The sequence below is a fragment of the Tinamus guttatus genome, unplaced genomic scaffold, assembly GCF_059628265.1.
Source record: "Tinamus guttatus ecotype Peru unplaced genomic scaffold, ASM5962826v1 Tinamus_guttatus_pri_ptg000287l, whole genome shotgun sequence".
NCBI classification, from domain to species: domain Eukaryota; kingdom Metazoa; phylum Chordata; class Aves; order Tinamiformes; family Tinamidae; genus Tinamus; species Tinamus guttatus.
Window position 1 is genome coordinate 9089568 of NW_028288821.1, and position 135700 is coordinate 9225267.

The window sequence follows — 135700 nt, forward strand, 5'->3', positions numbered from 1 at the left end:
CCCCACACATAACATCATTGACAAAACCATGGGAGGAGAGTTTGTCCCTCGACGTGGAACACAATGCAGAACAAATCAAGAAGCAGGTTGCCAGACTCGGGACGATCTGGGCTTGGAATGGTTTTGAATCACAGGAATTACGCCTTTCAGTGCCCACTTTTTAAAGGTTATGTAAACAGAAGACAGCAAGTACGTATTTAAGGAGAAAGGTTAGATTTTGGCATATAGAGCGCGTCTTCCTCGCATTCAGCGCACGCTTCGTCTGGAGGCACCACAGTTTAGGGATAAGTTGTTGAGAGCTGGCCAAGGGCTGCAGGGTGGATTCTAGATCCACGGATGAGCTAGAGAAGGGAGCGGCAGGAGCTCTGCCCGGGGCAGACATGCTGGAAGCTCTCGACTCGCATGCGGCAAGGAGTTGAGCCACCGACACAGGGACACAGCGCAGGGCGTGCAGGACCGTCCCACGTCCATCCGCCACACAGCCGGGTGAAGGGGATGCTCCATCTAGTCCCCGTTTGCTGTTGCTCCATGTGGAAATGAAACAGAGCCGAGGACGAACCCAGTGGAGCCAGACCCGACCGCGGCACGGAGCTTGGCGTCCCTCCAGAGCTGGACGTGGTTTCTCATCATGGCATCTCCTGCCACGCAGATGGTACCGAGCAGGGCAAAGGGAAGTCAGCATGAGGGCAAACCTTCACATCGCGGCACACAAGCTGCTCCCGTGACCCTTTAGGATTCAAAACAATGTTAACAGCTGCATTTTTCATATCTGAAGTATTAGAGAGCAGAGGTTCAGGCATCCCAGCTCTCTGCTATGCACATGTGATATTTACAACCCAAAAAGAAACAAGTCTTAGTAAAGGTGGGTTTAAAAAGGACATGCCAATTTAAAAACCAAGTAAAGTATAAAATGAATGAGATCAGACTAATGTATTCCTTTTATTTTTGTATGACTATTTTTTTTCTTAGTGCAAATAACTGCAGATGCAGTCTACAGCCTGCATGAGGCCAGGCACAGCCCATGTCTGGGGAGTCGAGAGCAGCACTGGGAAACACAAAGGAAAACCACCATTTCCTCTCCTTCCTCCAGGAAGGAGCCCATCGGCACACACAGCTCCACAAGGACCTCCACACATCTCCAACCGTGCCGGTTGCCGGAGGGAGGACATCAGCGGGCCCCACTGGTGAGGGCATCTCCAGGCTGTGCCAATGTGCCCATCGGGACCCAGCACCGGAGGTGGCAGCCACCCACGGAGCCAGATGCAGATCCAGCGCTGGACGCGCTCCCATGCCGGACCCAGCTCTTCCCATGGAGCCCTCGGGCAGCTGGACAGGACCAGAGCAGCTCTAAAGTCCACCCGGCTTCTTTGGTCGGGCAAAGCAAGAGGCTTCGGCACCAAATGGCTCTCGTGCAGCCGCCGTGCTCAGCAGGATGCTGCTTCTTTTCCACCTTTGCACTTTGTTTGTGAAGAATTGCCAAAGATGCTTCCTCAGCCTCCGATCACACAGAGTTTTGATTTAGAAGATATTTTGGGAGTGGGGGTGGGAGCAACAAGACCAAGGACAAATGGGTACCTGGGCTACTGCCCTGGCTACTGCTTCATCAGCATGGCTGCTTACAATTCTTGTTAAGTTTAACGAGAACTGTTAGGTTAAAAACAGTTTTTTTGTGTGTGTTTTTCTTTCCCTACAGCAGGACCAAATGCAGTGTTTGTATGGAGCATTTAGAGTATCCCGAGAGGATATCTTTCTGCCAAGTTAGTAACAGCATCTTCAGTCTTCACATAACCATTCTCTATGCGTTTGTATGACATTAACATAGGCAGATCAAAGGGGCCAGTCTGCAAAAATTAGAAGGAAAACATACACGCAGTGTAATTATTACATTCTCCAAATCATAACATTTTTTCCTTGTGTAACTTTTGCAAAGAAACGGTTAAAATTTTTGCAAGAGGAGAAGAGTGATTAGATCCCAATAAAAATGCCCAATTTTCTTCACAAAGGAAGAAATAACAGCATGTTAAATGAATTTGGGGGTTTTGCAAAATACTGCAAGGAGTCTGAAGGCAGCACATGCCTCGCTGTCCCCTCGGGTCTCGGTGCAGGCCAGGGCGAGCGCGGCCGTGGTCTCTGTGCACGGTGCAGAGCTCCACCTAACGTCTGCTGCGCCCCACGCGCTTGTGCCAGATGCTCTTAAGAGGCCTGGAGAGACCACGTCCATAGTTTCATACTTGCAGCTGATACCACCCAGCTCCTTATCACTCTGCACAAAGGCTAAGTTGTGAATTCAATTAGGCATTTTTACTTACTTCTATAGATACACAGCTATTGGCTTACTACAGCATTTAGAATTAAATGAACTCGTATGAGGATGCTCTCTGTGTATAGACAGAGACATGCCTGCTGTACAAAATGTTGACATACACAGACAATTACATATGTTTAGTTAAATCTATGCAGATGAATTAAAATTTACTCATTTCTATCTGACAGGACAGCATGCACCCTGGAAAAAAGGGATTTGGGTGATATTCAGATGCAATACTGGAATCATTTTAATAGTTGAGACTTGAAACACTTCATTGCAAATCTATCGCCATTAGCTTCTACCGTCACTGTTAGTCTGAGAACACCAGCAGTGAATCACGCAAAGCTGCGTGTTAATATTACACTCCAGTACGAGCTGCAGTGCAACCAGATCTATGCACACAGGAGATCTGGAAAATGCTCAACAGAATAAGATCCCCAAATCAGAATGCATCCCAAATATTGCATCTCCTTCCACAAAGACAGATGCCCCACACCAAGAGTAAAGATGATTAAAGGAGCCAGTGTTTAATTAATTTGGGGGTTACAGTTGGTTAATGACCGCCTTCCAAGCCGTCCCCACTGCTGAGGGCAGGGTACCTGTTACAACACATTAGACTCATCTGAGAAGGTTCTTAAGAGCAGTGGTCTGACCGAGGGTCCGGCCGACAGCGGGTCACACGCCTTGCTACTGCTCTGCAACGGGGAGGCAAAAACACTTAGGCCACACGCGACTCTCCGACCTACCTAACGGCGCGGCCCTACGGCCAGGCGCGCCTCGGTAACCCTCACCAACAGCATCACCAGAGACGTGGCAGCGCATCCTCCCTACGCGTGCAGCCTCCCCGAGCACCCTGAGGGTAACAGGCGCTATCCCTGCCCCAAGGACAAGCGTGGCATTCGCAAACGTTATTTATCCAGCAGAGAAGGGCACTGGGGAAGATCCCACTGGATCAAACAGGCCCAAGCTCTTGGCCATGTCATCCAGAGGATGATCAAAATTAAGCCTACTTTGTTCCACACATTAGAAATTATCATCGTCATCTTTTCATCATCTCATCCACTAAAACGCAGAGGGGACAGACATCAGAACTATTTGTGACGGGGGACAGCTCCATGACCAGAGTATATTGCTCCGTGCTGCCGGTTTCCAGGGATGTGCACCATGTGCCCTAGCTAAGGACGTGCTCAGGGACACCAGTGCTCCCGGCTCCACTCGGTGCTGAGCACGACAAGCTCAGTACACCCGACACACAGCGAGTCGCCAGGACCTGAGCGGTTGGAGACAAAGGGAATGAGATGGACAAGACGCATCTAAACACAAGATTTAAATTAAAAGGATGCAGGGGAAAGCAAGCGCTTGCTGGGGGAGCAAATCTAAACACAGGTTTTCAGCAGTTAGGAGTTAAAAGGAGGAAAATGCAGTAGCAACACGTACTGACTAAGAAAGGAAATCACCTTATTCGCTCCAAGAAAAGCTGTGATTGCTGGAAGTTTGAGAAAGCATGAAGATAGTGGATGTTCCTGAGGAAGGAAGGCGCTTCGTTACCTAGTTCACAATAGCACAAAAGACAGAAAATTGCAGTACAAGAAAGAGAAAGGCAGAAACCAAGGAAAATATGCATGCGCCTTGCCATTAAAAACCTCTCCATGCAGAAACTTTAGCAGAGGTTGAGCAGAGCCGGTGTGTTGTGTGACAGGGGACTCACCCCCACAGAAGCCAAGGGCAAACTCCTACTAACTGGGCCTCAATCCCCACATCTTTGGGACCAGCACACTTGTGCATCTGGAGAAGCAGGGACCTAAATAAGTGCCCTAATCTGTCTTCTCATTTGGATGCTCCCATAAGGAGCAAATATTAAGTTGAGGTTTCTCAAAAGGGATCTTGGCCTGAAAGCAGCTACTGGGTCTTGGATGACTGGAAAAAAATAGGTTTCAGGCTATCACCACAGACATCCAGAGGTGGTATCTGCTTCAGGAGTCTTACAGAGCCTTACTTCAAACGTATTTCTGTGAACAAATCACTCCCTTTTCTATTAAATAATGCTCCATGGGAATAAATAACATTAAACCTCCCAGTACCCTGTCTGTATTCCTTTCAACTCAAATTTTTGTTTTGCCGGTGTATGTCTTACTTTACTGATACCATACCAAACTTCTACTTCAAATGCTATGGGGGAGATAAACCTTTAAACTTTACTGGATATATATTATTTAATGAAGATAACTACCATCTTTCATCCTATATAGATTTAAGTTACCCCAGGAGAAGAAAGTGCACTAGAGCCTCCCAGGCTATAGAAAGCTCCACGAGAAGCCTATTTTGAACTTTCCTATCTGAAAAATAATTCAATGGTTTAACTCAACACCAGCTCCTGGCAGGATGCCACTTGTCACTGCAAAGCATGCTGACACCAACGGGGGAAAAAGCGGGGTGCTGGCGGGGGGCAAGGGCACGCTGGCTGCGGGGTGAGCAGGACAAGTAGGACTTTTTCCTCTTTCTTTAAAGAAAAGACAACAGTTCTGCATGCAAGTGAGAAAAGGCATTGGTCGAGTCCCTTCTTGCTACAGGTCTATGCAATATTCTTAGATGAGCTTCTTGATACTTCTGGCACGTGAAAGAGCAAAATGAGACTCTGGAAAGGCTTCCTCAAGACGCCAGTGGCACGCAGGACTGCCACAGGCTCATCTGATGGCTAGGAGAGACTTTTGTAACCACACTGTGCAGGATATTATCTCGTTCCTTACCTGATGCTTTTTCTTTTTTATATTTTTTAAAACTATTAGAAGAATTTCTGGGAAAAGGCTGATAAAGATCAGGAGAATTATTGCCAGCCACGTGGAAACAGAAGTCAGCATATGGGCAAATACAAAATACATTCTTTGCTGCTTCAAGAAAGGCCTGAAAAGATACAAATAAATTATGATTAAGTCGATCAGCCACACGCATTTTCCAACTATATCATGCTCAGATGGAGACACAGATCAAACCACGAGCAACCTCCCTTACCCATGTGGGCAGGTACAGTCCGCACAGAAACACACTCTCCATTTCTCCCCAAACTTGCACCCTCTGCTTTGCACTGCTCTAATTCCTGAGGGCTGCCCCCAAATCTCCCGAGTCTGCTTTGGTATTTTCCCCCTCTTGGCAACATCTCTCCATCTCAAACAGGTGGATGCTGCTGCCTGTCCCTCTGTGGAAGGCAGGAAGATACTTGCCAGATGACGCCTCCCCAGAAGAACGAGAAAAAGACGTAGAAAGCCAGGGAGCCCCAGATCACAAAATGGTTCATCCACGTCCAGAACCGCGTATCTAATGCTAGCTGTGCAAACAGAAAAATAAAAATAAAATCAGCACTATAAGCATAGCACATTTGGTTGGGTGTATGTGAAGTTTCTGACCGCTTCCACAGCAAAGTCAAAGTATTACGAGTCAGCGACAGCTTGACATATGCACGAGAAGGAAAATATCTTCAATATCTACCAAATGGCACAGTGTCAACAAGGAAACAAGAGTTCCTAATTGCAACTGGCACTTTTTAATGGAACAAGCCTGATGCACCCTCTGATGCTACAGGAAAAAAAACTCTAAAGGTCAGGGTGACTGCAATTGCCTTCTGTCACCACCTGCTGTCCTCAACTACACATAAAAGACCTTTTGAAAGGTCTCACGCAAACTGCTCGTTCTGGAAAGCTCCACAAAATGCAGCAGTTTTGCTGGCAGTATTTGACAGATGTCCTTTACGATCCCCATTCTGCCCAGCAGTGGCTGAGCTCAGCGGCTACAGCTATCTTCACTATATTATAGCAAAGAGCACACGATTTTATACCACAGTGCACTCGTGCAATGACAGATGACTGCAAACCTAAATGACTAAGAAAGCAGAAGTCTCACCTTCAGAGTGACCGTGAACACCAACACGGTGAAAACGATAGTTCCGAAGGTCCAATTTCCAAAAACCTGGAAAACATTTCACATTCCCACATGCATCTCCGGCCACGTTGCTCCAAAGAAACAGTAAAAAATGACGAAGAAACTACGCAAGCAGGAACTAGAGTGGGCACGAGTTGATGGAGAGTGACTGCTGCTCGTGACGCACGCGCTCGCACACGCGCCGGCCACCCTCGCGCCCACCCGGTGCCATGCAGGACCACACGGACATTGACCCAGTGCTGTGACAGTGACAAGTACAATCTCCTACTAACAGCAATGTTGATCAAGAATACAAGTCATTTGGACCACTTCTATTTAATGATTTCTTGGTAATTTACTCAGTTTCTGCTTTCTCGTAACACAGAACCATCAGAGCGCCTCTACACAACATGGCATTTTACTCTCATTTGCAGAATGCACCAATGGGCATTTTTTCATACTACATTACACTGTTCTGGTTGGCAGATACTGGTGACTATGCACAACAAAGAAAAGCAGATACTGTATATAAATCCAAATGATGGCAATGAATGGGACAGATGCTTACCAAAGGCTGTCAAGCTCTGAATGCATACATTAAAACAGAAAATGAAATGTAAAAGTTTCTAAAAAACGCAAAAAAATAAAGTCAATAGGAGCAAAAAAGGATTCAATCAAACATACATGGATATTATGAACAATTGCTGGTAGCAGTTTTTACAGGCATTAGTGTTTACAAAACAGGACATAACCACGTCTCTCATTTCAGTGCCACAAAGACTCGACCTCTCAAGGCGTTTGCAGGAGGTATCCAGGACCGAGTGTTTTATTCGGGTACAACCAACGGCTGTATGGACAGAAAGGCCCTGCACTCACAGCACAGGTGCTGACTGCGCATAGCTGGGGCCAGAATGCTTGCGCTTATGCAAGACAGACATTTATATATAAAATTTTTAATGAGATTTTCCTCTAAGCATTCTCCTCAAAAAGCCAGGGCATTTTCAAGGGTCACAAATGATGATGTGAAGAAGTCACTGTGTCAGCTGGGACCTGGCAAGGTGCTGTGCGCTCCCAGGGGAGGCTTCCTGGGACAAGCTGGTCCCCGTGCTGGCAGGGAGGGAGCTGTGCTGCTCTCACTCTTTGTGATCCCGTCAGAAGCGGTATTTATTTATTCCTCTATTTGGAGTAAAGCACCTGGGAGTGGGCACAGACCTGTCCTGTGCTTTGCCACGTCCCTGCCAACAGGCAGGGCCTTATTGGGAGCCTGGGGTCGGCAGGTCTCACCGCACTGCAGGAGCCATGTGGGAAAGGGCAAGAGCTCAGAATAAAATTAAAATAAAATAAAATTACAAAAAATACACTTTGCAAGACTAGTTATTTTAGCTAGAGAGTGCAACTATCTCTACGTGATTTCCATGGTGATTTTCAAGCTGTTTCGTTTTCAGCATTTGCTACAGAATCACACCAGAAGCGATGCTACACCGTGGGACAAGACTAGACACAGCGCACGGATTAAGCGTATAGATACTTGCAGAAAGGCAGAGAGAAAAGGCAGAGCATAAAAGAAACACTCATCTATCTTCTTTTTTTTGTTGTTGTTTTGTTATTACCTTTCCGTTATCTTCCAATGATGAATTTTGAAAAAGAAAATAAACACCAAAGAAAAACACCAGTCCTTCAAAGGCGCCTAGAAAGGTCCAATATAAGAAAGGCTTCCACTGCAACATTGCATTATCAGAAACTTTCCTGTCAAGAAACGGAGTAACAAGAAAATCAGTGTCACTTTTTGGACTAGTTGCAAAGCCTGTTGCAACCCAGGGTTTGGAGCAGCGCCTTGCTATAAAGGACATTGAGGGAGAATATGCACAGTCCTGCCAGTACGCAGAGCACAGGGACATTTGTTACATGTAACTGCAGGTCTTAACGAGTCATCAGAGAATTGGCAAGTTAACCTGCTTCTCCATCACCTCTAGATGAGTTGGGCCAAAGCCCAGCCAGTTCAAACCCAACATGAAGGGCTGTAGCATTGACCTGGTCTTCCCTGCTAGAGCTGCTGCTCTGCCAATGAGATTAACAACTGCTGAATCTGAAAACAGGCCAATGATACAGAAAAGAATTGTATCTAGCAAGGAACCTGTGGCACATTCTTCCTCTTTTTGTGGCATAAACTCACCCTTTAAGTGAGTCCCACTCTTGGGCTTGGTGTTTTCCTGCCCAGGCTGAGAATAAACTACTGTATTAGGTAGCAGGTGTTTTAACAAGGGGATTTAGCAGAAGGTTTTGGGCTGAACACAGGAATTTTAGCATTTCAGCAGCAAACTGATGCAATATTTACATCGCCTTGGCAGTGACCTCGCAAAAAGCAGCAGCAAAGTAAGCGCTGTTCTCACTGCAGAAACGCGTGTACTCTGATGGGCCAGCAAAGCTGCAGGAGCCGAGTACAGAAAAAACCAACGTTACTTCTAGCTCTTCTGGTCCTTTCTGCAGTCCCTAACATCATAGGTGATGGCTCAATCAACACTGGGGATACAGCAATGGGAGGCTTTGAGCATGCCTTGAAACCACAAGCAGAACGCAGTGGCTACACACAGAAAGGAAATGCTGTTCCAAAAGTCTTTCCCCAAACTACTTTCAAAATCATCTTCCCCAAACTACTTTCAAAATCATCTCCAGTTTGAAAGAACCATTGTTTCTAGATCAGGATCTAGTCAGATTATCTTGCTCAAAATTGAAGGTTAATGGTCAGAGGGTGGCATTTTTACAGCAATAACAAAATCCCCATTCTTTTGTCATTTTTCTTCCTAATTATTTAAGCAAATCATCCATTTTCAGGATGATGCATCTTGCAAACAGGTGCAGCACTGGACTTGTCTGATTTCAATTTCTAAAACAAAGACCTGCTGGGCCTTACTTATGATGCTGCAGGCTTATGATGCTCTACTAGGCTGTAATTTGGAGGTGAGCAGGCAACACGGACAAGACGGATTGCAAGAGGTTTTTATTGCTGTAGCAGAAAATGCAAAGAACTTCCCCACTGCAGGCTCTGCTTTGCATTCTCGTTTATGTCCTGCAGCATTTGTCATAAACAGTTTTTTTACAGTGCCTCAGACTGGAGATCTGCACTGCAGCAGCTCAGCAGTTTATACAGCAGAGGCACAGGAGTCATTCTGTATTCAGCAGCACATGCAGAGTCATGAATATTCAGACTGAAGCTATCTGAAAGCACAATTAAGTCTGTTTTCCCTCAATTCCCATATCACTGATCAGACAGCCCACCAGCCAGGCAGGTGAATGCACAGCATCCTGTTATTATTGGTATTTGCTGCACAATATTCAATTACAAATTATTTAAAAATACATGCAGAGACTTTTTGCCATATGAAGCCTTTGCAGAATTCTGATCTTATATCTGAACAGTTATTTCCAGAATGCACAAAACTCCCCAATCTTAAAACCCTTGTTGCATTTCCTGAAGTTTCTATACCTAAGGTAACTTCTGCACAATACCTTAAGGTACCTGCAAACTTCCATGTGTGGGCAACACTCACAAGAGCCCCAGCTCCAGGCTCTCTAAACGTGGATGACTGTTGTTGGAGCTCGCTGCAAGGCCAGGTCAGGAAGGGAAGAGCCTTCACCTTGCTAAGGGGCTGCAGCCCGGCTTGCAAGCACAGGCAGGGGGCAAGGAGATGCATTTGGGTTGGGGACCTCCTCAGCTGCAGCCAAGCAAAGAGGAAAATATCCAGGGGAAAGAAACCTGGCAAAGACTAAAGGGAGAACCTTCTGTTAGACAGGGCTGCCCATGGCTGAAACATGGTATGTGCAACTGAGGAGCTCAGCGCTCGGACAACATGCTCCTAAACGGGGATTTAGCCTTGGAAAGAAGCCTATGGAGGGTATGGGTTTAGACCAGCTGAGATGCTGCCTGTCTGAGCTGAACACAGGAGCAGTCACCTCTCTAAGTTAAGAGATCTCCTCTCCCCGGAAGACATCTACCCATTGCATGCTCCACAGTGTGATTCCCTTGCACTGCCGGGCTCAAACGCCTGCGTTAGTCACCTCTGCAGCTTGCTTCTAGGTATGGGTGGAGACATTCACCCCCAGTGTGGCCTTTATATAGACACTGCAGGGAAATTTGCTAGGCCAAGCACAGTTAGAGAGCAGAAACAGGCAACATCTCAGACATCTCGGCTGCTGCCACGTCTCCAGCTCAAACAACAGCCCTTCCTGCAGGAACAAGGGGCCATCCACAGCCAGCGACGCCCGCCGCGGGCTCGCCGAGCCCCTCGGCACTCACATGTACAGCTGCGGATCTGAGGTCAGGGTGTCGATGCTGATGTGCTGCTCCAGGAGGCTGTACGCCAGGATGGGTAGCGAGGTGAAGCAGATGTTGTACATGGTAAGGTAAGCAGCATCGTACAGCGGCTTGAAAGAGGCAGAAGGGGTAATGTAAGCTTGAAATTCTGCTTTAAGAAACCCTCCATGAACACTCTTAACAGTTTCCAACTCTTACTCTGCAAATACCCTAAGGACTCATCTCCTTGTCATAGCCATAAACGACTCTTTCCTTCGATCCAGCTAACTCGCACACCATGCAATGCCACCAGGTTGAGGTGTTTGGAGGACTTGTGGGCTGCCACCGCATGACCAAGACCCCCCAGCCTCCCTGCTCCCACTGAAGGCACCAGCTGCATTTCCAGGAAATTCTGTAACCGAATGGTCTAGTCTTCAGCTCATTCTCCAGAAAAACATGATTAAATAGTAGCTATCACAGCTATTCTAAAGCTGTTCTGGTGCTGCTGTTTCTATTAATATACCTGATGTCTCCTGTGACTCTCCAAAGACTGTACTTTTTTGCAGGAACAAAGATTTTTTTTTTCTTCAAATAAGCAGCTCTCCTGAGACTGCAGAGAATAACCATTTAACGACCTTCTCTTCCTCACAGTTGCTTTGGGGGCCAAATAGCACACAGGTGAACACAAAATCCCAAAGCTCTCACCTTGAAACACTTCATGCAATTTATCTTAAATAGCTCAAGTGTGCATTAGAAGATCTAAGATAAATATCTGATTCCTCTCCTCATGTGTCTTATTTTAAAGGCTTTCATAATTGGAAAATACAACAGATGAGGCAAGAACAAGGAGTCTTTGAAAAAAATTTATCTTAGGAGAAGTGGAGGTAGCAAAATTAGGTGATGACAAGCCTACTAAGACACCCTTATGTCAGAAAGTGTCTATCTGTGTTCAAGCAATAAATAGGAGGGAATTAGAAGGGAGAGAACAGAAAGTTTGATTTAATTACTTCTAGTTACAAGCTTTAAAAATATTGTGCTCTAAATTCGTTGCTTGGCAACTAGGTCAATTCCTTCTGTCATCTAAAGGAAGGTGAGAGACAGGATGCCTAAAGTCAAACCTCTACTAGGCCAACTGATTCTGTGACTTATCCCCTCTTATTACAGGCATGTTGCTGGAAATTACCTGCTGTGAGAATCCACAAAAGAACTGGTATAAAAATTGCGGTAATATGAAGCAAAGGTTCTGGAGAAACAAAAGACAAGTGTTAGCAGAGAAGCATCCATGCAGCCACCATGTGTTTGTCTGCTCATTCTAAACCCAAATAAGTTTTCCTATTATAACTTTTCTTGATAGTGTTCTCTACTGAACATAAAATTAATCCAATAAGCTTTTAGTACTTGCAGAAGATGCTGGAAGACAGTCATACATACATATTCTGCTCTAGGTATCATTTTGCACCAAAAGGCATATGCTCTCTCTATAAGGTAGAGAGATTTACAACAGTCCTATAAAACTCTATTTTTCTTCCACAGCATCAATAGTGAAACAAGATGAAAGTACATCCTTACCTTATAGAAGAAATACTGTACAAGGTGTGCTATTCTCACATAATATAAATGCCCATGTGCTAGTAGCAATTTTTTTAAGTGTTTAAACTTTGGAACAGCATAATCGCTATTTCTTGAAGCCTGGCGGCCTTCTTTGCCTTTTATACCTGGAGACAGAAACACAACAAGGGATTAAGCCATAAGGGAGTTGGATTTTGACTGAGGCTCCCCATTAGGTTTGTTCACAGATTCAGTGCTTCAAGTGAGGTCTTCAAAGTATTCAACTCAGTATTTCAAAGCCCCTGTTCTTCCCCCAAGTCTTTAACTCCAACATCTTAAATGTCACCACAACACAGGCCGCCTTGGGGACTGCATTTAAGTGCTCTTGTCGTATGACAATCGGACCTCAATTCAGACTTTTTAAACCTATATTTAAGTTATTATAAAGTTATCTAAGTTATCTAAGAGAATGTGGTGAAGAGGATCTAAGCAAGCCTGATGAAAGACAAGGAACTGGCTTCCCTGCACGCTTGCCTGTGCCTTGCACAGTCTAGTTATTTCATTCCAGGTGCTAGGACTCCAGAGACATCTCCTCATAGAGTCAAGCTCAAGAAAGCCAGTTTTGTTCACTCAGTAAGCACATCCACCTGAATCACAACAAAATCTGATTTGCTAGAAGGTAATATGATGCTTCCAACAGCCAGGAATAAAGGGGCAGTGGTAAGAAGCATCTCTAGCACTTCCAGTAATAAGCATCTTTGGTGGTAATACGCATCTCCAACACTTTCAGTAGCTCTGACAGCAATCTGTAGAAACTAAGACTGTTTCCATTCTGTTGTCAGTCATATAAATGGAGCAAAACCTACAGAACTGAGCATTAGCCTTTGGAAAATGGGTTGGCTCCCAGTGCTGAATTACCAGCAGCTGTGGTTAGCACTGTGGTGCTTTCCCAGACATCCGGGCAAAAGACAAGGGCCTATTTCAGCTCAGCCAAGATCAAAAGACACAATCCAAATTACATTCTCAGCACTAAACTTAACAGCAAAGTAAAGGGTGAGAGAAGTTATGTATTTCAGTTAAGCTAGAGTCGATCCTGTTTCCACAGAGAACAGCAGAACCACTCCACTGATTTCACTGATTTTATAGTGGCTATAAAGGAGATAGAAGAAGGGCAGATGATGCAAGACTGGACATGCTCTATCTACCTATATTTAAATTTACTTGCTACAAGTTATTCATATTAAGAGTCTGTCATCTTAACTGCATTGTGTTTACAAGAACTGTCATTCGTCATACATCAGTTTGCTACTCGTGTCTTTTTCTGACCAGCAAGCAACCTTTACAAACACTGAATTTGGCCACACAGCTCTTGAACACAATATGCAGCCTACCACAGATAAAGAGCACGTTGCTATCGTAAAGGTCAGCAGTCTACCATGATCCCAAGCATCTATTCGGGGCTAAACTCTGGCTCTGATGAAGGCAACAGCTGACATCTCACATTTTGCAGTGGGCTCGGTTTAACCATTTGCAGTCAGAAACGCTGCCTGTGCCTCAACAGCGAAGCCCTGTCGAGTCAATGGAGTCTGGACATGTTTTATGTATCAGATTAGCAATTGTCAGCAATCTTACCTATTCCAACATGCGCTTCCAAAATCATACTAACATCATTTGCACCATCTCCTATTGATAGTGTTATTGGGCTCCCTTTTGTGTTCTTCACCATTCTTACAATCTAAAAAAAAATAATAATAATAAATTCAGAGAGGAAAATCAGCAAAGCCAAAGACCTTGTTAAAAAAGCTCCAGAGATTTCTACTGTCCCACTTTCAGGAGCACTTCTGATCAAGGAACCAGGCTTCTGTGGCAGCAAAATAATGCCTAGTGAGTTCAGATTAATAAACACCCTTGTTATTTCCTAGTCACCAACCAGAGCAAAAGCCAAAAATCCAGCTTTCCAGGGCTAGAAGGACAGCACTTGAAAAACAAGTCACAGAGAGGTATCCTCCCCTTCCCTACTGCCAAATCTGCTCTCCTGCAAAGATGTGACCTCTCATGCATTTCATCTGGCAGTAAATAACACCGTGGAATGGGGCTAAACACTGTTTATCAGTCTGTTGATACTATCATCTGCCATAGGGAAGTCAGGGACTCCACTTTCCAAACATGGAAAGGAATTAAAAGCACAAACTGTTTGTTTGTTTAATTGGCTTGTGCTTGCGGTTTCCTGCAAGCATATTTAGCAAAGGTTTTGTGTCTGTCTTTGAAAGACTGGAGTGTTTCCATCACACTTTGAGGTTCGGAAAATACTTGCACATAGCCCGGAGGCATCCCTGATGACAAGGGTGAATAAATTTTGTTTAATGCAGTGCTGCAGGAAACACAGCCTCAAATGCTTATATGGAAATAGCCTTTAGATATAATCTGTGGTTATTTTCTAAAAGCACATCTCAAATGAAAGAGGAGGAACACCTGGCTAATATTCAGGGAAGGTTTGTTGCTACCTAGAAGTTTACCTTGCATCGTTTTCCCATTAAATAGCTCAAAGTGTTATAGTAGCACCGTTTTGTTTTATATTGCTAAAGTGTTGTGCCATTTGCATTGCTTCCTGTGGAATAATTAACTGATTCCACAAAGAAACTCTCTCTTTTTCTTTTTTTTTTTTCCAGAGAAATTAGCTACACACAAGTGCCAAGCGATGAAGCCACGGATTGTACCTGTGCTTTCTGCAAAGGAGCCATCCGACAGCACAGGACTGCAGTGCACTTCAAGCAGATTTGCAGAAATATGTTTTTGTAGTTACTAGAACTGCAATCCTGAGAAGGATTGAGTATTAGTGACAGTGTTGAGCCATCGATAATCAGGCCATATTCCTGGCTGAACGTCCAGCTTCTGGGACACAAGAAGGAAGAGAAAAAAAAAAAGAAAATGAAGAATTAAACTTTGAGAAGTCAGATCTAGCCATCTGTGCCAGCTTTGCAGAAAAAGAAGTTACTTTTCTATTAAGACTTTCTCCCACCCCTCTTTGTGGCTTAGCAACTTTAAAAAGGTTTAATACATGGGGATGTGGCTAAGGGAATTATACAATTAAGCTCAAAACAAACTAATAGTAGAGATAATGAACAACAGAAAGGTGTCAGCAAGTCTCACATGCTACAACACGGTGGCATTTCTCCACCAAGCTTGCGCCTATATCCCATGCTATTATCCAGAAGCACATGCAAATTGATCACTGACCTCTTCAGGCCTCCCCGATTTTTGGGAGCGTCCTGAATCAGCTTTTTATGATATTCCATCAGTAGCTCATGGAGCCGATCCTCCTTTCGCTCGCTCTCGCCCACGGTTCTTGCCGTGAGCTCCAGCAGCTCGGTGCTGGTCTGGAAGAGCCTGCAGGCGTAGCACGTGGATTTGGCCGTTTCCATCTTGTCCCCCGTCAGCACCCACACCTTCATGCCAGCCGCGTGCAGGGCTTCGATCGTCTCTGCTGACTGCTCCTGCAGCCTGAAAACAGGAGCAAAACCTCCCCTCACTGCCCTTGCTCGGAGCTCCTGAGCATCTTTGCACAGATCCCGGAGCCCGCCGCCCCGCGAGGAACCCTGCCTTGCGCACAGCCCCAGAGCCAGCTTAAAAGAGCCTTGACCAACACTGTCATTTAAACCTTACAACTCCTAACATATACTTATTTTACAGGACAAGAATGAGGCTTAGAGCTCAGCAATGTCAAATCTTTAAGTTTAGCCAAAATCATTGCCTTGTACTCAGAAAGTGAGTCAAGAGCAAGAGCTTAAGTTGTACATGCAGTTAATACAACTGCACGTAAAACTGAATTAGTATTGATATGCAAATCTGCATTGCATGCTTAATTCACTTCCAAGAAATGTAAGAACTTCTGTAATTTCATTCATAAATCCTAATTTCTGCCTGTCTAGCCAATTTTAGCAAGTAGGTACTAAGTAATGGGCTGTGCCGCAGAGTAATTGCCCTGGATGTTTTCAGTGTCAGGACGCTGCAACGACTGCTTGCTGCTTCATGTCAGTGTCCTCTGCAGTGCTGGTCATCCTGTTACCTGTCTTCTACAGCCGTAGCCCCAATCAAGTGCATGTCGGCTTCTGTGTCTTCAAAAACCTTTGCCATCTTTTCTTCTCTGTCCTGCAGAGCCATCCTTGCTTCATTAAGCTGCCTGTCAATTTTGTCATACTCCTTTTGAGTTAGCTCTTTGAATGCCACACACAGCGTTCGATAGCCATCCTTAGCAGGAAAGCAGGAAAAAAAAAATGAAGTGCTTAAAAAACATGTTTTCCACAGCTCCCAATGTGAGCGTTAGGTATTTTTCCCTTGCTGCTAGTGCTTTACATCACCATTGACCCTGACAGAAGTGACAACTAGTTGGCTTAAGTCAAAAGGCAAGTTTCTGAATGTCCCTATGGCCACCATACGAGAGGCAGGAGGACCCAAGCAGGCAGTAGGCACCAGGAGGGTCAGAATGGACCAAGCGTGGGACACCACTGCAGTGCACAGCCATTGCTGCCACAGCCCAAACCTCCTTCCACCTTCACATGCAACACCAAACTGATCGAAAGATCCCTCTCACCAGAGAAATCATTGTTACTGTTACTTCTATTTTTAACTTGCTTGGGAGATGGTTGCACAAAACTGCGATGAAGACCATATAAGTATATCAACAGTCAAATAAACTTGGAAGCCAAAGACGCTAAAAAGGAAAGACGTTTGGCTTCAAAACAATGAGAAGTGGCACTCACATTTTCATTACTTTCCTCTGAAGCAAGGTCACATCCCTATTTTTGGAATAATGCTTTCCTGACCCCAGGAGCCAGCCAAATTCCATCTACGTTCTTACCATAGCATTGCGGTCTACGTGGACTTTAGTTTGCTGGATTTCTTCTTGTTGCACCCTTGGAAAAATAGAGGAGTCTGCTCCTTTACAGAAGAGGAGCAACTTTCCTAAAACAAAGTTATAAATAGTTTATAGAACTCAAAACCTGTAGAAATACTTAACAGACATTGGCTTCAATATCCAGCAATTGATGCAGAGTCTGGTAGGACTGCAGAAAGAACTACCAGGCAGCATTGCCTACTGAAAGATGCCTGACACTAACCTGCCCCAAACCCTGTTTGATTTTCATGTCTTGAGCTAAAATATGGGAAGTCAATATCTGCCTCCAAGTAAACTTCCTGAAAAAGGGTGGGGAAAAAAAAAAAGACAGACAGACAGAAAGACAGACAGACAGACAGAAAGACAGAAAATCTATTTTTCCCCCTCTGTTAATGCCCTAGCAATTTCGGCAGGGTGCAGGGTAAAACTATACTGTTCCTTACTTTGGGGGATTGAAATTTGAGATGGGTGGCTACCTCCAACTATTTTCTATTTTTTATTATTATTTTGCTCTTGCCATTCCCACTCAGGAGAAGGTCTCGGATCTCCTCTCGGTTCTGCCCCATGGCTTTGCATCAGGCTGGTATGTGGCAGGCAAAAGCAGGGTATCCTCTAAGGGTCACTGTCCCCATCCGTCCCTTATCTGCTGGCAGCAGGAGGCAGAAATTTAAATGCAGACGAGACAAAAGATGGGACTGTGAGGAAGAGGAACTGACGAGGAGGAAGGCCTGAGGAGTGGACAGCCTGGGACCTGACACAGGCAGCATTTGCTGGGAAACATCTGCCCAGGTACCAGTATCAGCCAACGCGTATTAACTAGCCGCCTTTAGCAACCTCCACTGGGTCAGAGCCTACCAGGTTAATTTGACAGGCCTAGAAAACGTTCAGCTCAGCTTCTCCCTGTTACAGGGGGTGACAAGGACAGCGAGCTCTGTGCCCGCGTGTGCACGCACACCGCGGCGGGAGCGCGGCCGTACCTGTGCTGGTTCTCACAATGACGCTCATGCGACGACGGACGGGATCGAAGTTCAATACGTGGAGAAGTTGGTACCTTGCAGGAAAAACGAGAAAGGACTGAGCTCAGGCTTGGTAAAAGAAAAATAGCTAGTTAAGACAGAAAATCACGCAACAATCTGCAGAAATCTACACACACTACAGATCGCAGTGTCCACTTGGCAATGTGCTTCTTAAAGCTACTGAACAGATCTTTGCTGCAATTCACTTGTATGCTGCAACTGAACAGCTTCCAAAGGCAGCACTGAGAGCTCAGGAGGGAAACAGAGCAGAAAAGCTCTAGCACTGCTCCGAAGAGAGGGCTGAGGGCATGGAAACATGAGTGGACTAACGTAAAAAAAAGCTTTGAATATACCATGAGCCAGCTCTACCTCACTAACTGTCCACGAGCACCCTCCTCCTTGCAGCAAAAATGAGGTAATGCACCCTGCAAAGCAGACAAAGGCTGAAACGCCATTGCTTTTACTATAAAATAAGAGCATGGAGACACGTACCTGCTAAACAGCTGGCGCAATGCAACCTCAACTCACTGGTTTGTCCTCTTACATAATATTGCCCCCTATTTGCAGGCTGCAAGCCTCAAAATTTTATTTCCATTGCGGGATGCTTGCAGAGCTGCACGCACTCCTCCGGGAATACCCTGTGCTGCAGCTGCCCCACATTACCCAGAACCTGCCCCCAAGCGCAGCTCAGCAGCTGGCGGGCACCACATGCTGCGCATGGTGACATCAGCTCTTGCACTTAAGTTAGGAAATTTCAACCTAAACAGAGGGAGAAGTGAATCTTGCTGGTGACAGCGAGTTCTAGGGGAGCAGTTAGATTCAGCAATGAATTCTCAGCTGCCTGCACGCTTGCAGATGTCGTAGGCCTTGTTAGCAGGGGGGAAAATCTGATTTTCAGTTCGGGAGAGGGGAAAAGCTGCAGCCAAAGCCTCCTTGAACAAGTGAGCAACTTCAGGCAGTTCAGGCACTCAGAGGATCCTGTTCTGAGACCAGCCCCTGTCCATAAGGTTGTTGACCAATCTATGAATCCAGGGAACTATCTAGACAGACAGACACTGATGGGACCTGAATTTAGCCTTTACTAAAATTGACTGAAGATTTTTGTAAGCCTTTTGGCCTTTCCTTTGCTGTCTTGCAATTTGTAAAAAGAACAAATTTTGGGACAGGTCAGTAGCTGGTCTGAGAACCCTCGCAGAACAGCTTTGACCCCTTCTTGTTTGCCACATGGCCTGAATTTAATTAAACCACCTGGGAGCCACTGCTGAGCACATTCAATTATTATGAGCAACATCCCTTACCAGGCTTTCGCGGCACTTACATTTCAGTTTCGTTCTTTTGGTTTTGTATTTTCATGAAGTCATTTTCAAGTCCTAGAAAAGTGAAACCATACCTGTCAATAAACAAGAGGACAGAACAACATTGAAAACATCCATTGGCACGTTCTCTCTATTAGCAATGTTTTCATTTCACGTTCTGCACTGTAGAGGAGAGCAGACAAGTCACCAGGCCGAGCCGAAGCGCCCTGCCGGACACGCGCTCGCTCCATGCAGAGCCAGCTCCGCCGCTCTGGCATCGCTCCCACGAGCAGGGGAGCCAGGCACTGCAGCGCACAGGCACCGAGGCGCCCTGGGCTCCGTCCCCTGCGCCAGCAGCCTTGCAAGGCATGAGCGAGCACACAGCTGCAAGAGCACTACACTTAAAGAACAAAAATAGCAATAGCATCTTAGAAGGAACTCAAATGTGGGTTTCATAATAGCCCACATCATTATTTTGCCACTGCACATGCAAAGGAAACAATTTGGGTGCAGTATTCACGTGTTTGGGTGCAGTATTCACAGAGAATTTACACATATCACATAGTAAACACTTGGTTTATCAGGCGTTAGGAAAGAACCTGGTGTGCCCATGGGGGCTCCAGTAACTGAGCCTGCCTCCCATCTCAGGCACTGCAGGTGCTTTGGGACTCCCCTTGGCAGGGACTGCAAACCCAGGCTTCTTGAAAAGCTGCTCAGTGAAGATCATTTGTAGAATAACACTTTTATGGAAAAACTTATTCAGATCCCAAGACTCAGTTTGTGAGCATCCGATTAGGAAAAAGGGCCTACTACTTTCAGGTAGCCTTCACCTCCTTCCCACTATACCAGCACCAGCTCAGATGAAAAAACAAAGTATCCACAATCTTAAAAATTCTTACTTTTTTGCACCCTTCACCAAAGCAATTTCATCTGGGGAGGAGGAGATGTAGGTACATTTGTGCTCCGAATGCCCTATCAGCCCATCCACCTGGTCTCCTTCTTTGATGCGAACAGTATGGCACAGGCACAAGGCACGCAGGAACAGCTCTTCTCGACACTAGGCAGAATCAAAGGACGAGTTCATTACAAAGTCTGGATCACATATCGAGCCTCACCTCAAAGCCCTTGGTGGCAACTTTTGCGTATGTATATTTTTCAAATAACTATAACCAAGACGACAAAAAATAACTTGTTTTTTTCAGAATACTAACTCTTCAGACAAGGATTTCAAACAAGACCGTATGAGCTGGCAGCAGAAAACCTAAGTTATCTCCACCCAGATTCCTTACCTTCTCTGCTTTGCCATAGTATTTTAGGGGTCCATCAGTCTGGGAGAAGCCATCGACCTCTGACATGCAGTCCTTGTACTTGTGCCCGTCTATGCAGCACTCGATGAACTCCATGCTGTTTTCCGTCAGGGTGCCCGTTTTGTCCGTGAACACGTATTCCACCTAGGAGCAAGCAGGCAGCAATCCTCACTGCATTTCCACCCTCCACTGCTGGGCCAAGAGCCACGCTGCAGAAACAGCCTTCCCAGAAATGAAAGGCTGGGGCATTTTAATACATTGGAGCTAACCATGGGAAATCCTTTCCCACTTTCCTAACCTGACCCCCAAAAGATGCATGTGCCTCAAGTGAGTTAAATCATCATTAAGTTCAACTACTTCTACCCTCAATGCAGCTCCCTTGTTTCCCAGTCCATTTCTCAGCCAGCTAGAGGCAGCTCCTGGAGACTTAAAATCCATCTCAAGGCCCTTACCCTTTCCTTATCCCTCAACTTTATTAGTTACTCTGCTACAGTTTCTCATCATTACAGTTTCTCACCATGAGAGAGCTGCAACTGCAGCTCTATAGCCTCCTTTGTGGGATTTTCATCTTGGTGGTGTATTTAAATGAGGCAATCACTACTCTGGATTGAACAAACTGAGCAAAATAAGTGCAGGAGGCAGCGCTCCTGCACCACATGCAACCTCTGCTAACGTGGAAAAGCAAAGAGGAGCAAGCAGCTACCTAAGGGCTCTGGCTAGACCAGCAGCAGCACAGATGCACGTGCATTATGGGCCCAGAGAGACAATCGGGCAGACGTTATTTGCACTAATCCTTGAAAGAGATAGAGGATTTTTATTTATAATTGAAGCAGTGAAAGCAAAACCATCCTGACATGCAGAGTGCTGGGCTTGACATTCCCCAATATGGAAACAATTCGTCTGACCCAATTCCTGCTCTTTCATGCACTATTTATAACCTTACCCATTTCACAAAGTGAGTAGAATCACATTAGATGGAAACTGCCACCAAACCAGCTGAAGTTCTGCCCTGACAGGACCATGACCGACTGGCAAAATAAGGCTTCTTAAGGAGACCATTAGGGACTCTTGAGGCAGTGGCCTCCTAATTATTTTTCAGAGCTATCAAGAGCCACATGCTGGAACAAAAACAGCAATCAATTTTCTCCCTGTCCTGCTCCACACCAAGACTTGATTTTCTTTAGTTTTAATTAAATGTAGCAAGGTTTTTAATTTCTGCTTAAGCTTTCTTGTTAAAGAAGTGGTATAACGATGAGACACCATGGTTAATCACTTCTTCAGGTTCCTTTGTACAAAAGCAGTATCACAGCACTCAATTTAGGTCAACCCTCCAAAGATTTTTGTGCTCGTGTTTTCTGGTTTACAACAGAACATGTTGAAGGGAGGTGGAGGGCAGGAGAGAGCACAGTCATCTAAGTCTACGGACACAGAGAAAGTCACCCAAAGTGACAAACACCACGCGTGCCGCCCGCTGCAGCGGGCGCAGAGCGGTGGCCTGGCATGGTGATCGTGCTGCTTTCAAAAACACACCCTCTGCCTCACCTTCCTAGCCTGGATGCCCTACTGCCAATGCAGCCAACTTTAGTTAAAGCAGATACAACCAGGGTACACTCTGACCTGCCCGAGCTCCTCATTCAGGTCCGAGGTGTTCACCAGGGCACCTTCTTTTATCTCTTCATCATACATCTCCTTATCCCAGGAGATGAAGAAGGAGCCCAAGAACTTCTGCATCTCTACCGTAACATACATGGAGACGGGGATAATAAAATTGAACAGGACCATGAACGACAAGAAGTCTGTGAACATCCTCAAAACCTGCAACAGAAAGAGGAAAGGAAGATGCAGTCTATGCCCATCAAGCACGTTCAGGAACAGACTTAGTTTACAGCAACACCTCCAAGTTTAGACAGCTTTTTTTAGCTAGGGTTAAATGTAAGTCTGTAAGTCCTCCTCAATAACCAACTGAACCAACTGCTCACCCCTCACACACACTCACTCTTCTGGGTTTGCCCACCCGTGTCTCCACAAGTCTAAAAGCCTGGCTGACATGGCCTCAATTCAAGTTTATCTCCTCAAAGCTGAAAGGTAGCTCAAGTTCAGATAAGGATTCAGGTTAAATCAGCCTCTGCATTTATATAATATTTCTGCAGGGTGCAAACGATGCTCTGCCTGCTGTCAGTAACTGGCAAGCGCTCACGTCTCTCCAGGGCAGCTGGGATCCCCGAGCAGACGGAGAGCTTTGCTCTGCCCTACTCCATGCAATCCGCCTTGTGCACGAGGAGGAATCGGGAGGCAGCGACTGAGATCGCAGCAAACGCAAACAGGAGACACTCAAGCAAACGACAGCACTTCCAAAGAGCAAGCAGGAACTGTAGGCTGGCAGCCTGCATTATCAGATTAAATAAAACTGTCAGAATAAATAAAGCTGAAGGAGGGGCTGGAATACAAATCCACTTACCTTGAACGTCTCTCTCTCTTTCTTGGTCTTTTCATTGTACCACGGCTCATCATTAAATGGATTACTCTGCCAGACATATTTCAGAGTCGTGCACACCGTGGCTTTGCTCAGTAGGATGCATAAATACACTATCAAGAAAGCGTTGATAGATCTGAAAAATAGGTTTCTCTTTAAAATTCTTGCAGCTATTTTTAATAGAAAATTGTGCAAGTAAGCAGGAACGAAACTTTCTTACTTTTAAGAAGGGAATTACAGAACAACTGCTTTTGACAGTGCTGATATTCAGGGTCAGTTCATATATTTTAACATTTCTTAGAGTTTTTTTTAAATAAAGAAAAACTGCTAAATGATGCAGCTTCTTGAAAGACATGCTTAACCAAATACACAGATTTTCTATGCAATCAGAGAGCATTTGAAACAAAAGGCAGCAGATTAGGGGATTATTTCTGTACAAATCATCCATGAAAAAAACAACAGCTTTTACCGACTTTTTCCTACTAAAAATACTCACTTTTCTACAGCAGAACGTTTCTGAGATTTCCCTTGGTAGTTCAAAGCCATTTTCGTTTCCATTCCAGTATAGACTGCAACTCCTACAGAATATTAAAGCAGAGCTCATAAGAGACTTGCAACCCAAGAGGGAACCGAGCGCTCCCTTAGCCATAAGGGGCATCAGTGTTTACATGCAACTTGATTCTCGGTTCAAGAAAAAGGTATTACCTAAGGGCTGTGCAGCTACAGAAGCTGTAGCAGCTGCTGATATTAATTGCATATATCCCTGAACATTGCTCAGCAGCCCAGGAATCACACACGGTTAGAAGGGTTAGCCTCCCACCTCTGCCTGCATCCTAGATGACAAACACTCATGACCAAGATAACAGTACCAGTTTGCAGAAAAAGGATTTGGAAAAAAAAATCCCTACTCTTCATACATGAGGCAGGAAGGGAAAAGCTTGCCTGGGTGAAATAATGGCTTGGCAACACTGCAGGCATAACCAGTATCTCCAAATCTCACCCTGAAAACTTTGCAGTCAGCTTGTGTAAGAACATGACTCTAGAGTGCTGTAAATAAACATTTTCCCCTCCCAAGATTTAGGGCTGAACATCTACCTCTGTCCGCTAGCTTTGCTCATCAGAACTATTTAAATAAAATTAAACAATAATAATAAAAAATGTTCACCATAAATCTTCTTGGTATTTTTGAGGGTAGCACCTTTCAGCAACAGGTTTTCAGGACCCAAAGACCTAATTATCAAAGAAACAACATTACAGCATTCAAAACGCATTCAAAATTTATTTATAATTCAAACCCAGAGATAACTCAAAAACCTGAACAGAGGCTCTTAAGCTCTGGTTACTTGGTTTGTGTATTGAATTAGAACTGTTTGACTTGGCCATTTCACCTTTAACATACTTTCATTTCCATTTGGTCTTATACAGACTGTTCTTGGTGTAAAACGCTCCAGATTTAATGGTGGATTTCAAGTAAGGATTTTGAGAGCAAGTGCAGATACTCAGATCTAATAATATATTCTAGCAATTATATAAAACTTCGATTACAAAAGTGGTGATACCTCTCAGTTTGCACACAGGCAAACAAATGGCACCAGGATGGAACTGCTCCTTTTGCTTCCCTTCCAATCATACTTTCTCTTTGAAAATCCCACCCGTGACCCTCTGTTGCTGCTATTTCTTCACTCGATCAGGTACTAGATTATCCGACCACAAGCATCCAAACCCTTGCTGTGCCATCGCCAAGCACCCCTGTGCTGCCGGCAGCATTAAAGGGAACCAGCCGTCTTGCAACACCAAAGATTCGCGCCGTAGGGCTGCTCCTAAATCTGTCACAGCATGAAGCATGACAGGCACCACACCAAGGACAGAAACGGTCCATCTGGCTTTGAAAATTCTATCCTGCCCGAAACCCTGGCTTGCTGCACTCCTGCTTTCCCAGGAGGGACAGCTCCTTGCAATGAGCCGGTGAATTTGCTCCTCGCCAGATCAGTCAGGACTGACTGCATGAGGACCAGGGCTGCCCTCCAGCCTAGGTTCTTCATAGCACTGGGAACATTCCCATTTTTCTTGCCCTGACAACACCGCTACACACGATAAAATGAGAATGAGGAGAAACACGTGTTTCCTTACATCACATGAGCCCTCAGACCTCTAAATCCACCTTGTACCCATGGTGTCCTGTATCATTTCTCAGAGGCTCTAACATCTAGGAGCTGAGACTTAGAGATTGTCTACAGCTACCACTCAAGTTACCAAAAACTTCCCAAATCTCCAGGAGAGGTACAAATGATTCACTGAGTGCCAGAATAGAGTCGGTGGAGAGCTAAATTATAGGTATCTTTTAATAAACAAAGTATTTGGAACGATTAAAGAAAACAAACATTCCCTAGGGATGGTAACAAGTTCAGACCTTGGAATTTTGATACAGATGCCCTACATGGTAACAAATTGGATCTTCAAACTTTGATACAGATTCCCAACATCATTGAGTAGGGCCACAAAATAGCCACAGGACTAACCTGGCTACAGGCTCTTGATTGCTTTTGTAGATAATAATTCTCCCAACAAATCTGCAACAAAAGAAAAAAAACACGAAGTAGAAACACATGTTAATATTTCATTATAAAGAGTGCCCACAGGAATATTCAATATTATCGAAAGATGGGAACGAACATGCAGATCAATATGCTAGAGAGCTTCCCACTTAACACACGCCCCTGGATGCAGGACGGACAGAGCACCACGCTCCCCCGGAGAGCAGTACTAGCTGCTGCACACATGCGTGCCTGTAAAGCACGTTGCTTTTACTTTACCCCCAAAGCAAGTTCAGGCCAATGCACTTTTGCTTTGCACGCACGCTCGCCTAAGAATAGGCATGTGGAGCGTTACCACCCGCTCAGCTGGGAAAAAAATAACTCGTCACACCATGACAGGCATCTCGCTGGAGATGCCTTGCTGCGAGACCGAGCCCTGAAGAAGCTTCCTTCAGCGTTGCCATCGCTGGTGAGGAAGGTGGCCAGGGCTTAGCACCACCTCCAGAAACATCTCGCACTCACTTGTAGAGGTCCGGCTGGGGCTGCTCGCACTCGATGGTGGCAGTGAGGGTGTCTATGGCTTCGTCCGTACAGAGCACGGCCGTATCCCGCACCGCGTAGTGAGTCTGCCGGAGAGAGCACAGGCGACCATCAGCTCACGTGCCCAGGACGTGGTCCCACGTGGCGGGTTAGCGCGCGGCAAGGAGCCCTTGGGTACCTGTTTGGCAACTAAGAACAGGGCGAGCTGGGTATTCCCAGCGGCAGCGCCCCGGCCGCTCCTGGCAGTAATTAGCAGGCAGCTCCGGAGCCGGGGGAGCACCGGTGGCTCCGGCTATTTATAGCAGCCGCTGCGGCGGAGGTTCATCTCTCACGATTAATTGGAAATCCCACGAAGGAGCCACTCGCCGCCTCCCTGCCTCTATTTATAGCAGCTGCTCCAAGCTCCACATCGCTCCCAGACTGCCTTCATCCATCGTCGTAAACACACTCGTTACAAAGCTTCCTCAGCCCGTTACGGCCGCGTTCCCCTCACGGTGCCCCCCGGGAGGACCGGGGCATTGCACGATGTTATTAATATCCACCTTAGCGGGATTCTGGTGTCCTGCCCACGTTTTCGTATTAAAAGCATGCACAGGCATGCAATTCTGCTGCAATCCATCGCTTTTGCGAAGTACAACTCAGAGCCCAGTAGTGAATCAGGCTCTTTCCTTAAGGTTCTCATCCACTGCCCCTGTAACCATTGTCACTGAAAGCACCAAAAGGTACTGCCAAGCCGCCTCCTGGTCGATAGTGCTCCCTTGGCTTATTTAGCAAATGCATCTGCTTTTACCTAACAGCAGGGACCTTTGGTCACGTTCGACAGACAGAGCCCTGCCAACATCCACTCCATAATTCTGCCTCTGTTTTACCTAGTTAGGAATCCTTCCCTATAAGCATGATCTGACAAAAGCCAAACACCAGAAATAAATCCAACAGGTAGGCAGCGAGCCTCTCCGTACATGAGGCCTGGGGAGCACATGGGCAAGCTTCTCTCGCTCTGGTTTTGCAGAAAGCCTGGTTCCCCGTATCCAATCTATGTCCTCAAACAGCACTGGCTGCTTTATCCTACCCCTGCCCCACTCTCTTCAAACTTTCATTTTCCATTTGCTTCTTAAGAAACAGGAGACACCTCCCAGTCATCTGCAGGAATTCAGAAACCAAGAAAAAAATCTCTATATAAAGATACAAGCACACGCTGCTTAAAATAGAAATTTAGCTTTTCACTTAGACTCAAAAGTTAGTAAGAGCTAAGACTTCCAAAGTTATATTAACTCATGCATACAGCATACCTAATATTAATAAATGACTGCCTATTTAATATGGCTATCTATTTTTGCCCACAAGCAGCTACAAAGCTCCTTTCCTTTTTGCTAGTGTATCTAGCATAGTACACAAATACAGCATCACCTCCTACATGTGATTTTTAGCATCTATTAACAGTTACTCACAAAGATACTCCTTACAGTTCCTAAGATCAATTATGGTTTTTCCACCAACTTCAAGGTGCTGGAATTAATCATGTAATTTTAAAACAATATCCATTTTTTCTACTGCAGTTGTCAACATCTGTCAAAATATTTTATCAAACAACAAGCTTAAACAAATTTTCATGTCTTCTGACATATTGACTTATTTTATGTCATTATCTGTTTCCTTAGTTTGGAGAGGTGGGAAGCATAAAGAGAAGAGATTTATTCCAAGAAGGACAACTGACAACCTCACTCCTTGACCCAGAAATTGGGGAGGGGAAGAGGAGACATTACACCCGCAGAGTTAAAACAAACAAACAAACCAAAAAACACACAAGGATTTTTCTTCCCCTCCCTTTGATAAGGGGAAAAAGAAATCCATAAATGATCCTAAAGACAGTGTCTTAAGACGTCTTGAATTTCACAAAAAAGGGAAAAGTACTAGAAACAGGAGCTAGAGAAGTTCAAGCTACACTTCCTGCTTCCCCTATGCATCGGACCTCCGGACACAGGACACCAAATGGGAAGCAGCTCCCTGCTGCTGGGGACGGGCAGTACAGCAGGGAAGCTGCATCCACGAGAACGCCAGGAGAAACAGCTGCTTATAAAACACACACAAAAGAAAAAGGAAAAAAAGATTAAAAAATAGAAAAAAGAAAAAAAGAAAATAAAGAAAAAAAGAAATAAGAAAAAAGAAAACAGAAGAAGAAAGAAAAGAAACAGCCCACAGAGCACTTTGGTGCTGACTCACAGGATGAGCAAACGTAGGGAACAGATGTTAAATATAGCTAAGTCACCATGAGGATTGGTGCCGGGGGAGCAACCTCCAATTAATCAAACAGACATACGCATTGCACAAGCACTGACTTCAGTGCAACGAAAGGCATCTGCGCAGCAAGAGCAGCGACTCCCGAACGCGGCACATCCATCCTCATCACCTTGAAATTCGACTCGCCGTCAAGGCTGGCTGTAGTGACGTAACAGGTCCCATCAACGCTACTTGAGGCCAAAAATATCAAGTCACAGGGGAAGGTCTCATCTGCTTTCACCTCTACTATGTCTCCAACCTGGAAGAAAAGAAATGTTGAAATGAACCATTTCATAAAGCCCAACTAGTTACTGCCCTCGCTAATTTTCACTAGCTGCTGAAGCAGAGAGGTTTCAGGTTTTCTCCCTTCTTTTTTCCTTAAGATGGGACTTCTTTGCATCTCCCATGTGTTTTTCTCTAGCTTGGAATCACTCCCTGTCAGGATGGGGAAGGCGCTGCAACTGCAACAAGCAAAGCAAAGGTTTAAGCTCACTTTGTAGCCGGGACAGTCTGTTCTGCACACATCTCTCTCTGCAAACAGAGTTGATTTTCTCCCTCTGGTGAGAGGGGCTGCTTGGCAGACACATCACACAGGACCCCAGCATCACACGGAGCCCAGCAGGACGAGTCAGGGGGACCACGCGCTGCACTGAGTGTTTCCTCCTCTGCAAAACCCCGCTGAAGCGGGAGACTCTGCACTAGCCTGGAGACTCTGCACTAGCCTGGAGTGCGGGGTGACAAATGAACGTCAAAGTGGCGTACTTTTTTTTGTGTCCTTGGGAGAGTTGGAAATAGAAAAGGACTGCCTGTCCCAGATAGCTGCAAACGATGACAGGTCTGTCATTTGTCAGCCTCGGCGAGGCTGCTGCAAGGCGGCCCATCCAAGGCACCCGCACGGAGGAAGCTCCAGCGACCGACCAGGACAGGTCTCAGGGAAACTTGGACAACGGCAGGAGGCTGCTGCACCTCGGGAAGACGCCCGAGCTGATGCAGGTGCAAGACCCCCCTACCTGGGGCACCCATCACTCCTCAACTGCCTTTGCTGGCCCTAGCACCCAACTGCACTCAAATTTAGGGAAAACAAAACAAAACGAACCACTCCCACACTCCATGTCCTAATTTTCCCATTGGCTTCAGAGATAACTACAACCAACTTCTCAATTTTTAAAGAAAAAGTTACCTTGATTTTTTCACTCTCTTTCTGCACTTGCTTTGCGTTTTCAATGATGAAGACATTGCTTTTGTTTACTTCGTTGTCAGCTCTGTGCCTCAGCCAGTCCTCATATCCCTAGGCACACAAATACAGGCAACACAACCTCATAACAAAGCAAGTAAACTATTGAAATGAGTGGGGATGGAGAGAACAGGAGAAAAGAAAAAGGAATAAATTAAACAGTCCTCAGAACTCCTTCATGCCTGACAAAACATCAACGAGAGTAGCTCAGACTGAATTGATTTATTTTAAAAAATCATGTTCATATTTGACAGATTCAGAACAGATTAAAATAACATACACAAAAATAATCTATATGCATTGCATGCAATGAGCAGCTAAATTACTGCAGCACAGTTTTATTATTCTCAGCGCTGGCAAGAATGGGCTTATATAAATAATATGCTTAGTGCCCTGTTACTCTCTCCCAAGGTAAAGGAGGACAAGACTCTCTAGTCTTCACTAGAAGAATAAAACATTCATATTTGGAGCAGATGGATTTTGCTCTAGCTCTCCTTTTCTGGCTCCTGCAGAAGAAGCTTGTTTTATTATTTAATACTTCTGCAGAAGAAATCTAAAGTGCCACATGGGCATACGGAAAAAGGTCTTCTATCACAGCAAGAAGCACTAGGGCTATCTAGATGTTTTAATGGACCCTTTTGAGTTGCCAGCAAGAGCACAGGAAACCTTCCTGCAGGGAGCAAGTTTCCTCCTGCAAAGGATGCTGTCACCTGCTTGATGGCTGTGACAGTGATCACAAAGAAGAGGGGAAGTCCACTGGTCACCGGACTGGTTGGGGTATCCACTATGACCTGCAGAGAAAATAAATAAATAAATGTGGTGACCACCTGTTCTTAGGCAGCAGCAGGAATAAATGCCCTGACACATGCGTGTGGAAATGGCTCTTTTGAGAGTACAGTGGTTGACCCCACGCAGGGTCTCTGCTGGGACAGGGACTGGTTTCACGGCTTCCCGCCACCCGGAGCGATGCCTCCAGCATCGCCTCCAAACACCGTGCAAACCTCCAAAGCAAACGCGGCCAGGCCCCGAGTCCACGGGGAAGCCTCAGGTGCAGTTCCCCAACAGGCGCAGCAAAATCGGCTGTTGTTCCTCCCGCCACCCCTCCCGGGCCAGGGGGACAGACACGCAGGGCTGCGGAGGCAGGGCCGCTCACCAGACCCGCTCCGTGTTCCCACAAAGCTACTTTGTCTTGCTCCGGTTATTTGCATTTTGCTGGCACGCTCACAAAACAACAGAATCTGTATTTATTGTTTTAGGCCCTCTGTTAAAAGCACAAAGCTGCTCTCATCTGCTGGGAGGAAGCCACATGGAAATTTTTAACTCTTTGAAATAGTCATAGTTTGCAATTTTGTCCAACACCTTTGGGCCCAGAGAAGAGATTCAAAAGATACTAGGAGGGGAACAGAAACACCTCAAAAGCAGCCAGGTAAGTGATAGGAGTTTAGTGCAAGGGTAAAGAAAAGAAAAAACACCACACATTTCCAGGAGCAGAAACCCCTGTTTACTGTGTTGTATGGAGACATCACACAAAGCACGTTATGCCCAGATGGCCACATATTAAAGCCAAAACCGAGGCATAGATCAGTCAACCAAAATGTATCTTGTAAAATTGGACAGATCATCCCAATACAACAGGAATTTTTGCTTTTAACTAAGAAAGACAAGCAAGAGAGCAGAGTTATTTATGCTATGCTTCCTGGCACTCCCACAGCTATGCAACAGGACTGTTTTCTGCATTGGACACGATCCAGCTGTGAATATATATTTATTCAAGCAAGCAGTTTGATCTCACTCCATACAAATGCTATGCTATAGATACAATAGTAGATCTTGTAAACATAACTTCTGTGCATACGTGGAGATCGCTGCTGTACTCCTTTCACATGGCTCAAGAGTGGTCTTCTCCCCTTCCCCATTCATGGAGAGCAGAGGGATGCATGAGCAACACCCCAGAACAAAGGCTCCTTTGAAATTATTTTCAAGATATTTTAGGGCTTCAATAGCTTAATTTGGATCCACTTAAAAGTGGCAAACCCTTCCGTTATTAAGTTTCCTCCTAATTCACTGTTTACAAAACTGAAGGCCCTACTCCAGAAACCATCTTTACCAACCAAAAGGAACATTTTCCATTTTTGGCACCTCCTGCATGACCTTATCACTGTCAAGATTGTCTGTTCAAAAATACAGATTAACTACATTACTCAAAACATTCTTTTTTCCAGAAAAAAAAATCACAGTTATCTTTAAGTGATGCAATGAATTCCTTACTCACACCCCTGTCAGGATACTACTTGGTAGCTCATGTTTAATGCAGTCTTTGTCCTGCTCTCCCTGAAGGGCATCTGCATGGCACGTAGCTTGATTAGGGATTACAGGGCAGGCAGAGCGACCCCACCACACGGTGCCGGCCGGGCTCTTGGTGGAACGTGCAGTTTCCTCAGGAAGCTCCACGTACAGAGACCTGCTCCTGAGTACTCTGATATGTCACTTGCAATGAAGCACTTAGGGTAATTCTATTAAAGTAATTAAAGGATAAGCACCAACATTTAGCTAGAGATGACATTTATCAAGGTAAGCCCTTGATATTTTAAGTTAATGAAATTACTTTGAATGTTTCAAGATAAGTGAAGTCTCCAGCAGTTGTGGAACTAAGAGTGCCTGGCAGCTGCCCCTTACTCTGCGGGATACCAACTATGTTAGTGCTGTCAGCTTTGTTGGTTGTTTTTGGCTTTTATCTCTAATGGGGCACATGTGTTGCTTCCTTATAATAGAGGCGATCATGGCCCACAAAACAGAAGTGAGAAAAGACAGGGCTCTGTGCTCCCCTGCATGTGCCCCTGACCAAGACAGGTAGCAGCTGACTGCAACGATGCAGTTGAGATGCTGAAGTACGGCAGAGAATATCCCTTGTTCTGCATGTCCAGAGCATCAGTGGAGCTCCTGTAACATCGCATCACTACACAACCATCTGTGCAGAAGGGACATCCCAACTGCAGGGCATTGCCTCGGTACGAGGCAAATTACAAATGCATCCTGACACAGTGGAACAGGGCCAGCAGAATCAAGTGATGGATGGGAGCCAACTGCTGCTCGGGGACATCAGCCTTTCACATAATACTGCCATTAGGAGCCATCCTCAGCATTATGCTGGGATCACCTCTTTCTGCAGCAGCCTCTGGAGTAGTTGTAAACCCTAATCCTTTACTGTAAGGACAAAAATTTGCAGGCACCCATGACTGAAACATGCAGGCTACAACAAAATGATGAGTCAGCAAAGGCCAGAGAATCCCCATCGTGACTCTCCCAAACTTCCTTCCAATCCCTTCCTCCAAACACATTTTGACAGCCCGCTTCTCTTTCAGTTGACAGGACTGAAAAACGAGTATTCGGGTTTACTCAAGATTTGTCTCTTATCCCACGACACAAAGCAGAGTAGAAGACATTTAGTTGTATATGAAATTTGCTCTTTCACCTGTGTAAAGAAACTCCTGAAACTCCGCACTCCGAGAGCTCACCCGAGTTTCACTGCAGACAACCCGTTTTCCCTGCTTGCCCTGACCCTTACTACAAGCGAGGCCGAGCACACATCATGCAGTTGGGAAAATGCACGTCATTCTACAGAAGCCATAAAGCAGCTGAAGTCAGCTCTGAGCTCTGCTGCACTCCATAGACTTATCTCTACTGCTTCACTGGGCTTAACAGTGTTTAAGAGGTAAGGTGGCTTTTAAGTAGTTTCAGCAGTCATTTGAATGCGGTCTCAGGCCCAAATATTTTAATTATTATTATGCCTTGAATTGAGTGCTAGAATTACAACAGAGCTTCCAATAAAAAGCAAAAGATGCTAACAAGCATCAGGAGAGCCAGCTTTAAATATCCACTGGCTTTCAAGTTGTGCTTAAAATCAGCATTTAAACAATCAAAAAGAGCTCAAGGTAAAACTCTCTTACCTGCACAAGGAAGATAATGAGGAAGTAGAAGTTGGCAATTCTTCTGAACTGTTCAAAGAGGTTTTTCGGAAGGAAGTTCCAGATCGTGTACTGCAGGAGGAAGAGAAACGGGACAACTTTCAGCTTTCCAGATGTCAACACAAGCAAGTCGAGACAGAGGATGCACTATGCACTGTATCTACAGATCTGTGCAAAACAGGGAATGATTTTTCAAACTAAAATACGTCAATCTGCTCTACCAGGTAAATAAATTCCCATTCTGATTTCACTGAAGTTGCAGCCAGAGGTGTAATCCTTGGTGGTCTTTTTGCCTAATGGGTGGCCATTAAGATCAGTAGACTCATACAGATCCCCGGCTCCGCATCCAGAGTCGCCAAGCCAGGAAGGGCCACGCGCCCATGGTTCTGCAGAGCAGCTGCTGCCAATTTACTGCAGCCACAGATGTCACAGGCTGCAAAGCAGCACAGCGCCAGGCAACTTACTGAAACGGCCTCTTGGCATTTTAACCATCTATTGCTGTGACACACGTATGCCGGGGGACAAAAGAAGGGGTTCATTGGACGTCATGGTCTGCTTACGTAGAAGTCACTTGGCCAGTTCCTGGAGGATGCACGTCAAAACTTCAGCAAGATGCACCTTCATGCTAAGAGGCAACCTACCTCCTATTTGGGCTTCCAACAACACACTTCCAACTTTGTGTCTCTCAACTGGTTCACGAAATGGCTGGAAAGTCGGCCAAAAAAAATTCACCAAAACTCTTATTTTGTCGAAGTAGCCCAGGCAAAACAGTTGGAAATGGGGAAGGATAACAGAGATAAAAACATTGGGATTTGTTTCAGCAATCAGCCTCCAGATAGGCATTTGGAGAAGCGTGAGCTAATGAAGAGGTAACCTACGTTAAAGGTAATTTAAGATCACCATGGAAAACAACGGGTCTAATATTTGATCCTTCCAAGTGGCTTTAATAAAGAAATAATAATGAATCGCAAATACTTAAGACCAAAGTCCACCTAGCAAAAAAAGACTGGGCAGGTAGGAAAACCTCATGCTTAGCAAATATAAATGCACACAAAAGAACAAGAACACAACATTCAGAAATAATCAAAGACGACTGATAAAATGAGTGCTAAGGCAAATCAAGCCACAGGAAGCTGTTCTCTGAAGGAGGCAACTGACATGCCAGGGAAAGTAGTGGGAATCATAAAATCATAGGATAGAATCACAGAATGCTCAAGGTTGGAAGGGGCCTCTAGAGATCATCTAGTCCAACCCCCTGCACACGCAGGGTCACCTAGAGCATGTGGCACAGGGTGGCGTCCAAGTGAGTTTGAAGATCTCCAGAGAAGGAGACTCCACAACCTCTCTGGGCAGCCTGTTCCAGTGCTCTGTCACCCTCACTGGTAAGAAATTTTTCCTTAAGTTCCTGTAGACCTTTTGGTGTTTCAGTTTGTGGCCGTTTCCTCTAGTTCTGTTGGTGGCCACCACTGAAAAGAGGCCAGCACCATCCCCCTCACTGCCTCCCTTGAGGTACTTCTAGACACTGCTCAGGTCCCCTCTCAGCCTTCTCTTCTCCAGGCTGAACAGGCCCAGCTCCCTCAGCCTCTCCTCATAGGGCAGATGTTCCAGGCCCCTGATCATCCTCGTGGCCCTGCGCTGGACTCTCTCCAGCAGCTCCACATCCCTCTTGTCCTGTGGAGCCCAGAACTGGACACAATACTCCAGATGCGGCCTCATCAGGGCTGAGTAGAGGGGCAGGATCACCTCCCTCGACCTGCTGGAGACGCTCTTCTTGATGCAGCCCAGGATTCCATTGGCCTTCTTGGCCACAAGAGCACACTGCTGCCTCATGGTCAGCTTATCATCCAACATGACACCCAGGTCCCTCTCTGCAGAGCTGCTCTCCAGAAGGTTGGTCCCCAGCCTGTACTGGTGGGAATGCTACATAGTTTAAAAGTATCTAGATTTAAAACTTTTCCTGAGAAAATATGCCTTCAGCACACGGACATGAAAAGGAGCGAGATCCAAGTTTTAAAACATTTTTTACATCTCAAGTACAGTAGAACTGAAGCCTCCCTGTATACTGAACATCATGAACCACAAGTAATGCAACATGTATCCAGCTGTGCTGACACCACTTGATGCCACTTGTTTGACGCTTTACTTAATTTTTTTTCCAAGTCTTTTGAAATAGCTTCACGAATATCAAGGAAAAAAGCCAAGCAGGAAGCAGGCAGGTGTCATCACACAGTTTTCCCACAATAAACAAAAGCCATGTTAATACAATAAGAACGTTTTCCTTCTCATCCAAAGGAATAAACAGAACATGTTATTTTTGTCCCAATTCAAGGAAAAAACCACTGAACGAGAATAGGAGAATGACATTTATCTGTCATTTTATAAAATAACCCCCACTTCCTTTCCCAAATCTAAGTTGTTGTCATTTTATATGCTCCATTATACTTAACCTTCCTTTCTTTCACAGGGGAATTCCAGAAAGCTTCAAGAACAACATTGCCGTGTGCTTGGCTATCCTCCAGCACAGAGAAACCCTTGCACATCCTCATGGGAATGAGTGGAGAGAGCAAGAAGTGAACAGAAAAACTGGAGTATTGTTGAGGAATACGCTTTGGGCTGCATCATATGGATGTTCAGCCAAGTCCTCAGGGGCTGCAGAGGGTTTCAACACCTGGGGCTGATGCCTGCACATCCTTGCATGTCCTTGGCGAGCACTTTGCACCGGCTGGGTCCTTCCAGGTACCAGGGTAGCGGGCTGGTTATTGCTGCGGCCGCATGGCCGCCCCAGGGGCTGCCACTTGCATCGCAAAGGGAGAATTTGCAGGAAGGTGAGGCCAGAGTGCTTGCCCAGGGAGTTGTGCAAACCGTGGGCAAGTGATGCCACCCACACTACGGTCACACTCACCTTGGACGAGACGATCCTGTTGTCGCAGAACTTCTGGGCCACGTAGGCGTCTGCTTCCGAGACCGGCCGGTGCCCAACCACCACGGTGCGCGTCCCGACTCGCTTCTCCTCCCCGGCACACTGCAGGCACAAGCAGGGCAGGCAGATTAAGCTGCAGCCTCCCCCCAAATCCTGCGTATGGGTTTTGGTTGTTTCTGATGCTGAGCGAGCCCCGGCGTCGCGGGGACAGGGCGGGCTGAGCCCTCCAGACTTGGCCGTCTGCTTCCCCGCTCCGCCGGCGAGGCGGGAGCGAAGGTGCTTGGGGCTCTGGCCAGGACCTCTCCCCAAACAACTACCTCCAAGAGCTGACCCGGGAGCACCGTTACACACACCCACAAACATCCTCAGCCCACTGCTGACATCTCTTTCGCATTTCAGGCTTGGTTTGCTGCAAGGTGTCTCTTTAATCCTCAGTTACTCTCCAGCGCAGCAGTGCGGACAGCAAACTTCATCCAGGGCATCCGCACTTGTGAGCGGCACCCACACACTCTGCCAGCTCCTCCTTAACAAGGAGTAACGCAGCTTTATCAAGCAATCACTAGGGATAAACTTATCTTCTAAGCATCCCTTCCTATTTCCTATTCCTGGTTTGGAAACACCCATTTACGGACATCAAACCTTTTCTTGTGCCAGTATTTCTTGGCAGAAACAATTACAGCCTCAAATCCGATGGCAGCTTCATGATTTATATCGGAATCACGGAGAAGGCAGTGGAACTAGCACCTTCTCCATGCTCGTGTGCCTGTCAAAACTTCAAGTCTACCTGAAATATCTCACAGTCTCACTTAGGCATGCAGACTCAGGGATTCAAAGACATATTCTTCTGCCATGCTAAAATATCCAAAATACAGATGAGATGGAGAGAAGCTGAGGGGTGCTGGGGACACCCTCAGCACCATCCCTGCTGTGCTGGCGCTTTGCACGGAGCCGGCAACGCGGCGCCAACCCTGTGCTCGCTTCTCCCGAGCCTCCTTCCCGCCGCGGGGCCAGCGCAGGTTTGTTATCCCGCGGCAGGGAGCAGCGCGGGCGCTGGGCACCGCTGCAGGATCACCAGGCAACACGTTTAAAACAAACAGAAGGCAGCAGGCACAGGCCAGGCTGCTCGTGGCCGAGCACCAAACCCTGGGGACATCGGGGACACCCGCGCCCGCCAGCAGAGCTCACGCTCCAAGCGCCACTCCGTGTTCGGAGGCTTCGCTCCGCGCGCTCCGGCCCTCCGTCCTTACCTCTCCCTCCACGAGCTTGCTCCCTTGGGCATCGCCTACCCCGCAGCCCTTCATGCTCAGCCCGCACCAGCACGGCTCCTCCTGCACCTTCTCCCACCACGGGGCACCCGCTCCGTGCTCCGCTGGGATCCGGGCCGTGCTCCGCTCCTCTCCAAGGAGCGGCCCAAATCCACACAGGCAATCCCAGTGCGTCCCTGGAAGCCAGCACGGCAGCGCTGTCATCTGCGGATGCTCCCAAATAATCCCATTTTAGTGGTGAGACCACACAAGGGCCCCGCACCTTCCGCCGCCACCAGGTCAGGGTGCAGAGTGAGGAGCGGGGCTTTGCTTTTCTCCTTCGCTTGTTTGGCTTTTTTTATTCCCCCAGGCAGAAAGAGATGTCACGTATGAACGATAACCTGTCGTCACAGTGTCACAGAGGCTTAGCGACAGCCCCTCTTTACTCAATGGCACTCGGAGAAAGATAAGGGAATAACAGGAAGGGAAGTATTTATAGCCCCTGGGATCCAGGTCAGGCAAGGAAAGAATTTCTGTCCTCCCAGCTAAAATAGACTCGATCCATTCTCGCTTTCACATGCACATGCCAAACACCGAGCAAACTGCACGTGGAAAGGAGTTGTCCTGGACATAAAATCCATTGCGAGGGTCCACAAACGGGCACGCACGGATTGCATGCGTGACACCAAACCCGCGCGGGTGCAGGCGCTCCCCACGCTCCGACCAGGAACGCGCACGTGTTACGCAAAGCGGGAGCTTCACCCAAAGCATTTGCACGCTCCTCTGCACATTTCTGTTATCTGGGTTTCTCCAGCAATGAGACGGTGCACAGGGATGGCCAAAGCATCTCTCAGTTTGGAACGCCCACGCGAAACCACCTTCCTGCCCTTGCACATTTATAGCCCAGCGGACGGAAGCGCCCAGCAGGGCCCTTTTCTCTCTATTCTCGGAGCACAGAAATCCATCAGGTTCAGCTCAAATCCAGCAAGGGCTTTCTTTGGCACACCTAAGCTTGGTAATTGCAGCAGAATAAATACAGGGATCTTCACTCATTTCATCCATTGCAAGGAGCCACAGGGCGAGGGGCTCCAGCACAGACCCCTGTGGAAGTCTTCCCTGTGTGCCTCACAACTTCATCTTGCAGCACTGAATAAATCAAAGACAGACCTTAACCCAGCAGAGTCTGTGTTAAAGTCACATGCAGAAAGCAACATACTTGAAAATACAAGAATACATCAAAAATTAAAAAACGTGAACATTTAATTAAATGGAAGTTTTGCATGTGAAACTCCGCGCTTGCTGAAACTTTGTTAAGTACAGTTGCAATTTTTAGACAAGTACCAATACATGTAACTTCACCCCTTCAAAATGACCTGTTCCAACAGGGAAACATAGTAGCGTCTGTGCCCTGCGATGTCCAGCTCCTGATTGCTTTGCACATAGAGGATCCTTAGCAAAGGAAAAGGGGCCGTTTCGGAAGTATAAAGAAATAAGAAAACCAGAAACCTGGATACCGTTGGGTTTCAGCTGAAACCGGGGCAGCTTAAACAAATGTGATTAACAGCGTCTGTGGTTAGGCAGACAATAACCGTTTTTGCCTTTCTGACATCCCATTTCTCAGCATTCTGATTTCTCAGAGCAAACTAGCAGACCAAAAAGCACAGTACAGGCTTGGACCTAATGGGCGTTTCCAAGACATTTCATAGTTTCCTTAAGAGGAGAAGGAGTAGGGGAAAAAAAGAAGCCTCTTTAGATTAGGCTGTGTTTTTTTAGAACTAGGTTTGGGGATTTTCAAGCATGCACAGGAAAACCTGTTTTCGTTGTTCACGGTTCAGGGGCATTAACAGACGGCCAGGCTGCTGAAACACCAGCAGATACTGCTCATGCTTTTTTAGTTCTTACTAATCCTCAACCCTAGAGCTTGTTTGCTTTGAAACCGCCACCCCCCACCACAGCAGGTGCCAAAAATGCAAAGTCCTGGTGGTGCGTGGGCTGCCAGCAAACACCAGCGTGAGGATACTGCTGCCTGCCCCGCTCCAGCGGCCGCATCCCGAGCCGCAAGCAGGACCTGGAGATGGAGAAGCCCCTCTGGAAACAACCGTGCTAAGAGAGCAGGAGGAAGCAGGAGCTTCCCCTCCCCGCAGGCACACCGGGCAGGCCGCGGGAAAGCAGGCAGAGGTGGTCATCTGCCAAGCACAAACAATCAAGCTCTGGAAAAACACGCCGGGAAGAATATACAGCAACGCTTGCTTGGCAAGACCATCTATAATTAGCCAGGGAAAACCTGAAACACAAAGCACGCAAAGCCCCGGAACGGAAGAATGAACCCAAGTTATGGCGTGATAGGTAACGGCTCACACAGAGGATACGGCGTAACCCTCGATCGCACGGCAGAAGGAATGGAAGACCTAACATCAAATTTCTCTCTCTTTTTTTTTTTTTCCAATTGCCAAAAATTGAACGTGCGTTACGATACCAACACCTACACACATGACAAAAGCTCCTTCGCGGGCGCCGCAGTCAAAAGCTGCTATTTTGACAACTGCACTTCATGCGCCGTCACTCTACAAATGACTCTCCAGGTTGCTAATAGATGGCAAAGTCTTAATGACAGTTGTCAGCAGAGACCGGGGAGGTGATTTAGGGACTGACTGCCATTTCCTTGTGAGAAGTATAAAATATGCCGACTAGCATGCTGAGAATTTAGACTTTTTCCTCTAACACCTTCCATCAAAAATTTAAACTTTGATAGAAGAAAGGAAAATATCACCCGGATGCAATCCGAGGGACTGCCTCATCGCCCAGCAGGGTTTTAGGGAGCAGTGCACATTGTGCAGCAGCTACAAGACTCATCTCTCCCTTCCCTGGCTACGTGCTGTGACCTCCTCTACCTGCTCGTGATTCCCCCCAAAATCCCCACTTCCTACAAGTTTCAAGCGCTAGTTAAAGCTTTAGATTTAACTATTGCAGAAAGTCTCTGGCTTTTCAGGGGCAGAGACTTGGAAAGAGGAGGTGACGCCAGGTGAGGCTGTGCCCTCCCATGGGACGCTGCTCTGGGAAGCAGCGTGTCACCCAAAGACCCTCTTGGTGCCGGTCCCTGCTCCCGCACGGAGCCAGCTCGACGGGTTCGGCACAGGGGATGCTCCAATGTCCACACTGGGGAGAAGGCAGGAACCACGCAGACGTTGGGAGGGCATTCCCACCTCCCCGGTCACCTCTCGGAGAGCCCAGCTTGCAGCAAAGCCCATGTCCTGTCCAGGAGAGTTACCTGCTATCTTCCTGCATGGGGCTTTCCTATAGACATGGACAGCTTTCAAATATTCATCCACCTTGTCCGTATTAGCAGCAGCTATTTTAGCAGAAAATTGCTACTTTTTTCTGCCATAAGCAGTACTTCTGAAAAGAAGGCACTAGGGATAATAGCTATTGCTGTATTTTGCCCAAATTTAAAAAGCCCATATACACACATCAATAAGCTCATGAAAGCTCAGCTGGGACTTGGCATTTTGCTAGGTAGTAAATCTTTCTTCCATCACTGAAGGACAGGAGCTCCTTGAAGGTGTTGGACCAGAACACAGCTGGAACTAAAAGCGTCAGTGGATGCAACTCATTACCAACCAGCATTTATGACTTGAAGCAATGGGAGCCAAAAGCTGAGAGAGAAGTTTCAGCCCCCAAGGAGTTCCAAAATTCTTAGCCTGAATTTGGGCAAACCTCACTTTGCACCTTGCTTCCCCTCTCCATCTGGGTGACTCCTACCACTGGACTATCTTTGCAGTGCCCGACCTACTTAAACCTGACTGCTCCAGCGGCAGCAGCCGTGAGCAGCGAGCGCACTTTGCCCGGGGACCCATGTGTCCCCCAAGACCTCCTTCTTCACTTGGTCTCCCAGACATGATGTGCAGGACCCACTTGGCAGGCAACAGGAGCTACCTGGCTCGTTAAAAATTAGCAAGCCCTGGTAAAAATTAATGCAGATTTCAACACTGAAGACAAACTCCCGCTATCTGGAGTGGAGAGGTGGCCCCAGACCCTCCGCGGTGAGGCTCGGTTTCACAAAGAGCCTGCACGAGCCACTGTGATAAGAAATGGGCTATTGTGAAACCCGCAAAACACATTGCTTAATTATACCCTCCATACAGCAAACAAGTGTCCATGCTGCCTATCATTCCTGTTTTCAGAAAATAGTAGCAAGAATATATTTGGTTTTTGAATTTCTATATAGTTTCAGAATTCATTTGAACCAAACCCAACTAACCAAAGAAAAAAAGTACTCCTTTCATGTTTGTTTTAGATACCATCTTTAAGCTACAAAGTAAATACAAGTCAGTTGTAGAAAAAGCACTAAGGTGCTTTAGGTACCAGAGGCACCTAAAAAAACGTCATCTGCTAAAACTGGAGGTAATTATACTGCACAAGTACAAAGCTCAATGATTTGAGTGAAATAATGGCTTATTTTAAGTACGTGTCAAAGAAAGATTAAATCATGTTGCTTGTCTTAGATCTCACAAATCATTTAAAATTTGATCACTGTTGTATTGTTCCCTTATCACGGAAGCGGTAGAAAAGACAACTTGCTTCACCAAAAAAAAAAAAAAAAAAAAAAAAAAAAAGTCTGCAAATATAAACACATCCTAAAGCAGCCTAAAAGTTCAGTGTGCTGCTTAACTTTTCTGCAAAAGAACCGTGGGCAACATTTAAAATTTTAAAGAGCCTCCACAAATCAAAAATAACCTCCTAAAGTGTCAGGATACTCCCAAAAAGCCAACCTATGTACCTGCCTCACCGCCTGCCAGCCTTATCACCCAACCAATACATTTTTAATTACTGCTTTTCTTGCCAATTTTTATATTACTTTTTGTACTCAGCCCTTTCTATGTAAACACACGCAACGCTTTGACAAAGCGCTTAATAATTTAGCAGCTCAACAGACTCTGCTTACCCACATGGACCACATTTTGGGCAGATCTCCTGATTACAGCAAGAGCTCCATAGATCCAAATCAATCCCACTGCTTCCCTTGCATCCGAAGGGAAGAGGCGATGACATGCAGGCTTCTCCAGGGAAGAGAAAAACAAACCAGAACAGCAGCAACAAAAAAGCCTGTGTGTTTAAAATAGTAAGAGCTGATAGGTGCAAAGGAAAAGCAGCTCGAGCCGAGCAGAGCTCGGAGCACGGCTCACAACGGAGCGCGTTCACCTGGAACGCCTTCGGAAGGAGGAGCCTTCTGCTGCGGGAGCGGGAACACGGCCACATTTGTTCATTTTCCACCCAGGGGGGATTTTTGCTCTTCATTTCTAACGGTAAGAATGAAGTTCAGCACCTCAGGAAAACAAAGGTTAAAATTTAAACAAGTATCCCGTGTCCGAGCTCCTGCTGGTGTTGCTGTCAGAGGGAAACGCGGTCACGCTAGCAGCGAGCGCACCCGGCTCCTGGAGCAGAGATCGGTGTGGGAAGGACATCAGAAAAAAGGGCAGGTTAACCAGCCGAACCACCATAATGCACAGAATGATAAGTAGCAGAAAAAAAATATAAGGCATGGAGGAAAAAAAAAAAAAAAAAAAAAAAGGGATGCCTATTTTTTTTACGAAGAGGGAGGATAACACAGTTAACGCTTCCTACACGTCAGGGGGCTGCACTAGGAAACCGAGCTCCCTCCCTGCTGGGATGATCCCAGGGGACCGCTGCCAGCGCCATGGGGCTCACTCATCCCCTTCCTGTCAAGGATGACGAAGAGGCCCATGGGGACGCAGCGACACAGACCTCAGTCTCCGCAGCTCCCTCTCATAAGCAGAGGGACTGTCATTTCTAGAAATGACAGGCACATGTCACTTCTGTGGGCAAGGACGTCACCTGGAAGGGACCTTGATGGCTCCAGGGAGGCGGATGGGCACCCCTGAGCTCCTCTCCACCGCATTTTGGACATAATCCACTTTTCAGGCAGGTCAAGGCACACCAGGGGAGGCAAGCAGCACTGCATGGATGGTCTCCGCACCCCAGCCTCCTACCCCACGGATGTGCTGCGCTTGCAGCCAGGCTGCCCTTAGCTTCAGAAAGGATGACAGGCCAGAGAGCACAGAACTCTGGACAAGCCGAGTGCCCTGGAAAAGCTGATTCACTGACTCATACTCTGGATACAAAGGGAGAGGAAGGGCTGGGCGGGGAGCAGGCGAAGGGCTGGAAGGGCTTGAAGGGTGAAGGGTGCAACACAACAGCCCCCCTCACCGTGCTGCAGAAGGGACCGGCCCTGCCTGGCCTCAGGGAAACGCCATGCAGACGGGTGACAAAACCCTGCCCGGACACACTGCTGACTCCACCGCAGGCCGAGGACAGGCCGCCTCCCCTTCCGAGGAACCGGTAGCTTTGGCTCCGCTGTCTGATGGCCCCAGCGATAAGCGCAGGAGAGGAGGAAGCGAACTGTGCCAAAACGCCTGGAAACAGCGCTGGGGCCTTGAGAAATCTGCTGCAAGCAGAGCCAGACATGGCCAGTGACCCTCGTCTCTCCTAATGAGGGTCCCTGGCCCGGTATCATGCCACAATAACGCAAACCAGACCATCTCCCCTCAGGTGACGGCACTTAGTCTCCTCCTGGGCTAAGGAAACCCTCTCCTCAACACACTGGGAAAAGCCAGCGAGAACAGGAGGCTGAAGGAGGCTTCTGGCTCCCCTGCCCCATGAACACAGGCTGGGAGGGAGGAGTGGAGCAGGGGACATCGCACTGCTAGAGCAAACAAGTGTGTCTGCTCAGGGCAACGAAGCCTTCTGAGCACACACGCAAAGAGCGGGTGGTTTGCAGGAACCCCACTGCAGTTCCCAGGATGCTGATGGGAACAAAATCCCCAGAATGCAGGAGAACAGATGGGACTTCCCCTCGTTACTGGCAGTGGGGACAACAAGGAAGATGCTTGAGTGAGGTGACTTCAGAACCTCTTCCTGTTTCTTGCAGCTTGTCAAAGAGATTGGAGAGCTTCTCCATCCACACCCATTCATTCATCCACATCCATTCAAGGAAAGGCAAGTCCCACTTCCTGCTTTTTAGACCTTAAAGGGGAAAGAGATCCTTTCACAGAATCACACAGAATGGTTGAGGTTGGAAGGGACCTCTAGAGATCATCTAGTCCCAGGCCCCTGCTCCAGCAGGGATACCCAGAGCACGTGGCACAGGGTGGCATCCAGGCAGGTTTTGGAGATCTCCAGAGGAGGAGACTCCGCAGCCTCTCTGGGCAGCCTGTGCCAGGGCTCTGTCACCCTCACAGCAAAGGAGTTCTTCCTCACATGGAGGTGGAACTTCCTGTGTTTTGATTTATACCCATTACCCCTTGTCCTGTCACCGGCCACCACTGGGAAGAGTTTGGCCCCATCTTCTTTCCTGAAAAGAGCAGAAGACTGAATAGTGGGGACCAAAGACTGGGCACCCCACAGATCCCAAGTACCAAGAAGAGCATCAGTGCTTTTGGCCCCTTGGCCAAGAAGTCTGCAAAGTCCTAATCCCCTGGCTTTTAATTAAGCTGCCTCTTTCTCTCAACCTGGTATTTTAGCTCTTAAACTAAGCAGGAAGGCAAGAGCAGAACGTGGTTTTGTGCTCCTGCATTTGGCATCCCAAGGGAAACAAAGCAACACCCCCACAGCGATGAAAAAGCCTAAACGAGGGTGTTTTTTTGGTGCCTTTTCTATTTTTTTTCCCCTCCTTCCCTCTCAGAGGCAGCCTTGCCACAAATCACAGACTCCTGCTTTTTCCCAGCAAATTCGCCACCCAGTCCATAATTACAACCTCAACTCAGCAGCATTTTGCAGAAAGTCAGAATCATACACGACACAGAAAGTCAAAGGCAGAGCAAAGCCAGAGGATATCGATTGGGATAGCGTTGCTTAATGGCTGGTATTTTCTGGAAAAACGTTTCTGCTCAGAGCCACTGCCCTTTGGAAGTTACAAAAACTTCAATCCTTTTCCCCGGCTCTGTTGGCAGCCAGGGGGTTACGAAACCATCATCCATATTGAAATGCAGGGGGCATTTTTTTTGGCAGCGCAGAGGGAATTTGGCCAGTGTGCTGCCGGCATGTCGGCATCCTGGGAACACTCGCAAGTCCAGAGCCGCGGGAGGGTTTTAAGCAAAAGCCCAAACATTTCTTGGAGGTCGCAGAGGAACCGCAGTGAGGTCGGCCCCCTCAGCAAAGCCTTCCCCCCTCCTCTTCCTCCTGCGCCGCTCCAGCTGTGTGCCCAGCAGCTCGCTCAGCACCCATCACCCCAACAAAAGCCAGAGCAAGGGGTTAAAAAACAAAGTTTGCAATTGCTTTTCCATCAGCCGCCACCTCTTTCACCCTTCCACAACGTGCCAAGGGTCACCCCCGCATGGGGGTTTCTAGCCCTTCCCCTGCCATACTGCAGTCCGATTGCACACAAGTAACAGGGGAAAAAAGAGGCTGGAAGAGGCTGAGAAATCCGCTTGCTTACTCCTTGCTCCCAGGCAAACCCATCTCATTGGGCCCCTCTCAGGGTACTTTATTTTCAGGCTCATGGCAGTAACCAATGGATTTATCCTTTGGGTCAGAAATTCAGCTCTATTAGGAGATTGAGACAAGTGTGATTAGCCCAGCCAGGGCAGAAGCCCTCATCACGCGGCCTATAACCACTTATCCGCAGGAAATCCCTCAGGATCGGGTAATGCCGCCCCAAAGCAAACCCAGCAGGAGCACCTTGCTCTTTCCACTGCAGCAGCACCTGGAAAACAGCTGGAAAAGCTGGAGCTCGCACCAGCGGGGAAATAACCTGAAGCAAGCGCCTGGAGCAGGGTGCGTGCGGGACCTGCCTGCTGCAAGGAGAGCATCCCTGGGCAGCCGGGCTCACCGCGCGGAGCCCCTCGGCCTGCGTCCTCACTGCTACCCTAGCCAGCAGCAACGTTTTTCCCTTTGTTCTAGCGCTGAGGAGGAATTATCTAAATTATTTATGCACAAGTAATAATAAAAGACTGCAGGGCTGCTCATAAAGTGGATTTTCCTTCTCTCTGCTTAATTTCCCAGCAGCGGGTTTTTTTTTTTTTTTTTTTTTCCTTAAGCCATGCGAGTCTCAGGCAATGCAGCACAATTTCACCATAGCCCAATATGTTCAGAAGTAACTAAATGAAGCATTTTGGAGAGCAAAACCAAAGAAATGCCTTAAATTGAGTAGCCTTGTCTGAGTGCCTATCCTGCTCAGCTTTTATATATCTTGTCTTGTGCAAAAAAACATTTGGCAAACCATGATATTTCAAGCAAATTATATTTACTAGGTAAGCCCTGCCCCTGCTTTCCCCTTTGCTGTGGTTTTATACAAGTCTGATGTTTTCAAGGTACAGGGCTGGAAATTACCAACCTTCTCTGTGTAGCACTACAAGAGCAGGACTGAGGGCAGATGAGGGGCTCTTTTGCTTATGAACCCTGCAAAAGTTCAGGGAAAGTTGCTGTGGGAAATGCATGCAGTGAAGCATTACTCATTTAATGCTGCTAGAGAGGCAGAACAGGAATCTTGCTCAAGTTGTGAACAGAAATAACGAGCTGGATTTCACTCCAGAATACCCTCCTGCAGTAGCCTCACAGGCACCTACCCTTGATTTCAACTGCAAAAGGAGAAATAAGCCCTTTACAAAGAGTCATATCAAAGGTAAGTGCATTAACCTTTGATTAAGGAGAACAGTACAAATGTCTCTGGACTACAAATAGTCGCCGATACAGCTGAATGTCACACGGGGACATGGCTTTAGAGCAAACAGGCTTGGGGGAAAGTTCCATCTCCAGCAAGATCAATAAAGCTCAAAAAAATGACCATAGTCAGTCAGCAAGATGCAATGGGCCCCCAGAAAGCAGCTGAACTTACTCAGACCATGTGTCTCAAACTGCGTAGGGAGCTAAAAAAGCTGCTTCAGGAGAATCGGTTCTGAAAAGCCTCCCTGCTTCCCTAGCAGCAAGTACACACGCAAGTTGCTGCCAGAAGCTTCCACATTCCGCTCTTGTGCAAAAACAGGAACTATTTCACGTCTTGCAGGGTTAACTACCCCCCATGCTGACTTATTCCCCTTGCCCGGCTCGCTGCACGCACCCGGGAGCAGTGGCACTGGTGGAAGCAGCGGCAGTGGTGGAAGCAGCGTGGGAGCTTAAGCACCTCTCCCGCTGCACGGCTCCCCACCAGGGACGTCTCCCACGCGGGATTTACAGCCACGGAGTCTGGCTACAGTATTTGCATCATACCCGCATGCTATTTTTATGATCACAGCAGCAGAAATAAGGCCTGGGAAAGCTGAAAATTCAGTTCGTTTAACTCTGATAACACCTCCAGTGGCTCTGTGCGAACCGCATCCCGAAGCCACGCACCAGATCCGTGCGCTTGCGGGAGCTCCTAGGGAGCTCTCCCCGAGCAAACGCAGCTGCTGTGCCCCAAGGGCCCCAGGCAGTGTAATCCGAGGTTTTGCCTAAGGCTTCATTTCTTGACAGAGGAAGGAGGGATGGAAAAGCAGGAGCCAGGACTGCCTTTTTTTTTCTTCTTCTTTTTCTTTTTTTTTTTTTTTTTTACAAAAAAACAGCTAGAGCATGGTCTGGCTTCTCTCCTAGCCAGCCTGGCTACAGTAACAAGAAAAATAGTAATCAAATTTATTTGCTTGCACTACACGGCCCACGTCTGGCATCCGGCTCCGCAACCCAACAGCCAAGCCACCTCCCTTTCCAGGTGGCACGTGCCCGCCGGAGGCACCGGCACACGGATGGAGCCACCCTGCTTCCAAGATTGCTGCTCCTAGAGGAAAGGGGAGATGGAGAGTGCCTGGGCATTCAGCCTTCCTTAGGTGGCATTCAGGCTGTCAGATGCAATTTGCTGGAATTGACATCTAGAAGCATTGCAAATTGCTTTCAGACAAAGTCTGATTGGAGTAAGGCGCAGTGCCCCTGGAGATCTTCCTTGGCAACCCATGTGAAATGGAGCAAAACTCCATTTAGGGACCCACACATGCGAGCTGTACTTGCATGCGCTCCCGTTGTCACCTCTGGATGCATTCACCCAGAGGTCTAAGACCCAGAGGACTTGGCTACCCCCATCCTAGCTACCTGTCCAAAGCAGGACAAAAATAAAAAAGAAAATACGTAGCTGCATACATAATTTTGTTTTTAACCTAAGGTCCATTTTCAGATAGCAACGTTTACTTGAAGGAAACAGGATATATTTAACACTTGAGGCATTTCTTTCAATCACCAACTGGCACATCTGCATGCTTCTGCTGGGCAGCGCGCTCGCGGTGCAACCGGTTCCAGCGCTGCAAGGGGAGAGGAGATGGGACCGTGGTGACTTGGCGCTTCGGGTGGCACTCAAGGCTCCTCCCTGTCTTTACGCCATACCGAAAATATAGGCAGGGCAAAAACATTCCTTGAATTTGCCACCTCCCAAGGCTTTCCCTATGCCATGGGACAGCACGGAGGGCACATCCACGTGCTGCTTGCCTCTACACCAGCACTGCAGGGAGAAGCGCTGCAGGGAAAGCAGCCAGCAGTGCTGGCATGTTAGTAAGTCCTGAAGTGCTCCAGTAGAGCCACCGAAAGCCCTGGCAATCAACCACTTGCAAGGTATGCGTTTCCAGCCCACGAGTGATTGCAATTCATGTAACAGCTCTACGCACATGTCTTGGGGCTAAGTTTGCTGCAGAAAAGCAAAATAACAACCACTCCAATCAGATGCTTATTAATTCAGCCAAGCAGTAGTAAACACACTGGTGGGCAGATAATTCCGAGCGATTCAGCAAACGGCACCGCGACGGCTCCAAAGGCAGCAGCTGCGCTAACAGAGCCGTCCTGCAGCACCGGGGCGAAGCATCGCAGCCAGGGCAGAGCTCGGGGAGTGAGCGCCTTGCTAGCATTGTCAGAAGTGGTTGTAATCGCCAGCCACAACAAGAGCAGGGTCCTTATTGCTGATTTCTAATCTGTCGCATTCTCCCCGGCAGTGTCCCTAAAGGCAAGATGCAGCCTGAGCAGAACCTGCTTCAAAATCTCGTTCACAAAATGCTCGAACGCTGAGTGCTTATTAACAGAAATGCAAGTGGGGGAGCTTCGGAGTATCCATTAATAAAACAGTCCCACGCCAGCCCCTTCCAGGCTCACTGTGATCAGCCCTTCCCGAAGGGTGATGGCTTCGGTTCCTCAAGAGTTAGAGGATCCTGCAAACCTCTGAGCAAACAAGGTTAAATAAATACTATAAATACTCAATCTCAGTATCCTTTAGCAGTTAAGACAAAAAAAGCCCCACACAATCTACTTGCAAGAGATAAGGGAACCAGAAAGAGGAACAAAGGTTACTCTGTAAGAGTAGTAATCATTTCGAGAGCTCAAAGCCCAAATCTCTGGATCTAAGTACACAGATCAGCAAGACAACAAGCAGGTAAAGTCCACAAAGGAAACCTTGTGTTTCTGTCAGTACGCTACAGCACTGGCAAAACCAGCTCATCACACCCAACACTACATCTCAGTAAGCACATAGATCATTTCTGACATGATGCACAAGGAACAGATTTCAACCTGAACTTACACATAAATTATTTTGCAGAATCATTTCAGGATAGCAAGAGCAACAGCAAGAGTTGCAGCCTGCTCCCCAGGAGCAGAACTGGGCAGAACCACCTTGTTAACCACCTGCCCATGGAGGGCCACCAAAACAAAACCCAATTACACAGAGCCATGCAAGGACACGAACTCAATGGTTCATTTAGTCCTCAGCGCCTGCTTCCCAAACATACTTAAAGATAGGAAACTCCCTTGAAAAAATCCCCCGAGAAAACATTTCCTGAGAAAAGCAGATGGTTTAATAGTGTACTCATTCACCCCATTTCTAAGTTTCCTGGAAGACCAGGAAACTTCACCACCCTAGACAGCCAGCCTAAACAGCTTAATGACTCCATTATCTCCATAACCCTTTAGCTACCTAGATGTAGACAATTCCCCAAGAACTTCCAGGCTCTCTTCTCCCCTGGGGCTTGCAAGTTCCCATCGTGGCCATCCATGTGGGACAACTGAAGCCTCCAACCTCTGTCACTCACTTGGCCATCCTCATGCTCTCTAAGCAAGGATTACAGCAGATTAAAACTCTTCAACTCCATGAGGAACCCTACATCACTGAGAGGAATTAAAAGCCAAAGGCAGTTTTTTTCCCAAGTTTTGCCCATCTTCAGTTAAGATTAGAACCTGCGTAGTGTGGACAGAAGGTCCATATGCCGTGAGCTAACTTGTGTTTCTAAAAATGTGGTCACTGGGCTAACAGCTCATTTCAGTGTGAAGGTTTTTCCCGGCTGAGACCCCAGTAATGTTCTCAGCTACTCAGCTCAGCTTAAAATCTCTCAAGTTGAAGGGTTATAAATGACTACCCATAGAAGATAGCAGTTTTGACCAGAAAGGAAGTACAGAACCCAGGGACAACAGGAGGAAATTTAAGACAACCTGAAAAAGCCTACTATTAGTAGATGGCAATTTGGTTGTCAAGAGCAAATTAACATGTTTTTAGTTGCAATTCAGTCCAAAGCTCAGCTCAAAGCCTGTTTCGCACAAGTCACAACAAGTCACTGTCCTTCACAGGACACCAACTGAAGGTAAAAATGGTTTGAGGTTAAGTGTGGAGGCTTGTTCAAAGACAATAGTACCTTGTTAGCAGATAGTTAACCACAAGGGTGTCAGTCTTTGCAGCAGATGGGGGACAGAGCCGAGAAAGACGAGGACTGAGGAACACCTCCCCCTGCCTCGTGTGCGACGTGTCTTGCCAGAAGAAAAGAAACAAAGCCAGACAACCGCGCAGGTGGCCAGATGCTGATTGGTTGTGCGCTTTGCAACACTTGTGTTAAGAAAGTATAAAAAGAAGTCGGTTTGGAAATAAAGTTGTCTCACTCTGCACCCCAGACTGAGTCCGTTTCTTCACAAGGTGCAACAAATGGCGCCCAACGTGGGGCACGAAGACTAGCTGTCTCTCCGGTTGCACCGCCCAGCTGAACTCCCGGGAATCACGCTGAAAGGAAGCGTAAGGATCAAGCTGAAAGGAAGCTTACTTTGTGTGCACACTAAAAGCCTCTTGAAAGGAAAGAGGTAAGCGGCTGGGAACTATGGGTTCATACCTAATGAAGGAACAAAAGGACGATTTAGAAGCTTCTCCTAAAAACTTGAAACCGCAAAGAAAAAAATTAGGTGAAGAAGAGCTGCAAAAGGTTCTTGCATGGGCTTCTAAAGACGATCCTTCGGTGAATAGTAAGAATGTTTTTAATCTGGAAAGATGGGACCAAATTGGGGTCCGACTGTGGGATAGTGCCACGCGCGGTGATAAGGCTGCTGCTAACCTGTTGCCACAATGGCGAGTTGTACTCGAAATATTGAAATCTCATAGTGGGTTGCAGTCGAACATAAATGACGGGATCGGGGCCCCTGCCATCCCCTCCGCGCCTCCTTTACCTCAATCGTGTCCTGATGAGAATCAGAAAAGAAAACGTGCTGCAAAAGCCTTTGCGGTACTGCCACCTGATGAACAGGACGATGATCCTTTTGGTCCGGGTCCTATTGACCCTGGAAAGGAGCCAGACCTATACCCCCCGGATCCTCACGATAAATGGGCCTCAGTAAAACGAGGAGCAAAACAGGCGGGGGATGTGGGCATGCTGAAAGCCTTTCCCGTTATCTGTGCACCAGACCAGAATCCGCGTTGGGAAGGTTTGTCGTATAATCTTATTAAGGACGTGCGACGTACGGTGACAGATCATGGCCTTGGCGCACCATATACCACCCACCTTATACAATCTCTTTGTGATTCTTCGGTTTTTACTCCCCATGATTTTAAAACTTTGTTTCGCCTCATTATGACTGATATGCAATACACGATGTGGGAATCGAAAATGAGAGAGCTTGCTCGAGCTCAGGGGGAGGAAAACCAGCGGCTGTCGAAAAAAGGTCCTTTACGGGCTGTTACTGTGGACGTGCTAATGGGGGAGGGCGATCACAGTGCTACAACAGCACAAGCAGAAATCCCCCCTGAGGGCTTGCAACAAGTTAAGGCACTTGCTCTCCGCGCCCTTAAGGCCGTTCCGGAGAGTGGTAAACAAAGACAACCTTTTGTTAGCATAAGACAAGATGCGAATGAGCCATATATGAAGTTTTTGGATCGGCTTAATGAGGCTCTGGAGAAACAAATTGATAATGAACAAGCACGAAGCTACATTTTTAAGCAACTAGCAGTTGAGAATGCTAACCCTGATTGCCAGAGAGTTTTGCGGCCACTAAAGGATCCTACTATTGATGACATGCTAAAAGCATGTATTAATGTCGGTACCAAACAGTATGAATATTCACTGATGGCCGAAACATTTGCAACAATGTCTATGAAAAGGCCATGTTTTGCTTGTGGCCAATTTGGGCATATTCGTAAATACTGTCCGAAAACACAAGCAAACAAAGGAGCGCCTGGACTATGTCCGCGCTGCCACAAAGGACAACACTATGCTAATCAGTGTCGATCAAAATTTGATAAGGAAGGTCGACCGCAAGCCCCTTCGGGAAACTTCAAGCGGAGCGCGGCAAGGGGTCGCGCCATGACGGCAAATCACCCCTCGGAGTGGCTCCCACCGGGAAGCAGCCGCCGCTTGTGCGCCAGCACAAGCGGCAGCGCCGGGGTGGACCTGGCCACCACAATAGAAGTGCTAATTACTGATACATCAGTTGTGCTAATTCCAACTGGTGTCCACAGCCCCTTGGGGCGAGGAAGGGCAGCACTGTTAATAGGGCGATTTTCAACAACGAGACAAGGGCTGTTTGTGTTACCTGCAGTTATCAACGCAGATTTCATAGGAGAAATTAAGATAATGGTATGGACTCCGATACCACCCTGTACTGTGCCAATGGGAAGATATGGACGATATATTGATTGCTGCAGAGCAAAAGGAAACAGCAGAAGAGGCTCTGCATCAGATTACGCGAGCAGCATCAGCTGCAGGATTAAAAATTGCAGAAGATAAAGTACAGGAAAGTCCGCCTTGGCGATATTTAGGATGGAGAATTTCTGATCATCAAATTCGACCACAATCATTGACCCTAAAGACAGACATAACGACTTTGAATGATCTTCAAAAACTTTTGGGAACTATTAATTGGATCCGTCCCTCCTTAGGGATTTCCACAGAAGATTATCTAGTCCAGTAAATCCGTTTGTAACCTGTCTAGTAGGACAGCCTGTTGATATTTGGTATATTTTGTTTATTGTTAGTGTGCCTGCTTTGTTTCTTGTTATGTGTTTAAGGATAGATCATTTAATTAAGTCATGGCTGTTCAAACAAAAACAAATAAAGAAGGGTGAGATGTGGAGGCTTGTTCAAAGACAATAGTACCTTGTTAGCAGATAGTTAACCACAAGGGTGTCAGTCTTTGCAGCAGATGGGGGACAGAGCCGAGAAAGACGAGGACTGAGGAACACCTCCCCCTGCCTCGTGTGCGACGTGTCTTGCCAGAAGAAAAGAAACAAAGCCAGACAACCGCGCAGGTGGCCAGATGCTGATTGGTTGTGCGCTTTGCAACACTTGTGTTAAGAAAGTATAAAAAGAAGTCGGTTTGGAAATAAAGTTGTCTCACTCTGCACCCCAGACTGAGTCCGTTTCTTCACAAGGTGCAACAGTTAAGGATAAGAGACAGCCCCTAGACACACCTAATTCAGCCCTGAAAAGCTCCAGCGCACAATAGGTCCACCTGCAAGCGCTAGTTATTAGTGATGTTTGACCAGTGCTTTCCCACCCCTTTTCACAGCCATTTCTAACCTCTGCAAACTTGAGCTGCACGAGCAAATACTTCCACACAGCTGCTTGTCCAAGGCTGGTTTTTAGCTTGATCTTTGTTTATTTTTAGGCAAATGGTAGAGTCATTTCTGCAGAGGGCTACAGTTAGGAGGCTGCTTTGCAATATTAGGTAGAAACAGCTACGAGAGCTTCGGAAACTCCTGCTCTGCTGTTCCTCAGGGGCTGGGCTTGGATAATGGACTTCAGTGGCAAGGAGAAGCGTTTTGCGGGTCACCCAAAGCAGCCACGCTACGGCCGGCAGCCCCGAGCAGCCTCCCTGCAGGCGCCGTCCTCGCCGGAGGGGCTGCACCGGGACAGCGGCAGCGAGCTCCTCCGGCAGCGCTTCTGCTCCCAGCCGGGACTTGCTGCTCACGGGCTCGCAGAGGGGAAAGGGCAGAAGTGTCCCAGGAACAGGGACGAGGAGAGGCGGCAGGAGAAGGCAAGGGGCATCCTGCTTCGACCAGAGCGTTCACTATGGAAAAAAAGTCGCAAAAATACCAAAACTGGAAGGGAAAAGGGGAGGGAAGAAAAAGAATATACATAATAAAAATCAAGCCCTTGAAGTTTTAAGTAGCTGTCACCCCTTCGGCTGTGTAAAGCAAATTTGTTCCACAGCAGAGCAGTGGAAAGCTGTGCAAGAAGAGCAGTGGTGAGTGCGGTTGGAGCTGGGAAGGGCTGCTGATCCATCCCTCCAAACCACAGCCTACGTGGATCAGCCTCTGAGGCAGTCCCAGAGTTCTTGTTCCTCATTTCAAGGTTTCCACTGGGGACTCTGCAAGCTGTCACCTCTGACATGATAGCACATGGGCTGCACCACAGCTAGTATCATAGGAATTTGCCCTGGACACAGGAGGTGTCACATAGCACTAAGTAAGCTTTACAAAAAATAAATTCCAGCAACAAAACCTTTATTCATGAAAGATTAAGGTCATTTTGTGAAAATCGGCACTTTTTAGAGAGTGGAATTTATTCAAATAAAACCACTTGGTGTCTGAGACAATCTATGGCCACTGTAACCTGACAGGCCCGGGTCTGATCTATGCAGCTTTCAGCTCTGTCACATAATGAAAGCAAAATGCTTCTTGTAGGTGTTTGCAATCACATACAAGGCATTTAATTTCACTTTCGAGGTTAGGTTAGAAAAAGAAAGTTATTCTTAAAAACTCCTCCTCCTATCTATGCTCTTATTTCCTATTAGGAGAGGAAGCAATCATACACAGCAATGCTTGGTCCACAACACAAAAAAGCACAGATGTGGTCTATATCCCAAAGTATTTTTATTACACATTTGCTGCAAAGACCAAGGATGAAAGAGTAAATTGGCACCTTCCCCACCGCAGACATCTCCTGCAACACCTACCGCAGGGCCATTCACACACGTCTGCATCCCACAGAGCAGCTCAGGGTTTGTGCTCGCAGCGCGCCCGGTTCAGACACTCGGCCCCAGGGGACAGGGCTGTGCAAGACAGCGGGTGCTCTGAGCCACTGCTGTGCCCACGGCTCGGCCAGGACACAGGGCCAGTGCCCTGCAGGAGCCACTGCTGCAGTGGATCTGTGTTTCCTGCCATCCGAGGACCTTGCTGGCCAGGTTGAGGGCTCGGCAACCACAGCGTCCCTTCCCACAACTCAAGAGACCCGCTGCTTCCTGGCCACCCCAACCAGGATCTGTCGGGCTTGCCAGCCGCTGGCACACGCCTCTTGAGTCAACACATGCCTTCTCCAAGCCTTTCTTTCCCTCTGGGTCCCCCCGCAGAGGTACGGCACGCACAAGGAGACCCAGCACCGTGCCTCGATCCCCAGCGACTGCTGGCCGATAAGGCACATGGGGCCACCCAAGCTCTATGGTTTGGGGGCAGCACAGCAAGAACACACCTCACCCAAGACTCCCTCCTCTGCACGCTCCCCTAGTGCATCAGCTTTTGGGGTATCTACAGTAAGATGGCCTTCAAAAACAGGCAGTTACCCCAATACACTGCAGGACTGCCCAAGTCAAGCTGGGCATCTCTCCTGCATGCAGGAGCCCCCACCTGCAGGGACAGGACTTGTTATGCTGCTGTTTCTGGACAGGTCAGGATTTAAAAGGCACATTGGTGAAGCCCTCAAGCACTTTGATGAGGGAGAACCCTTGGGTGCTGCCCTGGGAACACCAGCTGGATGTAGCAAGCACAGCATTGCCGTGAAGGGAGCGCACGGGCAGGTGCTCTGCGAGGCCCCGCGCTGGGCTGCGGGTGCAGGGGAGCTGAGCTAGCCGGTGGCAGGGGACATGGAAGCCGGACTCCTGAACACCTGTTTTCAAAACCAGGTTGTGTGGCAGTTTGCATGCCTTTTTTTAAATGTAATAAATGGAGCCCCAGCGGAAACTCCTCCCAATTAGAGCAGCACTAAGCACGCAAACTGGAGTTATGGTATTAGCCTGTAACAGAGGAAGCTCCCTGCCTATGGGGCAGCACAAAGCCAGCCCAGGCCACTCCAGTTACCTTCCTCCTCCTCCTCCAAAAGAGGAAGGCAGCAGACCCCAAGGCACAGCCCCATGCCCACCTGAATGACAGGCTGCTTTTCCTGGGCTGGGAAGAGCAAACAAATGCAGAGGGCAGAGGAGGGTGGTTCAAGGCGAGGAAGCCCATGCAGCCACAACCAGGGTGTTATTCCCCTTGCAGCACCCACCACGCAAGAGCAGCTCCTGGCAGGGCAGCGAGACAAGAGGCCTCTGCAGCTCCCTAAAGAGCATCCAAGGCTGAGCCTTCCAACTCTGTTTCCTGATGGAGGAATGGAGACAGACAGGAGCAAAACCAAAGGAGAAGGCTATCAAGATGATGATACCCTTGTCAGCCTGCAGGATAGAGGTACTGAGTCATGACATGGATCCAGCCAAGGGAGGAGAGATGCAGTCCATCATGAGGCTTCACCCTTTCCCCCAGCGTGAAGCAGTTGCTCTCGAGACCATGCTCACAGCTACTGCAGTAATCCTCGCTGGCAGGACCACGAGAAGAGGCGCTTGTGGAGGTACTGGCTGCAAGAAAGATTGAGCCCAAAGGTAGTTAACTAAGACAGGCAAATGCAAGTAAAAGTCCTGCTGACACCGCACAAGAAGAAACACCAGAAACTAAGAACTCTGCTCTTGGAGCCCTGTTTCATGATGTGGCCTTATGAAAAGGCTGGTTTTGGATACTGGCTCCACAATGCTTCACTCCTCAGGGCTGTGGGAGCCTCCACCCCGCTTGCAGCTCAGGGCAGCAAGGCAAGGGGACCATTCTGGGGCTTTATGGAGGTGGTTCTAAACTGCACAGGGGAAAAAAAACACGGAAACGGTTGGGACATTTCTTTTTCTAGATTTAATTAGCCCTTAGAACAGTCCAAATCTGAATCAACCGAGAGAGCAGAGCCCCATTACTGCAGTTGATGGCAGCGAGCCAGCCTCCGTCAAAGCCACCGCGGCGGCACCGTGGCCTGGGGTCGCGGCCTGGCGGCACGGCTGCCTGAAGCGCTTCTGCAGAGCAACGGGGGAGAAAAAGCACGTTGGCTTTGACCCGCAACACGGGCACCAGCTCTTCTGAGCGTCCCAGAGCTGGGCTGCCCGAGTTTGAAGAGAGCTGCTGCATGTAACGGCGGGAACAGGCCTTGGCCATCGGATGGGAACCCTGGCACCATCCAAGGAGCCCACCCGACCACAGAAGGGTGAACGGAGGGGGAGCCCAAAGCCTTTTCTGGTATCAACATGCTCACCCAGCTTCCTACAAGCAGTATGGGACTGAAAGCAAGACCCAATGTCAGAATCTTTTTCCAGAAGAGAATTGGAGTTATATTTCAAGTTGACAGGATCTCCTTAAAGTGGATTAACTGCAGCAATTCAATGCTGCCTCCCCTTAGTGATCCCAGCCCAATTCATTGTGGCAGACCTAATTTCGCCGGTGTAAACTTAAGTTCAGAATCCAATTTGTCTGCAAAGAGCAGAAGTTTGTATCCTAGAGGAGCGAAGCAGATGCAGAACTCTCCCTCATGCTCTTTTTAATCACCTCCATCTTATACTCTGTCTAGGATAAGTAATTTTGTGGAAGGAAGCACAGAACCAAGGACATGTTGATAGGGCAAAAAACACTCATCATATATAAACTGTGAGATACATCTGAAAACAGGATTTTTAATATCCATTGGTATTTTATGAGCCTCTGGAAGGGACCATGCAGTGGAGAAGTGACAAACGACCATTTGTCATAGTGGCCTTATGGAATCTTAGTGTCAGATAATCTTCATCCTTTAATAACTGCAGTGAATTTTCTGCAGTGCTACTGCCAGAAGACAAGCATCTTGCAAAGCCTTGTGCTTTGCATACACTCAAGACAAGACCGAGGACAAGACAGCATCTACACAGACGTCCTTTGGAAGGTCTGTACGTGCTGTCCTCTCCTCCCCAGAGAGGGGACTTTCCTCCAAACCTAGCAAGCCCCGACATGCCAGGCTGGCAGATGCTGCATCAGCTCTAGGTGCCTGCAGGCCACCATGAGAGACCATGCCTATGGCCCAAGCTCTTCTCTCACCTGCTAGAAACTTTGGTTTGCAGGATCTCAACCGGAACACAGAAAAGCTGCCAAATGCAAAGTGAGACACCATGGTACTGCCTTCCCAGGCCTGCAGGCACAGCTCCAGCAGTGCCAACGGTGCTGTGCTCAGGGGCATAAAGGGGACCGCGAAGACTGCCAGGTCTGCTCTGGGGTTTCCGTTTCATTTCAAGTTCCCCTGACACTCTCTCCCCTGCACAGACCTAATGCCACAGTCCATCACAGGACAGCTCCAGCCTCACAGAGGCCTCCAAACTTGCTCCTGCTTTGGCCAACTCACCTGGCAGCGCTCAGCACCAACATATAGCCAGGCCCTGTCCCCTGGGCTCACTTCCCTGGTCCAGTGACATCCACAGGGCTGGGATGGCAAAGCAGACCTCATGCTCCAGCTAGAGTCACTATCTGTCCCAGACCAGGACAGTTATGTTCTTTGGGGGAACGGTGGCACATGCACTAACCTGATAACAGATGGGGCTTGTTTCTAGTCAAACCTCACTCCCAAAACTAACGGATGGAAAAACTAGCCAGCCCTCATTGACTGCTGCCCAGGTATGCTTCAAAGGCCTAATCAAGAGCATCTCCCACTAGAAAGATCACAGGTACAAAGCAGAGCTTTCCTTCATAGCCCAGAGTGACACAGAAACTAAGACTCAGTACAGGCTTCCTCTCATTCAGCAGGGACCCAAAACCCAATGCTTTCCTTTGCAAGGGCGCTCCATCAGCTCCAGCCATAACGCAGATGAGACTTGGAGACATTTAGGAACTTCTGGACAGGTCTAGGATGTGCAAGCAGGAGACCCCACAGACATCTGCAAACTCTTCTGCAGCAACTAATACACCACTAGAAGCAAGACAAGCCCAGAAAGACCTCACCAAGTTTTATGCACTACACCACAAAACATTACTTTGGTGGAGATGTCAAACCTTCAGAAGCATCAGTCTCCCCAGTTCCCAAGGGATGCTGCACAGGGTGGCTTTTGGGGCACGTGAGGACTGGAGCAGCACACGCCAGTTAGCTGGTACAGCAGACAGTGCCGGGGCAGGACAGGAGCATCCCCTCACAGCCTGCCTGCAGGGCTGCCAACAGCAGCACAGGGTCATGCTTTGGGTACAGCATGGCAACAGGGCTGCATCACAGCCGGCCTCCTCCAGGGAGCTGCTGCACGGAGGGATGGAGCAGCTGGTCCATTTACTTTATGAGGCCATCTTCTTGCACAAGAGGGCCACTTAAAGAGCTTTTTGTTAACTCCATGGCTACAAATAGGACACTTCACACCACAAATGCCTCCTGACCCACTTCACAAAAGCTTGAACAGGTAGGAACAGGAGACACATTAACACATGGCAGGGGAAACACAAAGTCAGTAACTCACAGCATTTAGATTAGATCAGACAAGCTTGTCTCTAAACAGTAAAATAATGGGCAAAGCTAGCTGTTTTCTACATGTTCCCCTCCCCTCTCCAAAAAAAAGAAATCCACACCAAACGAATACAGCCTAAAACTGCAAAGACAAAAAATAACCATTCTTGCCCCCACAATCACTGCAGTGATATTTCCAAACTTAAAAACCATCATCAGTCTCTGGTGCTGAGGGCCTGGGAGGGCAGCACAACCAGCTCTCAAAAAGTTCACATAAAAGCCCTTCTCCAGCAGCTCCGCACCGCCAGGCAGCTGAGGCCAGAGCACGTCAACCCGGTGGGAAACATTGCGCCAAGAGGAGCAACACGGCCCAGCAAAGCGTCCCTGCGCCTTCAGGAGCGCATGTAACGCATTAACACCACACGCCGCCTCCTTAAACCCGAGCCACTCGTTAGCTCTGTGCCACACACTGAGCGGGACTGTTAAATAAACAGGAGGCTACTGGGGAAAAAGAACGAAAAAGGGGGAAAAAAAAAGCGTTAAACCCCCGCTTTCACGGCACTTGCTGGGAGCAGGAAAGAGTGAGCCATTACGGGAGCCGGGTCCAAGCAGTGAGGTCACGGCGAGCCTCCGCGGCGCTTATGTGGCACCGGGAAGGCTCCCGCTGTGTCACCCGGGGACAAGAAGCGCTGGGGAAGCTGCCCGCATCCCGCCCCGCTGCCCGGGGCCCCCCGACGGCGGCGCGGGAGCCGGGGGGCAGCGGCGGCTCCCGCTCCCACGCCGGAGGCCCGCGGGGAGCTGGGGAAGGGGGTGGCGGTTTGCGGGGCAGAGCGGGCGCCCGAGCACGAGGGCGCCGCGACGGGGCGGCCGCAGCGCGGGGCGAGCGCCTCCTCCGCGGGACGGGCGGGAAAAGAGGGAAGAAAAGGAAGGGGCGGAGGGGGAGGGGGGGGCGGAGGGAAGAGGAAGTTTTCCGCGCTCAGGGGGTGTCGCAGCAGCGCGCACTGCGGGACCCCCCCACGGGGCGGCCGCGCTCGCGCTCACTCACCAGACGGCTCAGGCTGCGGCGGAGCATCGCGGCGGCGCCGGCCCCGCCGCCCTCAGCGCCGCATCGCCCGGCGCGGCGCGGCCCGGCCCAGGGCCCCTAGACTGCCCGTGGGCCGCGCCGCCGCCCGCCGCCGCCGCGCGCCACCATGGCCGTCGGGGCCGCCGCCGCGCTCGGCTCGGCTCGGCACGGCCGCGCTGCGCTCCCGCACTTCCCCCGCGCCCCCGCGCCTCGCTTTTGTCTCGCCGCCCGGGAGGCGGGGCCCGACGTGCCCCGGAGCAGCCTGGGAGCTGTAGTGCTGCCGGGCCGGGCCGGGCCGAGCCGCGCTCCCCGCAGCCGCCTCTCGCGCCCCGACGGGCAGCGAGCGCACGGCTGGTCACCCCGCGGGGCTCCCGCGAAATAACAGCCCCCGCCGCCATCCCGGCTGCTTTCCGAGTCGTGGAGTAACAGGAAAGGTGCTGGGGATGTCCAAGTGCGTGGCTCCTGCCTGTGCCTGGACATGGTGGCACAGCCACCCTTGCCATCCAACGAGCCTGGCTCAGTCCCTGGTATGGGACTTCTTCATTCCCCGGCATCGAGCGTCATACAGGAACAGTGAGGGAAGCTGGAGCATCCACAGCGCGGCCCTCTGGAGCCTCCCCCTGCTCCCTGCACAAACTCAGTTATTTCCGCAGAGATAAAACCCACCCAAGTTGAGAGGTGAAACGGGACCTTGGTGTAAAAATACACAGAGGCGTTTCCCCTCGGTATTTTTAAAGCAAGAGTGGTGCCCTATGGGCTTTGCACAGACTAAAGCCTGCCCCCGTTAAGCAGGAGCTGCCTGCAAGCATCTCTCCTGGCCCTGGTGCTCCATCCTGCTCGTGATGTGGAAGCCTCCCCTGTGCAGTACTGGAATAAGTCTCTCTGTACCCAAATGCATCCACCAACATCTGTCTAAATACTTGGTGCAGCCTTTGGATGACTCCCTGTGTGGCCGTGCTGTTAACTGTCACTCAACGTGAGAATGGAGCAGCAGCAGGAAATGGGAAAACAATTCCCATGCCCCAAACGGGACAGTTTTAATGCATTTTAATATAACTGGTGGAATGATTTGCAAGCTGTACAAAATGCACTCCATGTCTCATGCAACAAAATAGTTTCTCCTGCACTTTTTTTTTTTTAAATTTTCACAGCAACAGCAATTTTGAACAACAACTTCTAATGGATTTAGGATTTCCTGTTGCTCAGGGAGATGCAGATAGCCTGGCCAGAGAAAAAAATCCTGCTTGCTTCCCAGTTAGCCCTTAAGCAACGTGCTGATGATCACTACTATTTTTACATGCAGCTTCGCCCTGTTCTTTGCTTCTTCTGCCATCGTGCGGCCAGTGAAAGGATGAGCGTTGTCTTTGGAACAACATGCAATTGCCTTGCAATGCGCTAAGGAAGTATTTTATTATATCCGAAGCTGTATGAAGCCAATGGCTCTTTGTAACGGGGCTTGTGCCCGGTGCCATCACGGCTCTCGCAGCTCCCCGCAGCAGAGCGTGGGCTTCATCCCTGGTGCCCACCTCCCTGGCAAAGGCAGCTCCCTGCCGGGTCTGATCGGGCTGCAGGGTCTTGGGGAACTTGTCGAGGTTGTGCCTTGCAGCCTGTGAACACAAAAAGCATCCAAAAAGCAAAAGAAAAGATACCCCATACTGCCCCACAACCCAGAGACCCACAAACACCACTCTGGAGCTGCAGCATTGGCTGTGCCACGTGCAGAAAATGGCTTGTGGAGTCCAATCCCGAGCATGGCTTGGGGAGCAGCGCGAGAAGATGCAGCCCTTGGGTCAGGGTTTGTGCTAAAGGCAGCTGTGCTGAGATACCCGCATGGTTCAGCAGGTGAAAGCTCTACAGCAATCAGAGCTCAGGAGAAGACCTGAAAGGGAAAACTTTTGGTTAATAAATTGGCTCTTGATCCCCCTATTCAACAATATTTTGAAGTAAAATCCCCTCTAATTAAGACCCTGATAGTCTTTCTCAAGAGGCCCTTTCCTCTTACAGTTTAAAATAACCTCTTCAAATACGCAGTGAATTACAAAGTGATAATTTATAGAAGAGACAGATACTACCAATTCTATTGTGAGAATTCGGCCTTTAAAAACACACAAACGAACAGAAAAAAAAAAAAGAAACCACACAAAAACAAGCCTTTTATATAAGGAAACAAATTAGGGAGTATATTCGATATATGATGTGACAAATCTCTCCATACCCAAGTCTCTAGCATCTTCTAGCAATTAAATAAATTTAATTATTTAATTATAGCTGTTCTTCTGCCAGGGCTAATGCCTCCAGCAAGGCTCATTAAAAGGGGGAAGTTTTGTGTTTTCCAAATTTCCAGTCCTTGCTTTCTACTCTTTCCCTGCAAGGTCTTAATAGCCTCTTTCACAACAATCAAGAGAAGCTTAGGGAGTTATTTTCACCTAATTAAGTCATTCTTTTTCCCAGCAATTTCATACACCATATGAGAGTAAACAGTCTAGCTCTCATTTTTAATGTAATGCAACGGGCAATCTCGAGCCATTAAAAACAGTTCTAAAGAGCCACCGTGCAGGGCTGTGCGTTATTCAGCGCATGCAGATACGCTCCCAGCAAAGAGCCTGCCAGGGCATGCAGAGCTGGGCTGCCGGCCCGCTCGAACGCCCGCCCGATGTTGTTTGCTGACGTTTCTCCTCTCTGTATTTGGAATGAGCTTGTGAAAATAGGCCCTGCCATAGTGCGCTCATTGAGAAGCGGCCGCAGCAAAGGAAGAAAAACAAAGCATTTCCCCACACTTCCGTACTGTAATGGGCTAGAAACTGTCAAAACGGCCTGTTGGCACCTGGCCCAAATGACAGCTCAGAGGGCAGGAACTTGAAGTGTGAGAAAGTTTGTAAAACAAGCAACTTCTCAAGCTCTAAAAACTTCCACTTTGGGCCTTTACCAATGTGCTAATCCATTCTAGGTTTGACTCCACTAACCCCACTCTGCTGTAACTGTAGATTTCCAGATAGACGCACGTGCACATAGACAAGCTGCAGTTGCCTTGTAGCATCTGTGCTCTGACCCACAGCACATCCTGAGAAAAAAGCGGCCACCAGCACCGCGTCTCTCCGGCACACTCACAACACCTTTACCCATGTTCAGAGGGATCTCAAAGGCAGCTAAACCCACAGGAGCTGCTGAGAGCTCCATGAAAACCTTCCTGGGAGCAAATGCCCGATTTTGCCTTTTCATAGGCATGACAAAGAGGGAGGTTTGAGCCTCAACGTGTTTTGGGCTCTACCGACCCGCACTTTCCAATGAACCAAGGTTTTGTAGAAGGCTGTCAGTCACCACTACCTTATTTTTGGGGAGGCTACCTGCAGCAAGCAGACGTGCTGGGTTTCGGACACGTCCTCAGTGCAGCAGGAGATGCCGGAGCAGCAGGCAGAGTCATTCATCTCCCCATTGCAGCAGCACCAGGATCCAATCCCTCTGGCCAAGCCCTTCCCTCACCCTTCAGTTGACTATTAAGTAGTAAAATTAGAAGTGCCCATAAAGGCAGAGGTCTCTTCTCAGGTGAGACCCCTATTTATGTCATGCAGATGCTTAATCCCCCAGATCAGCTCTGATCTCTATTCAGCTGAGGTTTACACAGGACATCCCTGCATCAACCACAGCCTTTCCTGCCTTACGAGAGGCACCACCAGCAATCAGCACTTGGGACGACACCTGCTTCCTAAAGCAGCTGCTTCCCACCCTCTTACCTGCTGGCACCATTAACTAATATCATCCACTTTATCTGAAGGGTCACTGATCAAAGGGTTCTTCAAGGTCACACATTTCTAGGATGTTCCAGACCTTGCTGAAGACCTTGCATTTTTTAACATAAACTTTTTGAAAAAAAGTAAAAACCAGATCCTCCAGAGGCATAAACCAGTGTGCCTGTGCCCTGGTTTGTAGTAGAGATTAACTGCTCTGTGGCAACTGCAACACTGGAGCAAAGGGCTTTGATTTTGAAATCTGTTTGAACTGACTGTCATCGCTCCGCACTTGAGATCATCGTGTTATGAAAAGCTGCTGGTATTACATGCAAAACAGGTTTCTTGCAGCTGGAATAGAAAGTTTCATTCAGGTGCCCAGTAAAGCTGGCCTTGCCCATTTTGCCTTAAGGTTTTTTCCCACTGTTTTTATGTAGCTGGTTTGTGTATTTCACATGGCACTATGAGAGGTCTTTATCTGAAAAAGAAAAAACCCTGCAAGCCTATTTTTGTGTAGGAAAGGCAAATAAGTGGCAGAGAACCTTACCTGCTGAACTTTTCCTAGAAATTATGAGCCCGGCCACCTGAGGAGCCGGCTGGCCCGGTCCCGCTGCCCTGCAGCAGGAGCAGCCCTGCGAGGAGCGCAGGGAGCACCAGAGGGAGCTGCCTCGTGGCCTGTGCTGCTCCGAGCCTGCCCCGTCCCCGCTCCGGCGACACCGTTTCCCCACTGACCTCCCACCTCTGCACTCTCCTTGGGTCCTGGCAAGGATTCGCCCTCACCCCAGACCCGGTGGGCAAGCAAGGAGAGACCGGGAGAGGGGATAACCCCATTCACCACTTGCCTAACTCCAGCGTTTCTACCCCGAGCACCAGGGCGCTGGTGGCACTTGTGGAAGTGGCTCCGCTCCTGTTTTCAGTTTAGCAACAGGGAGAGCACTGAGGGCAGCTTGCCTGCCCCAAAAGGCACCGTGCAGCTTCCCTCCTGGAAGGCTGGGAGACTGCCGTGGGAGAAGGGGCCCTGCTGCCCACCCAGAGCCACCCCGAGCAGGAAAAAGAGCTTGCTGCACGCTGCTGGGTTTATGTCTGGTATTATTTTAGTGATCTTGTTATTTATAGTGGCTCGCTGCAGTCAGTGAGTGTGAGTGGTACAGCTGACAGTCAGACTAAACTTTGCAGCAGGCTAGCAAGGGAACAGGAGGAGTTTCTCTCCCTCGCCTTTTCCAGCCAGACTCAGGGAAGGGACTCTGGCTCCTCCAGCCTTGCAAAGTCTCAGTTTTCCCCCACTGGCCTTGCCTCGTGATCAGTAAGCAGAAGGACACGTATCACACGTGGGTTGGGGTGCAGTGCAGGCGCCAGCTTGGTCTCCCTTCACAGACCTGACCTGAGGCCACGTAACACACTGGATTGCAGGGTGCCGGGTTGTCAGCCGTCAGGAAGATGTCGCATTAGCCATGAAGTCACTGCTCGGCAGGTGGCAGGACCCTCTGCGGAGGAGCCTTGAGCAGCCTCCATGACCAGTTGCCTCCGATTCACCCGAGGGGAAAGAAAAGGAAGTCTGCCCAGCCAGGTCTGCCTGGCCAGTCTCCGTCTGCACCAGGACATGGAGACGCTGCCACCCTGCGCCATGCAAGAACACTCTGGGTATGGCCTCATCTGATGTAGTCAAGGGCTGAGCAAAGCTCTTCAGGCACCACCAGCAGCTCTCAGCCGCCACTGGTGGCTAGTGGGAATAACGAGTCACCTTGAAGCAGATGGGGATGAGCCAGCAGCCAGGGAAGCCCCGGCCCCAGCCTTGGCCGTACATTGATTTGAGCCAGCTGTACCGAGCATGGGCTTTTGCCCTGGCACGTTTGCTCTGATCTTGCTCTCTCCTGCAGCCTCAGTTGGGTTCAGACTGAGGCTTATGGAGAACACAGGGTGGGAGAAGTGGCTGTTGTTTCTTTTCCAGAAGATTTTGCAGCCAAGCTGTTGGAGGAGCTTTTTATAGAAGCTTTCTTTGGCTCACTCCTTCAAATCCCCAGTTTCGATGTCATGCAGTGGACACTGCTGTCATTCACACTCCATCTTCCAGCGTAGCCAGCCCTGGGCGAGCCCTCCCAAGCTCTGCAGCAGCAGTGGGTCCCCCCACCGCTGTGACACAGACCGGAGTCTCCCCAGGACCTGCCTGCTCTGGGACCACCTGTCCTCAAGGACCAGCAGCTTTGGCTGCAGAGAGCCCGTGGTGCTCCCCAGCGTGGGCAGCACCGTGCCCAGGGCCCCGCTCAGGGGGCGATGGCAGCTGGCTGCTTCCTCTGCTCCTGCCTCATCTTCAGAGCCAGCATGGCCCGGCGGTACAGGTCTGCAGGGAGGAAGGGAGAGGATCAGAGGCTCCAGCATTGTGGTCAAGCTCCTGCGGGAGGCACTGGGACGCATCTGACCTCCCAAACCACCCAACCGCGCCGGCACCCCAGCACCCTGCCCTGAGCACCCTTGGAGCCCACGTCAAGGGGCACCAGCCCCAGGTGCTATTGCCCATGCAGCCACAGGCTCCCGAGTGGCTCATGTCCCACTACAAGTGACCAGAACCCTCAGACACACTTTTCAGCAAAACCCATCCTGGGAAATACCAAAGGTGCTCGAGACGGCCTCGTGCTGCTGCTCCAGCGCAGACTCCTGTGACTTGATTTTCTTCTTGATTTTCTTCTTCTTTTTCTTTCTCATGCCCTGCCCTGGAGGAGGAGAAGCAAAGGTCAGGCATTGCATTTGGCAAGGACACATTTGTCACTGACCCAGCGGGGAGGACGGATGCTCGTGGGAGCGCAGTCCTTCGTCACCTGCTGCGACCCTGGAGGGCCCCCATCCCCTCGCCCTCACTGGGCTCCACACGTCCCTGCTCCGGGCTACAGCCGCTCCTCGAGCAAAGCTGGGGGGAGGGCAAGCGCGGGGGCTGCAGCTTCACGGGGGCTGTGGGCAGCTCTGGAGTTCGTACCTGCCTGGGGGGCGGCCGTGCCCATGGGCGCAGGGTCCTCCTGCCCAACTCTGCTGGTGGGCAGCAGCCCTGCTCCAGCCCCGGCTCTGCTGTCGCCCCCTGCTCCAGGGCCCTCTGGTTCCTCAACTGAGCCCCTGGCTGGCCCCAAGCCCTTCTTCCTCACCTTCGCCTTCCTCTTCCTCCTTGTGGCGCCCTTGGCGCTCTCCTCCTGCGGAAGGACAAGGGTCTTTGCTCTGCAGCTGGGACGCACCGCGGTGCCCCAGCCTGGCATGTGGAGGGCGGCCGTACCTGCAGGAGGAGGCTGTGGACGGGCTGCAGTGGCCCCACTGCCGGCTTTGTGCCCCCGGTGGGGACCTGTGCTGGTGCACGGTGGCTGCGCCCGTGGGGGCGGCGAGGCGGTGGGGACCGGGCCATGCCAGGCCCGGGCTGCTGCACGCGGGCGCTCAGGGCCTCGTAGTCGCGGGCGACGGCGCGCAGCAGCCAGCGCAGGCCCAGCAGCGCGCTGCGGCACGGGCCCCGCTGCAGGCCCGCCACGGCCGCGCACGCCTCCTGCGGGCCAGCGCCACGGCGTCAGCAGGGCCGCGCGTGCGGGCACCACCGGCCGTCCCCCGCCCCGGCGCTCACCACGCGGCACGGAGACTTGCTGGCGTTCACAAGCTGCTCCAGGGAGAGGCACTCGATGAGCTCGCAGGGCAGCAGCGCGTCCGCCTCGTCCTGCTTGTTGGCCAGCCTGGGGGGTGCCCGGTGTGACGAGCGGTCAGAGCTGTCCCCAGCGATCCCCAAGAGCAGCCCTCGCCCCACGGAGCACAGCCTTACAGCAAGAGCGGCTTCCCAGACACCTTGGGATGGCTGAGGACGCGAGCCAAGGCCTTCCTGGCCTCCTCCATGCGTGCACGGGCGCTGGCGTCAAGCACGAAGAGCAGCCCGTGGGCAGCGCCATAGTGGCTGCGCCAGGCGCCACGGGCCCGCTGTGCCCCGGGCAGGTCCAGCAGCGTCACCTCAAAGCGGTCCACGCGGAGGTGGGTCTGGCCGGGCTTTGCCATGGGCAGCGCCTCGCCGGCCAGCGCTGCAGGAGGAGACGTGGTGGAGAGCCAGGCACAGCACCCTCCACACGGCCACGGCCCGGCCCCAACCTAACGGGGCTCCTTACAGAGCTTCGACCCTGCCCAGGCCTGCAGGGGAGCCAGACCTCCAGCCGCAGCTGCTCCTCACCTCTCTGGAGCTCCGTGACCAGGGTGGTTTTGCCTGCATTGTCCAAGCCCACAACTAGCAGGGTCACCTTCCTGGGGAAGGAGAAGGACCCGGTGAGCCTGCATCCCGAGAATGCTAACGGACCCGTCGGAGCGTTTCCCCGGGCACTCATTGCTCCCCGGGTCACACAGGGCTTAGAGACTTGCACAGGCCAAGCAGGCTCTTCATACGCGGCTCAGTTAATGGGTGCTCGTAAGGTCACTCATGTTTGCGAGTTAGGGCTACACACGGAGTGAGTCACAAGGAAGTTTTCCAAGTTGCTGCCTGGACCCAAGAGGATTTCCTGCTGCTCAACCGTCATATTTGGTCTCCAGCAACATGCCTCACCTGAGGCATGTATCATTTTCCTTCTGCTTTACAAGTCAGCAGTGCTAGGTGGTTTGGTCTCAGCATCTTTTCCCCCGAGACACCTGCACAGGCCTGGGTGTGTGGCACGCTCTCACTGCCGTGTTACAGCTGGGCTGCTGCAAACTCCCTTATCGGCCTTCCACACCCCACGTCCCTGCCCTGTCTTTGTCCAACACTTTCCTGCAGAGCACTCTTTCAGGAGAAAATCAAACCTGCTCTTGTAACACATGCCAACACTCCAGGTGTTTCCCCACAGCTCTCCCGGCGAGCTAGCGGGAGAGGAGAAGGTGCTGGGACTTTCCCAGCAGGAGAATGCTTCAAATGCTGCCAATGCGCAAGCCCCCAGCACGGCCACGGAGGGACCCGCCACTGCTCCAGGGCCACCCCGCAGCAGCTGGGCTGCAGCACTCCCCCTACACGGCTAATTCCCCCAGGGTCCCATCTGAGAAGCCAAATTTCTGCCCTGGCAGAGGATGGGCTCTTTCTGCCCCCTTGGTGGCAGGTTCTGAAAGGCCGGGCACAGGATGGTCAGGGGCTGAAGCTCCTCCTGGGGACAGAGCTGCTCCGTGCCTGGTTGCCGTCCCTCGCCCCGAGAGTACCTGAGCGGCTCCTGCACCGCCTGCAGCCAGGACCAGCAGTGGGAGAAGAGGTGGAACATACTCTGCTGGTCACGTCCTAGGGCACCTCGCCAGGAGCCCCCCACGCCGTGCGGGCGGGTGACATGGCCGGCTCCTGCCCCGCTCCCATCGCCGCGCTGCGCAGCAGCTGCTTAACCCTAATCTGGATTTACGCTGTTCCTCTCCCTGCAGCCTCCCTAATCCCAGCAGGGCCGGGGCCCCTGGGAAAGCGAGTGCCGCTGGGCCGGGCATCGCGCGGGCCGGCTGGCCGTGGCACTGCATTACCCAGGGGCTGCGCGGCCTCGCGCCACCAGCTTAAACAGCTTGTCCCTGTGGCACACGTGGCCCTGCCAGCTGGATTAGCATCTGCTGGAGCCAACAGCTTCCCTGGCGGCACCTCGAGTGGCCTCCCCGTGGCATCTCCCAGGGCCCTGTCCCATGGGGGTTCCCCTTGCTCTCTGTGCTCAAGCCCTTGCGCTGCATGGCAGCCTCCTCCTGCCACCACCGTGTCTGCAAAACCTCTTGGCGCGGAGGCCGGCGGGCAGTTAATCATTAACAGGGGGAGCCTCCGCAGCTATGCGGCCGCTGTCTGCAGCAGCCATGACCGCTGGGGCAGCACCGTGTCCCCCGCTGCTCCCGGGGCTCAGGGAGTTCAGCTGGGCTCTGGGCGCTGCGTTCAACACACAGGCAGCGACACTGCCTCCCTTGCAGGCGCCAGGCCGCCCCCCGTGCCTGCACTGCCGTGCTGTGGTGGCAGCGTCCCTGTGTACGTGCCCGGCTGGGAAAACTGCCCTGGCCTGGGCGAAGGTGGCACTCAGCTCCCAAAGCGCGGCGATAGGGCCCGGCCCTAATCGATGGGCGTTTTGCTCCCGGCGCGGCCTGGGCGCGCGCGGCCGCAGCTCCGGTTACACAGCGAGGCTCTGGCTGCGCGCCCAGGAACCTGCGCCCCGCCGGGCGGCCTTGCAGCGGGAGCGCCCGAGCACCCAGTGCCGCGGGTGCTGCACCGAGCCGATCCGAGCCGTGCCGTGCCGAGCCGAGCCGTGCCGAGCCGAGCCACCGTGTAGGAGCCAGCCCAGGTTTCCTTGGTGACTGTTGCCAGGTGAGAAACTCAAAGGCAGGATTTTATCTCAGGGCGGATCAGGGATGTTCCTCGGCAGGGTGGTTCAGGAACTCTGTCCCTGTCCGCTCCCGCACGCTCCGCCGTGCCGGGGCCGCTAGTGTCGGCGGAGGCCCAGGGAGGCTGCAAGGGGAGCGCTGCGCCGGCGGCACAACCGTGGGTGCAACATGTGTCCCAGTGGCTGCTGGAGAGCCGGGCGCTGGCGATGAGGCGAAGCGCCAGAGACGCGCAGACAGGCGAGGGCTGGCGGCCGGCCATGCCGTAGCCTCCCCGACGCCGTGAGTATGCCACGGAGACGGGCTGGGGCACCGGAGGCACCAGCGTGGGACTGGAGCAGCTGGGACGTGGGGCTGGGAGCGGCGCGGGGAGGCGCTGGGCTGAGGAGGCTGCGGAGGGTGAGTGGGACAAAAGGAGCGGATGGCACTGGTTGGAGCTGGGGGTGACGGTGGGCTCCGCGTGGGGCAGGCGGCATCGGAGGAGAGGCCCAAGCAGGGCCGGTGGAAACTCCTGCTGCCCGTGGAGGTCTGCTGAGAGCCCAGGACACGGAGAGGCAGGGGCTGCCCTGCCAGCCTGGTGGGGCTTGGGGGCTGGCAGGGCTCAGAGCAGCTCGCGCTCTGGCCAACGCACCGTGCCGGCTCCGGAAGGCAGCCCAATGGGGAGAGCCGCAGCAACCAAGCAAATAACATCATCACCTCTCTAAATTCTAGTGGCTAATGATAAACCGGGTAATAAGGGCTTTAAATGCCGGGAGCTAATTACGTGCAGGCGCCGCATGGTCCGACTGGAAAGGCCGGATGACGGCTGCCTCTGCCACAGCACCCGGCAGCGGGCGAGACCTGTCCTGCGCGAGCAGGAGGAGGAGGAGCAGGAGGAGGAGCAGGTCGGCAGGGAGAGCAGCGTGGTGGGACATGCACCGCGGCCGCCTGCCCTGGCACGCGGCCCCCCTTCCCTCGGGCGGCCCATCTGCAGCTATTTTGGGTGAAGGAGGCGGCTTTTTGGGCAGGTTTTGCACCCCCCCTCGCAGCCGGCGCTGTGCCCGCGGCAGCGGAAGCGGGGAGATGTTGACAGTAGCTCAGATAAGCAGCCGCCCCCGCGCTGCACTTGCAGGCGGGCTGCGAGCAGTGCCAGGCAAACACGGACAGGCCCCAAAGCACAGCAGAGTGACAGGGTGGCACAAGGGGCTGCGCACTGCGTGGAGCCCCTTACTGCCCTGACCACCGGCTCCGGGATGTGCAAGCGCTGCTGCTGCCCTTCTCTCAAGGCTTTTTGCGGGTGTTTCTTGGGCAATCACGCTCAGGGCATCTGGTGCCATGGGGCAGGCTGGGGAGCCGGGTCCTCAGCACGGAGGGGTCCCGGGGGCTGCAGCAGCTGCGGGGCTTCCCCACCTGAGGAGCTCGTGGCAGTGCGAGGAGAAGGAGCAGCAGATGTGGCCATGTGTGCGCGCAGAGCGGATGGAGTGGGGAGTTCTCCCGGACTGACAGAGGCAGGAAAAAAAATAAAAATAAAAATGAGTTGTGCAGTGTGAAATGCAGAATCCGAGCAGCCTGAGCTGTTCGCAGAGCTATCTCCAGAGCCAGTGAAAAGCTCCTGGCTCGCACCCTCCTCCGGACCGGACCCCCACACTGACACAGGGGCCGGGGAGCTTCTGCTGTGTTTTTGGCTGGCTAGAGCCGTGATTTCTACACGCTCTTTGGGGATGTCTCTATCCCTTGGCATGAAGCGTGCGTCCATGGGGAGATTCCCGATCCGACAGGGAGCGGGGGCGGGGAGCCATGGCCATCCCTGTCCCGGGCCAGCTGCCGCTGCCGCTCGTGCATGGCTATATTTGGGAAGCCGCGCGGCTCATCCCGGCATGCCGCTGCGAGCGATGCCTGCCCAGGCCCCAGCCCGGCCGCGGGGCCGCAGCATAGGGACGTTTCCAGGTTTCCCTCTTCTCCTTTTACAGGAGCAGAGCTGCCTATTTTCAGACGGAGCTGGCGAGGGAGCCTGTTGCTACCCCATGTTTAGCCCGGGCTGTCATGCACAAACGTCCTCCCTGTGTCCCGGCCCTTTCCTTAATGCTGGCACTAAGGAAACAACAAGGGTTGTTTCTGGATGCTCCCCAGCCTCCCGTGTAGTGAGAGCCCTGCCATGCCCAGGTGGCTGCAGGACTCGGGGCTGGCACTTTGGGCAAATCCCAGATGGGCAGGAGGTGGGAGCTGCTGCCCGCAGCTCCTGGCAGTGCAGGAGAAACAGCGTTTCCTCCCACCTTGCCTTTCTGCATCGCAAGCAGCTCTGCAAAGTGAGCTTTCTGGGGACCCCGTGTGCGCAGGACTGCAATTGCTGTGGGTTCCAGCTACTGCACTTCACATATTTCATCATGGAGCGGGAGAAGGCAAAATTAAAAACACGGTGACTCCGAGCCTGGGAATTGCTCCGCTGAGGCTTGGTGACCTGCCAGCCTCACAGCGGCAGCTTTTAATTTGGATAATTGGCAATTGCTCAAGCCCTGTGAATTGCAGGTTGCTCTTGCAGCTAATGGGGGGTGTGGGCGCAGGCAGCTGCGTGCCGGGGCCGGACACGGCGTGTGTCCCACGCAACACGGGGCTCCCAACACTCTGGAGTTGCAGGCAGCCTCCTGGACCGTGTCCCTTGTGCTCTGTCCTGCTGGGCTTTCCCAAAGCAGCTCCCTGTGCGTGTCTGTCACAGCAGCGCGCAGGGATCACACGTGAGGCCCCGGTGCCTCCGGTCAGGCCGGTCCCACTGAGCTCATGGCGTCTGCGGTCTCCGCAAGCAGCTGCTGAGCCGGAGGAGGGAGAGCTGAGCAACAGCTGAGGCCGGCGCTGCTCGTCCGTGGGAGCGGGTGCCGCGTGGCCCTGCTGCGTCCCCGCGGCATCGGGCGCCTTCCTCCCTGGCTCTGCCGTAGGGACACCTCTGTGCAGTCCGTCCCGCGGGTCCCGCGGGCTTTTTCACGTCTCAGCCAGCACTGCCCGTCCCGGGCAGCTGCTGGTTCCTCATCCCTGCGCCCTCCTTGCCTGAGTCACGGCTCTGCCGGCCAAGCCACGTGTGCCCAGGCTGGGAAACCTGGAGCGCGGGGTGGACACTGGCGCGCGGCGCCGGAGTGGCTGCCAGGGCCCCCCTGGTCCCGGGACGGGGACTGTATTTGGGGTTTAGCCGGGGGCTGGCAGGGCTGCTGGGGGGGGGTGGTCCCCGGCCACGGCAGAGCGGGAACTGAGCAGACTGGGGGGTTCCCAGCATGGCGGGGGGGGGTTGTCCTGGTGTTGGGTGGTCGTGGAGATGGGGGGAGTCTTGTGCTGGAGGGCCCTGGGTTGGAGTGGGGGTGCCCAGCCCGGGGGGCTCCCGAAGCCGAGGTGGGAGTCTCCAACCGGGCAGAGGCTCCCGGAGCCAGCGGGGGTCCCGGCCGGGAGGAGGGTCCGGGCCGGGCGGCGCGTCCCGGCGGCCCCATCCCCCGCCGCGGGGCGGTCCCGGCGCCGCCTCCGCGGCGGCTCCGCGCGCCGGGCCGGGCCGGGCTGCCCGTCGGGGCGGCCGCGCGGGGCGGCGGGGGCGCGGGCTCCGCTCCGCCCCGCTCGGCGCCGCAGCCGCCGCTCTCGTGTCGCCGCAGGCCGGGATGGCGCCGCGGCGGGGCTGAGCGGGCCGCGATGGACGGCCCGAGCGGGGCCCCCCCGCCGGCCGCCGCCGCCCCGTCGCGGCCGAAGCCGCCGCTCAGCATCGTCTTCTCGACGGCGCTGTTCTGCGGCGAGGGCGCGGCGGCCGCGGCGCTCTGCTTCTCCTACAGCCACTCCGACGACCGCTTCTGGCTGGCGCTCACCGTCTTCTTCATGCTCTGCCCCTCCGTGCTCGTGCAGCTCACGCTCATCTTCGTGCACCGCGACCTCAGCCGCGACCGCCCCCTCGTCCTGCTCATGCACCTGCTGCAGCTCGGGCCGCTCATCAGGTGAGTGCGGGGGCGAGACCTCCGGCTCGGAGTTGCGACCCCCGTCACGGCAGGGTCTGGGGGTGTGGGCCCCCCGCTCGGGGGTGGGAGCCGGCACAGACCTGGCCCTGCAGCAGTGTTGCTGTCCCCCCGTACCTCCCGCTGGACCCTGTCCCTCTCATTCCCTGCGCTCCGGCGGAGACCGTCCCTGCGGGTGGCTCCCCTTCTGGCCCCGTCCCTCAGAGCTCTCCCCCAGGTCTCCTTCCCTCAGAAAGGCCCTGCCAGGGGGAAATAGCCGCCCCTCACCTTCCCTGTCCCCCTCCCCGCTGCGCTCACACCCTCGGGACCACAGGACGCAGCTGCCTCAGCCTGTTGCAGCCCAGCTGCTCGTGAGGCTCTTCACGTAGCTGCTGCTGGCACTGGGCGCTTCCCTCTCTCTTTGGCTTTGGTCATCCTCTCGTTTAGGAGGGAAGTAAAAGCCGCCAGCTCAGATGCAGATCTCTGTTGCGGAGGCAGGAGGGTGGACGTGAGTTGGGGTCCTGCCACCAGCTCAGGGGCAGGCTATGGGACATGGAGAAGGTCCGGGGAACCAGACAGGAGAGGAGTCCAAGAGGGTGGATGTTGCACAAGGCGGGAGGTGCTGCTCTCACTCCTTGGGAATGCTGAGGTGCCTCCCTGGGAGCCCCAGGGCTCCTGCGGCCTCCTTAGCTCAGGTGGCTCCTCTCAGAGCAGATACAGGGGCCCCGAGAGGGCTCTGGGGACCAGCGCAGTCACAGATGGGCAGCACGAGCATCCCCATGGGGTCCATCCCCATGGGGTCCATCCCCATGGCAGCGAGGCAGAGCCTGGCAGCGCCGGTGTCTCGGGCGCCCCAGGAGCGCCGTGCCCACAGAGATGGGGAAACGCCATGGCCGCCACCGCGCTTCCTCCTGCGCCGGAAACGCAGCGGGCCTGACGGGCCCGCGTCTCCTCTGCGGGCCCCGCTGAGCCGCCGTCCCGCCGGCTGCCGCCGCGGGCAGCGCGCAAGGAGGCACGGACACACCGAGCGGCGCCGGAGCTGCTCCAGGCGGGCTGCAAGCGGAGCCCGGGCTAAGCGAGAAGTTTTGGCAAGGCAGCGCCACGCAGCACTCGTTGTCCTTCAGACCGTCCCTCCAGGATGATTCTGTTTTGCTGTTAGGGCTTGCAGTAAAGCGCGAGCGCTGGCGGGTCTGGGGAGAGGATTCATCCAAGAAGCTCATTCCATTTGGGTCCGAGACAGAGCAGCTTCTGCTGCCCTGGTGGCTGCTCGTAAATAATTATCTGCTGTTGGTCCTGGAGCCAACTAATTTCTGAGCAGAAGCCAACCCGCAAAGATGAGCTCCCTTCTGCTGATGGCCTCTGAGACGGGCACAGAAGAGGCCACAGAGCCTGGGGAGGCTGCGGAGGCCGCTCGGGAGAGCCACACGGAGGAAGCACTGAGCGGCACGGGCTCTTGGGATGGACCTCGGCAAGGCCCACGGCAACCGACTGCGCCAGATCCCAGCCGTCCCCCGGCTCTGCCCTCCCCGCGGCCCCTCGCGGAGGAGCCTCTTGCTCAACAGAAGGGATTCAATAAAATATAGGTGAATTCTCCCGCCCTTCCTTTGGGACAGAATCATTTGGTGCCCGTGGGGTGCAGAACCGGCAGCAGGACTGAGACAGAGGGTGATGGAGCCCTTCCCTCTAGCTGTGTCCCCACTGCAGTGCTGGGGGTCGCAGTGTCCAAGCTGTGCCTTTCTCACTGCCAGCTCCTTCCTGTCCCCCCACCACACACTTCTCCCCTGCATGTCTTGCAGTCCCGGGGCTGGGAATGGCCTGGGCCGTGGGGAAGCCGCCTGGCTGAGGGCTGCTGCGTCCCCGCAGGTGCCTGGAAGCCCTGGTGGTCTTCTGCCGGTCGGGAAAGGAGGAGGAGCCCTACGTGACCATCACGCGCAAGCGGCGCCTGCGGAAGGGCTATGAGGTGGAGCTGGAGCAGGAGGTGGGCCACTCGGCGCGCCGGCTGGCCACGCACCGCAACGCCTTCAAGCGCATGGCCGTCATCCAGGCCTTCCTGGGCTCCACGCCGCAGCTCACGCTGCAGCTCTACATCAGCGTCCTGGAGAAGCACGTGCCCCCGGCCCGAGGTAAGCGAGGCGGCATGCAGGTCTCATTCACTTTTTGGGCTACCTAAGGACTTGGACCTCCCCTCACAGATCCCTGCAGCAGAGCTACACGCGCACCTTGCTGACCGTGGGAGCTCCCTCGTCCCTGCGCCAGCCGCGGCACAGGGAAGCCGCCGGCCCCCTCACCTCGACACAGCCCGACTCGCTGTGGTTATTTATGAGCTCAGGTGCTTGGTGTGGCCGAGTGAAGTGGTGGCTGTGGCCGCGCTGTGCAAACAACCCTCACATGCAGCCATGCTCCTCAGGCTCTTTGGCTTCAGTTCCTGAGGAGGGGCCAGTCCCTGCTGAGCCTCGCTCCCGTGCAGCAGAAAATGAGGGTTCATACATGCAAGCGGCTGCGCTGGGCACCCTCTGCTCCTGGCACAGTCCCCCGTGCCCTGTAATCAAGGACACTGCACAGTGGGTGAAAGTCCTACAGACGCATGAAGGGCCCTAGAGACTCCATTTCCAGCATTCCCTAAATTCCCTGGCAAGGACACTGCCCAGCACAAGCACAAGTTCCTCCAAGGTCTCCTAGCAAGCCCTGGGGTGGGACAGGCTCGGATGAGACTGGAGATCCTGGGAAGGTGTCCTTGTTCCTAGAATCCTTTCCCAGCTCCCGTAACAGCTTAGCACCATGGGCTGTTGTCCTACGCTGCCTGGCCCTGTTCCCTCCAGGGATAGGAGGCGGACATGGATGCAAATGCCCACGAGAGGCCTTTGAAACCCTCCCCTTGGCTAAACACAAGTGAGAACTCAAATCTCCCAGAAATAAACTTTGCTTTGCAGCCCCTACAGTCAAATTTCCCAGAAATAAACTTTGCTTCACAGCCCCTAGGACTGTGGTGGCTCTCTAAGTACCCATGGGCATCTCATATCACTGCCGAAACATGGGACATGGGCTGAGGGGACAGCGCTTGGCCACGGGTGGGTGCCCTGCTCATCCTCAGCAGTGGGTCTTGGGCCAGACCTGACTCCGTGCGCTCCCTCCCCCTGCAGCCGTCCTCATGGGCATCTGCCTGGTGTCGGTCACCTACGGGGCGCTCATCTGCAACGTCCTGGCCATTCAGATCAAGTACGATGACTACAAAGTGCAGCTGCGGCCGCTGGCCTTTCTCTGCATCGTGCTGTGGCGCAGCCTGGAGATCTCCACCCGCGTGGCCGTCCTCGTGCTCTTTGGCACCGTCTTCAAGCACTGGATCATCCTCATCGCCCTGGCCAACCTGCTCGTGGTCTTCTTCCTGCCCTGGGTGCAGTTCTGGCGCAGCGGCACGCGGCTGCCTGACAACATTGAGAAGAACTTCAGCCGCGTGGGCACTGTGGTGGTGCTCTGTGCCTTCACCCTGCTCTACGCTGGCATCAACATGTTCTGCTGGTCGGCCGTGCAGCTCAAGCTGGCCGACCGGGACCTCATCGACAAGTCGCAGAACTGGGGCCGCCTGGCCGTGTACTACGTGGCCAGGCTGCTGGAGAACACGGCACTCGTCGTGCTCTGGTACTTCTTCAAGACGGATGTCTACGAGAACATTTGCACGCCGCTGCTCGTGGTGCAACTGCTGCTCGGCTACTGCCTGGGCATCTACTTCATGCTGCTCTTCTTCCAGTACCTGCACCCCTGCCGCCAGCTCTTCCACCACAACGTCGCCGACTTCCTGCGCTGCGTGTGCTGCCGGCGGCGCGTGCCGGCCCAGCCGCTGCTCCTCGAGGCTCCGTGCGAGCCCGGGGTGAGGCACAGCATCGTCTGAGCTCGTGACGGGGCTGCCGGTCCTGCTGGGACTGCGCTGCGGGGCTGGGGGAGACACGACGGTGGCTGCGCCGGACCCGGGCTGCTCGGCTGCCTTGGCCCCGCGTTGCGCTGTCTGGGAAGTGTGTGGCGGGACCCTGCGGACAAGGGGATGCGGAGGGAGCATCCGAGCACGCTGGCCCCCACGCGGGGTTGCACAGGCTCCCCCGACGGTTCCCTCCACCTGACGTTTTTCTCGGGAAGGGGAGGACGGCGAGGGCGGCTGACGCTCGCGTTTGCCCAGTGGGGCGGGTAACTGACTTGGCACCCTTGCTTCCTGCCACCAGGAACTTTGCACCTCCAACAGGGCCATTTTGCGCCAAATTGCTGCAAAGAGAAAGGAAAAAGAAATAAAATAAATAAAAGGAGGAGAAACCCGACTGCCGGGGGCAACCGTTCCCCATAGCATCTGGTCCCAAAGCATCTCAGTGACTGCAGGGCTGGAGATGCCCCAGGGCTGGGGAGGAGCCACCTCCCTGTGCAGTCCACATCGGGACTGTCCCCACGTGTGTCCCACGGCCACCCCGCACCTGCCCCTGGTGCCCTGTGTGGCGGCGGCGCTTCCCGGTCCAGCCCAAGGCAGGAGGAAACGGGTTTTGCTGCAGGAGCGGGGAGCGGCGGGGCCGGGCGCAGCCCCGCGGCCTTCCCGGAGCTGCTATCGCGCCCGGCGCTTCCTCCACGGGGAAAGCCCCGCGGCAGGGCGGGCGCCGGCCGCCTCCATAAAGCGCACGGGCGGCCGCGAGCGGGGCCGCGCCGGCACCATGGGCAACTGGCTGGTCAACCACTGGTTTTCGGCCGCCGTCATCGTAAGTGCCAGGCGCTCGCGTGCTGGGGGTGGCAGGATGGGCACAGGGACACGGCCCCAGCAGCGAGGGGCGTTAGGGAAGGATGGAGGGAGTCTGGGCTTAAGGATGGTCCTGGCTCCCATCTGGTGATCCCGGGAATGAATCCAGGCTGTCCTGACTCCGGGCTTTGCAAAGTCCCCTGCCCGGCGCCTGCTGAAGGGAGGAAGAAAAATCTCTGCTGCTTCACACAACTCTAGAGCTCGGCGGGAAAGAGGGAGCCAGGGAAGCGGGCAGGGTTGGCCCCACGTTTTTGGGAAACGGAGGTTAAAATAAAACATGGGTCCCTATGCTCAGGCTAGGGGAAACCTGCAGCAACTACCAGTTTCTCACTGCCCCTTCCTCCTGAGAGCCCCGTGCTCCCCAAATGAGCACAGCTTGGGGCGGGGAGGCCACTGCATCCTGCATCCCTGTGGGGGGCTGCGCTCACCTCGCAGCAGCATCGCGGGAGCCCTCGCCTCCATGCACAGCCCTGCTAGAGGAGGGGGGCTGCGGGCTCAGCAAGGGTTATTTTTATCTTTTAAATGGCGTTGATTTATTACGTTTTTTTTAAACTCGATCTCAGAACGTTTCTCTTTTAAAACGGGGCACTGTGCCGATGGAAGCGGGGGGCTGTTTCCAAGCCCGCTCCAGGCTCAGCGGTGCACAAAAGGAAGCAGAGATTCGCTGCGGGAAGCAAAGCAGCAAGGCTGGGAAAGCCAAGACCCTGCAAAATTTCCTGCTCCTGGACATTCCCCCATTGCCAGCTCCGCTGAGCTCTCGCTGTCTTTGCCTGAGGACGCTCCCTTGCGCGATAGCCTCACTGTCGCAGCACATATTTTCGCTATCTTCCTTTCCTCATTCTTTCCGTGCGGATGATGCTCGGTTGACGACAAGGCAGTTATCTTGCAAAACTCCCACGCCTGTTCCCACCTTTGGCCCCGGGTCCCATCTGGATGAGCGTGGCCCTTACCGTAAGGAAGCAGGAGGAGCCGTGCTGTCCCGACACACTCCAGGGCCCCGTGTGGTGAAGGATGAGGCTGGGCCACCCTGGTGCAGGGAGCAGGGGCTCAGGGCTGGGGTCCCTCATGGGATGGCACTCGCAAAAGCCTCCGCTTTCCCCCCACAGGCTGCCTGGCTGGGCGTCAACATCTTCCTCTTCACGTACTATTTTCTGTTCTTCGACCGCAATGAGCAGTACTTCTACACCAGGGAGATCCTCGGGGTAAGGCCCACCATCACGCCCACCCAGCCCGGTCTGAGCAAGGACAGCATCACACCACCGAGTCCCCATGCCACCCTAGTGCTGTCCCACCCCAATCCCATCCCATCCCAGCAACATTGCACCCCAGTTTCCCTCCCAGTGCAGCCCAGTGTCACTGTCTCAGTCTGACCCCAGTCCCAACGCAGTCCCGCTCTGTTCTGCTCCCACACCAGTCCAGCATCCTTGAATGCCAGCCCATAGTCCAACCCCATCCCAGTGCCCCTTGTCTCCAGCCCAGGCCCCGATCCCAGCCCCACGTTGGCAGTGCAGGGGCAGCCGCAGGACATGGGCAGACGTCCCCCCGTGTGCTCACCCCGTGGCTCTCCGCTCTCCGCAGTCCGCCTTGGCGTGGGCCCGGGCCTCGGCCAAGTGCCTGAACTTCAACAGCATGCTGATCCTGCTGCCCGTGTGCCGCAACCTGCTCTCCTTCCTGCGTGGCACCTGCTCCGTGAGTGCCCCCTGCACAGCGGCGTGCCCGGGGTGGGTGGCACAGCGCAGGCAGCGCGGGCAGTGCAGATCACGGGCAGCTTGTGCAGCGCGGGCAGCGCAGAGTGCAGGCAGCGCAGAGCATGGGCAGCGTGAAGCGCGGGCACTGCAGAGCGCGGGCACTGCAGAGCATGGGCAATGTGAAGTGCGGGCAGCTCGTGCAGCTCAGGCAGTGCAGAGCATGGGCACCTTGTGCAGCGCGGGCAGTGCGAAGCGCGGGCAGTAACCTTCAGCGCTCTGGGTGCAGTGCTGCAGGCGCACGCTGAGGAAGCAGCTCGACCACAACCTCGCCTTCCACAAGCTGGTGGCCTACGCGCTGGCGCTCTTCACAGGTACACAGGGACCCCTCCTGGGTGCCCCTTGCTCTGCGCCGGGCCGGGGCCGCGCGGTTGCCTGCCAGGCTCGCATGGTGACGTCTCTATCCCGCAGCCGTGCACACCATCGCCCACCTCTTCAACCTGGAGCGCTACAACCGCAGCCAGCAGGCCACGGACGGCAGCCTGGCTGCTGTCGTCTCCAAGCTGCACCTGCAGGGCAGCAAGTGGCTCAACCCCATCCACTCCAACCACACGGTGAGCACCGGCCCACAGTCCCGCGCCCCGCAGCCCCCGTGCCTTGCTCACCCCCGCCTCCGCCTCCTTGCAGACCCCCGAGTACGTGGCCTTCACCACCATCCCGGGGCTGACGGGGGTCATCATCACGCTGGCGCTCATCCTCATGGTGACGTCGTCCACCGAGTTCATCCGCAGGAACTACTTTGAGGTCTTCTGGTACACGCACCACCTCTTCATCGTCTACTTTGCTGGCCTCGTCATCCACGGCATCGCGTAAGGCGCCTCCAGCTCCTCTCCCAGGGCGGGCAGTGCACGGGCTCTCCACGGCCCTGTGAGCTCAGCGCCGCGCGCTGCTCTCCCCACAGCGGGCTGGTGCGCGGGCAGACCCCGGAGAGCATGCGGGAGGCACATCCACAGCACTGCGCCCAGTACCTGACGGGCAAGGACTGCGAACACCGCTGCTGCAAAGAGACGGAGTTCGGGAGCATTCCTGCTGAGGTAGGGCCAGTGCGGGCTGTGCCGAGAGACGCACGCGGGCCCTGTGGCTGCTGGATACAGCGGGAGGAGACACTTCTCCCTGGCGCGTTCCCCTTAGTGGGAGCACTTTGCCTGGAATGCTCCAGGCTTGGCACCTCCCAGCATCTCCAGCCCTTCGCTCTTGCTTGTCCCCACAGTCCTGGAAGTGGGTTCTGGCCCCAGTCCTCCTGTACATCTTTGAGCGGATCCTTCGTGTCTGGCGTGCACGGCAGAAGGTGGTGGTCACCAAGGTAGGCGACGCTGCGTCCTCCACAGCCACCAGCGGCGGAGGAGACGTCCCCGAGGCTCCGGGCCGGGGGCTGCTGCAGAACCTCTTGGCCCGGAGGCCCGGGCCAGGCCAGGCGCTGAGCTCTCGCCCGCCCAGGTGGTCATGCACCCGTCCCGTGTGCTGGAGCTGCAGCTGCAGAAGAAGGGCTTCCGCATGGAGGTGGGGCAGTACATCTTTGTCAACTGTCCCGCCGTCTCGCTGCTGGAGTGGCACCCCTTCACCCTCACCTCGGCGCCTGAGGAGGACTTCTTCTCCATCCACATCCGCGCGGCCGGCGACTGGACGGAGAGCGTCATCGACGCCTTCCAGCAGCAGAAGGCAGAGATGCCCAGGTAGGCTGGGAGCCCTGCAGGGACCCTCCTGGGCACCCAGGGAAGCCGAACCTCTTACCCAGAGATGTCTTGGCCAGGATCGAGGTGGACGGCCCTTTCGGCACTGCCAGTGAAGATGTGTTCCAGTACGAGGTGGCCATGCTGGTGGGAGCAGGCATCGGGGTCACCCCCTTTGCCTCCATTCTCAAGTCCATCTGGTACAAGTTCCAGCAGGCTGACCAGGCCCTCAAGACCAAGAAGGTAACAAGGACTCCCTGGGACCAGCAGCTGACACCCCCAGGCCATAGGTGTCTCCGTGCTCAGAGGCTCTCGGCTTCCTGACCGCAGGCACTGCGTCCTCTGCCCACCACCCTGCTCTGCTCTGCTCTGCTCTGCCTGCAGTAACTCCGCCCCTTTTCCCAATGTTCACACCCCAGATCTACTTCTACTGGCTCTGCCGGGACACGGGGGCCTTTGCCTGGTTCAACGACCTGCTGGCCTCCCTGGAGCAGAAGATGGCTGAGTCGGGCAAGGCCGACTTCCTCACCTACCGGCTCTTCCTCACGGGCTGGGACACCAGCATTGTGAGTGACCTGCGGGTGGGCACGACAGCCAGGTGGGACACAGCCAAGGCAGCTGGGGAGGGGACATGGAAGAGCCCATGAACAGCTCGCAGTGGCGGGAAGTCTGGGAAGGGGCTTTACCTCCCTCAGACGTGTGGTGGGCAGCACCGCTGGAACGTACCTAGCCCTGAGGGACTCGGGTTCAGGTGGGCTGGGCGGCAGGGAGCAGGGTCCAACCCACCCCCTTGTTCCCAGGCCAACAACGCAGCGCTCAACTTCGACACCGTCACAGACGCGGTCACCGGCCTGAGGCACAAAACCATCTTTGGGCGGCCCATGTGGAACACGGAGTTCGCAGCAGTAGCCACGGCCCACCCCAGGTGAGCGCGGGGCCGGGCCCTGCCTGCGCGGGGCTCGGTACCCCCAGGCCGTGCAGGGCACGGGCTTCGGGAGGGGACATCCCCGGGCACCTTGCAGGCAGGACGAGGGCCACAGCGAGGCAAGGAGCCCCGCGGGAAGCCCCCGTCCTGCCGCTCACAGCCCCGCGCCGTTGGCAGGTCCGTGGTTGGCGTGTTCCTGTGCGGGCCGGAGGCCTTGGCAAAGAGCCTGCGGAGATCTTGTCACCAGCACTCCAGCCTGGACCCCAGGAAGGTCCAGTTCTACTTCAACAAGGAGAACTTTTAAGCGGGATCCGTGCTGGGACTGTGGCTCGCAGAGGACTGCTCTCTGCATCCCCTTCCAGCCTGGGGCAACTTGCACCAAACCCAGCAAGACCAAGCAGGGCTTTCCCTCTCCACAAGACACCCACGTTCAGACTGCTGCCTTCTTGAGGCTATGAAGAGTCCTTGCACGGGGAAGGGGCCCGGAGCTCAGCACCGTCCTCTGGGAGGAGAAGCAGGGCAAGGACCAGGATGTGGCGGTACTGGAGCCGCATAAGGGCCGGGATCAGCTCTGGAGCGCCCAGCAGGCTGGGCAGGACTCCGGGCCGGGCCGGGAGCTCGACCTGCCAAGCAGTCACCAGGGGTGAAACATGCCCCTCTCTGTGTTTAAACAGTTCTTTGCATAAAAAGGTAAATCAAACCTGTCCTTGCACTTGTCTTTGCAATAAAAGGTGAAGGTGGTGACGGAGCACACAGAGGCACAAAGGGAGCCCATTGTTCGCCCCCTTTATGGGGCTGCATCAGGCAGGCCAGGGTTGCCATAAACCAGCCCTTGGGACATGGCTGCCTGCCAGGCCCCTCCTCGCCCCGCCGCAGCAGGGCGCAGAGCGGCCACTTGGGATGCGGCTCATGCAAAGGCAACTAGTTCTGCTCAGGCCGACTCGGGGAAGAGCGGGCAGGTGCTGTAAGCGATACCGCAACCAGATACAGAGCCCTCCCCGCGGCGGCGGGGACGGAAAGCGGAGCTGCCCGCACTGCCTCCGGCAAGCGACCGGGCCAGCCCTAGCACGCAATCAGCACAGGGACCTGCGGCTCTGCCCTCACACCCCAACTCCGCAGCCTGCCCAGGTGGGCATGAGCTCCAGCGTGTCCCACAGGAGGCTAGAGGCTGTGGAGCATTTTACAAAGTGCAAGTTGCTGCCCAACTACTTCTGTATAGGGCTTCTTCCACCTCCACCCCCCAATACCTCCCCCAGGCTCCCAGCTCCATTCAGGGTCTGCAGCCCTGCTTCTGCCTCCACACTAAGGTCACACAAGGCAATCTGAGACAGGGCTTTACTCAAACCCTCCTCCCACTTTATTTCAAACATCATAAAATATACACAGACAAAAAGGGACAAACAAGAGGGCAAAAGACATTGGGTGGGGAGGAGAAACCTTCCCCTAAACACCGTATCAGCTCAGACGGTGACGGGAAGCAGCCACCATAGACCATCTCTTCTGTCCAGGTGGACAGGCAAGCCTGCAATAAGTAAGGTTGGTGGAGTGAGCTCCCGCATGGAGGGGAAAGGCAGGGCAGCCCCACACAGCCCTTCGAGCCACGGAAAAGGCCCAGGGTGAGGCAGCATTAAGAGCTGTCGCTGCCCTGTGCCCTCGTCATTACCTATCACGGTGCTCCTGTGGATTTCTGGATTTGCTCCTTTAGAATCAGGATACTTTGCCGTTGCTCCGGGGGCAGCATGGCGATCTGGTCTGCGGTCAGCTGCAGCACCTGCATAATCAGGGCTGCCTGTGGGGAAAGGAGAGGATCCGAGATGTTGTCTGCCAGAACCTCCCGTGTCATCGGAGCCAGCAAGGGCACTGCTGGTGGGATCAGCTCTCCTGCGCAGCAGCACCCAAGTGTGGCCCAATTTCTGAGCAGACTGGGGTGAAACAGCCACCTGCTCCAAAGGCAGCAGGATCTGTACCCTAGGGCTGCAGGGCAGAAACTCCCCGAGGCAGCCTGTCCTCCGCCACAGCCAGGAGCGCAGCGACTCACCGCATGCCCTCCTCAAGCGTCTCAGTATTTCTCTTTCGTCCACTCACCTTCTCATGATCCTGTGGCGTGACCTGGCTCTGCCCAGGGCTGAAGCCCCCAGGCTGACCAGCTCCTTGCACCCCTGCCCCAGGAATGCCTCCTCCTTGCATGCCCGCCCCTGCCACGTTAGGAACCTGCGGGCACAGCAGAAAGCGTGAGAGGGGCACAAACACCCTCTGCTCATCTCCCATCTGCAGCAGCACCAGTGCCAGCTCAGCCAGCAGAGCGACTGTGCCTACCTGGCGAGGCCCCTGCGGGCCACTGCCTCCCATACTAAGCGGTCCAGGACCCTGAATGCCACCAGGCATTGGGCCACGCGGGTTAGGACCAGGCCCGCGGGGCTCCAGGCCGCGGGGCTCCATGACCCTGGCCTCCATGGCCCTCGCTTCCAGCATGCGTGGCTCCAGCACGCGTGGCTCCAGGCCCCTGGGCTCCAGTCCGCGTGGCTCCAGCACGCGTGGCTCCAGGCCCCTGGGCTCCAGCCCCCGTGGATCTCTTCCAACTGCAGAGGAAAGACAAGGCAATCTGAGGAAGGGAGCAGTGCTGGAGCAGAGCTGCAGGAGCCTGCTACCTCCTTCCTCGGGGGCTAGCAAGCGCCAGGGATGCGCGGGGCTGCGGACGAACACAGGCCCTGATGAAGCCTCGTGCCCTGCCAGACTGTCCCTCCTTGTCCTGGGGTCACTTTGCTGCCCAAACCCCTCTGCTGCACCTTGCGTCGGGGCAGTGGGCTCCACTCTCAGCCTCTTTGCTTCCAGCCACCCGCTCTTGCATGCCCCCGCTCTCACCTCGAGCGTCCATCAGGGGCCCCCGCGGCTCTCCCATCAGTGGTCGGGGTTCTCCCATGGGTCCCCCCCTCATCTCATGGGGGGGGCCACGGCTGTCGTGGCCTGGCATATGGTGCATAGGGGCTCCTTGGTGGGGCGGCCCAAGGTAGCCTCTGACGCAGAGAGACGAGGAGAGCAAAGCAGGAGGAGAAAAAGCGAGAGAGAGTGAGTCAGACGCTGGCTTGGCACGGTCTGGGCAGAGCGCTGGCATCGCCCCCAAATGGCCATGGGGAGCAGGGCGAGCCTATGCCACAGGGCTGCAGTTGCTACCCTGGAGATGTCCCATGCCCGGGAATGCAGGCTGATCCCTGGGCTGGCAGCACACAGGCTGCCAAGGAGGCGGCAGTGACCCCCCAAAGGCTCGTGCTATCCCTGCCCTCAGCGGGAGGCCGCCCCGGGGCAGGGGGCAGTGCCGAGGGCTTCTCTCCTTCCCTCTCCCCTCACCTGGGCTCCACTTCTCCAGTGACTGAGAGCAGGGTCCCTCCACGAGGGTCATTCGGGGCATCTCCCAAAAGGCCGCGGGGTGGAGGGCCACTAGCGGGTAGAGGTCCACGCTGCATTGGGGCCCTCGGGTCTGGCATGGGCACTGCCAGGGAGACACACAAGAGCTCGTGAGGATGAGCACGGCCAGAGCGGCGCTGACACGGCCCCGCGGCGCGGCCTGGCTGTGCCGCCTGCCGGGCAAGGCGGCAGCCAAAGCCCCGGCCTGCTGCTGCTTCCAGCCCTTTCCCCCCGCTCTCTGCTTCTACCTGAGGCTCCTCACGACACCGGGTGGCCAAAGCGAGCATGGGTGCCCCATGGCCATCCCTCAGAGTAGGAGCTGCAACACCCTGACGATGGGGGCCAGGAGCAGAAGCAAAACCTGGAAGGCTCCTGTTGGGGACATCTCAAAGGGGGTTGGACCCTAGGCAAAGACTGGGGCAAAGACTCTCCTTTTCCACAGCTCTAGCCTGTTCTCTTTTCCCCCAAGAGGAAGCCCTGCCTCCTTCCAGCCCTGTCAGGCTACATAGTGACAGCCCTGGTCATGTGCACAACAGGGCACAAGCTGCTCTCTCTATGCGCTCCATGAGGGAAGGGAGCTGGAGCTGCAGGGATACCTTGGACGCGCTCGATAGACGCAGGCCTGGCAGGTCCCACGGGCGAGAGCTGCAGGTTCCCTGGGCAAGCAGCAGGAAGAGAGGGAGAAGAGCAGACACGTAAATAGTGTATGCACACACGCAGCCAGCTCTGGGAACAGCAACCAGCTCTGCTCCCTGGCTCCCCCGGGACACCTATCCAAAAAGACACTGCCTGCTGCCGGCCTGGCTTCATCACTGTCTTCCCCTAGTGGCAGCTGTGGCAGTGTGAGTGTGACAACCATCCCAGCCAGGTCTGTGCTGCGGGGCAGGGCCCTGCCCTCGCTCCCTGTGGGCATGCGCAGGCCAGGACACCAAGGCTGGCACAGGACGTCCCACCAAAATAAGCAGGGACACACAGTGAGGCAAGGCAACCTCTGCCCGTGGCTCCCCATGACACTCCCAGCTCCAGGTTTCTGTCTGCTCTCTGCTTTTCTGCTGGGGGGTAGCAGCGAAAATGCCCAAAAGTGCAGGATTGCTCTCAGGGAAACAATTGCCCCCCAGAGAAAATGAGTCAGCTGCCCTTAGGAGATGTAAGGCTGAAGGACCTCGAAACAGGTTTGCCGGGTTCCCCACACAGGGCCTAAGACACCAGTCAAGTCGATGGAGCTATCAGCTCCCTGTGTGCCTTCCTGCTGGAAGGACAGGAATGCCTTGGTGGTGCTAAACTCAGCGCCTGCCTCGACAGGGCAGCCCGCTGGATCGTGAGGAATCTGGCTGCGGGGCTGGGCTGTGCACACCGCGTCTGCGGAGGGAGGGCCGAGCCGTCACTCGCTGGGCAGTCCCCTGCCAAGCCTCGCGCTCACTGCCGCAAGCAAAAGCAAAGGCCCAGCTCCCTCTGCCGGGCAGAGAGCAGGGGAGCCCCGCACAGCTGCTTCCCAGCACCGGCACAGCCAAGGAGCAGGACAGGCACCACGCAGAGCGAGCTCTCCCGCACACACAAGCACAGGGACAGACACGGGCTCGCAGGCAGAGAGGAAACGCAGGCACAGCCCAGGCAGCGGCTCCACGGGGCTGGCGGCTCCCCTGGCCCCCGGAGCCGCCCAGGGGCGCGCGGCAGCCCCGCGAGCGGGAGAGCCCTCCCGCAGCCCAAGCGGCCCAGCCCGAGCACGGCCCCGTCCTGAGCGGGGCGCTGGTGAACCTGCGCTTTACCTTGTCCGCGCTCCAAGGGCACGGGCCCTGCTCCCGGCAGGCCCACCTGCGGCTGCAATCCACCTGGGAGGAACGCGACATGTGAGACCCCTTGCCGGCTGCCCCGTACCAATCCCTTGGGCCCGGAATAACTGCCCCACTCCCAGAGATTTCATTTTTTGGTGTCCATTTCCCGCCCGGGCGCCGCGCAGGAACAGCCAAGCACTCACCTCCCGGGGCCAGGGGTCCGGGGCCCGGCACGGCGGCTGCCATGGCTCCCGGGGCCGGCACGGCTCCCTGCAGCGGCGGCTGCAGCAGGGCCGGGGCGCCGTTCACGTGCATGCCGCCCTGCGGGAGGAACGGGGTGTCAGCGCCGCGCTGCCCCCGGGCACGCGCGCCCTCCGGTCCGTGCCGCGCGGGCACAGCAAGGCTGTCCCTTACCATGGGCTGTGGCTGTGACGCCGGCGCGCTCCCCGGGTTCAGTGGGGCGTTCGGGCCTGGCCCTGGGCCTGGCCCAGGCCCTGGTCCTGGCACTGCCTGCTGGTTGCCTGGGATCAGAGGAGGGACACTGGTCTGGCGGTGCAGGATTTTCTAGGAGCAGAAGAGGGAGAAAGAAGTTCTCTCCACTCCCTGCTTCCACAACAGGCTCCACAATCCCAGGCAAGACAGAGGGGACCCACCAGTGCGATCTCTGGATCGACGATCCTCATGACCACCTGAGCCTGCAGCAGGGCATACGCCAGCTGCGGGTTCTGCAGCAGCATGTTCCTGGCTTCCTGGGGGCTGTTCTGCACACACAACTGAGGAGAAACACACGGGTGAGAGCTCCAGCACAGCGTGAGCGGCGGTGGGTGGAAGGGACGAGCTCTCTGCCTCCACTCACCTTCATCTGCTTCATCAGCTCAAACATCTGCTCGGGAGGCAGGCTGGCAACTGCGCGGCTGATGGACTCAGGGGCATCCTCAGGATTGACGGGGTCCCCATAGGGCGACTCTATGATGGGAGCGCCTGTGCCCAAGCCTGCAACGGAGTTTGTGACACAAGTTGTGACCTTGCTCCAAATGGCAACACCACCTGGCTGCCTTTGCTCTGCTCCTCGGAAAGGAAATGCCACAGTCACCAGCAAAGGGAGAGGCTGTCAGCGAGAGCAGGGGCAACAACCAGAAGAGAAAATACACCGTTTAGCCCACACACCCCTCTGCAAACTGCACTCGTCATCACTCGGAGCAGGTGATCTCTCTGGTGTCCCCCTCTCACCAGCGACACGGGAGAGACGTTTCCTAACATGACAGGCCATCCCCAAACTACATCAATTTTCCCCGCCATGAAACCCGGACTCACTCTTCAGCTCCTCCTTGTTCTTCTCGCTGGCCGCGTTGTCCACGCGCAGCGCCCGGCCGCTGAACTCGCGTCCGTTGAGGTTCCGCATGGCGCTGAGCGCCGTCTCCTGGTCCTGGTACTCGCAGAAGCCATAGCCCTTGGGCTTCCCCGTCTCCCTGTCATAGACCAACCTGCAGAGCAAGGCAGGGAGCCCCACTGAGGGCAGGGGCCCAGCAGCAGCTGCGGGAAGGCCCCGGCGCAGCTACTGCTGCAGGACAGACACACAGTGCCCCAGGCCCCAGCTGCAGCTCGTGGCTGCTCCTAGCGGCACCGAGCCACGCACGGGGGCTGCTCCCGGGGCGAGCGGCTCCCGCGGCCGCCCCGCAGGCCCCACGGCCCCGGCCCCGCGGGAGGGACAAGCAGGCCGGGCGGCTCCGTACCGGGCGCCACTGGGACCAGGCCCAGCGGCCCGGGCAGGGCTGCGCGGCGGGAGGCCTCACCTGAAGCTCACCACGGGCCCGACCTCGGAGAAGATGTCCTTGAGCTGCTCCTCCGTGGCCTCGTACGGGATGTTCCCCACTGCGGGAGAGAGACGGCGAGCGCGTCAGGCGGCGCGGCCCGGGCCGGCTCGGCTCGGCTCGGCTCGGCGCGGCGCGGCGCGGCCCGATCCGCCCCGGCCCCGGCGCGGCCCTCACCGAACACGGAGCGCAGGGAGCGGTCCACGGCGGGGTCGCGCACCGAGAGCCCCGCCATGGCGCCGCCTGCCCGCGCCGCCGCCGCCCGGCCCGCGCCGAGCACCATCCCCGCCCCGCGCCCGCCCTCCTTCCGCCCGCCGCGAAGATGGCGGCGGCGGCGGCGCGGCGCGCGCGCGCTCCGGCGGGAAACACGGGCCCGCGCGCGGCGCCGCCGGGCGGCGGTAGGGCCGGGCGGCGCGGGGGGGGGGGCGGCGGGACCGGCCCCGCGGTGCCCCCGGTGCCCCGGCTGCCCCCGGCCCTGGGGTAGCCAGTGCCCGAGGGCAGCCAGTCCCAAGCACCCCTATCCATGACATACCTGTCCCAGGGACACCACATCCTGCACGTACCCAATTCCTCAGGGTGCCCCTTCTCCAGGGAACCCCTCCCTCAGGACACCTCATCTCTTAGGACACCCGTGCCTAGGGTAGCCATCCCTCATCACCCCCCCCTTCATGGGACACCCTATCCCTAGGGTAGCCATCCGTCAGCACATCCCATCCCTGGGACACCCTATCCCTAGGGTAGCCATCCCTCATCGCTCCCCATTCCTGGGACACCCTATCCCTAGGATAGCCATCCCTCAGCACATCCCATCCCTGGGACACCCCATCCCTGGAACACCCCATCCATTGGGTACCCATCCCTTAAGATACACCATTCCTGAGATGCCCCATCCCTAGGGTACCCATCCCTCAGGACCCCCCATCCCTGGGACACCTCCCCAGGCACCGGCCCTGCCGAGGTCTCCTCTCTCCTCGGCATGGACATGTCGGACACCCCTGGCGCTGTCCCCGCGCTCGTCACGGCACCACGCTTTGCCCAGCAGCTCAGGTAGGGCCCACGCACGGGACAGGGAGCCCAAAGCCGCTCGCGGCACCGGCAGAGGCTGCCGTGTCCCTGTGCTCGGCTCTGCAGCCCTGGGGCTCCCGCCCTTCCCGCAGGGCAGCGCTGGGGCTGCTGCCATGTCCCTGTGGAGCACCCGGGGCACCCCAGAGCGGGAGACGAGCGAGCCCACGGTGACATGGGGAGAGGCGGCTGCTGCCCCCGGGGCCGCAAGGAGCACAGGGGCTGCGGAGGGAGGAAACGTCCAACCGCATCCTTGGCCTTGCAGGGAGTATCTGGAAACGGAGCAGATCCTGGACGGTCGTTACCGGCTGCAGAGGATGCCGGGGGGCAGCGTGGCCCTGCCTGTGCTGGCGGAGAAGCTCACAGAGCGGCACATGCGGGCGCTGCAGAGCGGGCCCCAGGCGCTGCCCTGTAGCCAGGCCCAGCTCAAGGTTGGTGAGCGCTGCCCCCCGGCCCTCAGCAGACACTGGGGGGTCACCAGGCCCCCCAACCCCTCACTTTGAGGTGCAGGAGCAGCGGCCGGGATGCTCCGAGCTCGTGTGTCCTGCACAGAGTGGCGCGTGGTGCTGCCTCCCCTCCCTCGCCCTGGCTCAGGCTGGGGCATGGGCAGGGAGCGCTCCGCAGGCCCCGGAGGCTCTCGGATCCATCCAGTAAGCCACAGGGAAGGAGCCCTGTCTCATCCCCGCTCGCCACATCTCCCCCACAGGATCCTGCGCCCTCCAAGGCGGCCGCTGTGCGCACGCCTGCCCAGCAGCTGCGCCGCGTGCTGCAGCGGCTGGTGGTGGCCTCGGGCGAGAGCTGGACACCGGAGCTGGAGCGTGACGTGCCCCGCTCGTGGCAGCGGCACGGCGACCTCGTCCTGCTGGGCGAGGAGAGCCTGGGCGCCGCACCGTGGCAGAGGCTGGGTAAGGGGTGGCGCACTCTGTGTGAGCCGCCGCGGTGCTTCCCGGCGCTGATGCAGGGCCGCCTCGCAGGCCCTGCGCTCTGGGAGACGGTGGCCTTGGCGCTGGGCGCCCGGCGCGTGGCCCGGCGAGGCCGGGTGTCGCCAGGCGGGACGCGCTCCCCGCGCGTGGCCCTGCTGCTGGGCCAGGACGGCTGGGTGCAGCACATGGACAACGGCGTCAGGTAGGCACGGGGCGCGGGTGTCGCGGCTGCCTGGCGGAGAGGCTGCTCTCACCGGGCCCGTGGCCTCTCCTAGGTACACGTTCGATGTCACCAAGTGCATGTTCTCCCCGGGGAACATCACGGAGAAGCTGCGGGTGGCCTCGCTGCCGTGCGCCGGGGAGGTGCTGGTGGATCTCTATGCAGGTGACGCCCTGGCGGATGATCCCCTCCTGACCTGCCCCCGGACGGGATCACAGATCCCAGGAGCCGGCGCCTGGGCTGTGCCCTCAGCAGCTGCGGCCTCTCGTGCCCGCAGGCATCGGCTACTTCACTCTGCCCTACCTGGTTCACGCGGCGGCCGCCTTCGCCCACGCCTGCGAGTGGAACGGGCACGCCGTGGAGGCGCTGCGCCGGAGCCTGGCGCTGAACGGCGTGCAGGACCGCTGCCGCATCCACCACGGTGACAACCGGCAGGTGAGCGGCGGCACGCGGGGCTCTGCCCACTGCGCCGTGCAGGACTCTACCTGCTGCACCGTGTCCCGCTCACCTGCCCTCTCGTTGCAGCTGCAGCTGCGGGACGTCGCTGACCGCGTCAACCTGGGGCTCATCCCCAGCTCCGAGGAGGGCTGGCCCGTGGCTTGCCGCGTCCTGAGGAAGGACACGGGCGGCGTGCTGCACATCCACCACAACGTGGAGGCTCTGCCCGCGCGCCAGCAGCCCGCAGCTTCCAGGGATAGGCCCCAGGAAGGTGGCTCCACCGGGCAGGAGGACAAGGAGAGGGAGCACGAGAGGCTGAAGGACACGGAGCCCCGCGGCAAGGGGACGCAGGCGGCCAGGGTCCGGCCCGAGTGGCAGACATGGGCAGAGGCGGCTGCGCGGCGCGTGCGGGCGCTGCTGGAGGAGCTGCACGGGCGGCCCTGGAGGACCAGCATCCTGCACATCGAGGCCGTGAAATCCTACGCACCCCACGTGCATCACATTGTGCTGGACCTCGAGTGCCGGCCCACGCTCCCGCCTTAGCTGGCCAAGGGCCCTGGCACGGCTCGAGGTCAGGGAAAGCAGATGCAGGGTTTGTGCTTGTTTTTGTGCTGTTTTTACTGCTGGAAACAGGATTGTTCATTTCAGTTTTTTCTTACCCTTTTGCATAAATAGGGATATTTGCCAGCTTTCTAGTCGGTGTCCAGTTAAAATGCAAACACCGGAGCAAGCGGGGCGTCCTGCTGGGTGCTTGCTGGTGACACTGCACCCCAGGGCAGCGGGTGGAGAGGCTGGGGGAGCAAAGCCTTTGTCCGGCTCCTCTGCCCTCAGCCCTGCGTGCAGGCCCAGGGCCCCGCACGAGGAAGCTGGGGAGCCATGAGCTCCGTGTGGCTGCTTCCATTCCCTCATCCTGCTGGGTTTGTGGCAGCTCTGCTGGCTCCTCCATGTCCTCAGGGCCACAGGGACTCGCTCAGCTTCCTCTGCTCCACTCACTTTGCATTTCTGACCCTCCCGACTTGTCCAGTTGCTGCTTTGCAAGTTAATTTGCCCCTGGGACTGCAGAGGGAGTGATGTGGGAAGTGACCCTGCAGGCTGCGTGTCCAAGGACTCTCCAGCCCTCGGCAGCGCGGGGGCTGCCCGAGCTGGACGCCGTTCCGTGCACTGAGCAGCTCCCGCTGGCTTCTCCCCACGCGCGAGCCCCGACTCCCGGTGCACAGGGATCCTGCAGCCCTCCCACGCAGGGAGCCCTGTGTACAGCCGCGTCCTCGCCTTGGCTCAGAGGCTGCTCCCTGCTGGCTCCGCGTCCCGGGGGGAGAGGCCACGTCCACGCTGCGCCCCACGCCGTGCCCCACGCCCCACGCCGTGCCCCACGGCTCTCGGCGGGCCGCGCAGGCTGTTCCGTGCTGCCCGCGCGGACGAGCCGCATTCCTGGCGTGGGCAGCGCCGCTGGACGGCGCGGCTGGCGGGGCTCTGCCGTCCCCGCGCCCCAAGGCGCCGCCGAAAGCCGGGCCGCGCGCAGGCGGGACCGGGACCGGGACCGGGCGCTGGGCTGAGCTGGGTGAGCCGCCGGGCCAAGCCGGGGGGCGGCGGGGCGGCCCCCTCGACGGCAGCGGGGCCCACGGGGCTCTGCCGGGCGGGCATGAGCCGTCCCGGGGGCCGCGCCACGAAGCCGGTGGCCGGCGCAGAGGGGTGGGGGGGGTTGGACAGGGACAGCGACAGGGACGTCCCCCCATCCCCGACGGCGCCGCCCCCGGCAGCGCAGGTGGGGCGGGCGCGGCCCCTTTAAGGCGCTGGCGCCGCCCGCCCGGCGCTGCCGCCGGGACGCGCCGGGCCGGAGCCGCGGCAGGTACCGGGGGAGGGGAGGAGGGAGCGCTCCCACCCCCGTGATCCCGACCCGACCCCCCCGTGTCCTGGGGCTGCCCTCTCCCCTCCCGGGGTGGCGGCGGGGGGCACGGAGCACCGGGGCGGCCCTGGCCGTGCGGGGAGCGGCGCTGCCGCCGCCCCCCTCGACGTGACCCCCCGCCCCGGTGCCGGGCTCCGGCCCGCGGTTCGGCGCTGCCCTCAGGAGCGGGTCCCAAGCGCCGACCCGATGCGCGCACAGCCCGGGGACACGGTGGCACTTGGGCTCCCCAGGCGCCCGGCGCTGCCCGAATCCAGGGGAAAGGTGGACGCGGGGCCCGGCGGCGCCGGACACGTCCTGCGCAGGTGGCAGGGAGGGAACGGCCTGGCAGGGTGGTGCTCTCCAAACAGGAGGTTTCCATGCCGGACCCGGGAGCCTTATCTGCAGCAGGAGGCTTTATTTGCAGTGTGACAACACGCTCCTGCCAGCGGTGTGTCCCTGTCGCGCTCTCCCTGCGCGCTGCAGGCTCGCGCCTCCCGATCCCTTCCCGCAGAGAGGTGCTGCCGGGCTGTCCGAGCTTGCCTGCTGCCGCTCTCTGCGGCCCTAGCGATAGCGAGCGGAGCTGGGAGTGACGGGAAGGTCACTCCCCGGCAGCCTCTGAAGCGGGGACTTCCTGCCACTGCTCGGAGCAGGAGCAGCAGCTTGGCCAGCGGGTGGGAGGCAGCCCGGGAGCCGCCGTGCGGGACGGTGCAGCCGGCCGCCCCGGTGCCGGTGCCGGGTGAGCTGCAGAGCAGCAGAACCTGTTCCCGCTCTGTGATCGGGGCCGCTGGGTGCGGGGAGGCGCGCGGGTCCCCGGGGCTGGGGCAGGAGGCGCTTGGGCTGGAAGCCGGCGGGTGGCTGCAGTGAGTCCAGCGCCAGCCCTGGCGGGAGCTTGCAGGGCCTCCGGGCCTGCTCCCGGAGCGCTCGCGCTCCAGCCGAGCCGCCGGGGCAGGGAGGAGCCGCCTTCCCGCCGCCGCTCTGGAGGCTCCTGCCGGAGGGCTCTGGGCATCACCGCGCTGGGCCTGTGCTCACGGCTGGCTTGCTCCCAGCACGGACGTGTCCAGCTGCTCCTGCTGAGGGCCAGTGGCCGTGGGACGAGTGATGTCGGAGGCTGTGGATCTGTCCTTCCTGTCGGATGCCGAGAGGGAACTCATCCTGCAGGTCCTGCAGCGGGATGAGGAGCTCCGCAAAGCGGAGGAGAGGAGGATCAGGTGGGACGCGGCGGGGCCAGGCAGGCTGCCGCTCCCCGCGGTGAGCCTGGCTCGGCTGGGGGCCGCGCTCGGTGCGGCGCCGCGCTGAGCGCCGCGGCGTTGGTGTCCGAGCAGGCGCCTCAAGAACGAGCTGCTGGAGATCCGGCGCAAGGGCGCCAAGCGGGGCAGCCAGCGCTACAGCGAGCGCACGTGCGCCCGCTGCCAGCAGAGCCTGGGCCGCGTGAGCCCCAAGGCCAACACCTGCCATGGCTGCAACCACTTGGTGTGCCGGGACTGCCGGGCCTACAGCCCCAACGGCTCCTGGCGCTGCAAAGTCTGCACCAAGGAGGCGTGAGTACACAGCGGGCACCAGCGCGGGTACATTCTGCTCCTTCTGTCCCCTTCCTCCTCCCAGTAACCCCGGCCTGACACTCTGTTGCCCTCCCTTCCTCCTGCTCTTGTCCCTGCAGGAGGGTTGTCTCTGCTCCGGCTTATTCAGGCTCTCCTTTGGGTGGACGCCCTCCACAGGTGGTTGGAAAGCTGGACCAGATCCCATTCTTGGGTGTCCTTCTTCCTTTCCTTGCTGCTCTTCACCCCTTACTTGACTCTACGCATCTCCCCTGTGCCCCTTGCACAACTTGCGTTTGAAGCACCCCAGTTTTTCTCTTCCTTTGCCTCAGCTGCCCCGCAACCGCCCTGCCTTGGGCCCGTTGTCCTGGAGCAGGACCTGGGCCATGCACGGCCATGCGCTGCGTGTGCCTGGTTTGTCTCAGCCCGCTCCTGCCAGTGAGGGCAGCTTCAGGCTGCCTCGAGGTGCTGGGGGCGGCCCCTCACTGCCCCCTGTCCCGCAGAGAGCTGAAGAAGGCGACGGGCGACTGGTTCTACGACCAGCGGGTCAATCGCTTTGCCAACCGGCTGGGCAGCGACCTGGTGCGGCTGTCCCTGCGGTACAAGTCGGCAGGTAGGGGCTGTTGGCGGGGACGGTTGTGGGGGCAAGTGGAGGGGTCTCTTCTCGCACAGCTCGTGGCTCCGCTCCTCGAGGGTGCCCCAGCTTTCCCTGGAAGTGCCGCTGCCTGCGTGGAGGTGCCTGCACCCCGCTGCGCTGGGCGGCCCTGCTTGCTCCTCCCAACTCTTGTCCCCTTTCAGCCAGCAAAAGGGAGACGGTGGGACAAACCCTCCTCCAGAAGGCCCAGCTCAGTGATCCCAAAAGCTCCTCTGCAGCCCAGCGGAAGAGCCCCCAGGAGCCAAGGAAGGGGCCCAGGTGAGAAAGGCCTGTTCTGCGGGAGCCTCTTCCCACTGTTGGGTTTGCGAGCCAACAGGGACCTGTTCCTCAGGCTTGTCCTCCCCCCATCTCCTCCTTCCTGTTTGCTGCTCCTCTCTCAGGGCTTGTGGGGAAACAGAGCAGATCCAGGGGTGGATTCCTGTTCCTCGTGCTCCTGCTGTCTGCTCTGGGAGCCATGGGAGAGAAGCTGCCACTGTGCTCTGGTGATTCATGGCACAGAAGGGCTCCCAGACTGGCCTCCTTGCCAGACAGGACATACCTGTGGTTTTGTTTGTCTGCAGTTTGTTTCCCGATGCCTCAGACCCTCGGGATGGCAGGAGTGACACCGAGTCTGTGGAAAACATGAGCCTGGACAGCTACAGAGCCAGTGCTGGTGGCGCAGGGGGCACCTGTAGGTAAGGAGCTCCCTGGAGAAGGTCTGGGCACTTTGCCTGTGGCAATACAGCTCTGGCTGAGAACGAGCACCTTCGTCTGAAGGGTGTTTTTGTCTGATTGCCTCCTTGCTGCGCTGAGCGTTGCCTTGGGCAGGCAGAGCCTCTGCTCCCCCGGCGGGGATGCTCCAGCCTCGCTCGCAGGGCTGCTCGGGGCTTGTTGACAGAGCGCATTTCCCAGCCAGTACTTGGTTTCCAGCAGCGCTGCTTCGGCTCCATGCCGGGCTCAGATGGATTATTTCTGTACGGTGTCTGCAGGAGGAACTCTCTGGATAAAGCTGTTCCCAGCAAAGAGGGAAAACAGGTCCCTGCGCCAGCAGGGCCTGCTGCGTCCAGTCTGACCCTCCCTGTGCGCTCCAGACACGCGCTTCCCGCTGCCGACGGACGGGTGTGTGTCGCTGCTCTTCCAAGCGGGATCTGGGCCTGGGAGCTGGGTCCTGCTCCCCTCCAAAATGGCAAAGGTTTTTCCTTCCTAGGAGGCTTCTCTGGGAAACCGAAGTAGCATGTTGGTGGATGAGCGTGAACCTATATTCAAGAAGAATCCCCGGAGGGTCGTGAGACCTGCGGGTGAGAGCACTGAAGGCAGAGAGGAGCCTTGTGAGCTGCTCTGCGTGGGGGGGACAGCCAAATCTCTTTGGGATGTGTCATGGTTTTGGTGCAAATATAGGAGCAGCTTATATCTGGGGCATACATATATATTATGAGAGTAGTTCCTTGCAGCGAGGGCTCAGCAGGGCTCTGCTTGTCTTGTAACGGGTGTCCTGGCCCTGCCTTCCCATCTCCCGTGCAGAATACACCAAGTCTGTGATTGACCTGCGCCCGGAAGACCTTGTGGGGGAAAGCAGCTCTTTGGGGGACAGAAGCAAATCGGTCCCCGGCCTCGCCACAGAGCTGGTAAGATCCCTCGGGCCGCTGCGAGTGTGAGGCAGAGAGGCTGTCTGCCTCCAGCAGCCCCCCGGTGCTCCCACGCGGGTGGCTTGTCCCTCGTGGCAGGACGAGGAAGAGGAAGACATCGATAACCTGGTGGAGATCCATCGGCAGAGGGTGGCCCGGGGCAGCATGCGCAGCGGCACGTCCTCCGTGAGTGTCCGTGCGCCGCCCGCGCTCTCCCTGCACTCGTGATGCTCCGGCTGGGAAGCGTGGAGAAGGGCAGCTGCAGCCTGGGCACAGGAGCAAGAGCTGGGCAGAGCAGCATAGTCCCTTTCCATGGAATTGAAAATATGGAGGCCCAGCTATTTTCCATGGAGCCTGAATGTGAAAGAAAGACTCTTGATCACCAGCTGCAGCTCAGGGGAGTTGGCACTGGGTCCAGAGAGGGACTGGGAGTGCTGCAGTGTAGAACAGGCCTGGGGTATAGAGCTTTGCAGTGTCACGGGAGGGGGTTGCTGAGGAGAAGCAGGGGACACTGAAGCTGCGCGGGTTCGAGCCTGCCGTGTCCTCCAGAGCACGCTGGGGAGCATGGTCAGCATCTACAGCGAGGCTGGTGACTTCGGGAACATCGCGGTCACGGGGGGGATCTCCTTCTCCCTGAGCTACGAGCAGAAGACGCAGACCTTGTTCATCCACGTGAAGGAGTGCCGCCAGCTGGCCTACGGCGACGAGGCCAGGAAGCGCTCCAACCCGTGAGAGCTGGGAGGGCACGGGTGACACAGCCTGCAGGGACACGCTGCTGCAGGGCGCCCCGGGAGCTGGGAGCAGCCAGTGGGGGCTGCTGGGGAGGCGGGAGGTCTGGGCTCGCTCCGTGGAGCAAGGGGACGAGGCTGTTCTGGGGAGCCCCTGGTGAAACGCTCCCTGCTCCTCCCTCTAGGTACGTGAAGACCTATCTGTTGCCTGACAAATCCCGGCAAGGGAAACGCAAGACAACCATCAAACGCAACACCATAAACCCGCTGTACAACGAGCTGCTGAAGGTAAGTGGAGGCAGGCTGGAGGAAGGATGTGACCATACCCAGGCCTCTTCTTCCGCTCTGTTGGAGTGGATGGCTGGACAGTCGCTCAGCCACTGGGACATTGCTTGAGCTACCGTGCAACAAACTGTCCTCTGCCTCTGGCCTCTGGTTCAATCCTTGTTCCCCTGGAGCCTCCTGCTCCAGGGCTGTGGTCACCAGCAGGGAATGAGCTCCAAACCCTGAGCAGCCTCTGTGTCCAGGCATTGGGCCCTTAAACCTGGAAAGCACCATTCTGGCCTGGATTGCTGCTTTCTTGCTGCTGTGCTGTCAAGGTTTTGGCTGCTGTGGTGGTGTGGAGGCATCACTGAAGTTGTTAACTGCTGTCTCTCTCTCCACCTGTGTTCCTGGCTCTGCTGCCATTCCCCAGAGCAGGTGACCTTGCTGTTCAGCCCCCCAAGCTGACCTTGCTTTCCCTTGGAAAAGGCTCCTTACTGCAAGGCTCTTGCAGCCTGGTTACGTTAGCGGGGAGCACAGGATATCTGCAGAAGCAGAGGGAAGCAGCTCTGTTCCCCAGCAGCAGAAACGCCTGGCGTTTTGCATTCCCTTTGCATTCCTGGTCCTCGCTGTGGCTGGCGCAGGACGTGTGGGCAAGGCTGGCTCGTCCCCATGGCCAGCCATGCAGGGGCAGCGTGTCACTGAGGTCAAGTGCTCTCTGGGCAGGAAGGAAGTGGGTGTGGGAAGGCACAGTTTGGTTTCCAGCCTCTTGTGGCTCAAGATCCACAGCTCCTGAGCTTGCTGAGAGCTCCTGCCCGACCACCTGAGGCTTAGTGGGCTGACAGGGTTTGCCTGTGGTAGGAAGGAGCGCGGTGTTTGAGTGCTGCGAATCTTGACGCTGGCTCTGCATGGGCGTTGAGGACGGCTCGCCCGAAGGACGTGTGCTCTCACAGTGGGAGCTGCTGTGCTCTTCAGCAAGCTTGAAGATCTTCTGTGTGCCTCAGCTGCCCCTCACGGCTTCCTCCCCCTGCGTTTGAGGGCCGCGAGCTGTCTGCAGTGCCTGCTATGCTCGAGCACGCCAAGGCTGGGCCGCCTGGCATTGCCTGCTGCCAGGAAGGTGCCAGGTGGCAGTAGCCCAGTTGCTGTATAGGAGCCCAGAAAAGGTGGAGCAGCAGAGCCTGAGCACACCATCCCTCTTCAGTGCTAGGGAAGCTCCAAGCACAAACCTGGAAGCTACCACTGATTTACCTGTGTGCCTTTTTTTTTTTCTCTTTTCCTAGTACGAGATTAATAAGTCCCTCCTGCTCGCAAGGACACTACAGTTCTCAGTCTGGCACCACGATCGCTTTGGCCGAAACACATTCCTGGGGGAGGTGGAGATCCCAATGGACTCCTGGAACTTCGACAGCCACCTGGAGGAGTTTCTCCCCCTGCATGGCAAGGTACTGCCCCTGTAGCCCTAGCATCCACTTGTCAGCCTCCCTTGTGGGACTCCAGCGTGGAGGAGAGAAGCTCCCAAGGCTTTTGCTGTCTGCAGCTGCTGTAATAGGCTCTTCTCACAAGCCTCTGTGTCCTCTGCAGTGTCACTACTGCATGCCCTTAGTGGGCAGAGTCTGAGCGTTGCTGCACGGTGTGAGCCAAGCAAAGCTGTGGAAGATGAAGGCCCCAGCCCCGCTGGCCACACTGTTGTGGTGAAGGAAGCAGAGCTTGTCAGAGTCTGGCTTCCCTTCTCGATGCATCTCAGTGGGGTGTCAGATACTGTCATTCTGCGTGCCTGACTTCTCCTTGACTGCAACTCGTTCCCTCCCTCTGCCTCAGCATGGAAGAATTTAAGCGAGTTTCAGGGAAACAAATGGGGGAAACTGAATTCACCATCCTGTTGGAGGCTGCAGAACAGGATAGTAAGAGGCTGCGCTGTATATTTGTGTACATTGTGTAGCTGGTTTGCGACAGTAGATGCCTCTGCTGCTGGAGTTATTTAGCAGACTGGTTTTCTTGACTAGCCTGGGTGTTCTAACCTCAGCCCTTGCTCTGCCAGGACTCGAGCAATTTGTGGTGGCTGAGCTAAATGGGGTTTCCCAAGGGATGCAGTCAAAACAGCATCCCAGATCTGATCTGGTGATTACTAGAGCGGGTGTGCAGAGATTTGTGCTGGCTAAGCTGTCTCTAGAAGAATCCAAGGCTTTTGGCCAAGCATGAGGATCTTTCTCTGTGCAGACCAGGCTGTCACCACGTTCACTTTGGCTTCTGTAATAGTGCAGTGATGATGCAGCCATTGCTTCTTTGCAGATCGGCGCCGATGCTGCTGGCCTGCACCAGTACAAAGGGGAGCTGGTTGTTTCCATGAAGTACATCCCATCTCCCAAGCATCCTGGGACTGGGAATGGCAGGAAGGGTGAGTGGTGGAACACTAAGATCTCTGCATATCCTGGGGTTATCTGTTGCTCTCCACTGGCCACCACAGAAAAGTCCCATCTCCAAACACGGAGCAGCCCTACGGGAACTGCTCATGGCCACAAAGGATGCTGGTTCTGCATGGATTTCTTGGGTTCTAGCACTTCAGTTTTCTTTTCTGAAACATGTGCAAGCTGCTGGCTGCTCTGGGTCACCGCAGGCTTCAGTGTGGACCCAGGGTTTTCGTGCACCTGGGCTGGGTTTGCAAGTGCTGTTCCCTGTACTGAGGTGAACTGTCAGGCCCTTAATAGCCAGGGCCAGCTTCGGAAGAAGCAGGAGGGGTTTTCACCTGCGGTCTCTAGCTGCCTTGGAGGGGAAGGCCATTCTGCAGGACCTTTCAGGAAGGAAGCTGTGGTCAAAACGGGGGATAGTCCAATCTTGCTGTGCTGGGACTCTTGCAGGCAAAATGGGGGAAGGCGGTGAGCTCCAGGTCTGGATCAAAGAAGCCAAGAACCTCACAGCAGTCAAATCCGGGGGGACCTCGGACAGCTTTGTGAAGGGGTGAGTGTGGATAACGCTGGGAAGTAAGGAAGATGTGAGTAAAAGCATTGTCCTCCTTGACTGCATCCCAGGGCACTTCCTAGAACTTTTATGGAAACTTACAGGAGAGAGAAGGTCTCTCCATCGGCTGCCCTGTGCTGTCTGCACTTTCACTCTGAAAGCCACTATCTGCAGGTCTCTTCCTGGAGACAAAGAGCTCTTGGTAGTACATTTTTGGGTGTTGGCCACCGGAGAGCTGCTGCTCGGGGTTTGTAAGCTCTGTGGTTGTTCACTATGGTCAGAGGCTGCACATGGGGTCTTCTGCACAGCAGAGATGAAGTAGGTGTGCTCTTCTCATGGGCTTGGCTTTCTATCCAGGCTAGCAGGTGAGCCAGAACTGGGTCCTCATGGAGCTGCTATCCAGTTGTCTTAGCTGAGGTCACTCTTGCAACCAGCAATTGTGACTTGGGCTGAGCTGGGGCAAGAGGGGTCTCCTTTGGGGCTCCAGTGTTAAGGCAGCGTTGTTGGTCCTGCCGGTAGACAAATGCAGGAGCAGGTAGAGCAACCTCCTCCCCTGAGCACTTGCAGTCTGCTGAGCTGCCTAAGGGGTTGGGGCAGAGACATGGCGCCTTCCAGGCCATGATGCACCTTCTTCTTGGACCACCCTGGGGATAGTGGGACCCAGGCCTGGTCCTCGTGGGGCTGAGGGCAGGCACCAAGCCTAGCTGCCTCGGCTCTTGAAGGAGAAGGCTGTTGTAGGGGCCAATTCTAAAGCGACTGTTTCCCCAGCTACCTCCTGCCACACAAAAACAAGGCCTTCAAGAGGAAGACTCCCGTAGTGAAGAAGACCTTGAACCCTCATTACAACCACACCTTTGTCTACAATGGCATCAACCCAGAGGACCTGCAGCACATCTGCCTGGAGCTGACCGTCTGGGACCGGGAGCCTCTATCCAGCAATGACTTCCTGGGAGGCGTTCGCTTGGGTGTGGGGAATGGTGAGGACCCTTGGGGATGCTGCTCTATGGGAAGAGCTGGGATCTGCAGCGGGGTTTGAGGGCATGAGTAAGGCTAAAGCCTGCAGCCTTCATGGCAGATGGAGAGGCCCCGAGTATTGCATGGTCTCTCAGCCCCTTGGGACAAGCATCCTTGCCTAGGGCTGAATTTCTGCTGTAGGGAAGCTGCTCCTGTGCAGAGGCTTAGAGTAACCCATCTACCACCTTTCTCCAAGGCATGAGCAACGGGCAGGCTGTGGACTGGATGGACTCTACAGGTGAGGAGCTGAACCTGTGGCAGAAGATGCGCCAGTACCCGGGCTCGTGGGCAGAGGGAACACTCCAGCTCCGTTCCACCATGGCAAAGCTGAGGCCATAGGTGTGGCACGGCACCAGGACTGACCCTACAGCTGACACAGGCACTTCAGGGCTGTGGTCACAGCATGGCCAAGGGCCAAGGCCAGAGCCAGACAGAGGTGCCAGGCTTATTTTATTTTATTTTTTTCCATATTTTAATAAACATGACCTTCTCTCTAAAGAGGCTTGGACAGAAAGGCCTCTTGCGTTCAGAGTCTTTTATGTTAAAGGGGTTTCCTTCAGTCTTAAAATCTGGAGTGAATTAAAGGCTGAATTTGAGTCCTTATGGACTGACTTTTTTTTTTTTCCTTCCCCTCCCTGGCCCAGTGCTGTATTGTGTGTTTTTGTTTTATTTTGTTTCCTCCTCCTCCAACCCCTTTTGTTTCACAATCTGCTCCCTCTGTGTCTTCTCCACCCTGCTGCTGCAGGACGCCACAGCCCTAAGGACGCTGAGCCTCACGCCGCCGTGCCTGGCCCTGGCTGTGGGGCCTGGAGGGAGCAGTGCTGGTGTCCTGCTGGACCAGACAGGCAGGGCCCATGGTGTGTGGGGGCTGAGCTCTGGGGTCTGCCTGGGGCAGGGCACTGGTGACAGGGCCACGTACAGGTCCCCAGGCCTGTGCCCCTGTTTCTGCACACAGACTTAAATTTCTGGAGTTTCTCTGATGCAAGGTGCTCCTAGCCCTGAGTTTTTATACAAATTTATTCACATCACGTTAATGTTCTACTGCCAAAACAGTTCCCAGAAGGAGCCGGGTGGGAGGCGAGGCGCAGCGGCGGGTGCAGGCCATGCTCTGCGCAGGGTGGTTTGCGCACTGGAGGTCTGGTACTGGGCCTCAGCGTGGGGACATCTTGTTTTCATAAAGGCTTCCCGCCCGCGGCGGCTCCGTCAGGACTCTGGCAGCACCAGGTCTGACCCCCGGGTGCTGAGGGAGCCAGTTTGAGCTGCGCATGGGGCGAGGGTGAAGCTGCTGCGGGAGGTGTCTGTGCTGTCGCCTTGCCCCAGGGCAGCTCTAGCTGGGCTGGAAACACAGGCTGTGATCGCTCCTCATGTGTGACACCCACGGATCCTCAGTGTCTCCTGGTGCTCCTGGCCGCTTGTGGCGGGGACAGCGCGCAGTGCTGTCCTCCCCTGCCTGGGCCTGGCTCCCCTTCCCCCGGTGTCCTCACACCCTGCTCCTCCTCTACAGTGGGCGACTACAGAAGCAGAAAGAGAGTTGTCTGTTCTCTGAGGCCGGGCTGGGGGGAGGGTGCCCCGCCATGGCGCCTCACTCGCAGGTGTCCCCGCTCTGCGCTCGCTGGGCCGTCTCCTGCTGGCTCAGCAGGTAGGTGTCGATGAAGTCGAAGAGCTCGTCAGGGCTGACCGGCAAGATGTAGCGCTCGCGGTCGGTGCCCGATTTGTCCAGCAGCACCACGTTGAAGTGGGAGCGGGTGAGGTGCAAGAATTGCCTGGGGGCCAGAGAGAAGGGGGCTGGTGAGGAGCGGGGGGCACAGGGCACCCCCAGTTCAGGTGCAGTGCACCAAGGGTGTGCCAATGTGGCATGGGAGCCCCCAGCACCACAGGGCCAGGGCGTCCTGAGCCCTGAGCTGCCTGTGAAGCCAAGCGTGAGCCCTGGATCTTGCTGCCCACCGAGACTGCGCTGCAGGAGTCACCCCAAAAGAACCACGGTCCCTCCGCCCCAGGTCCCCGCCAAGCACCCTCCTGGTTCTTCATGCCTGCCTGATCCACCCCCCGTACCTGAGCTCCTCGATGATGCCGGCGGAGAGCTGGTGCTCGCGGATGCGGCCCACCTCGTGCGGGGGCTGCCCCACCAGCTCCACGATGGTGACGTGCCGCAGGTCCAGCCCGCACGTGGCTTGCTGCAGTGGGGGACATGGGGACAGGGGGGTGAGCGGGCACTGGCAGCAGGGTGAGACAGCGGGTCACAGGCGAGCCTCACCTGCAGCATGGAGATCTGCATCTTGTAGTAGCGGTTGGCAGGGTCGGGGGCTGAGATGACAAGAAGGCGGCGCTTCTCGTAGAACTGATCCAGCAGGCTGGCGGCCGAGTTCACGTCCGTGTTGATCTGCATGGCTGGGGCGAGAGGCAGGCATGAGGCAAGATCCCACCTCCCTCCCGCGACCCATCTTCCCGAGGCGCCAGCCATACCCTGGCACATCCACCCCGGCCCCCGTCACTCACGCGCACAAAGGGGCTGCGAGCCCGTCCACTGCTGGCTGGACTGGCAGACGCGCAGCGGGGTGCCCTGGCGCTCGTAGCCCCCGTCGCACAGGTACTCGCAGGTGGCGCCGTAGTTGTTGCCGGCGGACGTGCAGGAGAGGTAGCCGTGCTGCGGCGGCTTCAGCACAGGGCAGCGGCGCACTGCGGGGCGGCAGGCGGTGTGAGGGGCCGAGGCCACAGCGTGCGCGGGGCCCCCACGGAGCCCCCCTCACCTTGCACGCGGATGCTGAACTTGCAGCTGGCTCGGTTGTACGCCTGGTCGTGGGCAGTGTAGCGGATCACGTGCTCTCCTTCGGGCAGCTCGGAGCCCGGCTCGGGGCCCCGCAGCGTCACCCTGCGCTCACGGGGACGGGTTCCTTGGTCAGGGCCCTGCCAGGGGTGCTGACACTGGGGGGCCGGCGGTGCTGCCGCTGCGCTCACCGCTTAATGATGCCATCAGCCGAGTCCTTCACCCGGGGAGGGTCCCAGTACACGGTGGCCGTCAGCTTGCCTGGCTCCGCGATCCGCTCACGGGAGTCAGGGCAGCGGATCTTGGGGGGCTCAAGATCTGCCCACAGGAGGAGGGGACGATGCTCAGGGGCCAGGGGAAAGAGGAGCGGGAAAAGCACGCTGCCACCCCAGCGCTGCACTGCCAGGCTCATCCCCATCCTGGAGCTGAGCACCCATCTGAGCTCCGCGGACAGCGGCCCCTCGTCGGGGAGCAGGGATGAGGCCGGCAGGGTGGGATTTACCTACACAGACCGGCTCACTGCCGCTCCAGCGCCCGTCCTCCATGCACGTGCGGCTCCGGTCACCCTCCAGCTGGTAGCCGGGCAGGCAGGTGTAGTCGCAGCGGGAATCCATCTGCACGCCGGCCGAGCATGTGTAGGAGCCCCGCAGCAGCCCCGGCAGCACCGGGCACCGTATTTCTGCAGCGGAGGGAGCACAGAGGGCAGCAAGGAGGGCCGCTGGCGGCACGGGGAGGGCGGCGCGCGGCGCGGGCCGTGCAGACACTCACGTCGGCAGTAGGCCATGCCGGACCAGTGGCGGCTGGGCAGGCACTGCACGGCGCTGCGCCCCACGAGCCGGTAGCCACGGGCGCAGCTGATCTCGCAGCGCGTGCCCAGGCTGCTGCGGTAGGTGCTGCCGCGGGGCGAGTAGCATGTGGCCTCTCCGCGGTACACGCTGAGCGTGGCGCACCACTGGGGCACTGCGGGAGACGGGGCGCTGAGTGGGGTCCCCGTGGCACCGCCGCGTGCCACCGAGCCCCCTGCTGTGCCACTACCTCTGCGGTAGTCTAGGGCTGGCTCGCCCGCGGGCTCCTCCACCACGTGCACCTCGTTGGCCTGGCTCTCCGCATAGTAGCCCGAGCCTGGAGCGGGGGAGAGCAGAGTGGGGCGCTGCGCTGGGTTTGGGAGCACTGCTGCTGTCCCCCCCGGCACGGCGCAGCGGCTGCCACGACATTCCCCAGCGCTGAGCTCACGTTTCCGCTGGATTTCCGCCGGCTCCTGCCGGCGCAGCCCCCCTCCTGGCTCCCCTGCTGCCGGGGGAGCGCTCCCCACTCCGGCCCCATGCAGCAGTTTTCCTTTCGCGGGGAAAAGTTGGGTTGGGCGCAGCAGGAGCCCTGTGGCAGCCTGCCCTGGCAGGGCGCTCCTCCTTTTCCCCCCACTCCTGTTTTTTAAACGGGGAGTATACCATATACATATATATATATACATGCATAAGCTGAGACTGATCCAACCAGCAGCCCCTCTGTCACGTGGCGGAAACTTCGCTGCAAATCTTTCCTACGTGCACTCTATGCCGAGTAACTCCCCACCGCTTCCCACAGCCCCCATTACGTCGCCCACTCGTTTCCACAAAGCCTTTCATCCCGTCGTCCTTCCCACGCCGTCCGGCGCCAGGACAGTGGAGCTGCCCGCGGGGAGCGGGGCGGCACGGGGCTGGCACCGGCCACACAGCGGCTCTGGGGCGGCCACAGACCCTGCAGCGCGGGGCTGGCTGCTTTCCTGGGGGTGCGGACGTGCCCCTTCGCTGGGGACATGCTGCTGCATCGCAGATGTTCCCTTTGCACTGCAAACGGTGACTTCCACCCCCAGCCTCGGCAGCAATACCTGGCAGCAAAGCAGGGAGAGGAGAAACGAGCAGGGAAGGGAGAACCAGCCTGCAGCGAGCAGGGAGGTGCTTCCATCCGGGCTGAGCTGGGGCCTCCCCAGCCTCAGGGCAGGCTGGCGGAGCCGGCGCAAGGTCCTCTAGGGATGGGACCCTCCGGCCGCGCCTGTGTTTGGGTCTGAGCGCTCCGTGCAGCTGTCTCGGCAAACATCTGCCGCCGATGGCTCCGGCGGGAGCGGGGAGGCAATGGAAAAGTTTAGCCTCCGCAAGAAGCACCGTGCTGCAGAGGTTCCTTATTTGCTCATCCCTGGATGCTTCCCAGCCCCCTGGCCGTGTCTCCTCTCCCCCCAGCGTAGGCACCGACGCTCTCCCCAGCATCGCCGTGTCCGGGCATCTGTCCTTCCTCCCCAGCGCAAGCCCCTGCACCGGGACGGCCGCGGGCAGCCGGCCCGGGGCAGCGGTGGTCCCGCGAGCCTCGCCGTGCCCGCGCTCCCGCGTGCCGCAGCGCCCACCTTCGTGCCACGTGCAGGACGCCAGCCGCGTGAGGAAGACGAGCAGGACGGGGGCCGCCTCCTGCGCCATGCCGGGGCCGCGGAGCAGCCGGGCGCCTGCCGCGGTGGGCGCTAAGCAGGACCAGCCGTGGCCTCGCTGCCGCTCGGACGTGCTGCGCTGCTGCTTGGCTGCGCTGCCCGGGCTGAGCAAACCTCCTTTCCCGCTCTGCCGCCTATCCCAAACATTCAGGAGGCGTGAGTCAGGCCCTTCAAAATGATGAGATTGTCAAAATAAGAAATTACAGGATTGCTTATTTTTCAGTATACCTTCTGCTTTTCTTTCTGAGGCTTTAAAAGTTGTCAGATTTTTCTTTGCAAGCAGGAGAGCCAGACGCCTCTTTTCAGGCAAGAAACAGTAGAAGAGCCTCTGCCAGACTCCTGGAACGGGAGCTCCGGAGACAGGAGCCGGAGGACAAAACCGCAGGAATCGGCACCCCTTTTTTTCCACCAGTCAAGGGCTGCTGAGTGCAGCACTAGCCCAGGCTGAAATGCAAAAGCAGAAACCTTGCCACAGACTCGGCAGCTGGAAACGAGTCCCAAGGCAAACAATTCCAGCCTGGGCCCCTTTTCCAGCTGAAATCCAGCTGCTGTCAGGCAGAGGTAATAAAGCGCATTTATTAGCGTCCCTGCGCCCAGCTCGGTGCCGCGTCCCACAGAGCACAGCAAGAGGTGGAAGAGGAGCTGGATCCGAATAACCGCAGTCGTGCAGCTATGCGGGGGCGCGCAAGGGACGGGGAGGGGGTCCGAGCGCGGCGCGCGCAGGTACGGGAGGAGCAGCACGGCTGATGGCGCTGCTTACGGGGCCAGGCCCGTGCGGGTGACTGCGCTCATCCAGCGCGCTGCCCGGAGCCGCGGGGCGCCGCTTGCTCCCTTTGCGGTCGGGCCCCTGGCGGCCCGGGCCCGTCGGGGCGGGCAGCTCCTACCTGCAGCACCCCCGCCAGCTGCTGCTCCCTGCGCCGCTGCCCAGATGTGCGCGGAGCTGCCTTAGAGCTGCGCTGCGGCCGCGCGGGGGCAGCGCGGGCGCCGGGACCCCCCCGCCCCGGCCGCAGCCGGCAGGGCCGGGGCCGCGCAGCCCCCCCGTCGGGGCAGGAGGGGACTGGGCAGCACAGCGAGCGGGCGGGGGGACAGACAGGGCGACACGGGGCAGGGTAAAGTGACATGGGGCAGGACGGGGGGGACAGGGCTGGGACGCGGGCAGGATAGGGGGGGACACGGGGCAGGACAAGAGACGGGACAAGGAGGGTCATGGGGCAGGACGGGGACGTGGGGCTGGACGGGGGGGAACACGGGGCAGGACGGGGGGGACACGGGGCAGGCCAGGGCAGGCCCGGGGGCAGGATGGGGGGACACGAGGCAGGACCAGGGGACACGGGGCAGGCCGGGGCAGGCCCGGGGGCAGGATTTGCGGGACACGGGGCAGGACGGGGGACACGGGGCAGGCCTGGAGCACACGGGGCAGGACACGGGGGACACGGGGCAGGGCGGGGGGACACGGGGCAGGACGGGGGGGACACGGCGCAAGACACGGGGGACAGGGCGCAGGGCGGGGGGACACGCACCGCCCCAGGGCGGAGCCGCGCGGCGCCTTCGGGACCGCTCGGCCGTTTCCGTGAGATCTCGACAACCTTCGGCACCGACGGGCGGGCCGCGGCGGCACCTCTCGGGGGCGGGGCCTCCCCGGGGGCGGGGCCTCCCCGACGCGGCGCGCGGGGCGGGGCGGGGCGGCCCCGCGGGGCTCGGCGCGGAGGACGCGGCGCGGGCCCGGCCATGGCGTCCCCGTCGCGGCGGCTGCAGACGAAGCCGGTCATCACCTGCCTCAAGAGCGTGCTGCTCACCTACAGCCTCGTCTTCTGGGTGAGACACGCCGCGGCGGCCGCTCCGAGCGGCCCGGGACGCCCCCTTCCTCCCCACACCGTCCTTACGGGCGGTTGCGGCCGTGTCGCGCCCTGTCGCGACAGGCGCGCGCTCACGTCGCCGCCTGTCCCTGCCGCAGGTGTCGGGCATCGTGCTGCTGGCCGTGGGCGTGTGGGGCCGCGTGAGCCTCGCCGTGTACTTCTCGCTGCTCGACGAGAAGGCCACCAACGTGCCCTTCGTGCTGGTGGGCGCCGGCACCGTCGTGGTGCTCCTGGGCACCTTCGGCTGCTTCGCCACGTGCCGCGGCAGCACCTGGATGCTCAAGCTGGTAGGTGGCCCCGGGGACGCCGCGTGCGGCCGCGGGGTCCCGCGCGCGGCGCCCGGCTCAGCGCGGCTCTCTCCGCCCGCAGTACGCCATGCTGCTCTCCCTCGTCTTCCTCATCGTCCTGGTGGCTGCCGTCGTTGGCTTCGTCTTCAGGCACGAGGTGAGTGGGGCCGCCCCGCGTCGTCTCCCTGCTGCCCCTCGTCACCACCCGTTGGGGCTGGTTTCTCCCAGCGGGGCCGCAGGGAGGTCCCAGTTGCCCCTTCAGCGTGGGCAGAGCTGCCGCGGGAGCTGTGGACACGGGAAGGATGAGCATCTGGCACGGCCTTGTCCAGGTGCGCGGCTCGAGGGGAGGAAGCGCCCCTGGCCCTGCTGCCCCACGCCACCCGGGGCCTCCTGCCAGAACAAATAAAACAGCCCCGGCCCTTAGTGTCTGGCTTCGATCCCTCTCCTGGACCAAAGCAGAAAACATTCCTTTGCTTGTGTTTTCCGTAAATAAAGCTCCGGCAAGGCTCTCCTGGGCCGTGGAGCAGCCTGCCTGGGGGGGACTTGGCATTACCGAAGTGCTTGTTATTACACACGACATCCCCGATGCCGCGGCAGGTATGAGCTGCCTTCTAATGTTAGTTGCCCGGAGAGAATGTCCGCAGGCCGTGGCCGGAGGCATTCCTGCCGTGGCCGAGAGGTGACTAACGCGGCACCGTGGGGCTGTGGCTGCCGGGGCGGCGCTGGCCGCGTGCGGGGTGCGCAGGAGGAGGACGCTCCGCTCTGCGGCCTCTTCCTTGCAGCTGCTAAAACGTCTCTTGCAGATTAAGGCGAACTTCGAGACCAACCTTAACCTGGCCCTGAGGAATTACAACACGACGGCAGATCAGCACAGCGATGCCGTGGACACCATCCAGAGAACGGTGAGTACCCGTATCTGCCTTCTGCCTCCTGGTGCTCACGTGCTCGTGTCATCCAGACACGCCGGTCGGTGCCCAGAGCGCTACAGGCTGGGGTGTTCCTTTCCATCACGGTCCTGGCGGCCCTGTTGTACCACGGGGTGTTTATTACAGGGTGCTGGTGTGAGCCTGTTGTGTCCTCCTGCTGCTCCCCGAAGCTGGGGCTGTTTAGCAGCGTTCCCTTCCCTGCCCACCCGCAGGAGAGGTGGGGGAAGCGCGTGGAAAGCTTCTCTTGGAGTTACGTGCCCTGCTGGCAGGTCTGCCGGGTGCTGGCACTGCATGGAGCAGAGGCACCTCTTGTCTTCCCAAGGGTCACAATGCCTTCCAGTTTGGGGGGAATGACGCTTTAGGGAAGAGGGGGGAGAATGAGATTAGGGGCAGTTTCTAGATGGCTCCCAGGATGCTGGGAGATGGGCCCTGCAGCTGCAGGAGTGGCAGCCAAGTGCCCTGGCACGACCAAGCTCTTCCCCTCTTGCAATCCTCTCCAGCTCCACTGCTGCGGGGTCCAGAACTACACGGACTGGGAGAAGACTGAGTACTTTGTCCAGAGAGGAATCCCGCAGAGCTGCTGCAAAAGCCAGGATGACTGCCCAGAGGGGGATCTGAAGGACCCGAGCAAAGCCAAGGCCAAAGTCTTTGTGGATGTAAGTGAAGCTCAGAAAAATCCTCGTGTGTGTCCTGGAGGTGGGCGGTAGAGAAGGGCTTGGCCTTCACCAGCGAGCCTTGGAAGGAGAACTGCTTTCAGGCAGCAGACAGGTTTTACTCGGGGGAGTGAAGGGGAAGGATTCTAGGAGCTGCCCTAACCTCGTTTTGGAAGTTCCCCCTAGTACTTCACCCTCAACAACAGGGACCAGCGTGACACTAGCACTGGCACTCAGGGTGTGTGTTGGAGAGCAGGTGAACAAGGAGGTGGATTGCTGGAAAAGTCTATTTCGGTAGCGCTGACGTCTCCACTGCCGTGCAAAGTCCTGAGCTAGTGGTGACTTCACCCAGCAGGGATCGCTGGGTGATGAGCAAAGGGGGTTACGCGAGGGACGCTCCTCTAATGAGTCACCGTGTTTAACCAAGAGCTTGTGGTGAGAAACCCCAAGGACACCGCTCCCTTTGATAACCAGCCAGGCTGAAAGGGTGATTAGCGCAGGGCTGATACTGAATGACTTTGCCCAGGTCACACAGTCTGGCAGGGACCAAGAAGCCTGGGCTTCTTGCTCAGTCTCCTGCTCCGGAGCTGTTCCTGGAGCTGAGTTTGGGCAGTGCCGCTGGGTGCCAGTGGGTACTGCCGAGCACTGGGCTTGCATGATACCTTTCCCTCCCCTGCAGGGTTGTTTTTACCTCGTGACATCGACGATGGAGTCAAAAATGAGCATTGTGGCTGGAATCTCCTTCGGCATTGCGTGCTTCCAGGTAAAATCTCCCCTGCTGCCTGGCACGGGAGCAGTGCTGAGCGAAGCCAGCAGGTCTCCAGGGGTATTTGAATTCGTGCAGGGTCTGTTTCCAAAAGGCACGGCCTGTCTGAGCCAGGCAGGAACAGCTCTTTTGCAGCTTCCTTTTGCGTTTAACCTCACCTCTGAGCAGTCCTCTGAATCAGAGACTGAAGGAGCAGCTCTGTTTCCGTGAGTCCAGAGCTCCCTCCTGAAACACTCACTCTAAGAAAATCCAAAGCAGCCAAACAGAGTCTGTGCTGGGCGAACACGTTGTGTTTGCTGTTGGCAGGGATCGAACCAGTGCCCTTGTTCTTCCTGCCTGCCAATATTCCCTTTTGCCGGGGAAGTGTTTTGGGATCACTTTTCTGGATAACCGGGTGCCCCAGAGCGCCCGTGTGGTATCACTTACGCTAGCGACTGACGGGCAGGACCTCACGCTGCACATACCACCTTAACCTGCTGCTGCTGCTGCTTCCCCCTGCGGCTCCTCAACTGCCGTTTACTTTATCCTGTAGGACACTTCCTGCACAGGCTTCCAGCAACAATGCAGTGAGTGTCCTTAATCTGACAGGCTTTATCCCAGCAGGAAACGAGAGGCCTCTGCCCCTGAGCTCCTTGCTAAACTGGGCTTTGTGCGGGGTGAATGCAGCGCTCGGGACTTCCCGAGGAGCGGCGCGCAGCAGCGCTGAGCGCGTGGGGAAGCCGGAACCGTCGCAGGGGGAGCTGCTGGGTGCACGACAGGGCTCATTTAGCTGCTTTCTGGAAGCCCACTCGGCTCCAGGTGCTGAGCACTTGCTGAGCGAGCTCGGCAGGCTCTAGCTTTGGAGGAACTGGAGTGCAGTGCTTACTGCGTGCAGTGCCCAGAAGCTGCGGTGTGACCCGGAGCGCTGCCGGCCCCGGGGATCAACAGGTATCAGCACGAGCTCGGGGAGGAGGAGGAATCTCGCCAAGATCCTCCCGCCGCAGTGAGCGCGCTGCTGTGCGTTTCCTGCAGCGGGCACAGCGAGCTGCGCGAGGGGCAGGAGCCAACAGGCCCTTGCTGCAGTTTGCTAGGAAATGTTTCGAATTCTGGCTCGGAGAGGGCCGGAGAGCCGGAGCCGTTCTGTTCTGCCCAGCTGCTTTCCCATTTCTTCTCCTTGCTCGCCGTGACGTCCCCGGCTATGCTCTGTGTGGGGCCAGTGGGACGTGACTGACACGCAAATGGGGAGCGGAGCTGCCTGCCCCCAGCAGGTCTGGCCGCCTAATTATCTCGGCTAATGCTAGGTTTGGGAATTGTAACTGTTTCCTGGTTTTTATCACGCTTTCAGCAAGCGCTGCTGTGTCGTGCAGCCAGCAGGGACCAATCATGTAAATGTGCCTTTAACTTTGCTGGTGTAGGTCAAACTCCCCGTGGGTGCCTGTCTGCTGTATCAGACCCCAAACGCCTGCAAAGGGGACGGGGGGCTGTGTTGTGACAACAGCAGCACGTCCTTCAGATGTTGGTTTGTTGCTGATGTGAAAACACCAGCTTTGCCTCCCCACTGTCCTTGCAGCAGCGAGAGGTGGTTGCTGTTCTCTAGTGATTGTGTAATTGGCTGTGATGCTCCTGATACCTGTTTAATCTCTGAAATTACCATAAAACAGTAGATGCTTCATAAAGCAGAATGTAACAGGATGGGATGTGGAGCATCTCTCGCAAGAAGCTTGTTTGGCTTCTGCCTGCCGGGATCTTCCACTTCAGTCTCACTTGCTGGGGCACAACAGCCTGCCTTGTGGCTTGTAAATCTCTCTGTCCAGGTCTGACTTTTATAAAACTGAGACCTAAGTGTGTCTTGTTCTAGAACAAGCTGTCAGGCTTCTGTCCTAAAATGCCGTGTCCTATTTTTGTCTGTCCTGAGTGTGTTTTTTCCCTTTTCAGTTAATTGGCATCTTCCTGGCCTGCTGCCTGTCCCGGCACATCACAAACAATCAGTACGAGATGGTGTAGCTGGCCCCAGCACGCTGGGGCTGTGACCAAGGTACGTCTCTCCAGGGACATAAGCTGTGGTTTTACCTGTGTTTATGCGCTAAGCTTCCTGGCCATCTGCTGCAGGTCTCTTGGCTTTGTGCACGACTCCTAAAATGATAAAATTGGTGCATGCTCTCTTTTTGTAGTGGGATGAAGGGGAAATGACCCTTTCTAGAACAAGGAGGGAGTGGACTGTTTGTGCAGGTCAGCAGACCTGCTCATGCTGCCTGGTATTTGATTTCCCTGCTCTTTCATCCTGTTGACGCTGCACCTCCAGCTCATGCTGCAGCCACCACCTGGGCTGCCTCTGGTCCCCTACTGCAGTGTGGCTTTTCTCAGTGAGATGCAGTGTGAGCTGCTCACATCCCGCTTCTCAAAGCTGTCCTTGCATCTCTGGCCACTGCCCTGGGATGAAAGTCCCTGGGGCCTTTCAGTGCAGAGACTGGTGCCAAATGCTGATGTGCATCCTGGACGAAGAGGGCACTTGCAAAACTGTGTCTGCTGCGTAATTTTATGCCGTGTGTACATCCAGGCCTTCTGCGTTGGAAGCTAGTCCGTTAACACTTTGTCTTCTGAATTGCAGGGAATTCCTTCTGCTCTCCTGTGTCTGGGGAAAGCATAGCCATCTTCAGTTTTCCTCCGGACGCCGCCTCGTGAAATCACGCTTTGAATCGACTGATCTTCTTCTCAACTGGCTCATAGAAACGAGTGCAACAGCTGTTCTGTTGCGCTCGGGGACTTGTCCTAACACTGCTCTGCTGTACCACTGAGTGGGATAATTAGTGTAGCTGAGGTGGTTACAGTAAGCGCGTTCCTGCGGGCGCCGCAGTCCCCGGCTCTTTCCTCAGCCGTGCACTAAGTGCCGCGTTGAAGCAGACGCTGCTGTCAGACCTTGCTGGCTGCCTCGGAAGGTGGCCTCGCGGGACTCCCCCGCGCTCTTATCTGGTGCCTCCGCGGGGAAAGCGGCGCTTTCTCTCATCTCTGACCTCCGCTCTCGGCCCTTGAAATCCCGGTGCAGTTCAGGCTCGCTCACTGGATGTGGTTGCCCTTGAGATGGGGCTGTTGCCCCATTAAAACCTGCCCTGCCTGCCCGAAGCAGTTTGTTCAGCAAGGTCTCAGCTTGTTCCCAGGTTTTCTCATCCCCATGCTGGGTTTTATATACTTTTTTATAGTTGTACTTTTTTAAGGAGTCCTGTTCCTCTCTTAATCAGGCCGTAGTGATTCTTTGTTAGCTGTAGCAAGGTTTGGTGATGTAGCTCCCGGTGCCTTTATCCTGGTAGGTGTCCTTGCACCGAGTCAGCTGTGACTTGATTGTCAGTATTATGTGCTGCTTTAACTTGTTTTGTTTGTTGAGTAGAACCCTGTTGTCATGGGATACAATAAATATTGAGATATTTTACTCTATGAAAATATCCTCATCTCTTCTTCAAATCTGAAACTTCCTCTGCTGAAATACCTGCAATCAGCAGCAAAATTACCTATCCGCAAGGTAATCCATTCACCCCAGGCCAGCCCATCACCTCTGGACCTGTGCAGCTCATGCTTCTCGAATGCTCAGTGGCACCTTGCGCTTATACGTAATTTCTGCAGCTGAAAGCTCATCAAAAGCTGTGGTGCAGCACTGCTGCAGCAGAAGGCCTCAAGTCCTCTGGATAAATGCATAGACCAGAGTTCAGCCTTCACATAAACGTGGGCATCCTCTGCTGGCCCTGCTGCGTTTTGCTGCGATGGACAAAACTTGTGTGGAGCAAAGTGCGCTGCAGCACCCTTGGAGGTGTCTGTGTGCAGTTCCTCTTCTTGGGACAAGAAAAGGGGCTTTAAGCTCCGTTTTTGTAGTGCTGCCTTCCTTTGCAGAAATCTGTCAGGAAGTGGCATAAAGCTTTTAAAAGCAACAGCTTAAAACACTCTGTCCTCTGAGCTTGGCCATTTTTTAGATTTCCAGCACCAAACATGCTATGGTTGTTGGGGCAAAGTTTGGAGCAGCCTGCCAGCTGCCAGAGCTGCATTTTTCCATCCCTGCCGAGGACGCGTGCTTCAAAGGTGCCGTTAAGCCTCTCATCACCCCCACCCCTCCGGCAAATACTGGTGCTGTGCCGGGCGAACTGCCCCGGCGAGCCCGTGGTGCGGTGCCCCAGATGAGCAGCAATGGGGCAGCGATGCTTCCTCCACTTCCCTGCTCACGGAGGAGCCCCAGGGGGATCACCCAGGAAGGCTTAGGTCACGTTTCACCTCGGTGAGTAAATCAAAGTGCTGTCGGCTCCTGGCTGGCTCTCCAAAAGCCTCCTGGATTTGGAAGGAGAGGCAGAGTGCGTCAGAGCATTGAAACGGTGCTGGAGAGAGAGCAGCTGGTTGCAATTAACGAGGGGGTAGAGACAGGGCAGACACACCTGAGTGTGCTGGGCTGCCTTCAGATAAACCCATTGCAGAAGCTGTGCGGGAGCAAGGAGACTTGAGATCTTCCCTTTTTGGCTGCCTAGGGTGCTGCACGTGCCAAAAACCTTCCTCAGATGGGTGCAGCGAGGCCCCTCCGCGGGCCAGCCCTCGCTGTCTGCCCGTCGTGCTGTCTGCCCGAGCACAGCTGTAGCAGGTAAACCTGCAAAAGAGCAGCTGCCCCTCGCGCTACGCCCCTGCCCCTGCAGTCTGCTCCAGCTCCGGTGCCGGAGCTGATCCGTGGAGCTGCGGGGCGGCTGCCGGCAGAGGGAAGCACAGCAAGGCCGGATGCTCCCGAGCCGCTGCAGCCAAGCTCCAGAGCTGGCCTGAGGCTCCGGCCTGGGCTGTCCCGTGGCAGCCGCTCGGTGCAGGGTCCCGGGCTGGCGGTGCAGGGACCGCCCCAGGTCTGCCCAGTGCTGTTTAGCTCCTCCGGGGTTGCTTTCCCGGGGATTGTGAGCACCGAGTTGCTTGCATTTAGCTTCCCTTGATGCAAGTGTTCATCTGGTACCAGCACAAAACCTAATAAATAGAATTTGGAGAGAGGGATAAAGGGATTTAGTGTCAGGTATAAAAGGATGTGCATGTTCCCTTGCGTTAGGAACATAATCCAAACAAAGACAGCCGGGTTGGGCTTCTCCGGTGTGCCGCGGGCAGGAGCTGCTGCGGCAGCTCAGGGTCCAGCCTGGCCAGGGTCCTGTACTCAGCTTCAGGGCAGACTTTCTTCTGGAGTTCGCAGCCCAGCGTGGGCTGGTGCAGGAGGAATGGCTTGCAGGAGCGCAGCCGTTGCAGGAGGTGGCAGTGCAGCTGCGCTGAGACCTGCTCTGCTCATCGCAGTTGTGCTGCTGGTGCCAGCCCGTGGTGGGATCCTGGAGCAGAGCGTCCCAGCGAGCGGTGTGAGCGCTATCCGGCCCTGCAGAGCAGGCCCCTCTGTCCATGTGTTTTACAGCTTATAGTTCCCACATGTAAAGGAGTTACATAAGTAGTTTTGAGTCCTGGCCAGTGCGAGGGAAACATTTTGCTCCCCAAGGATCTTGAGGGATGTCAGTGTTTCAAAGCTCTTTGGCAGTGGATGGTTCCCTGGGATGAGAACGAAAACTGGGTATCTGGCTTGTGCACCGACGCCACAAATCCCAAGAAACCTTTGCGGGGAGGTTTCGAAGTGCCTGAGCCCCGTGGAGGATGCAGGGGAATGTGCCGCTCCGCAAGCCGGCAGCGGCCGCGTGCCTGCGGGTCTGCACCTCCTTTGGGAGCGACGTGAGGGAGAGGAAAGGGGCCTGTGATCAGAAGGGCCTTGGGGTGTTTCCTGTTGCTCACCGCTGATATACGGAGCAAAGATAATAAATTCACTTTTTGTTTGAATGTCCACCTAGGCCCGAGTAATCTCAGGGCTATAGGAAGCTGTGTGCTTCCCATCCCTGAGGCTGGCTTATCTGGGAAGCGGAGGGACTGGGAGCTCTGCAGGGGATTTGGGGGCCAGGAGAGACGGGGGTGGAGTAGGGAGGGCTCTGGGGTGCCATGCAGCTTGGAACGACCCCTTGGCCATGTGCATCCCCCACAATGTTCTTCTGCTGCTGCATGTCCTCATTTACCACAGCAAACGTTTTAATGGGGAAGATAGACATAAAACTGGGGAGTTTGGCCACTGGCCCTCAGTGCTGCTGAAAGCTGGATGCCCTCCTCAGTCTGGCAACGCTTTGGGGGGCTTTTTCTCACCTCTTGCAGCTGGGGTTTTGCGGAGCAGGCCCGGCCACGGCCCTGGGCCTCACTGGACACAGTGAGCAGCAACGGCAGGAAGCCGCCAGGTCCCTCTGCGCCTTCCCAGCTGGACGAGCCCTGGCACGGAGCTACGGATGCCAGTGTGGAGGTAGCGAAGCAATTAGATCACTTTGCAGAGCCATTAAGCCCCACGGACAGACTAAACAACTCTCCTCCGTTTCCTTTGCAATCGCTCATACAAGACATTTATTGTTTGTCCCCGGGCGCTCAGTGTGACGCCCATACAGTCAAGCATGACTATTCCCATCACCCGGGAGCCGTCCGCACACGTCCCCCGAGGCTGCACGGGCGCTCGCCGGTACTCAAGCACATAACGACTTATGCTTTAGCTACCCGGGGACACGCAGGGCAGCTCGCGGCGCGGCCGGCGCCGGGAAGGCGCGAGTGCCCCGGCGCGGGGCGCTAGACGCGGCCCAGCATGCGCGCTATCCACCAGTTGCACGGCATGATGATGCGGCAGATGACCCGGCCGCCCTGGTAGCAGTAGGGGTAGGGGTGGTAGCCCAGCAGGGGCTCGCACACGCGCCGGCAGTAGCGGTTGGCGCGCCGGCACTGCGCGCAGCAGTAGCCTCGCTCGTCCCACAGCGGGTGGAACTCCAGCCCGTTCTCCGTCTGTGGAGAGAGAGACAGCGTCAGAGCAGGGAAACCGCTTCGGAGCACTGCCATGAGAGCCTGGAGCAAGGCCTGGACACCCCGGAGCATGGCCTGGACAGTCAAGCATGGCCAAGGCACCAAGAAGTGTGCCCGAAGACACCCCAAAGCAGCATCAGGACAACTTGGAGCATATCCAGGACACCCTGGAGCAAACCAGGATGCCCCAGAGCATGGCTGGTGCACCCAGAAGCATGGCCCAGACACCCCAGAGCAGGGCCAGGACAACCCAGAGCATGGACAGGACACCCCACAGTGCAGTCCTGCAGCAGGGCCGGAGGCTTGCAGCGCTGCCGGAACCACAGGCAACGGCCTGGCCAGCAGCGCAGGACGCGCTGCAGGATGCCCAACCTGAAGGAGTGCAGGTACTTCTTGGCTGGCAGCCAGCACTTTCCTTCCATGGGTACCCAGCCTTCTGCCCCATGTCCAGCCTGATGCCTCCCTGCAGCGCGGAGGAGCATGCAGAGGAGCATGCAGAGGAGTGCGTCTCCTCCCTGCTTCCCATTGGCCTGCGACGGCCAAGGAGCGCGGGGAGCACCCGCAGGTGCCCCCAGGGACGGGCAGATGCCCCGCACTCACATAGTCGTTGACGGGCAGGTCCTCCTCGGTGAGCTGCCGTGCCCGGCGCTTGGGCCCCGCTCGTGCATCCTTCTCCACCCCGCGCTCGCTGTCCCCGTCCAGCCAGCTCTGGTTGTCCGCAAGCAGCTCGGCACCATCTTCCCCCTCTCCGAGGCTGGCGAGCTCAGGAGCTGGGGGAAGAGCCCAAATGTCACCGTTTCGACACCGCTTTCACCTTGTGAGGGGTTTTTAAACTAGATCATTCTACTGGAAATGGGTTAGAGAGCGTGTGCAATTATACAGAGGACCTAAGAGGCCGCCACCTCTGGTGGGCGCGTGCTGTGGGCAGCAGGAGGTGGCAGCCCTGTTGTGAGGCTGAGGTGTGAGCGGAATAGGCTGTCTGCTCCCCCTCTGATATTCATGCGGTGACACGAATTTCAGTGTCCCAGTTTCCAGCCGCGCTGGCTCCTTTGCAGGTACAAAAGGAGGTTTCTCTGTTACAAGGAGGGTGGCCCTGGGGCACCACGCAGGGAGCTGAGCGCCTCGTGGTGGGAAATTTCAGCTCCTGCTCTCATGCTGGCCTGCTCCTCAGGTCTGAGGTTTACGGGCAGGCTGCAAGCTCCGGCTCCCTGCTCGCTCGCAATGCGGGAATTTTGTAGGGGAAGGGTGGTGGTGGCTGCGGCTCCACTCCCGCAGCAGAGCAGAGCACAGACCCGCAGGCCTGCAGGAGCTGTGGGTGGGAGGGAATGGACTCCCCATACCTGCTATCAGTGTTGGGTGGATCCAGTAGATGGTCACGTTTCTGCAGATGTCAAAGATTTTGGAGCTCTTCAGAAACTCCTTGTTCTGAATGGGCTTTTCTCCAGGCACCCAGACCATGGACTGCTCAAAGTAGGTGCTCGTAATTTCTTCTCCCTGGAAGGAGAACGTGATTCCACCGTGGCGTGGAGGGCCGTGCTCTGCCCACATCCTGTGCTCCTCCTCTCCTAGGCTCACCCCGTGTGGCTCTTCCCCCTGAGCTAGCAAGGAGATTTTGGATTTTGTCCCGCTTGTTCCCTTATCCCCAGGTCTGGTCTCTTGCTGGATGCAAGTGCAATATCCAGCACCACCTGCTCTCTCCTCCCTCCATCCATGTGCTCAAAGAGCCTTCGCCTTCACTGTCCCTACCAGCTGGAACAGCCTTCTGGAGCTCGCCTGCTCATCTGAAACCAAAGATTAAAACATCTCCCTTTTTGCTTTGCTCTTACTACATAATTTCTCTCTCCTTCTGCTACTGATTTTGTGATCGAACACTTTAATTTATTCCTCACTGAAACTGTGTGGCTGTACTCTGTAATTTATAACACGTGTCGCGTACACTGCATTATTCCGCCGTGTATTTTGGCAGGACTTAGGAGGGGAGATATAAAAAGATTTTTGGATAGGTCCACGCTGAGCTCCCTGCCAGTGCAGCACTGTGCTGGCGGTTGCGGTAGCCCGTAGAGCAAGTTGGCAGGTTCCCTCTGGAAGGTGTCTAGAGCAGTATTTCTGATTTAGAGAGTATTCCTCATTCTATGTGTATTCCTCATTTTGAATTTTCTCAGAAAAGTTACGACCATAAAATGGCATTTTCCTGGTCTCCCGTGCCCTGGGGACAGGCATGAGGGGGACAGGGATCTCCTGGGCAAGACGCGTGGGGCTACGGTGATCCCAGAACGGGGCGGGCGATGGGGAGACGTGAGGGTGCTGCAGCCCGGCCATGTTTCCCCGCATGGCTCTGGGAACGACAAGACCCTGAGTTTTCCCAATCACTTCCATGAATACTTAAGTTTTTCCTCCTTTTGTTTTTCCCTATCCTCAAAAAACCTTCAGAGAGCAGGGGAGGGAGGGAGAGGAACGACTGGTGCTGGACACATCGGGGCATGTGCTTCCCAATTTCTCAAAAGGCCACAGACTCCTAGGAAGAAATGACTGGATCTTAAATCTACATTTATCTCGTTGGGTTTTACATTTCAGTCATCTACCTGGGGCAATGTTCTGCCGAAGATGGAAAAGTCATATCTATTTTATGATGGTAACAGAAAAGATCTATTAGCTTCTTATGGCAAAATCAAAGAATCCGTGTCTTGGAATTTAGGTCACGATTCGGGGAAATGTCTCTGCGCACGCTTTATTTCAAACACATGTTCTGCTGGTGTTTTGCGTGGAGCGGCTTCTCTGAGGGGGAATTAAGCTGTCCAGCACCCTCACCGTGTCCGTGGGGAGACGCGAGGGCTGAAGGGCTGTGACAGCACCGGGCCCTTTGAGGAGCCACACGGGGAATGTCCCGGCACAGGGATGTGGTCGTGGTTGGGCACCGGGAGCAGCAGGAGCAGCAGGGAAGGGACGGGAGCAGCGTTCTGGATGTGCCCTGGCCTTGTGGACCTGATGCTCCTCCTGCCTCCCAGGGATTCAAGCTAGTGATTAAGCGCTCTCTCCAATTGCATTCCTTAAACACGGCTGCTCTTTCAAATTCATTACTCCTGCGCAAGGACGTGGGGCTCAATTCACAGAGAAAACAATTTTCTTGGTGTCTGCTAATCCCGCGCTGCCTTGCGCCCTTTTGACTGCAACAGGATTATTGTTCTCAAGTTCCCACATTGTGCCGTGAGGTTTTGTCTGCCTGTTGTCCAATCCTGGCTCTTGCATTGCTATATTAAGAAGCAACTCTCTGAAATATGGTAATTTTGTGACGTGGTCACAACTCATTATTTCTTCCTTGCAAATTCTGCAGGAAGGCTGGAGCACATGGGATGGTGCTGAGAAAAAGGGGGAAAGAGGGTTTCCCTGCGAGGGGTTCACTCAGCTCCATCCCAGCTGTCATTTACCTACCTCGAGTTCGGGGATCTTGGCCTCCGTGGTCTCGGGTAGCACTTTAGTCTGCGTTTTGATGAAGCATTTCTGAAGCCCCACGAAGAAGATGCCGGTTATTCCCTGCAGCAGCAAAACAGACAACACAGAGACAGATAGCGGCATCGCAGCGAGCGCTCAGCTGCACTGGGGTTCAGGCTTATTCTTCCTGTTGATGCTTTTGTGCAAACTCTGCTCAGCAGCAATGCTAAGATGTACTCACAGGATCTCCTAGGGGATATTGCATTTTATGATTTGGGAGAATCAGGCTTTTTGCAAATAGTTTAAGGCAGATAGTCATCAAATTTTACTTTGCTCCCCTTTCCTTTGTAACTACGCCGAGCTCTGGTAATCATAAATAAATATATGCAGAATAGCATCTGACCGTTATGGTTATATGAACATTCAGCCTTCAGTTCCTGCTAGGCTATTAGCTGGAAATTTTGCCATATGTCACTGCACAGGGTGTTTCCCTACAAATTTTAATTAGGTTTCAGAGAGAGCCTACAATGTTGTCACGAGGTTTTAATGCTCTCCAGACAGATAAATGTACTGAGTTGGGTTAGATTTATGGTGATTGCATTCCTTTGCAAGGGTAAATCCGATAACTAGATCTAGCTTTTAAAATGTATTTCCTTGGAACTGAACCACGCCAGTATTAAATACTGGTGCAGGCTCGTGGAGTTATATATATCGTTTCCTCTGGAAGCATCCCCAGACGGCTAGCACAGAGGCGCTGCTCTCCCTCACTTGGAATAAATCCCATCGGGAATTTGCTCCTCTGTGTCCCGCAGGCGCCACCAGCCCCGCTGCAACCATGATGGCCATGCTCACGTTTTTGAAGTCGTGGATCTCCAGGATCTCCTCGCTGCCGTTGCCGGTCCGGAAGGTCTCAGTCCTGGCCAGCGGGTCGATCTCCATCACGACCTTCTGCTTCTCGCTGCCGCTGAGGAAGGTCCGCTCGAGCCCGTAAAGCTGCAGGGCGAAAGCGTGCGGTGCCTGCAGTTTTTGGGGAGCGGCGGTGGCAAACGCGCCCTGCAAATTGCCCCGGCCTGGGGACACAGGGCTGTGCCCTCTGTGCAGGCGGTTCCCGCACCTCCTGCCGGGGCTCTGCTTTCCGGATGGATGTTTTGGCACCCGCTCCAGGGAGCGGGTCCCGGGCGCGCAGCGCTGGGCGCTTGCAGACCCGCCAGGCAGTGCACTCGCTACCCGCTGTGACGCTTTTGTAGAGATACAGAGGTGCCAGCGGGTTTATGCTGAGGAAAAAACGTGGTGGGAAGCCTGAGGCGGCTGCAAGGCCGCCCATTTGGCTGGACAAACCGTGCGGGGCGCTGCGCATCGCCCACGGTGCGGTGCGTTACGGCCCTGGGCAGGTTTAGGAGAGGCTGGGGCTGTGCCTGCCCTGATGGACGTGATGCCAAAGGGCTCAGGACATGGGGCACGGAGCAGCGCTGCGGCGTGACACAGCTAATAAGGGTTGTCCCATATCCCCCGAGCACCCAGCGCACAGCACTTTGCACTTTGCCTTTTGCAAAAAATGCCATTTGCATTTACGAAACCGATGTTTTCCAGCCTGCCGGATGCCCTGGCAGCTGCGACACTCCCGAAAAGCGGCGTTGCCCAGAGAGGGCAGTGGGAAGGAATGAGCCCCGTGCAGCCGCACCGTCCCACGGCCAGCGCGCCCACCGTCCCCTCGCGCTGCAGGCGCGCTCGAGTACAGAATATAACCCGTGACAGTCAATCACGGCCGCGTCCTGGCTTTCTCTCCTCTCTGCGCCGCGGCATAATGGCTTTTCCACCGGTTTCTGGCAAGATAATTGAAATGAAATGGAAAATATTTTCTTACTTGTCATAAAATTTGCTGCCGGTGAAAGGGAGTAACTTTAACTCTTTGCGGTGTCGCTCTCCCCTCCCCTGCAATTATCGGTTAGGAAAGGAGAGCATTGACAGAAGGGGGGAAAAAGCAGCCCTTAAAAAGCAAAAGTCAGACATAACAAAAGAAACATTTTTCAAAAGTCCCCATGAATTCTTGTGGTGCAGGAAGATGCATTTCGCAAACCCGTGAGCATTTTAAGGGAGGGTTAAGCCCTTCAGGAGGCATCGCTTGCCGGCGGCGGGGTAGCTCCTGCTGAAGAGAAGGGGACTCTGCAAGTTTGTACTCACTTTTTTGGGCGTTGGGCTCCAGAGATACTTGGCACCAAAAAATACCAGAATAAGAAAAATCACCAGGACGCAAAAGAGCAGTGCACAGGTCTTGCATCGGGTGCAGGTCTTCTTTTGGGGCTTCGCTGCTTCTGCCTGATTAATTGCAAAAGAGCAATATCCAGGGGTCTGTCAGGGGTCGGTGAATCCCGGGCGGCAGCTCGAGCGCCGTAAAGAAACCCCCCAACTTACGTCGAGGAAGCGGCAGCCGTCGGGGCAGCGCGGAGCCGGCCCAGCCATGGTGTCCCCTGCTCGCGAGGACGGAGCTGCTGTGCGCCGGGGCTGGGCCGGCAGGATGCACATGCCAGCGGGGAGAGGGCCGTCCTGGCGGCGCGCGGCCGCGCGGCTGCCAGCCCCACCGGGGAGCCGCAGCCGCCCCGGCCCCGCGGGCCGCGTGGGGGCCTGCGGGGCTGCTGGAGGAGCGCGGCCGTGCGCGGGGCGGCGTGCACGTGTGTGCGGTGGAGACGTGCACGTGTGCGCATCGGAGACGTGCACGCGTGTGAACTGCAGATGTGCGTGTGCTGCGTGTGTATCGGAGACGTGCACGCGTGTGAACTGGAGATGTGCGCGCGTGTGTGGCGTGTGTGCATTAGAGATAGGCACACGTGTGAGCTGGAGATGTGCACGCGTGTGCTACATGTGTATCGGAGACGTGCACGCGTGTGAACTGCAGATGTGCACGCGTGTGCGGTGTGTGTGCATTGGAGATAGGCACGCGTGTGAGCTGGAGATGTGCATGCCTGTGCTGTGTGTGTATCAGAGACGTGCACGTGTGTGAACTGCAGATGTGCATGTGCTGCGTTTGCATCGGAGGCGTGCGCGCGTGTGAACTGGAGATGTGCGCGCGTGTGCGGTGTGTGTGCATTGGAGATAGGCACACGTGTGAGCTGGAGATGTGCATGCGTGTGCTGCGTGTGTATCGGAGATGTGCGCACGTGTGAACTGCAGAAGTGCACACGTGTGCGGTGTGTGTGCATTGGAGATAGGCACACGTGTGAGCTGGAGATGTGCATGTGTGTGCTACGTGTGTATCGGAGACGTGCACACGTGTGAACTGCAGATGTGCACGCGTGTGCGGTGTGTGTGCATTGGAGATAGGCACGCGTGTGAATTGGAGATGTGCACGTCTGTGTGGCCTGTGTGCATCGGAGACGTGCATGCACGTGCAGTGTGTGCGCGCTGGAGACCTGCACACATGTGCAGTGCATGCATTGGAGACATGCATGTGTGTGCTACCTGTGTGCATTGGAGACACGCACATGTGTGTGATGTCTGTATGTGCATGTTGGAGGTGTGCGTGTGTGCTCGCCCTGCGTGCATCTGCGTGTGCATGTTGGAGGCGCACCCTCTATCTGTGCCACGTGTGCATTGGGGTGGCACACGCGTGTGCAGTAAGTGCATGGCAGAGGTGAGCACAGCATGTGCACCTTGGGGGTGTGCACAGTTGTGCATGTTGGAGGTGTGCACGCTTACTCTGCATGCATGTAGGCACCTTGTTTGTGTCAGAGGCATGCAGGGGGGTGTGTGTGTGCATGAGCGCCGTGCACGCGTGTAGAGACACCTGCAAGGTTGCCGTGTGCATGTCAGCAGTGTGCGTGCATGTGCATGAGTGTGCATACGTGTGCATGAGTGTACATGAGTGTGCGTGGGCGCCTCTCCGGGACCAGGGGCTCCTGCTGCGCCTTGTCCCTAAGTCGCTCTGCCCAGGAATTTCCTGACTAATTTTGATCTATGTCAGAAAATTCCCATTTGCTGAAAGCTGAGAATTTCTATGCAGGCTGAGCCTGCTTGAAGACGAGTGAAGTTTCCGCTCTGCGCCGGCCCGTGGCTCCCTGGTGCCGCCGAGCCGCTCCGCTTGGCTTTTCCAAGCTGTTGACGCTAATAAAAACCCAGAGCGCATCATGCGCTAATTAAAATTGCATTGCAAGAAAAAAAGAGAAAAACCCCAACCCACGTAGACCTTCGCCCAGGGTGAGATGCCGAGGAAGACATCGCCGCGAGGGCTCTGAGCTGCTGCAGCCCCGGTGGCTGTGGCCGAGCTGGGGGGACATTGTTGGTGGCTGCAGTGAGGACAAACCTGCATTTCTCTGCCCAGCTCTGCTGTGCTCCATGTGAGTGCTCTTTCCCACATATCCAACTTTGCAGCCAGGAGAGAGTTTTTTCTTCTTTTAATTCCACAGCAATCCCTCGAGAACATAAAACACGCTTTTTTAAATCTTTGAGAGGCCAATGAGCGCAGGGAATCACATCGACAAATCAGCGATGGCAGGTTATCTGCAGGAGAGAAATGTGTTTTTAATGGAAAGCCATCATAGTGGCTCTTGAAAAGAGCCATTATTTTGGGGCTCTAAACGTGGCCAATGTGAGCAGCCGCTGCATTTATATTTCTGCATTTTTCCCTTGGCCGGAAACCGTTGTCTCCAAAGCTTTTGTCAGTCGCTGAAACCTGAACCGTCTGCTTTTGGACTGAAAACATTTTCTTTTCCTGTCATTTCAAAGGAAAACTTGGGAGCAGCTCTCCTGGCAGACGTTTATGATTTCAGGAAAGAATTATAGCTGCGCTGTTAAACAGCCATAATTGATCAACATTGCAGCGATATTCGCAATATCCCCGTGCCATGGACAGGAACCACTGCAAATACCACTCGTACACCAAATTAGGCATTATTATTTTATTACTGTTGTAAGGTAAATGTCAGGCTGCTTAATGGCAATCACTGGGACTCCGGCAGGCGCCCGGCGTCTGAATTGGCTCTTGGAGGTGAGAAACTCCCAGGGTTGGAAGTTAATAAAACTCAATAAATATCATGAGCCCTTGGCAAGGTGTCTGCGCGCGAGCAGGAGGGCAGTGCCAGGGAGAGCGGCGAGGGCAGCGGCCGCCGGGAAGGGACCCTTCCCATCCTCGGCTGGATTTGCCATGGAAAAAAGAGCAAACTGGGGTTTTGGCCAAAAAGTCTTTTTCTGCCGGAAAGCTCCCGTCAGTGCCAGCGATGGGGGAAGAGTCGCTAATTTTCCTCGCCACTAATGAGCACGAGCCGCTATGACAGGGGAGAATTTAATCTGATGCGGACGGAGGGAGAAAAGCGATCCCAAAATAACGCGTGACTAATTGATACCCAGAAGAACATTGCAAATGATTAAAAGGCTTTTGATTTCCGTGCAGGACAATAAGAGGCTTGTGGGCTTACAGCGGAGCATCCTTTAGAGTTTTTATGTGTTTTTCGCATGCTTCCCGCTCTAGGTTTCCCTGGAAATTTTACCGTATCCATAAGGTAGCCGCCTACAACCGGTGCAACAGCAGGAAGGTCCCAGCGGGCGGGCGGGTGGGCGAGTGGCTCCGTGGGCAACGGGGCCGGCACCACCGGCTGCACAAGCGGCTCGTGATTGATACGCCGCCCTTTAGTATAATGAAAAACCCATTAAGGTCAGCAGCAGCCTCTCCGAGCGGCACTAAATCGGAACGATGGAGACAGTAAAGTTAAAAACGAGCGGTAATATTAATGCGGATAGTGAATTAATCGGGCAATTCCGCCGGTAGTGAGTAAATCACAGCGGCGCCCGCGGCTCTCGACCTGCTCTCCTGGCCAAGGGGAGGACGTGTCCGTCCCGTACGTTGGCACCGTGATGGACTTACCCTGTCAGGAGGGGGCGACGCATGTGTCTGTCTGATGGCAAATACGCAAAAGTGAAAAATATTAGGGATATTATTTATTAGCTATAAAATATCAGCTATTATTAGCTACCTAGGGCTTATTGGGAATGGGGCTGCTCGCAGGACGCGGGCCTTTTGGAAGGCACGTGAGCCATGACTTCCCCTGGGAAGGAGCCCTCGGGAAAGGCACCCGCCGCCTCCCTGCTCCACGGCCCCCGCGTCAGCAGGAGCCTTTCGGGGAGCTTTATCCGAGCGCCGCCTTCCCCTCCGCCATCGGCAATGTCCCGTGGCCGCTCCGCTCGCGCACCGCGTGGGGTCGAGTCCAAGGCTTCGGCTCTGCGGCAGCGCTTCCTGCGCGCAGGACTCGCTGCAGTCTGTGCCCGGTGTTTCTTCAGGTTGTTTTTTGTTTCCACCAGGCTTGGAATACCCGTGGTGCAAAGACCAAACCCGTATTCCCGCACTGTTCCTGGTCACTGTTCCCAGTGCAGAGCTCTTTCTCCCCAGGAGTGCCGAGCATCACTGGACGCTACATTTTGCACAGCAGACCATGTTGTTAGAAACGCTGTAAGGCTGATGGGGCTGTTAGGGTCTGAGTGGGGCCGTGATGGCGCCCAGCTCGCGGGGATGCGTGCAAGCTGGGGCCCTTCTCCTGGGCCGCTCCGGAGCAGCGGGAGCTGCGCTGGGAAAGGGGCTGCAGGAGCGCGTGGGGCTGGAGCTGATCCCTGCAGCTCTTTCTCTCCTGGTGCTACCACCTAGCGGTGCCTCACCGGGGAGGTGCTGGGTCGGATGGCGCCGCGCTGTGCGTGCTGTGTGTGTGCTGCACGCTCGCTGCGCTCTCGCTGCATGCCTGCATGCTTCCCGCGTGCATGCTGCACGCTTCCTGCGCTCTCCCTGCATGCCTGCATGCTGCCTGCGTGCGTGCTGCACGCTCGCTGCGCTCTTGCTGCATGCCTGCATGCTGCCTGCGTGCGTGCTGCATGCTCGCTGCGCTCTTGCTGCATGCCTGCATGCTTCCCGTGTGCGTGCTGCATGCTCCCTGCGCTCTCCCTGCATGCCTGCATGCTGCCTGCGTGTGTGCTGCACGCTCGCTGCGCTCTCGCTGCATGCCTGCATGCTTCCCGTGTGCGTGCTGCACGCTCCCTGCGCTCTTGCTGCATGCCTGCATGCTGCCTGCGCGCTTGCTGCACGCTCCCTGCGCTCTTGCTGCATGCCTGCATGCTTCCCGTGTGCTGCACGCTCCCTGCGCTCTTGCTGCATGCCTGCATGCTGCCTGCGTGCGTGCTGCATGCTCGCTGCGCTCTCGCTGCATGCCTGCATGCTTCCCGCGTGCTGCACGCTCGCTGCGCTCTTGCTGCATGCCTGCATGCTTCCTGTGTGCGTGCTGCACGCTCGCTGCGCTCTCGCTGCATGCCTGCATGCTTCCTGCGTGTGTGCTGCACTCTTGCTGCGCGCCAGGGCTGCTGATGGAGCGGTGACGTGCAGTGCGTGGGGAAACACGCGGGGCATCGCCCTGGGGCGGCAAACGCGCGTTACGTCCTTGTGTGTGGGGCGGCAGCCTCTGCCCTGCGGCTCCCCAGGCCTGCTCTGCCCGGGTGCCTCAGCCCGCAGCTTGGAGCCACCCTGCTCTCTGCTCCCCATTGCTCTGCTGCCCCCAGCACGTCCCTGGCTCCAGCAGTGCCGTCCTGGGGAGTTTGGAAGGGAAGACAGGGCCTAAGGGGCTGCAGGCACTGCCCTGCCAAAAGTCGGATGCTACTCCAGGGTCTGCACACTGGGTTTGTCCCTGGAGAGGCGAAATTCCTGGGAGAACCTACTTAATTTTGCCTCCAACCGCAGTGTGATTGCTTCTGCATTCTTACTTGTTTGTTTTGTTTTGTTTTGTCCTGTGAGAAGCTGCTCACTAAACGAGCATTTTTCTTGCTTACTGGGAATTCCTGTTTGTCATTTTTATAAATCAGTGTGTATTGGTCTAATTATTGCAAACGCAGAGCCCAATAAAGGTGACTGTGATTGCAGTAGCTGATAATGAATTTTATAACAAACCTGCTGAGCCCGAAAGCTGCCAGCAGGAAACACATTATGTCAGGTTAACGGCGGGGAGGAGCAGCCCTCCCCGCTCTGCTCCCAACGAAGCGCGAGGGGTCCGAGCCCGCCGAGCTCCAGGCCTGAGGATGGAGGAACCGCTCCATCCCCTGCAGCGCTTGGGGTGACTCCCCAAATCCCGCTCAGCACCGGAGTCTGGGCAATGTTAAAGCTCGAGCGTGGCGGGTTTGGTTCCGCTCGCGTCCTGGCCGCGAGCAAGCGCAGGAACGAGGAGACAAGGAGGGAATGTGGTTGCTCCTAAGAAGTGTGGAGGAAGAGCCTGGTGTTCCAGATGTGGGTGGCAGCCGCTGCGCTTGACGCTGCTTGACATGGGAGCAAATTGGATTAGCTGCCACGTATCCATGGGGTGAGCGAGGGGAGATCATGCTGGGGGCTGCTCGCCGAGCCCTGTGTGCACAGGGGAAAAAGAGATGGGAGAGACTGAGATCTCTCAGAAATCCTCTTGTGGGAAGCAGTGGGCATCGGAGGCGGAAGGCAGACGCCTGTGTGGGTTTCCCCGTCCTACGCTCTGCTACCTGCCGGGAAGGAACGCAGGGCAATATCCTGCCCTGCGCCAGCCCTACTGCAGAGCACGGTTAGTTCATTGATCTCGCATCGTCTCCTGCTTCGCCAATGCGGCCACAATGTTGCAGAAGTGACAAAAAAACAAACCAAAACAAAACAAAAATTCCCCAACCCATTATTATTGCCATCATCAAGCCCTTCTAAATCCCGGGGAAGTTTCTGCAAGGTCTAGATGGAGAAGTCGCGTCCCCGCAGCAGACACCAAAATGTCACGTCACAGGGGCCGGCTCTCGCGGAGCTGCAGCGCGGGGCATCGCGCGTCCTCTCCCGTCCCCCCTGTGCCCGCCAGCTCTCCGGTGCTCGCTTCTCCGGCGGGTTCCAGCACCCGTCGGTGCCTGCTGCTCCTGCTGCTCCTGCTGCTCCTGCTGCTCCCACCGGCGGAACCTCCGTGAGCTGCGCTGAGACGTTTTCCTCCTGTCCGTCGCAGTGACAAATTACACGATCGATACGGAGGCTGATCCATGTTCTAATCTCGCTTAGCCCCAGTAAGCCCAGAATTGATCCAGATCCTAATCGTGCTTATCCTGGACAAACCCAGGAGCCGATCCAGGTTCTCGTGTAACACATCCCGTGCAAATCCCGGAGAGTCCTATCGATTTCTGTTGCTGATGCGCCACGTCCTCACCGCCGTGGGGAGGGATTTATCCGCGTTACTACCCCTCGACATGTGATGCAATCAACCTGCTCATCTGAGGAATTCGGGACACTTAGTGCCGGGGATCTCTTCCTCTGGGACTGCAGCACCCTTGGCGGCCCATGCAGCTCCCAGATGCCCCGTTGCCTGATCCCTCCCTTGGCTGCCCCATGGATATTCCCCCATATCTCTGGGGCGTTCAGTGGTATCGGTGACATGTGGTCATGGGTGTCAATGGGAGACGGGTCCTCCAACAGCGCCAGCCAGTCAGGAGGGCTTCTGCTCTGGGGCCTGGCCTGCAGCACGACAAATGTAAGAAAATAAGAAGAAGAAGGAAAAAAAAAAAAAAAGCAATTACCTTTTGGGGTGGAATTTCTCTAGCCTTTGCTCAGCCCACTGGGGAATTTGTCAGGAACATGTACTGCGGTTTTATTCAGCTATTTCTGAGTTATAACAGCATGGGGAAAATGGCATGGCTCGCAGCTTGATGTTTTTCTGATGTCCTTCTTTCCTCTTGGGTTAAAAAGGGAAAAAAAAAATACCACCTCCCCCAAATCTCTCTTTAAAATCGTAAAATTTGCCCTTAGCTTAATTCAGTGGAGACTCAAGCAGTGGCTGCTGCATCTCGGAGAAAAGAGGCCTCGTGCTATGAATATGTCAAAAGAAATTGGATGTAGAAATACGAGGGTCCCCGGACTGCGCTCGGTGGCTGGGGCTGGGGCTGGGGCCAGGGCACGTTGCAGGGCTGGGGCCGCGCGGGGAGCGGGGGCACCCGCACGGGCTCCGAGGCCTCTCGCGGGGTTATGCAGGGCTGCCCAGGCTCTGCTCGGAGCTGCAGTGCTCCATACAACCCGGCGGTGCTCAGCGCCTCTTCGGAAACGTGCCGCGATTCCCCCCTCTCCTCCCCTGCATGGGAAACACTCCCAAATTCATCCAAACGCGCCCTGCGAATCGAACGAGCTGCTTCGTCTTTGGGAATCCGGGCGGAGGGGGAACATCTGGGCCCAAACCAGGCAAAGCCCCCGTCTTGGCGCGGTGCTGGTGCCCCCCGTGGCTGACCCGTCCGCGCCGCCTCGCTGCGGGGCAGCAGGACCCCCCGGCAGCCCCGTTCCCAGGGCAGCCCCGTTCCTAGGGCACCCCTATCTCGAGCGGGAGAAATTCCTTTTGTCAACTTTAATTTCGGCAGAGCCGGGCAGGATAAACAAAGGGAGGTGCGGGCGAAGCAGATGGTTTCTCACGAAGCAAGCGGGAGGACGGCAGCTTTTTATAGCGCCCCGGCCCTTCCTCGCCTCTGCCTACCCGTCGCCATGTAATTCCTGGAACAAAACGGGGCTCGCGCAATAGCTGTGCAGTAACCAAATGTTGTAGCGGGTCTGCAGCGGCCAAAATGCACGTGTTTTGGCAGCGGTGGGGAGCACCCATGGTTAGGAGCGGGGTTGGGAGCTCCTCGGGGCAGGCTGGTGCATATTCGTTTCAGTAAGAGCCATGCTGGTGCTTGTAAACCCTTTTAAATTGCTCTCAGCAAGTGCCTCTGCATCTGGAGGCTTTTGCTTGTCGTAAAGTCTGCAGAAAGGGGAGGTTTTGGGGATGGTGGCGGGGGCCTGAATTGTGGCCGTGTTTCCACGCTGCGAAGCGGGAGGCGCCGGGCTGGAGCAGGGACGTGCCTCGTCTCCCACCTCCTGCTGCTGAAG

At 55.2% G+C, this 135700-nt stretch overlaps 10 protein-coding genes across 12 annotated transcripts; 5 read left to right on the top strand and 5 right to left on the bottom strand.

Annotated features, from left to right (window-relative positions):
- Positions 1–1698: 1698 nt before the first annotated feature.
- On the bottom strand, positions 1699–61561 carry ATP11C (ATPase phospholipid transporting 11C (ATP11C blood group)). Of its 2 annotated transcripts, XM_088527565.1 has the most exons (30): positions 37762–37815; positions 36497–36616; positions 33577–33666; positions 30340–30420; positions 29576–29683; positions 28526–28654; positions 26101–26204; positions 25564–25614; positions 24210–24274; positions 23541–23622; positions 23030–23180; positions 22189–22386; positions 20554–20715; positions 20164–20321; positions 19288–19359; positions 17931–18004; positions 16918–17021; positions 16126–16307; positions 15297–15560; positions 14777–14951; positions 13692–13794; positions 12081–12226; positions 11695–11754; positions 10515–10642; positions 7831–7966; positions 6203–6268; positions 5527–5630; positions 5056–5209; positions 2908–3003; positions 1699–1841 (listed from the first exon to the last, which is right to left on the bottom strand). In XM_088527565.1, the coding sequence occupies exons 1-29, from the start codon at positions 37813–37815 to the stop codon at positions 2911–2913; spliced, it is 3414 nt and encodes a 1137-aa protein (XP_088383691.1). In that variant the 3' UTR covers positions 1699–1841; positions 2908–2910. The 2 variants fall into 2 exon arrangements, with proteins under 2 accessions (XP_088383691.1, XP_088383692.1); XM_088527566.1 differs by lacking the exons at positions 2908–3003; positions 37762–37815 and adding an exon at positions 61522–61561.
- Positions 61562–67525: 5964 nt separating this feature from the next.
- Positions 67526–71823, bottom strand: ARL13A (ARF like GTPase 13A). Its single transcript, XM_088527614.1, has 9 exons — positions 71721–71823; positions 70431–70506; positions 69445–69515; positions 69049–69298; positions 68857–68962; positions 68649–68781; positions 68233–68520; positions 67871–67972; positions 67526–67602 (listed from the first exon to the last, which is right to left on the bottom strand). The coding sequence occupies exons 1-9, from the start codon at positions 71821–71823 to the stop codon at positions 67526–67528; spliced, it is 1206 nt and encodes a 401-aa protein (XP_088383740.1).
- A 3335-nt stretch (positions 71824–75158) lies between these two features.
- Positions 75159–79382, top strand: XKRX (XK related X-linked). The gene is made up of 3 exons (XM_088527558.1): positions 75159–75499; positions 77360–77619; positions 78637–79382. The coding sequence occupies exons 1-3, from the start codon at positions 75204–75206 to the stop codon at positions 79380–79382; spliced, it is 1302 nt and encodes a 433-aa protein (XP_088383684.1). The 5' UTR covers positions 75159–75203.
- Positions 79383–81334: 1952 nt separating this feature from the next.
- Positions 81335–85010, top strand: NOX1 (NADPH oxidase 1). The gene is made up of 12 exons (XM_088527615.1): positions 81335–81466; positions 81843–81953; positions 82239–82323; positions 82421–82563; positions 82637–82818; positions 82911–83043; positions 83220–83312; positions 83447–83682; positions 83760–83922; positions 84099–84245; positions 84480–84604; positions 84782–85010. Exons 1-12 carry the CDS (start codon positions 81335–81337, stop codon positions 84906–84908), a joined length of 1677 nt encoding a protein of 558 aa, XP_088383741.1. The 3' UTR covers positions 84909–85010.
- A 928-nt stretch (positions 85011–85938) lies between these two features.
- CSTF2 (cleavage stimulation factor subunit 2) lies at positions 85939–91870 on the bottom strand. 2 transcript variants are annotated; one of them, XM_088527559.1, is made up of 15 exons: positions 91767–91870; positions 91572–91650; positions 91093–91262; positions 90635–90771; positions 90432–90551; positions 90193–90342; positions 89982–90099; positions 89773–89835; positions 88603–88662; positions 87950–88091; positions 87467–87618; positions 86921–87183; positions 86690–86815; positions 86268–86393; positions 85939–86126 (listed from the first exon to the last, which is right to left on the bottom strand). In XM_088527559.1, exons 1-14 carry the CDS (start codon positions 91822–91824, stop codon positions 86271–86273), a joined length of 1761 nt encoding a protein of 586 aa, XP_088383685.1. In that variant the 5' UTR covers positions 91825–91870; the 3' UTR covers positions 85939–86126; positions 86268–86270. The 2 variants fall into 2 exon arrangements, with proteins under 2 accessions (XP_088383685.1, XP_088383686.1); XM_088527560.1 differs by lacking the exon at positions 88603–88662.
- A 695-nt stretch (positions 91871–92565) lies between these two features.
- On the top strand, positions 92566–94822 carry TYW2 (tRNA wybutosine-synthesizing protein 2). The gene is made up of 7 exons (XM_088527653.1): positions 92566–92636; positions 92917–93082; positions 93358–93556; positions 93626–93776; positions 93850–93959; positions 94072–94229; positions 94320–94822. The coding sequence occupies exons 1-7, from the start codon at positions 92566–92568 to the stop codon at positions 94773–94775; spliced, it is 1311 nt and encodes a 436-aa protein (XP_088383779.1). The 3' UTR covers positions 94776–94822.
- Positions 94823–97169: 2347 nt separating this feature from the next.
- On the top strand, positions 97170–105473 carry SYTL4 (synaptotagmin like 4). Its single transcript, XM_088527572.1, has 16 exons — positions 97170–97322; positions 97437–97652; positions 98153–98262; positions 98448–98562; positions 98865–98978; positions 99273–99402; positions 99491–99581; positions 99805–99908; positions 100008–100094; positions 100458–100636; positions 100822–100924; positions 102178–102339; positions 103187–103292; positions 103753–103852; positions 104621–104829; positions 105063–105473. Exons 1-16 carry the CDS (start codon positions 97213–97215, stop codon positions 105203–105205), a joined length of 2079 nt encoding a protein of 692 aa, XP_088383698.1. The 5' UTR covers positions 97170–97212; the 3' UTR covers positions 105206–105473.
- A 975-nt stretch (positions 105474–106448) lies between these two features.
- On the bottom strand, positions 106449–110074 carry SRPX2 (sushi repeat containing protein X-linked 2). The gene is made up of 10 exons (XM_088527616.1): positions 110005–110074; positions 108666–108920; positions 108399–108590; positions 108133–108309; positions 107822–107948; positions 107614–107735; positions 107363–107542; positions 107121–107254; positions 106919–107040; positions 106449–106629 (listed from the first exon to the last, which is right to left on the bottom strand). Exons 1-10 carry the CDS (start codon positions 110072–110074, stop codon positions 106449–106451), a joined length of 1560 nt encoding a protein of 519 aa, XP_088383742.1.
- Positions 110075–111785: 1711 nt separating this feature from the next.
- TSPAN6 (tetraspanin 6) lies at positions 111786–117380 on the top strand. Its single transcript, XM_088527654.1, has 8 exons — positions 111786–111897; positions 112037–112225; positions 112308–112382; positions 113029–113127; positions 113652–113807; positions 114484–114567; positions 116485–116584; positions 117158–117380. The coding sequence occupies exons 1-7, from the start codon at positions 111811–111813 to the stop codon at positions 116551–116553; spliced, it is 759 nt and encodes a 252-aa protein (XP_088383780.1). The 5' UTR covers positions 111786–111810; the 3' UTR covers positions 116554–116584; positions 117158–117380.
- Positions 117381–121182: 3802 nt separating this feature from the next.
- TNMD (tenomodulin) lies at positions 121183–127299 on the bottom strand. The gene is made up of 7 exons (XM_088527655.1): positions 127252–127299; positions 127021–127155; positions 125692–125832; positions 124840–124941; positions 122751–122904; positions 122011–122180; positions 121183–121392 (listed from the first exon to the last, which is right to left on the bottom strand). The coding sequence occupies exons 1-7, from the start codon at positions 127297–127299 to the stop codon at positions 121183–121185; spliced, it is 960 nt and encodes a 319-aa protein (XP_088383781.1).
- Positions 127300–135700: the final 8401 nt, after the last annotated feature.

Excerpts from the sequence above, each read along its gene's own strand:
- ATP11C (XM_088527565.1), bottom strand. The coding sequence starts at position 37,815 with ATGAAGGGCTGCGGGGTAGGCGATGCCCAAGGGAGCAAGCTCGTGGAG. Across the intron at positions 28,655-29,575 it reads AAGAGAGTGAAAAAATCAAG|GTTGGAGACATAGTAGAGGT; the intron begins GTAACTTTTTCT and ends CTTTTCTTCCAG. Across the intron at positions 3,004-5,055 it reads TAAAAAAGAAAAAGCATCAG|AGCAGTAGCAAGGCGTGTGA; the intron begins GTAAGGAACGAG and ends TCCCCGTTGCAG.
- ARL13A (XM_088527614.1), bottom strand. The coding sequence starts at position 71,823 with ATGGCCGGCCGCCAGCCCTCGCCTGTCTGCGCGTCTCTGGCGCTTCGC. Across the intron at positions 68,782-68,856 it reads GCAAGTCTCCGTGCCGCGTG|GAGGCGTGCGCGGCCGTGGC; the intron begins GTGAGCGCCGGG and ends GCTGGCCCGCAG. Across the intron at positions 68,521-68,648 it reads CGTGCAGCAGCCCGGGCCTG|GTACGGCCGCCCTCCACATG; the intron begins GCATGGCCCGGT and ends CTCCTCCTGCAG.
- XKRX (XM_088527558.1), top strand. The coding sequence starts at position 75,204 with ATGGACGGCCCGAGCGGGGCCCCCCCGCCGGCCGCCGCCGCCCCGTCG. Across the intron at positions 75,500-77,359 it reads CAGCTCGGGCCGCTCATCAG|GTGCCTGGAAGCCCTGGTGG; the intron begins GTGAGTGCGGGG and ends GCGTCCCCGCAG. Across the intron at positions 77,620-78,636 it reads GCACGTGCCCCCGGCCCGAG|CCGTCCTCATGGGCATCTGC; the intron begins GTAAGCGAGGCG and ends CTCCCCCTGCAG.
- NOX1 (XM_088527615.1), top strand. The coding sequence starts at position 81,335 with ATGGCACTCGCAAAAGCCTCCGCTTTCCCCCCACAGGCTGCCTGGCTG. Across the intron at positions 83,923-84,098 it reads AGGCCCTCAAGACCAAGAAG|ATCTACTTCTACTGGCTCTG; the intron begins GTAACAAGGACT and ends TTCACACCCCAG. Across the intron at positions 84,605-84,781 it reads GTAGCCACGGCCCACCCCAG|GTCCGTGGTTGGCGTGTTCC; the intron begins GTGAGCGCGGGG and ends CGCCGTTGGCAG.
- CSTF2 (XM_088527559.1), bottom strand. The coding sequence starts at position 91,824 with ATGGCGGGGCTCTCGGTGCGCGACCCCGCCGTGGACCGCTCCCTGCGC. Across the intron at positions 91,651-91,766 it reads CTCCCTGCGCTCCGTGTTCG|TGGGGAACATCCCGTACGAG; the intron begins GTGAGGGCCGCG and ends TCTCTCCCGCAG. Across the intron at positions 90,100-90,192 it reads CGTCACAGCCACAGCCCATG|GGCGGCATGCACGTGAACGG; the intron begins GTAAGGGACAGC and ends TTCCTCCCGCAG.
- TYW2 (XM_088527653.1), top strand. The coding sequence starts at position 92,566 with ATGGACATGTCGGACACCCCTGGCGCTGTCCCCGCGCTCGTCACGGCA. Across the intron at positions 93,083-93,357 it reads GTAGCCAGGCCCAGCTCAAG|GATCCTGCGCCCTCCAAGGC; the intron begins GTTGGTGAGCGC and ends TCTCCCCCACAG. Across the intron at positions 93,960-94,071 it reads GCTGGTGGATCTCTATGCAG|GCATCGGCTACTTCACTCTG; the intron begins GTGACGCCCTGG and ends TCGTGCCCGCAG.
- SYTL4 (XM_088527572.1), top strand. The coding sequence starts at position 97,213 with ATGTCGGAGGCTGTGGATCTGTCCTTCCTGTCGGATGCCGAGAGGGAA. Across the intron at positions 98,563-98,864 it reads GAGCCAAGGAAGGGGCCCAG|TTTGTTTCCCGATGCCTCAG; the intron begins GTGAGAAAGGCC and ends GTTTGTCTGCAG. Across the intron at positions 98,979-99,272 it reads GGCGCAGGGGGCACCTGTAG|GAGGAACTCTCTGGATAAAG; the intron begins GTAAGGAGCTCC and ends CGGTGTCTGCAG.
- SRPX2 (XM_088527616.1), bottom strand. The coding sequence starts at position 110,074 with ATGGCGCAGGAGGCGGCCCCCGTCCTGCTCGTCTTCCTCACGCGGCTG. Across the intron at positions 108,591-108,665 it reads AGCCCTAGACTACCGCAGAG|TGCCCCAGTGGTGCGCCACG; the intron begins GTAGTGGCACAG and ends CGTCTCCCGCAG. Across the intron at positions 107,543-107,613 it reads GTTCAGCATCCGCGTGCAAG|TGCGCCGCTGCCCTGTGCTG; the intron begins GTGAGGGGGGCT and ends GCCGCCCCGCAG.
- TSPAN6 (XM_088527654.1), top strand. The coding sequence starts at position 111,811 with ATGGCGTCCCCGTCGCGGCGGCTGCAGACGAAGCCGGTCATCACCTGC. Across the intron at positions 111,898-112,036 it reads CCTACAGCCTCGTCTTCTGG|GTGTCGGGCATCGTGCTGCT; the intron begins GTGAGACACGCC and ends TCCCTGCCGCAG. Across the intron at positions 113,128-113,651 it reads TGGACACCATCCAGAGAACG|CTCCACTGCTGCGGGGTCCA; the intron begins GTGAGTACCCGT and ends AATCCTCTCCAG.
- TNMD (XM_088527655.1), bottom strand. The coding sequence starts at position 127,299 with ATGGCTGGGCCGGCTCCGCGCTGCCCCGACGGCTGCCGCTTCCTCGAC. Across the intron at positions 125,833-127,020 it reads GGAGCCCAACGCCCAAAAAA|CTTTACGGGCTCGAGCGGAC; the intron begins GTGAGTACAAAC and ends TTCGCCCTGCAG. Across the intron at positions 122,181-122,750 it reads CCACCCAACACTGATAGCAG|CTCCTGAGCTCGCCAGCCTC; the intron begins GTATGGGGAGTC and ends CTCTTCCCCCAG.